The 144179-nt window shown below is 37.5% G+C and overlaps 1 protein-coding gene across 1 annotated transcript; it reads left to right on the plus strand.

Moving 5' to 3' along the window:
- Nucleotides 1-102050: 102050 nt before the first annotated feature.
- LOC119537269 (small ubiquitin-related modifier 1-like) lies at nucleotides 102051-102416 on the plus strand. The gene has a single exon (XM_037839783.1). The coding sequence runs from the start codon at nucleotides 102102-102104 to the stop codon at nucleotides 102414-102416; it is 315 nt and encodes a 104-aa protein (XP_037695711.1). The 5' UTR covers nucleotides 102051-102101.
- Nucleotides 102417-144179: the final 41763 nt, after the last annotated feature.

The raw sequence follows: 144179 nt of genomic DNA on the forward strand, positions 1-144179 counted from the left end.
AGACTATGTTATATATGCTCCATGGTCCTGGCCATGTTGGTGCTGTGCATATCAGAGACCGGTCCCTGAACCGCTGGATAACTAAGCTCAGGTGTGGAAAGCAAGGCATTATTCCTTCCTTGTGCTTCCATCAAAAGTAACTTTAAGCTGTATTCTGTGATAGTCATCAGCTTTTTTTTTCATTCCCTTTCTATCAAGTAGGATAGCTTTATACCAATCCCTATTTTAAGCAGTAATTTTGGCTCTACTACTCTCCCTTGTGTGGTAGCACTTTTAGTTCCCAATACCCTTCATAAGTTAAATTCCATTGCCTACTTTCAGATGTGGAGCCCAGCAGGCTGTGGCTTTAGTCCTACTTACTGTTTTTTGTTTTTGTTACATTTCAGTTCCATAGAGATATTAGTATTTTTGAGGATGGTTACTAGTTATAATATTTTTCTTTTAAAATTTTGTATCTTTTTGGAATATCAGTGGGTGTGGACCAAGTACATATGTATGTGTGCATGTATGTTTGTGTGTATGTTGCCAGCAGAGAGAAATTTACCATACAGTCTTGGCTGGAAGTCTTGTTTCCTTATCTGTAAGATGGGAATAATAATATCTCCTTTATAAACTTATTTCAAATCTTAAATTATCTAATGCCTGTAGAGTGCTTGGTAAGTTGCCTGGCATATATAAGAAGTATCCATAATTACTGTGGAGCATTCTACTATGAAATAGACTCACTCAGTTATTACAAAGTGGTAGATAACAAAGGCATCAATAGATAACAAATGCATCAGGCCCTTCTAAGTGCATTTGGATTATCTGTTTTTGAGGCAACCTTTTTCTGAGGGTATAGCGAGTGTGAGGTAAGGTTGGGTTGATTTAGCCTTTGGACATTTTTCTGAAGAAATATTCATTTCCTGAATAGCTATTCAATGCAAAGAAGTGTTGTGAGACAATTCTTCATGGGTCTCTTGAATTTCTGCATGTCTCATAAAGTGAGTCACAGAATGCCTTTTGTTCTGAACTATCGTTTTGGAAATGTTTGTGTAGTAAACAGCTTTGGAAATAAACAGACATGCCAACTGCTCATTATAAAAAGTTCAGATTCCCTGAGCTCAAGGCTTCTCACCTGTAATGCAATCAGATGTATGTACAGATATCAGTGCAGAACATTGCCTAATGGAAATGGGGCTTACACAACCAGTGCAAAAAATATAGTTGCTCTGATTTCTGTTATTGCTGCGACCTATAAATTGTCCTTTGTCTTTGAATTAGGAGTCTTGTGTAATCATCATGAAACTATGGTGGGCTAAGTTGTTAGCTTGTAAATAGGGAAAAATCTGAGCACCTTCACAGTTCTTAACAGGTGATATTTTCATGATAAGTGGATTGATTTCAGTCAGCTCCTGTAGTTCCTTCTCCTGTGACCAATTTTGTATGCATTGAATGTGCATCTCTGCAGTGTTCTCTGGTGATGAAAGATATAGCTAAGCTATTATTTCTGTCACTGGTAGACTTTTCAATGTCAGCCTCAGACTTTGGGAGATTACAGTCACTGTTATAATAGTGGTCACTGAGATCACGCCTAGATTTCTCCTATCGTTTTCTTTTCCTTGGTCACCAAAACAGTGACAAAATGAATGGCTGTGTGGGGCCAGGGCTGGCAGAGGAAGCCTCCTTCTCTAAAAGTTGAATTTGAAGTCAAGGTTCGTCTGAGATTTCTCTGAGGAAAGCACAGAAGGTGGCCTCAGTTTTGGTCCTCTGGGCAGCAGTGGGTCCAGCCTCCCACCAGCCTCCATCTTAATGTAAAGAGCTAGTGCACCTTTTTTCACTGATTTTTTTTTTCTTTTTTTTTCTTTTCTTCTTCTTCTGTGTGTGGGCATTTGCTGGATCAATGAGGCTCCAGCATAGGCTCAGGCCATTGTTTCAGCCCTCTGTGGCAGCAGCAGCTTCTGGCTTCACACCAGCTTCGACCAGAACTTAAAGACCCGGTGCACTTTTTCATCGGTGGGGTTTTTTCTTTCTCTTTCTTGTGTTGTTTAGTCCAGTGGATCCCTGAGGGCCCAGTGCAGATGCTAGCCTCATTTTCTCTTAGAAGTAACCTCTTCTGGCCTTATACCAGCATTTACAGGAACATAAAGAGATAAAGAGCCAGTGCACTTCTCTCCCTCTCTTGCTTTTCTTTCTTCCTGCCTCCCTCCCTTCCTTCCTTCCTTCCTTATTTCTCTCTCTCTCTCTCTCGTATTTTTGGGTCTAGTGAATCCCTGATGGCCTAGGTTTCAGCCTCAGTAGCAACAGGTCTGATTTCCCAGCAGTGTGTAACAAGACTTTTTTCCATGGGTGTTTCTGTCTGTTTATTAGTGTTTTTCATCTTTGATTTTCCTCTCTCTCTCTCTTTCTTTCCTTCCTTTTACCCCTATTTTCTATTTCTTTTTTTTTTTTTTTTATTCTTATTCTTGTTCTTTGTCTGGTGGCCTGAGGAGTGGCAGAACTAGATTTCCGGAATGATGACAACATAATACTCAGAATTTACAGTTCTCAGCAAGAAATTACAGAACATGCAAGGAGGAAGGAAAGTTTGTCCCAGTCATGGGAAAAAAGAAATTAGATGGAAAATATTCTGGAGGAAGTGTAGTCTCTGGAATTCTAATGAAAGATTTTAGAATGCTCATAAATAAGATCAATGAACTAAAGGGGAACATGGACAAAGAGCTAAAGGACAACAGGAAAATAATATATGAACAAAATAAGAATTTCAGTAATCAGAGACAAATTATAATGATAAACCCAATGGAAACTCTGGAACACAAGGTACAATAACTGAAGTGAAAAATTCAGTAGAAGTGTTCAAGAGCATATTGGAGGAGACAGAAAAAAGGATAAAAAAAATGAACAGAGCCTGAGGAACCTGTGGGACACCACCAAGCTTACCAATATGTGCCTCATAGGAATCCCAGAAAGAGAAGAGAGAGATAAGTTGAGAAAACAATATTTGAAGAAATAATAGTAGAAAATTTCCTGAATTTGATGAAAGATATGATTATATGGAATCCAAGATGCTTAACAAAAGCAAGCAGGATGAACCCAAACAGATCTATACTGAGCACATTATGATCAAAATGTCTAATGCCAAGAAAAAAGACAGAATCTTCAAAAAAAGCAGGAAAGAAGCAATATGTCATATATAGGATTAATAGCCAATATTTGTCTAGAAACCATGGAGGCCAGAAGACAGTGGAATACATATTTGAAGTGCTGAAAGAAAAAGAAATGTTACCTGGGAATATTATACTCAGAAAATCTGTCCTTCAAATCTGAGGGAGAAATTAAAACATTTCTAGACAAATGAAAACTGAAGGAGTTCATTAAAGTAGAGTTGCCTTACCAGATATGCTAAAGGGAGTCTTTCATGTTGAAAGGAAACTATACAGTGTCTCAGTACTGGATGTAGAAATAAAGCTCTCTGGTATAAGTGACAATGTGGGTAAATATAAATGCCTATATTATTCCATTTTTCATTTATGATGCTCCCTGTTACTTCTTAAAAGGCTTAAAATTCAAATGAATAAAAAAGCAAGCATAAATCTTTGTTCCTGGGCACACGATGCATAAAGATGGTAATTTGTGACAAGAACAACATAAAAGGGAGGGACAGAGTGATATAGATACAGCGTATGTGTACACTATTGAAGCCAAGTTGGAATCAACACAAACTAAACTGTAATAGCTTTAGGATGTGAAATGTAATCACCATGGTAACTAAAAAACTACACCAAAGGTAAGGAAGGGTAAGTGATTCAAAATGACTCATTATAAAAGAGCATCTAAACAAAAAGCAAGGCAGCAATGGAGGAATAAAAGGGACAGAAAAGGAATATGACTTACAAAAACAATTAGAAAACTGGCAGAAGTATATCTTGCCTTATCAGTAATTTCCTTAAATGTGAATGTATTAAACTCACCAATTACAAGGCAGGGATTGACAGATTGGATAAAGAAACATGACCTGTGCTGCTTTAAAGATATCCATCTAAAATTCATAGATACAAATAGGTTGAAAGTGAAAGGATGGAAAAATATTTCATGCAAATAGTGATCAAAAGAAGCTGGAGTGACTATATTAATATTAGCCAAAATACACTTTAAGTAAGAAACTCTTATAAGAGATAAACAATGACATTATATATTGATCAGCAGGTTGATTCAACAAGAAGATTTAATAATTACAAACATATGCAACTAACAGCAGAGCACCAAAATATATGAAACAAGCATTGACAGAATTAAAAGGAGAAGTAGACAATTCTGCAGTAATAGTTGGAGATTTCAATACCTCACTTTTAATACTGGATAGATCATCTAAACAGAGGATCAGTAAGGAAGTAGAGGATGTGAACAACACTGCAAACCAGTTAGATCTAGCAAACATGTTTAGGAAACCTCACCCCAGAACAGCAGAATACAATTTTTTTCAAGTACATATGGTCATTCTCTAGAAGAGGCCATATGTTAGGAAACAAAAGAAGTCTCAATATATTTAAAAATAGTGAAATCATAAAAAGAAACCTCTCTGAACACAACAGAATGAAGCCGGAAATCATTAATAGAAATAAAACTGGAAAATTTACAAATATTTGGAAATTAAACCAAACACTCTTAAACAACTAATTGGTTAAGAAAAAATACAAGGGCAATTATAAAATACTTAGAGACAAATGAAAACAAAGACGCAGCATACAAAAACTTAAGGGATGCAGTGAAGGCAGTGCTGACAAGAAAATTTACAGCTATGAATGTCTATATTAAAAAAGAAGAATGATCTCAAATTAATAACCTAACTTAAATGCTGAGAAACTATGAATAGAAGAGCAAAGTAAATCCAAAGTTAGCAGAATGAAGGAAATAATTAAGATTAGAGCAGAGATACATGAAATGGAGAACAGAAAAACAATTGAGAGAATAAACAAAACAAAAAGTTGATTCTTTGAAAAAATCAATAAAATTGACAAAACTATTAGATTGACAAAGAAAAAAGAGAAAAGATACAAATAACTAAACACAAAAGGAAAATGCTGATGTCACTACTGTCCTTACAAAGGATTATAAGAGACTATTAGACTATTATGAACAATTGTATGCTAACAAGCTAGAATTTCCATTTCCAGAAGAAATGGAAAAAATCTTAAAAATTCATCAATTACCAAAATTGAGTGAAGAAATAGAAAACATCAACAAACCTATAACAAATACAGAGATTAAATCAATAATCAAAAACCTTTCACCAAAGGAAAGTCCAGGATCAGATGGTGTGCCAGTTTGAATGTATCATGTCCCCCCAAATGCCGTTATCTTTGATGTAATCTTCTGTGGGCAGACTTATCAGTATTAATTAGATTGTAATTCTTTGATTGAGTGTTTCCATGGAGATGTGCCCCACCCAACTGTGGGTGATGACTCTGATTGGATAATTTCCGTGGAGTTGTTGGCCTGCCATTCAGGGTAGGTCTGAATTAAATTACTGGAGCACTGTATAAGATCAGACAGAAGAAGCAAGCTACTACAGCCAAGAGGGACACTTTGAAGAATGCACAGAAACTGAGAGAGTAACTGCAGATGACAGACATTTTGAAGATGGCCGTTGAAAGCAGCCTCTTGCTCCGGAGAAGCTAAGAGAGGACAAACACCCCAAAAGCAACTAACAGTGACATTTTTGAGAAACTGCAGCCTAGAGAGGAACGTCCTGGGAGAAAGCCATTTTGAAACCAGAACTTTGGAGCAGACACCAGCCACGTGCCTTCCCAGCTAACAGAGGTTTTCCGGACACCGTTGGCCATCCTCCAGTGAAGGTACCTGATTGTTGATGACTTACCTTGGATACTTTATGGCCTTAAGACTGTAACTGTGTAACCAAATAAACCCCCTTTTATAAAAGCCAATCCATCTCTGGTATTTTGCATTCCAGCAGCATTAGCAAACTGGAACAGATGGCTTCACTGATGAATTCTACCAAACATTTAAAGAAGAATTAATACCAGTCCTTCTCAAACTCTTCCAAAAATTCAAGAGAGAACACTTCCTAATTCATTCTGTGAAGCCAGCATTACTCTGATACCAAAACCCAGTAAAGACTTCACAAGAAAAGAAAATTACATATCAATTTCCCTTATGAATACAGATGCAAAAATCCTAAACAAAATACTAGCAAACCAAATCCACCAGCATATTAAAAAGGTTATAAGCCATGTTCAAGTGAGATTCTTCCCAGGGATGAAAGTGTGGTTCAACATACATAGGACAATCAATGTATTACACTACATAGATCCAATGAGGGAAAAAACACACAAATATTTCAATAGATGCAGAAAAGGCATTCCTCAAAATCCAGCACCCTTTCTTGATAAAAGAACTCAGAAATGCAGGAATAGAAGGGAGCTTTCTCAATTTGATATAGGCTATTTATGAAAAACCCTTAATTAACATCACATTCAATGGTGAAAGACTTCAAGCTTTCTTCCTAAGATCAGGAAGGAGTCAAGGATGCCCACTTTGAGCACTACTATTCAATATTGTACTTTAAGTCCTTGCCAGATCAGTTAGGCAAGAAAAAGATATTAAAAGTATCCAAACTAGAAAGGAAGAAGTAAAACTATCTCCTTTTGCAGATGACAAAATCTTATCTATAGAAAAGTATTAGAATTAATAAATGAATTCAGCAAGGTTACAGGGTACAAGATCAGTACACACAAAACAATTCTGTTCCTATACACTAGCAATGAACATTCTGAAGAGGACCTTAAAAAAATATTTCTGATAACAAGAATATCTAAAAGAATAAAATATCTGGGAATAAATTTAAGTAATGGTATAATAACTTGTATACTGAAAACTATAAAACTGCTGAAAGAATCAAGACCTAAATAAATGGTATTTATTTATTTTCATGGATTGGAAGAATTAACATTGTTAATATATCATTATTATCCAAAGCAATTCACAAATTCAATGCAATCTCTATTAAAATTCCAGTGACATTTTTACAGAAATGGAAAAACCAGTCTTCAAATTTATGTGGAACTGCTAGGGACCCCAAATAGTTAAAACAATCTTGAAAAAGAACGGGATTGGAGGAGTCACACTTCCTGTTTTCAAATTGTACTACAAAGTGACAGTAATTAAAACAACATGGTACTGGCATAAAGATAGACAAATAGATCATTGGAACAGAATTGAAAGTGCAGGAGCAGACCCACACATCTATGGTCAATTGATTTTTGATAAGGGTGCTAAGTATGCAAAGTGGGGAAAGAATAATCCCTTCAACAAACAGTATTAAGAAAAATGGATATCCACATGCAGATGAATGAAATTAGACCTCTACCTCCCACCATATACAAGAATGACTCAAAATAGATCAAGGACCTGAGTATCAGAGCTTAAACTGTAAAACTCTTAGAAAAAAACCATAAGGCCAGATCTTCATGACCTTGGATTCAGCAGTCAATCATTAGATAAGACATGAAAAGCATGAGCAACCAAAGAAACAACAGATAAATTTAATTTCATCAAAATTAAAAACTTTTGTGCATCAAAGGAAATTAACAACAATGTGGAAAGACAGCCTACAGATTGGGAGAAAATAGTTTCAAATCATATATTAGAAAAGGGTTTAAAATCCAGAATATAAAAATTCTGTAACTCAACAGCAAAAAGACAAACAATCCAGTTAAGAAATGGGCAAAGGACTTGAATAGACATTTCTTCAAAGATGATATACAAATGGCCAACAAACACATGAAAAGGTGTGCAACATTAATAGCCTTTAGGGAAATTCAAATTAAAACCACAATGATATACCATTTTATTCCCACAAGAATGGCTACTATTAAAAAATTGGAGAGCAAGTGTTGGAGAAGATGCAGAGAAATTGTAATATATACCCAAGAGAGTAAAAACAGGGTCACAAACAGAATGTTGTACAGCTATGTTTACACCAGCATTATTCACAATAGGCAAAAGGTGAATCCAACCCAAGTGTCCATTAACTAATGAATGAATATATAAAATGTGGTACATAAACACAATGGAATATTATCTGTCCATAAGAAAAAATGAAATTATGAGACATGCTTCATCATGGAAGAAACTTGAAAACATTCTTAGTGAAATGAGCAAGATACATAAGGAGGAAAATCCTGTGATATTTCCTGTAAGAGATGACTAGAAGCAGCAAATTCATCGAGGTAGAAAGCAGATTAGAGGTTACTGGGGAAAGAGGAATGGAGGGGAGGGGAGAAAGCGTAAGTTTTGTTTGTAAAAATAAACAAAACAAAACAAACTTGGGCTAGGATAACCCGCTTCTGCTTCAGTTACAGCTTATAAAATCTTTTTGGTTAGAGACTCTAGAGGCTTGAAATTAAAAAGAATGATTCCCTTTTTTTTTTCATACATTTTATTGTGATATAAGTTCCCAGATTGGCCTCTTGTGTGCCCCAGTCTCCTATTTGAAATGCTTTTCTGATATTATTTTTCTTCCCATTGTTCAACAATAATTTCATAGGAACATTTCTTGTCAGTCCTGAGTGCTCTCTCTCTTTGCCACCACTCCTTCCTTCGGTGCCTTGAAGAGCCATTGAGGGATGATGTATTGTTTCTTTTTTGCCCTCACCTTACTCACAAGATCATTGAATTTGTTTACTAGCTGAAAGTGGAACTGCCTCTGCAAGAAATTAATTGTCTTAACCAAACAAATGTAGTCACTGCAATTTCCACACAACACAGTATTTCACAACAACTGCATCTGGGCTTTGAGAAAAATCACACTTTCAGGCAATATGAAATGAGTTTTATAGAACTGGCAGGAATTCAATTTTGTCTAGAAAGTCAAGTTGGGCAAAGTACTGAGAAATCAAAAGTAAATAAGTATAAGAGAAAATTACATGGTAGAATACGGAAGGAGAAATAAAAATAAGGGCAAATAAGGCTTTTAGGAGTAATAAAAAAAGGATGAAATACCAGGATAACTGTATGTTCTAACAATACAGATTCTCCTCAGGACGACAATTTTGGACACTGAGGACCATCTGAATTCTGCATTCCAATTATAAAATGTATTTTATTGTTCTTTTCTCCAGGGTGCTTTTTGCTCCTTTACAATACAAACTTAGAAACATAATTTTCGGATGAATTTGCTTTCAGTTTGCATTTTTACCTGTGTGGTGAAGGCTCTCGAAGATGTCAATGCACTGGTCTGTGTTGTTGAGTCTGAAAGTGTGTTTCTTAAAGTTGATAGACTACACTTCACAGGAAATTGATGATACAAAGAAGCTGGGCCACAAGATAGAAGAGAAATCAACCACTGTTGCACATTTTCTGACCCTCATACTAAATGATAACTGGTTTACTTAGAGACAACTCCCCAGTTGTTTTTGACAATTTTCTGAATGATGGCACATACATTTGGCACCTGTTCTTTTTTTTTTTTATACTAACAGCAGAATAAATAAATGTCAGTTTGTTAAAAAAAAAGTCTAAATAAGTAATCTTTTCTGAAGATCTTGCTCCATAATGATTATAAACATATATTTCAAGTTTGATGACCTTGAAGAAATTCTTGGTAAGATTAGAAAGGGGGCAGAAAGTTTTCAAAGTAGGCATTGTGAGGAGACTGACAGGCATCCAGGGAAGGGATTTGTGGCACTTTCTAATCAAACTGTTACATGGAGCCAAGAAAGAGCAGAACTGTTGATTGTAACACTCCAAAAAAGGAGCAAAGAAACATTGTGAATGTGATATGAAAGGAGAGAGATTGTAGGAAAACAAAATTGTAGTAGGCTGTAAAGAATATATAAAAATCTCCATTGTTATCCAGTGTGGGCATTTTATGGTAATAGAACTGATTTTACTTTTAAAAAAGATGTTTTCTCTTTCCTGAAGGTAAATATATATTTCAGAAACCAGGATATGCAGCATTATCAGAATAGCAATAAAATCTGAGCCTTAACAAAATATGACTGATGATGGAGGGCATCTTGAGCTGAGCCTAGGTGAAGACTTAACCTCTGAGAAACAGCAGTAACTAGAAGGTCCGGTAGATCTGGCAGTCAGTGCAGTACAGGACTGCAGAGTAACATAGTAAGACGAGGAAAGAAGAGAGCTACAGTATCCAGATTGGCATGAATGGTCTACTATTTACTTACTGTATAATTTTAGACAAGTCCATTCACATATTTGAGTTTTAATATTATTCATCAGTAAATGTGACAATTGTATTTCCTTTTCTACTTCTCAGGATTGCTGATAAGGTCAATTTTTCATCACCTTTTATCCTTTCTTCCTTACCCAGCATCATTTCTATGACCTGCCATTGTAATTCCCTTTCTATGCTCTCAACTCCTTTCCTCCTCTTACTTCTTCAGGATTGCTTGGCAAAGCCACCACCCTGGCTAAATATAACTACATACTTTGCATCTGCGCTCATGAAACTGACTTTAGCAAGAACACACAATCATGTGGAATGATTTCACTTTAAATTTCTGACCGCTAAATTTAAGTAGGCTGTTAGTGCTTCTATGATAAAAATATTGGATTTTAAAAAGAAAAAAGTCTTATATTTGGGTTGGATTTTGGTACTAAGATTATATTAACATCCTAAAATGATTTGAACAGTGTTCTTGCCTATCTACTGCCTGTAATTTTGTCTATACTGGGGATTATTTGTTTTATAATGCTTGGTAGAATTCTCCTGTAAAGCTCTCTGGGTCACGTATGAACTGTGTGTGTGTATAGATTTTGAACTACCAATTCAATTTGAAGAATTATTATAGACCTTTTCAAGTTTTTTTATTTCTTCTTGAATTCAATTTTGTAAGTGACTTTTTCTAGGAAGTGATGCATTTTCAATTGTGTGTTCAATTTTGATGGCATAAAGTTGGGCATGGCATTGTTACTTTAAAAATCCCCACTGTAATCATAGGAAGAAATGTGCATTTGGTACAAAATTTAAATTTTCTGTAGCATCTAATTTAAACTGTATGGTCAATTTATTTATTTAAGCAACATAATTACATGGAACCTAGAATAGGGAATGAGATGCTGTTATTCAGTACAGGTTAATGTAATACCCTGATACATCCCAGAGAATAAATAAAACATTTACAAAGCCCCTTGAGGGACTGGGGGAAAATGTGGAAATATTAAACTTTCCCACTGGGGAATTCCTGATATTCTTTCAAGCATTAGGGACTCTCAATTTAGTAAGCAAAGCCCTTGATCTTGGGGCTTGCCCTTATGAAACTTATTCCTCCAAAGGAGAAGCTAAGCCTACTTATAATTATGCCTAAGAGTCACCCCCAGAGAACCTCTTTTGTTGCTTAGATGTGGCCTCTCTCTCTAAAGCCAACTCTGCAGGTAAACTCATTACCCTCCCTCCTGTGTGGGACATGACTCCCAGAGATTAGCCTGACCCTTTGAGAATGCCTTCTTGACCAAAATGGGGAAAAAGAAATGAAACAAAATAAAGTTTCAGTGGCTAAGAGATTTCAAATGGAGTTGAGAGTTCATTTTGGTGGTTATTCTTTTGCATTATGTAGATACTTCTTTTTAGTTTCCAGAGTATTAGAATAACTAGAAGGAAATACCTGAAACTGTTGAACTATAATCCAGTACCCTTGATCCTTGATGATGACTGTATAACTATATAGCTTTTCTCGTGTGACCATGTGATTATGAAAATCTTGTGACTGACAGTCCCTTTATCCAGTGAATGGGCAGATAAGAAAATAAATACAAAAACTTGGGGGGAGGATATGAGGTATGGGATGTTTGATGTGTTATTTTTATTTTTATTTTTTTGTTAATGGAAATGTTCCAAAATTGATTGTGGTGATGAATGCACAACTATATGATGATACTGTGAGCTATTGATTGTATACTTTGGATGGATCATATGACATGAATATATCACAATAAAATTTTGCATTAAAAAATAACTGGTCTAGCTGTAGATGTGTCCCTTAATTCATTTCCAATATTGTTTACTTTTGCCCTCTGTCTTATTTTTCATGGTCAATTTTGCCATATTTGTATATTTTATAAGTGTCTTCAAATATTCAATATTGACATTCCAATCTAACATTAGTTTTTAAAAATTATTTTTTCATTTTACCTATTGTATCCCCTTCTTTGTGTTACTCTGTTCTTTTTATAATATAAGGTTAATGGTTGACTTTAATTTTCTATTTTCTTTTCCTTTGTCTAATTGATACATTTAAGACATACATGCAAATTTTACTCTAAGTACTACTTTGGCTGTATGCCACAATATTTGATATATATCATATTTTGTATCATTTAGTTATAAATATTTAAAAATTTCATCTTTAACCCATGGATTTAAAAAGAATTTCATTAAATAAATTTCTATACATATGTACTTTTTAAAGTGATTTATTTTTTGTTAATATCTAACTTAATTGCATTTTTGTCAGATAATGTGGACTGCTTTATGCTAATTCTTTAATATATGTTGACATGAGTTTGGTGGCTTAACCTGTGGTCATTTGCAGAAATAATCCAGTGTGTTTGAGAGAAAGTTATCTGTTTACTATCTGTATATAGTTCTATATATATATTCATGGATCCTGCTTGTTAATTGTTTTGCTAATTTTTATGTCTCATTGAATCAATAACTGAGTGAAATATTTAAAAATCTTCCATCCTTAAGTTAGATTTGTTAATATTTTCATGTTTTTCTGTCAACTGTGGTTTATATATTCTGGACCTGTGTTATTAAAATCATTGTCTTTCTTGATAATTGTACTTGTTATCATTGTTCTATGTCCTCTTTGTCTTTAAGAATGCTTTCTGCTTCACAGTCTAGTTTTTATGTTATAATATAGATTTTCTGCATTTATATTTGAAAGTATTTTACTACTATATTTTTTCTTTGCTATCACTTTTAACTTCTTTACTCATATATTTTAGGGTTATCTTTTTAAAAAAGGACTTAAAGCTAGTTCATTTACATTTACTCTGCCAATAAATTTTAAAATTTATTTCTGCCCTTTCATTTGTGCTTTCTTTTGTCCAGTTTCCTCTATGCTCTATTATTTCTTTATTTTTGTTTTTTAATTAATTGAGGAGTTGTTCTGAATTACATTTTTAAACATCCACTGATTACAAAATTTATATTCTTTATGCTATTTCATTGATTTCTCTAAAAATTTGTTATATTAATGAAATCTAAAGTTAATTAGGATATCTATCTTCCTCCTAAGCAATGCCAGGGTCTTATAATATGCCAACTGCACCTTTTCTCATGTAATTATAAATTCAGTACATTAGCTCTACTTTATATTACACTCAAATTATATGATTTCTTTGATTTATTTTTGTTTTATAAATTGTTTCATTTTAGATGTATCTAAATGTTTACCAGTTACTTCGTTATTGTATCTCATATGTTCCCTCTGGCATCATTTTTTCTGATTATTCATGTACAATATTTAGAAATTCCTTTTGTTAGGTCAAGCTGGAAACTTTTTTTGGGTTTGCCTTATCTAAAATTTGTCCTGTAATTTGCCTTCATTCTTGAAAGACAGCCTTCCTGAATACACCATTTTAGGTCGACCTTATGTTCTCTCAGCATTTTGAAGCAGTCATTTCATTGTTCTGTGGATTCCATTGTTTCTTTTAAGAAGATTGTTGTCAGATAAGTTGTTATTCCTTTATAGGAAACCTTTCTTTTTACTTTGGCTATTTTAAAGATCTTCTGTTGGTCTTTAGTGTTCTACATTTTACTACAGTGTGTTTAGGTGTGTTTATATCTTTATTTATCCTTCTTGGAATTTCTTTCACATCCTGAATCTGATTATTTTTACCTTTCGTTTATTCTTAAAAAATTCTCAACTATTATATTTTTAATTAGTATCTATTTCCAGTCTCTCTAACGATTTATGACAGAGGTCCTCTTTCCTTCTTGTGTCTTAACATCTTAACATCTCTTGCATATGTACCCTTTTTTTCTCTCTTTACTTCTATATTCAGTAAATTCTTCATATCTGTTTTTAATTCACGAATTCTCTCTTTAGCCATCTATATAGTTTCAATTATTGTATTTTTCCACCTTTTGAAAATCTGCCCAAACATAGTATTCTGTCCCTTCCTCATGGTTTTAGTACCCTCTTCTATTTTTTAAATATTTTATATGTAATTATTTTATTTTATTTTTTATTTTATTTATTTTATTTTTTTGGCTTTTATAAAAGGGAGTTTGTTTGGTTACACAGTTACAGTCTTAAGGCTTCACTGGAGAGAAGCCATTGGCATCCGGAAAACGTCTGTCAGCTGGGAAGGCATGTGGCTGGCATCTCTTGCTCCCAGGTGGTGTTTCATTTTGAATGACAGACATTGCATCAGCTTCCAATGGCCATCTTCAGAATGTCTGTCTCAGCTCCAGCTCCTGTAATTATTTTGTATTCTGTGTCTATTCTGATATGTGAAGCCCACGAAGATTTAATTCTCCTGTTTGCTGTTTCCACTGACCTTAGAATAAGGTGTGTTGTGTCTTCATATGTTTTTTTTTGATGCATTTTTTCATTGTGAACTTTAACATATATACATAACAGTGTTAACTTTCAAAGCTTGATTTAATAATTAGTAGTGGGAGCAAATTTCAAAGTATATCATGGGTCACAGTTCCACAACTTCAGCTATTTCCATCATTGTAAAACATACATACAGAAAGGTGTTAACTTTTGATGTACAGTTCAATAAGCAGTTATTAGATAATTAAAAAATTATTATGGATTACAGTTCCACAGTTTCAGTTCTTTCTTTATTATGCAATACAGGGTATATACAGAAAGATGAAGACTTTCAAAGCACAATTTAACAAGTAGCTATAGAGCAAAACTCAAAGGATGTTATAGGTTACAGTTCCACCATGTCATTTACCTCATTTCGGCTATTCCAATACCCCAGCATCTAGACAAATATATATATGTATATGTGTATATATATATAAATATATATATATATATTTATAAAGTTTCAGTATTCATAGAACTTTGTTAAATCTTATCTTGTTTGTTGCTACTGCTTCCTCTCATTTAATCCCTTTCTCCATCTTCAGGGATGTCTAGGCAGTGAGTACCCAAACTTGTTCCTACTGAAAGGGGGTGTCAACAGTATGGGGAAGGGGGCTGCATCTGATTGTTGTTCTTAAAGAGGCTGTTGCCTCTGGGTACTAGGACTTGTCTGGCAGAGGAACTTTCTTGTGGATTTAAGTTTCTGAGTGATAAAACTTAGTAAATGAATGTTTTATAGAATCTCAGGTGGGGAACTAGGTATTTGGGGACTACTTTTGGTAAGGGCATGGCATACTGTGGCCATTTTGGATGTCTAGTTAGAGCTTGCATAAGAGAAAAACCACCAGGCTAGCCTCCTGACTCTATTTGGGATCTCTCAGCTTGTTGCCTTTCTTTTTCCCCCTTTTGGTCAAGTAGGAATTTTCAGTCCCTTGCTGCCAGTGCCAGGCTCATTCCTGGGAGTCATGTCCCATGTCACCAGGGAGATTCATTCCCCTGGGAGTCATGTCCCTCATGGGGGGGGGTGTTAATGAGTTTATTTGCCAACTTGGGCTTAGAGAGAGAAAGGCTACATCTGAGCAACAAAAGAGGTTACCTGGAGGTGCCTCTTAGGCATGATTATAGGAGGGCTCAGCCCTCCTTTTACAATCCTAAGTTTCACAAGAGCAAGCCTCAAGTTGAGGGCTTGATTTATTAAGTAGTGAGTTCTTAATTTCACTTTGTATATATTCCACCCCAAGATAAATGGTCAGTTTCTTACATTATCTTTGCTTAGTTGTACAATCATCATCACTCTAAACTTTAAATAATTATCACAACATAATACATCCCAGAGCTCTGATCAGCTGCTAATTATTCATCCCTAGTATTAGTGTAGTGTTGGTAAGATATTCCTATTAAATGTAGTCTTTAATATGTAATGGAGATTTTTTTCCATATACCACTCTGTTGTTAACCCTCTGCACCAGTGTCATACCTTTTAAGTATATCATGCTGTTCTAGTTTGCTAATGCTGTGGAATGCAAAACACCAGAGATGGATTGGCTTTTATAAAAAGGGGGTTTATTTGGCTACACAGTTACAGTCTTAAGGCCATAAAGTGTCTAAGGTAACACATCAGTAATCGGGTACCTTCACTGGAGGATGGCCAATGGCGTCTGGAAAACCTCTGTTAGCTGGGAAGGCATGTGGCTGGCATCTGCTCCAAAGTTCTGGTTTCAAAATGGCTTTCTCCCAGGATGTTCCTCTCTAGCAAGCTTGCTCCTCTTCAGAACATCACTCACAGCTGCACTGAGTTCCTTCTCTTTGAGTCAGCTCATTTATATGGCTCCACTGATCAAGGCCCACCCCGAATGGGTGGGGCCATGCCTCTATGGGAGCATCCCATCAGAGTCATCACCCACAGCTGGGTGGGGCACATTCCAAGCAAATCCAATCAGCACCAAAATGTCTGCCCCACAAGACTACATCAAAGATAATGGTGCTTGGGGGACACAATACATTCAAACTGGCACATTCCACCCCCTGGACCCCAAAATGACATTATCTTTCCAAATACAAAATACATTCATTCCATCACAATATCACAAAAATTTAAATCATTTCAGTAACAAAAGTTAAGTACAAGATCCTGTCAAAATCAGTTACAGGCGTGGTGGGTCCTAAGGCATAATTCTCCTTTAGCTTTGGATCTGTGGACTTAGAACAAGTTATATGCTTCCAATGTACAAAGGAGGGACATTCATAGGATAAACATTCCCAATGCCATAAGGAGAAAGCTTAAGGAAAAAAAGGTTAACAGGACCAAAAAAGTTCTTAAAACCTTCAGTACAAACTCCATTAGATTTCAAGGTCTGAGAGTCATTTACAGAATGACCTTGCATCCTTGGGGCTTGAAAGAGTGGGAGTCTAACCCTTCCCAAGGGCCTTTGTGGCAGCTCTGTCCTCTCCAAATGCTTGGGTGAGTGCTCCAACATATCCACACATTGGGGGGACCACCTTCTTGGCCCCACCCTCCTCAAATATCGGGGCAGTTCCTGGATGCCCTTCTATCTCCGGGGCACATGCTCAACCCCTTCAGAACAGTGTGGTGGCAGCCAGGCTCTCCCCAATTCCCTGGAAATATCCTCCACCCTCTTTGGGACTTTCGGTGGCAGAACATTTCCTGAGCATTGAGGCAGAAGACCCACCCTTGACCTCCAGGGCAAACTCACCCTTTCCATGCATGTGGGCTGCTCTGCTCTCCCAGCCCAAGGCCTCTTGACTCTAGACCTCAACCTCCATGGCTCTGTTTTTGAAGAAATTTTTCCTTCAGTTTGTTCCTTGTCTGTCTTCTCCAGTCCAGACTGGCAATGGCTCTGTCTGTAAAGATCTTGCAGAAATTCTGTTGGCTTCGCATAAAGCATGCAGGGGTCAAAGCCATCAGACAATAGGACTTTCCACAAATCCTTTCCGGATAATTCCATCTCCAATCTTGGCTTGTACTGAAATGGCGGCTGGGTTCCATGTTTGGTTACATCCTCACGTTGGGCTGTAGCTTCTGGGAATCCAACCCCTGGAAGCTCGTAATTTCCCAAGCCATCAGCTTCTGGTTTCTTTGAACCCAAGAGTTCAGTTCTAAGTTTATCTCTCTCTGCTCGCATTTTACTATAAGCTGCAAGAAGACACCAGGGTACCTCCTCCACATGTAGTCTGGAGATCTCCTCAGCTAAGTATGCCGGGTTGTCACTTTCAAATTCTTCCTTCCATCTGACACCAGGACTCAATTTTGCCAAATTCTCTGCCACTTTAAAACAAGGATTGCCTTCCTTCTGTTACGGTGCCCGTGAGTTGAAGTACGAGACAGCCGAACAGAATTTAAAGAGCCTTTATTAGCCAGCTGGCGACTTCTCACTGTCACTCCACGCAGGGAGTTCAGTAAGCAGCCCCGACCTGTGTGTGCTGGTGCCTTATATAGGCAGATACTACATCCTGGAAACGCAAGCAAGCTATTTTAACAGAAGCAGAGTTGGCAGTTAGCTATTGGTTACAAAAGACAATTTAGCAAGGTTGGCATTTAGAAATCTTACAAAAAGTTTCACTTGGTTACAAAAGGTTTCACTTGGAAACGGTGCAATTGTTGATTGTTGTAACGGTTATGCTTGGCTAATGCATACAACCGCAAGTTTCACTCCCTAAAACGGTACAGTTTCACTTCCTTCTTCTCAGAGCTTAATGCTTACACAACATTTTTTACGGTGCAGTCATTGCCGGTTGAGGGGGAGGGGACCCTCCTGTTACAGATTAAGGGGAGGGGGCCCACTTCATTCCCCACTGGTTTTTAGGGAGAATCAAATCATTGTTTCTTTTGAGGGTATGTGTACACCGTTGGACGAATTTAACTAAACTGTTTATAACACAGGGGCCTATGATTAAGGCTAACATGAGAAGAGCCAGGGGTCTGGCAATTGCTGATACTTTTAAACCAATTTGCCTCCTTTTTCTTTTGCTCTTCTCTATCCTGTAGTCTCTTTCGGAGTTGGCTTAAACTTTCTTTAATTACACCTGAATGGTTAGTGTAAAAACAGCAGGCTTTGCCTAAGGCTAGACAAAGCCCTCCCTGTTTTAAGAATACAAAGTTGTGTTCCCTCCGATTCTGGAGCATTACTTCTGCTAAACCCTCCGATTCTGGAGCATTACTTCTGCTAAAGAGCTTAAGGACTTTTCAAATTTAGTAACGCTCTCTTTTAAGGTTTTTAGATCCTGGTCAATTTGAGTACTAAGGCTTTTAAAATTTTGGTCCCCTGTGACAAGTGCTGTGGTTCCTACTGTGGCTGCCCCGGCCACCCTAAGCCCGAGGAGCACTGGCACTAATACTGGTCCTTTTCGCTTGACTCATTTGAGGTTAGTTAGCCCGAGGTGCTCCCTACCTCCCTCGCCAGAGTAGTAATATACCTGGGGAAGGACATGGGTGAGAATGCATAGTTCCTTGTCCTTGAAAGTCACCTAAAGTAAGCTTAGGAGCAGTGCTCCAGGGACAATAGTGTGAGTGCCACAGCTCTTGTTCTAGGGGTAACTCACCACAGCTATAGCCTGACACCTCTGGTGGTTCCCTCTCCCTCCCTTTTGGCAACATCCAGGTTTTTCCAAAGAGATTACATCGGTCAAAAACAAATTTAGGGCTGCCAGGGGTGCTGACCTGGCTAACCACTGTTCCATCAATGGTGCGAGTTAACTACCACGTATAATTAGTGGCTTGGTGGGGGTTTTCGGTGGCTAGTATTGATCACCAGGTTCAGCAGTAGGGGTTTCTTCTTTCGCGGTGTCAGGTTTTGGGCAGTGGGTGCGGATGGCATAGTGTAAGGCCTGTAGGGACTTGAGAAGTTTAGAGTTAGACAGGGAGGCGAGCTGCTCCTCCGCTAACTTGGGGAGGAGCGGGGGTGGCCTACCGAACATGGCTTTATATGGAGTAATACCTTTTACATAAGGGGTACACCTAGCTTTAAGTAAGGCAAATGGAAGGAGGCTCACCCAGTTTCCGCCAGTCTCCAATTTAAGTTTGGTGAGGGTTTCCTTAAGCATCCGATTTACCCTTTCTACCTGCCCTGAGCTTTGTGGTCTGTATATGCAGTGTAATTTTCATTTGATTCTTAAAGCCTTTACCAAGTTTTGGGTAACTTGGGCTATAAAAGCCGGACCATTGTCAGACCCCATTGGTACCTGTAGGCCAAACCGGGGGATAATTTTAGCTAATAATTTTTTGCTTCTACCTGGGCTGATTCTGACCGAGTTGGGTAGGCCTCAACCCATCCTGAGAAGGTGTCCACCAGCACAAGTAAGTATTTGTATTTCCCTGGTCCAGGAGACAGTTCCGTGAAATCTATTTCCCATTGTTTTCCTGGGAGCTGACCTCTTACGCGGTGACCTGGGGTAGCAGGGGTACTTACATGACTTGGGTTGACTTGAGCGCAGACGTGACATCTTCTGCTTACCTCTTTTGCTACCTGAAAAAGCTTAGGTATGTAAAAGTCAGTTCTTAGCAATTTAGCTAGTTTTGTCCCTCCCAGGTGTGTACTTTGATGCGTTTGTAAAATTAAGTCTCTTTTTAGTGCCTCTGGTAGGAGGATTCTAGAGTTGGGGAGGACTTTTCACCCCTTTGGATCATTTTTAGCTTGGAGTTCTTGACCTAGATGGATGTCAGTGTTTGAGTACCCAGGGTGGTAGGAGGGGCAAGACTTGAAGGGGCCCCACTGGTTTTAGGGCCGCTTTTTGGCCGTTTGGTCAGCAAACGCATTTCCCTTGGCTTTGGGTATACTGCTCTGGGAAGCCAAAGGGCTGTTAAAAGCTCTGGTATTTCTGAGGCATTTTTCCTTGGCCCCTTGGAGAGCTTGGGTGAGGGCTATTAGCTTAGCTTTTTGTGCAGACGTACCTTAGAGGCTGTTATTACTGCTGCTTCAGTGACTCGAGTCCTGTCTTGAATGAAACTGCTCCCGTCAGTCAAGGAGAAGGACTTGGTGTTGAGTAATTTTTGCGTTAGAGAGCCACTTGTCCAGGGGGCTTTTGAGGATGGTTTTGACCACGTGGGGGGTGATGATTTGCAGTTCTTGCCCAAAGGTGAGTTTAGAGGCTTCTTTAACTAGCAGAGCGGTGGCCGCAATGGCTTGGAGGCAGTTAGGCCAACCTGCTGCAACCGGATCGAGGCGCTTTGAAAGATATGCCACGACCCGTTTCCATGGCCCTAAGCACTGTGTTAGCACTCCCTTTGCTGTCCCTTGCGCCTCGGCTGCACGCAGCTGGAATGGTTTTCTGAGATCTGGGAGTGCTAAGGCTGGGGCTTGAGTAAGTGCCTTTTTAAGAGTCTGGAAGGCTCCTTTCTCCTTGTCAGTTCAAGTTAGCTCTGCGTCCTTCCCCCCGGTACTGGCATAAAGAGGGCGGGCTATTTCGGCAACTCCAAGAATTCATAGCCAGCAATACCCGACCGCTCCTAAAAACTCTTGGACTTGCTGCTTTGTCCGGGGTGCTGGAATTTGGAGGATGGCTTGAATGCATTTATCAGACAATGTTCTCTTTTCTTCAGTTATATTGTACCCAAGATAAGAGGCTTGTGAAACGCAAAGCTCTGCCTTTTTTTTTTTTTTTTAAGTCTTCGGAACTTTCCCCATTATTGAAGACTCGTTGAGCAACCTCCACCAACTTGCTCAGCACTTTTTCCTTAAAGCCTTCTAACTTTTGTAACTTTTTTTTCTTAAATCTGGGGCTGACTGGGCGACGAAGGCAATATTAATTGCTCGTCTGTGTTCTGGTGCCTCCGGATTTATAGAGGTGTATAATCAGTAAGCCTCCTGGAGGCGCTCTAGAAAAGCGGTGGGGGACTCAGTGGCCCCCTGAGTCACCTCAGTTACTTTGGACATATTTGAAGGCCTCCGCGCCACTGCTCGGAAAGCCCCCATTAGAGTCTGGTGGTACCGTTCAAGAGCCTCCTTACCTTGATCTGTGTTAGGGTCCCACCAGGGTCGGGTGAAAGCAAAAACAGCCTCGAGGCGGTCTACTTCCATGGTTGGCAGACCGTCTGGCCCCACGACTAATTTTCGTCCCTGGGCACAGATTCTTTCTCTCCTCTGACGTGAAAAGGGTCTGCAGAAGTTGTTGGCAGTCATCCTATGTGGGCTGATGGGTAAAGAAAACGGACTCCAACAAAGAGATTAATCCTTGGGGTTTTGAGAGAAAGAGGGGTTTTGATTTTTTAATTGTACAGGTCGCTGGTCGGGTGGCCAGAGTTTGGAAAAGTTGGCCATTCAAGCTTGCAGAGGGTCCGGAGAGTTCCTGGGTTGACTATGGCTCCCGATCCTGTAGCTCGTTGCCGAAAGTCCTGGAAATTTTTAAGAAACATTACAGCAGAGAGCAAGCGAAAGAAGATGGAGACTGACTCATAATTTGACTGACAAGTGACAAAACAAAGACACCAACAATAAAACACAAAACAGAGACTAGGTCTCCCACCAAGAGACCGATGCTGAACCAAAACACAAACCGAACCTAAGCCACCAGCCACCGTCATGGTCCGAGGCTGGGTCTTGGAGTTATGGCTGTTTCCAGCCCTCCTAAAGACCCTAAAGGGGTACCCCACCAGACCAGATTAGAGATCTCTTACCATTGTGGGCCCACGTCCAGATGGCTCCAGGGGCGGATTTTTGAATTTCGAGGCTTGACCACCCGGTGCTCCGCCGGGGGTGAGGAACGTCTCTCAGCGTGTGCCCCCTGGGGGAGGGCCGGTAGTCAGACCTTATCTCGACCGATGAGCCTCGGCAAATGCCGAGGATATCTCGCTGGGGCCTCCAAATGTTACGGTGCCCGCAAGTTGAAGTACGAGACAGCCAAACAGAATTTAAAGAGCCTTTATTAGCTGGCTGGCAACTGCTCACTGTCACTCCGCACAGGGAGTTCAGTAAGCAGCCCCAACCTGTGGGTGCTGGTGCCTTATATAGGCAGACACCACATCCTGGAAACGCAAGCAAGCTATTTTAACAGAAGCAGAGTTGGCAGTTAGCTATTGGTTACAAAAGACAATTTAGCAAGGTTGGCATTTAGAAATCTTACAAAAAGTTTCACTTGGTTACAAGAGGTTTCACTTGGAAACGGTGCAATTGTTGATTGTTGTAACGGTTATGCTTGGCTAATGCATACAACCGCAAGTTTCACTCCCTAAAACGGTACAGTTTCACTTCCCTCTTCTCAGGGCTTAATGCTTACACAACATTTTTTACAGTGCAGTCGTTGCTGGTTGAGGGGGAGGGGACCCTCCTGTTATAGGTGTCACCTTCCAGTTCACACCAATACATTCATCATTTCTGTTCAAGGGCTCATCAGAAGTATCTTTAGAGTCCATATTTCCCCAAACAGTCTCTTCAAAGCAGTTTAGGCCTTTTCTATCAAGCTCCTCACAATTCTTCCAGAGTCTTCCCCTTATCCATTTAAAAAGCCATTCCAACATGTTTGGTATTTGCAAACACAGCAGCAAAAGCACCCCACTCCTGGTACCAAAATCTGTTTTAGTTTGCTAATGCTGCAGAATGCAAAACACCGGAGATGGACTGGCTTTTATAAAAAGGGGGTTTATTTGGCTACACAGTTACAGTCTTAAGGCCATAAAGTATCCAAGGTAAGTCATCAATAATCAGGTACCTTCACTGGAGGATGGCCAATGGCGTCTGGAAAACCTCTGTTAACTGGGAAGGCACGTGGCTGGCATCTGGAAAACCTCTGTTAACTGGGAAGGCACGTGGCTGGCGTCTGCTCCAAAGTTCTGGTTTCAAAATGGCTTTCTCCCAGGATGTTCCTCTCTAGGCTTCAGCTTCTCTCCAAAATATCACTCTCAGTTGCTCTTGGGGGCATTTGTCCTCTCTTAGCTTCTCCAGAGCAAAAGTCTGCTGTCAAAGGCCGTCTCCAAAATGTCTCTGTAAGCTGAAGCTCCTCTCTCAGTTCCAGTGCATTCTTCAAAGGGTCCCTCTTGGTTGTAGCTCCTCTTGAAACATCACTCACAGTTGCACTGAGTTCCTTCTCTTTGAGTCAGCTCATTTATATGGCTCCACTGATCAAGGCCCACCCTGAATGGGTGGGGCCATGCCTCCATGGGAATATCTCATCAGAGTCATCACCCACAGCTGGGTGGAGCACATTCCAAGCAAATCTAATCAACACCAAAACATCTGCCCCACAAGACTACATCAAAGATAATGGCATTTGGGGGACACAATACATTCAAACTGGCACACATGCTAACACTTATTTAGGTTTGTGGTACTACCCTGTGGGTTACATGCCTTTAAACAACCATTACAAACATGTTCACCTTCAATGTGTCACTGATACTTATAATCCCATTAGTGAACCATATTCACACCTGACCATTCCCATGCCACTGAATTCACCCTCATTCTCATATCCGTACATGTTAGATTATCATTCCCCCTTCGGTAGCTTCTGCCTATCTCTAGGTCCCTACTGTTCTACATTATAAGACACTTATTTTACGTTTTTCGCAGAGTTCATATTTAGTGGTAACATACAATATCTCTCCTTTAGTGTCTGGCTTATTTCACTCAGCATTATGTCTTCAGGGTTCATTCATGTTGTCATATGATTCATGACCATGTTCCTTGTTACTGCTGCGTAGTATTCCATTGTATGTATATACTACATTTTGTTTATCCACTCATCTGTTGAAGGACATTTGGACTGTTTCCATCTCTTGGCAATTGTGAACAATGCCATTATGAATATCGATATGCAAATATCTGTTCATGTCACTGCTTTCGGATCTTCTGGGTATATACCATGAAGAGAAATTACTGGATCGTAGGGTAAATTGATACCTAGTTTTCTGAGGGACCACCAAACTGTCTTCCGGAGTTGCTGTACCATTATACAGTCCCACCAGCAATGAATGAGACTTCTAATTTCTCCACATCATTTCCAGCAGTTGTAGTTTCCTGTTTGTTTAATGGCAGCCATTTTTTATTGGTGTGAGATGATATCTCATTGTGGTCTTGATTTGCATCTCCCTAATAGCTAGTGAAGATAACAAATCTTTCATATGTTTTTTAGCAATTGGTATTTCCTCTTTGGAAAAATGTCTTTTCACATCTTGCACCCATTTTATAATTGGGCTGTTTGTACTATTGTTGAGTTATAGGAATTTATTTATGTATTCAAGATATCAGTCTTTTATCAGATATGTGGTTTCCAAAATTTTCTCCCATTGCATTGGCTGCCTCTTCACCTTTTTGACAAATTCCTTTGTGTTATGGAAGCTTTTGCTTTTTAGGAGTTCCCATTTGTCTATTTTTTCTCTTGTTGCCTGTGTTTGGGGTGTAAGGTCTAAGAAGTGACCTCCTAATACAAGGTCTTGAAGATGTTTCCCTACATTGTCTTCTAGGAGTTTTATGGTACTGTCTCCTATATTGAGGACTTTGATCCACTTTGAGTTAATTTTTGTGTAGGATATGAGGTAGGGGTCCTCTTTCATTCTTTTGGAGATGGATATCCAGTTCTCCCAGTCCCATTTGGTGAAGAGACTCTTCTGTCCCAGTTCAGTCAGTTTGGGGGGTTTATCAAAAATCAATTGACCCTAGATCTGGGGATCTATTTCTGAATTCTCAATTTGATTCCATTGATCAATATGTCTGTCTTTGTGCCAATACCATGCTGTCTTGACTACCGTGGTTTTATAGTAAGCCTGAAAGTCAGGAAGTGTAAGTCCTGCCACTTCATTTCCCTGTTTTAGAATTTTTTATTTTTTTAGCAATTTAAGGCCCTTTCCCTTCCAAGTAAATTTGATAACTAGCTTTTCCATGTCTGCAAAGTAGGTTGTTGGAATTTTGATTGGAATTGCATTGAATCTGTAGACCAGTTTGGGTAGGCTTGTCATCTTAATGACATTTAGCCTTCCTATCCATAACACAGAATATCTTTCCATCTCTTTAGGTGCCCCTTTATTTCTTTTAGTAAAGTTATGTAATTTACTGTGTAGAGGTCTTTTACCTCCTTGGTTTAGGTACTTGATTTTTTTAGTTTCTATTGTGAATGGAATCTTTTTCTTGAATGTCTCTTCAGTTAGGTCATTTCTATTGTATAGGGACATTACTGACTTATGTGTATTAGTCTTGTATCCTGCCACTTTGCTGAATTTGTTTATTAGCTCAAGTAGTGTCATTGATTTCTCAGTGTTCAAAATATAAGATCATATCATCTGCAAACAATGACAGTTTTACTTCTTCCTTTCCAATTTGAATGCCTTTTATTCTTTGTCCTGCTGGATTGCTCTGGCTAGAACTTCCAGCAGAATGTTGAATAATAGTGGTAACAGCAGGCATCCTTGTCTTATTTCTGATTTTAGTGGGAAGGCTTTCAATCTCTCAACGTTGAGTACTATTCTGGCTGTGGGTTTTTATATATGCCCTTTATCATATAGAGGAAGTTTCCTTCAATACCTATGTTTTCAAGTGATTTTATCAAAAAAGGATGCTGAATTTTGTTGAATGTTTTTTCAGCATATATTGGGAAGATCATTTGATTTTTCCCTTTTGATTTGTTAGTGTGTTGTATTACGATTGATTTTCTTGTGTTGAACCACCCTTGCATGCCTTTAATGACCCCCATTTGGTCATGGTGTGTGATTTTTTAACGTGTCTTTGGATTCTATTTGCAAGTATTTTGCTGACAATTTTTGCATCTATATTCATTAGGGAAATTGACCTGTAATTTTCCTTTCTTGTAGCATCTTTATCTGGTTTTGTTATTAGAGTATGTTGGCTTCATAAAATGAGTTAGGTAGTGTTGCATTTTTTTCCACTTTTTTGAAAGGGTTTGAGTAGAAATTGTGTCAGTTCTTCTTGGAAAGTCTGGTAAAATTCCCTTGTGAAACCATTTGGCACTGGTCTTTTTTTTTTTAGGAAGCTTTTTGATGGCTGATTGGATCTCTTTACTTGTGATTGGTTCACTGAGGTCTTCTGTTTTTTCTCTGGTCAGCCTAGGCTGTTCATGTGTTTCCAGGTAATTATCCATTCCTCTAAATTGTCTAGTTTGTTGATGTACACTTGTTCATAGTATACTCTTATGGTTTTTAAAATTTCTTTGGGGTCCGCAGTAATGATTTTGATTTTATGATTTTGTTTATTTGGATCTTCTCTCTTTTTGACTTTTTTCAGTCTACTAAGGGTTTGTCAATGTTGATCTTCTGAAAGAACCAGCTTTTGGTTTTATTTATTCTATTTTTTTTTTTTTTTGTTCTCCATATCATTTATTTCTGCTTTAATCCTTGTTATTTCTTTTCTTCTACTTGCTTTAGGATTAGTTTGCTGATACTGTATGGCTTCTTAAGTTGTTTCATTAGTTTTGTGATTTTAGTTATTTCTTCCTGTGCCAGTTTGAATGTATTATGTCCCCCCAAATGCCATTATCTTTGATGTAATCTTGTGTGGGCAGACATATCAGTGTTGATTAGATTGTAATTCTTTGAGTGTTTCCGTGGAGATGCGCCCCACCCATCTGTGGGTGGTGATTCTGATTGGATAATTTCCATGGAGGTGTTACCCCACCCATTCAGGGTGGGTCTAAATTAAATCACTGGAGCCATATAAATGAGCTGACAAACAGAGGGAACTCAGTGCAGCTGAGAGTGACATTTGGAAGAGGAGATACAGCCAAGAGGGACACTTTGAAGAATGCACAGGAGCTGAGAGAGTAACTGCAGATGAGAGACAGTTTGAAGACGGCCATTGAAAACAGACTCTCGCTCCAGAGAAGCTAAGAGAGGACAAATGCCCCAAGAGCAACTGAGAATGACATTTTGAAGAGGAGCTGCAGCCTAGAAAGGAATGTCCTGGGAGAAAGCCATTTTGAAACCAGAACTTGGAGCAGATGCCAGTCATGTGCCTTCCCAGCTAATGGAGGTTTTCTGGACACCATGGGCCGTCCTCCAATGAAGGTATCCGATTGTTGATGCATTACCTTGGACACTTTATGGCCTTAAAACTATAACTGTGTAACCAAATAAACCCCCTTTTATAAAAGCCAATCCATTTCTGGTGTTTTGTATTCCAGCAGCATTAGCAAACTAGAACACTTCCTTTTTACTGTATGCATTTAGAGCTATAAATTTCCCCGTCATTACCGCCTTCGCTGCATCCCATCAGTTTTGATATGTTGTGTTCTCATTCTCATTCATGTCTGGATATTTACGAATTTCTCTTGCAACTTCTTCTTTGACCCACTTATTGTTTAGGAGTGTGTTGTTTAACTCTAGGTATTTATGAATGTTCTAGATCTTTGATGGTTATTGACTTTTCCTTGCATTCCATTGTGGTCAGAGAATGTGCTTTGAATAATTTCAACCTTTTTAAATTTATTGAGGCTTGTTTTATGCCCAGCATATGATTTATCCTGGAGGAAGTTCCATGAGCAGTAGAACTCTATATGTGTCTGTGAAGTCTAATTCATTTATCACATTGTTTAGGTTCTCTGTTTCCTTATTGGTCCTCTGTCTGGTTGATCTATCTATAGGAGAGAGTGGTGTATTGAAGTCTCTCATGATTATTGTGGATACATCTATTGCTTCCTTCAGTTTTGCCAATGTTTGTCTCATGTACTTTGGAGCATGCTGATTGGGTGCATAAACATGTATGATTGTTATTTCTTCTTGGTGAATTGTCCTTTTTATTAGTATATAGTGTCCTTCTTTGTCTCTTTCGACATCCTTTCATTTAAGGTCTATTTTATCTGAAATTAGTATTGCTATTCCTGCTTTCTTTTGGCTATAGCTTGTATGGAATATTTTTTTCCATCCTTTCACTTTCAATCTTTTTGTGTTGCTGGGTCTAAGATGAGTCTCTTGTAAATAGCATATTAAGGATTCATATTTTTTAATCCATTCTGCCAATCTATATCTTTTAATTGGGGTGTTTATCCATTCACATTCATTGTTATTACTGTGAAGGCAGTTCTTGAATCAGCCATCTTAGCCTTTGGTTTTTATTTGTTAGATCTATTTTTAACTTCTCTCTCTTTATTTCCTTTAAGTTACCCTTACTAATACTCTTGAATTCTGTGCTCTTCCCAGGCCTTTCTCTCCTGTCTTTTTATCTCAGCCAGTAGAGCTCCCTTTCATATTTCTTGTAGGGCAGGTTTCTTGTTAACAAATTCTCTCCACATTTCTTTGTCTTTGAAAATTTTAAGGTCTCCCTTAATTTTGAAGGAGAGTTTTTCTTGTTAAAGAATTTTTGTTTGGCAGTTTTTCTCTTACAGAATTTTAAATATGTCATACCACTGCCTTTGTGCCTCCGTGGTGCCTGCTGAGTAGTCAGTACTTAGTCTTATGTTGTTTCCCTTGTGTGTGGTGAGTCGCTTCTTCCATGCTGCTTTCTCTTTCTCTTCAGCATTTGACAGTCTAATCAGAATATGTCTCAGAGTAGGTTTATTTGTATTTATTCTATTTTGACTTTGTTGGGCATCTTTGATTTGCATAATTATGTTGTTTAGAAGTGTTGGGAAGTTTTCCTCAGCAATGCCTTCGAATACTCTTCCTAGCCCTTTACTCTTGTCCTAGCCTTCTTCAATACCAATGTTAATTATATTTGTGCACTTCATGTTGTCTCTCATTTACTTGAGATCTGTTTCAAGTATTTTGATTTTTTCACCATTTGTTCTTTTGTGCTTTTGCAATCTATCACCTTGTCTTCGAGTTTGCTAGTTCATTCCTCTACCTCTACAAATCTGCTGTTAAGTGTCTAGAGAATCTCTTCAATTTGGTCAACAGTATCTTTTATTTCTGTAAGATCCACTATTTTTATATTTACTCTTGCAAATTCTTCTTAATGCCCTTCTAGGGTCTTCTTCATGTCCTTTATAACCTGAGCTGTGACACTGATGTTTGGGTATACTTTTTTGATGAATTGCTCCAAGCTCTGTGTCTCCTCTGGCTTTTTAATTTGGATGTTTGGATTATCCATATCTTCTGTTTCTTCATATGCTTTATAATTTTCTCTTGTTTTTTGGCCTCTTGGCGTTTGCTTATCTTGATATGATTATTTAAAGATTTGCAGGATTATTTGAACATTTATCTATAATTTGGTAGAGCTATAGCATGGTGGAGTGTGCTTTCCCTGACCTATCAGCAGATGGCACTCTTGAGCCCCTTTTACCCTCAAGCCAGTTCTCTCCCAACTTCATGTATGCACTGAGTGGGGGTCCAAACCATATGGAAGTCCAATCAGTGCACCAATTTTCTGTGTGCACTGGGGACTGCCAGCCCTGTTGTTGGGGAGCATGCCGTGTATATTTTGGTAGGGATTCAGCTCCAGGTCACAGTAGTCCTGGTTGTTCCTGGAGTTGTGGGTGGAGTACTCTGGGGCTGCAGAGCTGCATGTCTCACTTTCCAGCTTGGTTGCTTCACAGTCCCTGTCTGCGATGTGCCCACATGTCCCAGAGGTTGGGGGAGGGCTCCTGGCACTTCTATGCTGTGTCTTTAACTCTAGGCTGTGCACACCATGGGCTTCCATTAATGAAGAGTGGGTGCTGTCACAAGCCTGCTGAATCCCAAATTCCCTACAGGAAGCTCTCGGCCATGGGGCTATGAAGGGTCATCTCCCTAGCTACTTGCAAAGATGGCTGCACAGGTTGTGGAGAGCTTTCCCCTTGCGCATTCATCAGCCGGCTCCACTGCAATCCCAGCATTGCAGGCCAAACACTCACTGGTCTAACAAGCAGTCTCTTGGCTTCTCCAAGTACACACTCACTGTGAGTATGGAAGTCCCTGCCCAGCTGGCGGAACCCTGGAACTGCTGTTCTGGAATGCTTTCTGTCCTTTATTTAGTGTTTTTTCATGGTGGATAATTTTACTCTGTCTCTCCTAATCCACTGTCTTTCCCCAGCCAATTATCCCTCATATGTTTTATAATTTTGGATTGTCAGCTCTATTTTCCTGAGATCTATTTGGGACAATTTTATAAAGCGGAATTGAAAGTTTATCTTTCAAATGAGATTTTCTTTTGATTTTCTGAACCAACGTTCTTGCTATGTTAACTTTTCATTATGGGGCCTCCTGTAACATGAAATTGCAATACTCTTGAACACCCATCTCATGTCAGGGAAGGCCTGTGTTCACACCCACACCCAGGCTGGTTAGACAAGATTACTTTCTTTTCCTGTTGTTGGAGGATTATGTATTTTTCAAGGTCAATTTTTCATTGAATATGTATCCTTTTGATATTTTTTCCTGATAAGGGAGATCTTGGATCAAATTCCCCACTCCACTCAGACCTTAATGACCTTATTTTTACTTCCTGGGCTGTAAAAAACCCAAACTTTCAATCCCAGAGGTCAACCAATGACTTAAGGACAACAGCAGCTTTATGCTAGTTTTCAACCTCTTGCAGTAGTTCATTTTTATTATTTATTCATTTACCTATCTGTGTGTCTGTCTCTGAATCTATTTATCAACTATCTGTCTAATTTCATGTACACAATCTATATTTATTTTGGTGTTTAAGGGCTTTATTTTTTATTAGTTAAGCTCTGTATTTAAAAGGATTTTTTTTTAAATTCAGTTTTGTTGAGATATATTCATATACCATACAATCATCCATTGTATACAATCAGCTGTTCACAGTACCATCTTATAGTTGTGCTTTCATCACCCCATTCTATTTTTGAACATTTTCCTCTACCAGAAAGAATCAGAATAAGAATAAAAAATAAAAATAAAAAGGAACACCCAAATCACCCCCCCCATCCCACCATTTTTTTCATTTAGGTTTTGTCCCTGTTTTTCTGTTCATCCATCCATACACTGGATAAAGGGAGTGAGATTGACAAGGTTTTCACAATCACACTATTACCCCTTGTAAGCTACATTGTTATACAATCGTCTTCAAGAGTCAAGGCTACTGGATTGGAGTTTGGTGGTTTCAGTTATTTACCTCTAGCTATTCCAATATATTAAAACCTAAAAAGTGTTATCTATATAGTGCGTAAGAATGTCCACCAGAGTGACCTCTTGACTCCATTTGAAATCTCTCAGCAACTGAAGCTTTATTTCGTTTCATTTTGCATCCCCCTTTTGGTCAAGAATATGTTCTCAATCCCACGATGCCAGGTCCAGATTCATCCCCGGGAGTCATATCCTGCATTGCCAGGGAGATTTGCACCCCTGGGAGTCAGGTCTCACGTAGGAGGGGAGGGTAGTGAGATCACCGCAAATGGCTTAGAGAGAGAGGGCCACATCTGAGCAACAAAGAGGCACTCAGGGGAAGACTCTTAGGCACAATTATAAGCAGGCTTAGCCTCTCCTTTGCAGCCACAAGCTTCATAGGGGCCAGCCCCAAGACAGAGGTCTCAGCATATCAAGCCGTCAGTCTCCAGTGTTTGTGAGAACATCAGCAACAATCCAGGTGAGGAAGTCTAACACCTCTCCATCCTCCTCCAGCTCCTCAGGGGGCCCCGAATATATATTTTTATTCACCACCCAAATTACTTTAGGATGATTTGCTATTTCAGTCTAATCTATACAGACCTACCATAGTTCACTTCCTATTCAAAGTTCCATGTAATTGTGGTGTTTGAACAAACTGACTGTAGAAGTTACATTGTTTGGAAAATATAGATCCTACACCAAATAAACATCCCTTCCCTTCATCTCACATGGAAGTTGAAGTTTTAACACACAGTCGGTTTCAAACTAAAAGGATTTTTTATCTGAATTTGTATGTTTTTTGTACTGATTTGAATGTAGTCCTCAATATTACCCCAAATAGGAATATTTCTTACAAATTTCATTTTTGATCGTTACATGATTTTTCTTTTTCCCTTTTCATACTTAGCAATTATTTCTATGCTGCATCCCTTGATAGATCTTTCATATCTATCATTTATATGTGATGGTTTTTCTTCCCTTTTCTATTATCTTTGCCTTCTGTATGAGTTGTTCAACCCTATTATCCATCTCAATTATTTACTTTTCTGCAGTGATTTTTCAGATTCCTTTGTCTCCTTTAGCTTATTTTCTTAGTATTGCCCATTTGCTTTTTCCTCAAAGTATTGCCTGTAAACTCCTCATCCATCTCCTATTTTATAGAATCTGTATTTTGTTTTATGTATTTGCTAAAAAAATAATTGTAGGTTGATTCTTTTTGGGTCCCATCATTCTTTACTTGGGAATCTTTTGAACCTTCCCTTTGGAATACAATCTTCTAAGGTAAGTTTATATTAACCATTTCATCGTCATTGGCAAGTGGGAGGGACAAGGATAGGAATCTGGCAACATGAGTCATTGCTGCTGCAGAACCCAGTTTTTTTCAGGAATATGCTTGTATTTATGAATTCATTTACTTTATCCTGTGACTGGGTAAATGCTCTGCCAAAGTTAGGGGCTTATACTAATCTCGAGAGAAAACATTATAGTTCTTCATTGTTCTTCTGAGTCGTGGTATTCTGGCCATTTTGGAAAAATTCTGATTAGGAAATACATGCTGTATATAGGTTCCCATTTGGTGAATGTGAAAGATACTTCTAGTTGCTTACTCAATAATTATCTAGCAATTCTTTTTTGTTAAAAGAACTCTGATTCTGTTCAGAGAGACAATGGATCCAAATAAAACACCAGATCTCCCATCGTCTCCTGTAGCTGGTGGTTGCCAATTGACACATTAGATTGAAGCATATAGGTTGAAGCTGTATTTATTTTGTACATAAAAATAGTTGTTTATAAGCAGTTTCTTATAGTTGAACTTAGTATGTTTGGTCAAGGTTAAAGTACAAGTAATTAGGTAGGGCTTTTGTGACTACTACTTTAAAGGAGCAATATTTTGCTGGTTTGTTTCTTCAACTTTTGTCTTTTTCCATTTACTCTCATTCCTTCTGTATTCTTAGACCTATGCCTGCCATTGCATCAGGTATCTTATAATTTAAAAATTGAAAGTTACGTCTTAAAGAGAGCAGTGTGGGAGGAATGAAAAAGTTCTGGATAATTCCCTTGAACAATTGCACCATCCTGCACTGCTCACCTCTGGCTAATTTGTTACATGATAAAAATAAGTCCCTATTTGATTAGGCTACCCCCCATACCCCACTACCCTAATCATTACTTTTGCTGATAATGGTCCATAGCTAAATAAATGGCTCCAAAGAAATTGGACCTGGTTTCTTGTGTACTGTTCCTCTCCCTTACCATACTTCTCAGGTCTCCATATTGAGGATTCATTATTGTACTGAAATGAACCTGTGACATTATTAAAAATGGACCTACCTAGAGAGAAATAATAAGGAAAGATTTCATTTTTTTCTCCCTTCTCGAGACACACTAGAACAACTTTTATTTTTTTTTTTTGAAATTCAAAATTCCACTTTATTTCCACATTGATCTTAAGCTACTCATTTACAGTTTTTGAATTTAGCATGACTGTTGATTCCCCAGGAAGGGACATGATGGCTTGTGGGTGCTTCTGGTCACATGAATGATTATGCAGACCTACATCTACTCTGCAGGGCATACTGTGTGGCAGCCCTGGGACATAGGTGTGTAAGGCTGCCCCTCTCTATGTTGGACTTTGGAAGGCATGATGCCAAGATGTTCTTGGCTAAACTCTGAATGGCGTGAGCCCTTCTTGACACAGCATTCTCATGATGCGATAAAGGCCAGTTCATTGAAAGGTCCTGGTTTATTGACAAGAGTTAGAACTAAATCTTCCTGGGGATGGTGTGTTCGCTGGGGTTTTGTTATCCACATATTTGGATGAAGTCATAGCACCTAAGGGTGAGGAGGATGATCCTCAAACATATTTTTCAACTTTTGTTTTCCACTTGGGTGCTGGACCTCAGATGCAGAGCCCCAGGGCAGAAAGTTTTCCAAATCACCTTATTGTCTGAGAGGAGGTGGAAAGGCTTAGCAAAAAAGAGGTCATTAAAGCCATTATAGCCACCTTACCAATTCACAATAAAATAATATACACATATATGTATGCATATATATGCTTGAGGTTGCAGGTTCCATTTCAGCTCCTCCTGCCCCATACTTTGCACACACTTAAGGCTTGGGCTGCAGTTTGTGGAGATACTTCTGAGATTCTCCCATTGAGTTTTATTTTTCTACTCCTGCACCTTCCTCTCTCTTTGTGTAGTTTAGATTATCCAAGCTGCTTATGCAGAATGAAGCCCAGTGTATTTAAAGGATGGAGATATGATTATTGCTGGGTTTTTTTCCCCTTTATACATTTCTAATTGACAACTGGATCATCAAGCTTAGCAAGGAAGTCTATTTCCAGCAGTAAGTGCTTTTTTAATTTATTTTCTGCTTAATTATGATAAAGAATGCTGCCTAGGCAGTTTGAAAGTGGCTTGATCAACATACTCTGCACCACTCACCTGCCCCTGCCCACCTGAACAACCCACATCCCAGAAAGTCCATAATTTATTTTGTCTCTTCCCATTTCATTTTTTCTTTCAAAGGGAAACAAGTGTATTCTACTTTTCTTCTTTTTACTTTCCGTTACTTCCTCTTTTCCGGTGCTGCAATCTAAGTGAGACAGGCCTCTCTACCACACTCCACCATCCTTGCCTCTCCCCCAGCCTTGGCTGCCACAAGTGGATCAAGTGATATTTCTTAGGAACACAATCCATTGGCATTTGGATTTGCTAAGAGGTTGTAGAAGAATATCTCTTTCCCAAAGTCAAGGGTCTGCTAATGCTTCTTTGCTCATATGTGCAATTGCTAATATTCCTTCAAAGATTCCACTGGCATCTGGGTCCCACTTGCATGGACAGGCTTCTTATTGGAGACACCTGGTTACTCTTTGAAATATCTCTATATCATAGCCTGCCAGGGATCCTTCATGCCTTGGTGAGCTGCAAGCCAGGACAGGAATAAGAGATGAATAATCTGTGAGATATTTTTGACTCCAGTTTGATTCTGATTCACTTGGACATTTAAACTACCTCCATTGTTAGATTCCTGTAATGCCAGTACTAGAACAACTTTTAAATATACGGTTGGTGGTGGGGAAAAGACCCCTAGTATAGCTGCCTGTATCTCAAACCATTGCCTGTTTAAATAAGAAGATATTAAAAAAAAGATTTTCAGATTTCCTTCATTTATTTTCAGACCCACTTCTGCCTGCCCTTGGAAGGGAAGTTTTATGTTGGGGTCCTATGTACCAAGACTAATCTGGGGCATGGCAGATCTGTTTGGGGAATCTGTGGGCTGTGGAGTACATGTGGCTGGTTCTAGTCCTGAATTTTCAGGCTAAGGGCATGAGAATGGCTAACCCTTATTAAGTTCCTACCATTTGTCAGAAACTGTTCTAAGCATTTGACATGTATTAACTCAATTATATTCTTATGGTAGTAGGTAGGTTCTGTAGATTAACAATCTCATTATCCAGTTGAGGCAACTGTGACAGTGACAGATTAAGTAATTTGTCAAATGTCCCCTGGCTAGAAAGAGGTACAGCTTGGATGAACTCTTGCAGTCAGGCTCCAGAGTCTGTGCACTCAACTATGACATCTGGACTGGTACTCCTGACCCTGATAAACAGTTGTCTCCTTGGAATTTTGAACTACATACAGAAAGAATCAGTGGTGGGAGACATAGGAGAGACGCAAAGAGAAAAGCAAACAAATACAAGCTGTTGGAGAGGAAAAGCCACTAAGAGACTTCCAGAAAACAAATGAGAGACTCTCCATACCTTAATGGTCTCATTTTATCGTAGTTTGAACTGTACCCAGAAGTAAAATTACCCCTCCGTTCTTACTTTTCCATGATCTTTTCGTCAGTTTCAGGAAGGAAAGTGTGAACGTTTTCTTATCCATTTTAGCCTTCCATAAAAAATCTGAAGCCTTTCTTCAAAGCTTGATTCCACTATGACTTTTCCATGGAGTAGCTTGGTAGAGTAGGATACATGGTTCTGAAGCCAGTCAGGCTTGAATTTGTATCTCTCTTTAGCTCCTTGCTTCTGTGTGATCTATGTAACCTTACAAGTCACTTAATTCTGAGCTCTAGTCTCCTATTCGTCAAATGGGGATATTAATTGTTAGCACATTGTCTTGTTCAGTCACTCGCTTGTACATTCAGTCAACAAATATCTATTGATCACTCGCCTTGTGCTGGTCACTGATAGGTAGTATTTGATGATAGATTGGTAATAAATAATATTTGATTTCACACTCAATGAACTTACTGTCCAAAGGAGAACACAGGCAGTTAAGCAGATAGTCACCACTCATGTTATGAATGCTAAGATAGGTACAAATACTGGCCATTGTGGTGAGGTTTATAGAGCACCTGGCTCAGTAAAGGCACTAAGTAAATGTAGGTGTTCATTCATTTCTTTCATTCTCTCCCTTATTCTAAAGGAGCACTTATGCCCGTCTGTTGCTGCCAACCCTTCCCTTCATACAGACTGTTTTATTTCAGAAAGCTTGCTCTATCCCAGAATGCCCTTTTTACTTTTAATGTGCAGTGTGGCTCTGAAGTGATGTTGTTTAACCACCTTTCAAAACCAAACGGGGTGATTTGTGTCATGTGAAGGTTTCACATTGGACAGCTGTTCTTTGACTCAGTCTTTGTGTGAAATTTAATACATTAATCTTAAATTGCCTCTAAAATTAAAAAAAAAAAAGAGAATTCAAGAGAAAGATTTAACATGAAACCCTAAAACTTTGGGAAAATGAAATAAAATAAGTTTTTGCCTCATTATTTGCATGTTATACTCACAGAATTACTTACTATGGTCTTTTTGTGTTTTTATCAACTTTTTATTATGGTAATATATAATAAAACATATACAACTAAAAATTTCCTATTTTAACTACTTTCAGGTGTACAACTCAGTGGTATTAATTACATTCCCAATATTGTGCTAGTATCAGCTATCTCCCAATAACCTTACTCCAATTTAAAATGTGGAAAACTTGGGAATTTGTAATAAGTCTCTTCCGGAATTGTATTGACAGTTTAACACTTCTGAATTTTTTTTAAAATGCAATTTTATTGATATATATCACATACCTTACAATCATCCAAAGTGTACAGTCAGTTGTTCACAGTATCATCATATAGTTTTGCATTCATCACCACAATAAATTTTTCAAACATTTTCATTACTCCAAAAAATAAGAGTAACAATAAAATAAAAGTAAAAGAGTACACCCAAAACATCTCATACTCCTTTTTCCCGCCTGTTATTCATTTACTGTTTGTCCCCCTTTTTTCTACTCATCTGTCCATAAACTTGGTTAAGGGAGTGTGAGCCACAAGGTTTTCCAATCCCACAGTCACACCATACAAGCTATATAGATGTATGATCAACTTAAAGAATCAAGGATACTGGATTGCAGTTCAACAGTTTCAGGTATTTCCTTCTAGCTATTTTAATAGACTAAAAACTAGAAAGGGATATCTATATAATGCACAGATTAACCTCCAGAATGACCTCTCGATTCCATTTGAAATCTCTCAGCCACTGAAATTTAATTTTGTTTCATATTTCTTCCCTCTTTTGGTCAGTCCCACGATGCTGGGTCCAGGCTCATCCCTGAGAGTCATGTCCCACATTGCCAGGCAGATTTACACCCCTGGGAGTCATGTCTCATGTAGAGGGGAGGGCAGTGAGTTTACGTGCTGAGTGGGCTGAGAGAGAGAGGCCACATGTGAGCAACGAAAGAGGTTCTCTGGAGGTGACTCTTAGGCACAATTATAAGTAGGCTTAGCCTCTCCTTTGCAGTCACAAGCTTCATAAAGGCAAGCCCCAAGATCGAGGGCCTGACCTACTACAATAGTAGTTCTCAGTGCTTGTGAGAATATCAGGAATTCTCTAGGTGGGGAATTTTAATATTTCCACATTTTTCTCCAGGCTCTCAAGTGGGCTTTGCAAATACTTTTTATTCTCTGCCCAGATTACTATGGGATGTATCAGGGTTTCATGCTAACTTGTACAAACCAACCAGAGCTCATCCCTTATTCAGGGTTCCATGTAATTATGTTGTTTGAATAAACTGACCATACAAGTTAAATTATATAGCATGCTACAGAAAATATAGACTTTTCACCAAATAAACAATTTTTCCTTTGGTCTCTCACAGAAGTTGAGGTTTTAAAACATAGTATCATCCTTTTCCCTTTAGTCTGGTTTACCTTAATTCTAATCAATTCCATTTTGTTCGTATCTCTAATTGAAGTCTGATCTATTTTTTAGTGTCTTTAACATTTGCTGTGTGGGGTAATTCATAGCTGCTGAACTCTGGCTCTGACTCAGGTGTCACACAGATACACAAAGTTCCAGGGACTGACCAGGTTATACACAAACAGCTCATCATCTCAGAATTTAGAGATAACCATTAAACTCATGAATAGATCTGGCTGCTGTAAGAGCTTACAATCTAGGAACCTTTACCATAAACCTTCCCCTGACAACCTGTGCTCTCAGATTCAATTCTCAGTGTTTGCACATTATAGTTAGTCCATATTCGTGAGGCATTGTAATGTTTGTCTCCTGGATTCTGGTTATTTCACTCATCATGCTGTCTTCAAGGTCCATGTACCTATTTGCATGCCTCACAACTTCATTTCTTCTTGCCACCACTCAGTATTCTGTTGTATGTATACATCACAGTTCACCATTCCGTTTATCAGTTGATGTTCCCTTAGGCCACCTCCATCCATTAGGAATCGTGAATACTGCTGCCATAAATACCAATGTGCAATGTCCACTCATGTCTCTGCTCTCAGTTCTTCTAAATATGTACCCAAAAATGGGGTTGCATGGTCATCTGGCAACCCCAGAGTTAGCTTCCTGTGAACCACCATACTGCCCTCCAGCAGGGCTGTGCAATTCTACTTCCCTTCAACAAGGAATAGATACATCCTGCTCTCCACATTTTCTCCAGCACTGGTATCCCTCTATTTATTTTGTAAACAGTTTTATTCACACACCATACAATCCTTACTAAGTAAACAATCAATGATTACTGGTATAATCAAGTAATTATGCGTTCACCACCACAATGTACATGAGGACATTTCCATATCTTCCACAAAGAAAGAGGAAAAGGAGAAAAAAAAATGAAGAATAAAAGTATAAAAGATAGAATAAAAATAAAAATAAAATAAAATGCTATGAAAAAGTCAGACAACACCACCACCACCAAGAATCCCATATAACTTCCTTATATTCGCCTGTAATAGACATTTAGCTTTGGTATATTGCCTTTGTTACAATTATTGGAAGCATCTTAACAATGTTACCATTAACTATAGAATCTAGTTTGCATTGATTGTATTTTTCCCCTGTACCATCCAATTTTCAACACCTTGCAATGTTGACATTCATTTGTTCTCCATCATTTAAAAACATTCTTTTATTTGTCATTTAATCACCATCATTTTCTACTCTTGGTTTCGGTAAGTTATACATTTCCAGTCTTTATCTTCTGTCTTTCCTTCTGGTGTCTTACATGCCCCTAGCCTTCCTCTTTCAATTGTACTCACACTCTTCTTTGCTCAAAGTACTTAAAATATTATGCTACCATCACACACTATTACGCTATCTATTCCATTTCTGGATCTGTACAATCAATCCTTTTGAATCTTCTGTACTCCTTCAGCATCAAATGCCTGATCTTTACCCTCTTTCTATTTCCTGATAACCTGTGTTCCCAACTCTCAAGTCTCGCTCATCAATGTTAGTTCTTCTTAGTGAGACCATACAGTGTCCGTCCTTTTGTTTCTAGCTAATTTCACTCAATATGTTGTTTACCGTCTACCGTTTTGTGTTTTGAATTTTATGTCATATCTTATTTTTGTTTTGTTTTCCTCTCTCTTTCTTTTTACCCTTAGTGATAGTCTTCATTTCTTCACTCTGCTCCAAACCTCTCTCTCCTATCTTTTCCTGTCTGCCAGTAGTGCTCCCTTTAGTATTTCTTGTAGAGCAGGTGTCTTGTTCAAAAACTCTCTCAGTGTCTGATTCTCTGAAAATATTTTAAACTCCCCGTCATTCTTGAAGGACAGTTTTGCTGGATAAAGAATTCATGGTTGGCAGATGTTCTCTTTCAGTATCTTAAATGTATCATGTCACTGCCTTCTCACTTCGATGGTTTCTGCTGAGAAATCTGCACATAGTCTTTTTAAGCTCCCTTTGTATTTGATGGATTGCTTTTCTCTTGCTGCATTCAGAATTCTCTCTTTGGATAGAATGGGGGAGGGCAAAGGAAATTTTGAGGGCCACATTAAATTTGTAAATAATTTTTGCAAATGATTTACTGGCTGATTAGCAGGATGACTGGAAAAACTCTTTACCTCCAAATTGATAGGAACTCCTTCAGAGCTGTTCATGTTAGTAATTAGCTATAGAAATAGTCTCTGTAGAAGGAACTCTTAATGAATACCTACATTTACCTGCCACTCTAGCAATGCTGAAGCCACAGAAAAAATATGAATAGACTTTTTCTTGTAAGTCAGTAGCAGCCTCAAATTTATTAACTAATAGAGTGGTGGAACTGGGCTGGGGGTCAGTGGTTTAGATATGTAGGGGATGGGCCTGTAATGCATCTTCAGACTCACTGTTCTAAAAATGCAGCTTTTTGTGACTTGAGACATTTTCCAATAATTAGAATAGCTTAATATTTAACTTTTAGTGTAAATGGCCTATTTTGAAGATGATATAGCAATGGCACAAATTATTGCCATTGTTCAGTTTGCCCAATATCTTTAAGTAAATACTCTATTAATACTCTTTAAGTCAATGGCTTCATATTTAATGAATTTCACTCACTAATAAAACCTTTATCAAGATTTAATTATCAGGAAAATAGAAATGCAGAGGTTGTTTGGATCCTTATATTAAATTGTAATTAAAACCCATATTTTAAAACTCACAAATATTTAGGATTTTATTTTATTGCCCTAAGATAAAAATAAAACTAATGAATGACAAAGTTTATTATGTACATAGACAGCTCAATTAATATAATAGTCTAATGATTGCTCAGAAAATTTGGGACAATATAATCACACAAACGTATCTTGTTTGTATAATATATATGTGTCTGTATTATTTTGTTTTCTTATATAGGATATATAGGTATAGCTATAAGGATGTGTGTGCATGTGTGTGTTAAATTATGTTATTTTTGTAGCCAAATTTCCCTTTACAAAAATAAGAATATTCTTTCAGTGAAGAGTCTATCCTCTCTCTTTGAACTTAGCTATGGAATTTCATATTCTGCTTTCTTGTGAGACCCATTTTATCCCTTAGAGTTCAAAAACAGAATTGTAATACAAAAGTATTAAAATTCCTTTGCTTGACTTAGAGAATTGCACAGTTATGTTCCCAGTAAACAGTCCATAAAGTATGACTTGTTTTACAAACAGAGATGTCCAAAGAACTTAAGGATGACTCTTGAATTTCTGTGGAAAATTTTTATTAAACATGCTTTGCTGCCTTATTCTATTCTAGGTTGCACATGCTTGATAGTGAATTTGGAGAAAAGGAACAAGTATTAGTTTCCAGATACAGCAAAGTGGTTGGGTGTTCTGAGGCTAAACACTAAAAATGTAACTACAGCAGGTCAGAATGGAGGGGATTAGAGACTGGAGCTATACAGAAAGGAACCTGGCACCTTTTCCCTCCCAGAAGGAGACTGCAGGCAAGAGTTTTTGCTGTTCAGAGTACGTTTGGAGGCCTTTGGCTGTGTTGCAAAAGGACTTTTTTTTTTTTCTTTTTCTAAATAGACCATAGACCTCATCATTTCTAATCTGAAATAGAAGCCTGAGTACAAAAGAGAAGATACAGACTCACCAAATTCAGAAGGAATAAACTTAGAATGTAAGTACCTAAAGCCCTAAAGAAAAACTCAAAGTAAAATACAACTACCGTGGACCAATTTGTATGGAGTGCTAATCACACATGATTCAAAGGTTGCACTTGGTTATTAAGATGCTTTGCCTTTGGTAGCTCTGTGTTTTTTGTACTTATGTAATGGATAGACATTCTTTAAATGAAAAATAAATTTTTGTGTACCCTCAGTGTTGACTTAAATATTTATTTTGGTGTTATTAAATATACACAAATATAAACTAGCTATAAACTTCTTATATACACGGCTCATATTTAACTTTGAAAGCCCAAGCAATGTTGCAAATTAAATAAACCACAACTATTGAATTCAATTCAATTTGTCATATGAGATTGACTTTCTGAATGCAAATGGCAACTAAAATGGGTATATGGGGCTGTCTGTTCTGTACTAAGTTTTCTAAAATCTGCATGTGAGTATCCCCTTCTCCCAGCACTTTATTAAAACGATGACCCTATAGAACTCTCGGTGCCATTTTTTCTACACTTGCCATGGATATATCTTTTTTTCATGAATTTTCTTCAGTTATTTATTTCTTTAGGTTGCAACAATCACAGTAGCCCTACACAATGCCAAATAAATGCAAACATAGACATCAAAATTATGTGGCTGTGTTTGGTTACTAAAATATTGTGTAAATGATCTGTAATAGCACTGCTGTCCAATAGAATTTTCCATATCTGCACTGTCTAATATGATAGCCTTTAGCCACTACAGTGACTACTGAGCATTTGAAGTATAGCTAGTGTGACTGAGGAACTGAATGCTTAATATAATTTTAACTTATTGACATTTGAATTTAAATAATCATGTGGGGCTAGTGACTACGATATTGAAATGTGTATATCTAGAATATAAATATTAATGTTTTTTAGTTATTATCAAAATGAAAAATAAAATATGTTAAAATCCCATAAAGAGTGTTCAGATGCTTGAGAATACATGGGCTCTTGTTTGGGAATCAGTGCTGTGTGTGATTATTTGATCAATTCTGGACATAAATGTGTCCAGTTGTGTACATTCTCAGCTTAATGAGCATAGTTAGGCTACTTGGAAGCTTTGTTTCAAGAATAAAGCTGGTATACTTAAAAGGAATCAACACAACAATGGAAATAGGGGTTTTCTAGGAAAGGAACTCTAAGCACAGAGACTGGAAAAGTTACTGCATCTTTAAATACCATATGGAGAACCATACAGTGACAGACAAGTGTAGTCCACACTATGGGAACAAAAGGGTTCAACAGTGAAACAAGTGGTATTTGAAAATGAGAGAATATTTTTTGAGTCGATCTCCTTTCTTCAGTAGACCTATGTTTTCAGGCTTTCCCTGCTCTCAGCCCCTGACCCCTCTGTGAGGTCCACATGGACAGTCTCAATAGGGAGGTATTGCAGTGATTCAGATGAGGACTTAGGAAGGCTAATTCCTGCTGCGTTGTGACACATGTAACAAATCAGTCCCTGCCTTTTCATTGAGTGCTTGGTATGTGTAAGGTATTGTTCAAGGCATTTTAGAGGAGATGGTAGGCTAAGAAAGAGTTTTTTCCTAAAAGATTTATCATTTAGTAGGGAGATGAGATGTAAACAATTTTTTGAAGTTAAAGATTCAAGGAATCATATGCTTAGAGCCAAACATGTTACAGGGTGACTCAGTAGTTGAGCAGAGGGAGAAACTTGTGTGGCAAGGGAATGCTAGGCTCAAATACTGAGAAGACGTGTCTTCAGTGCTTACTATTTGACCCTATAGATCAAGGCCCATGACTTTTTTGCTTAATGCATTTTTAAAATTGTGAACTTTAACGTATGTACATAATAGTGATAACTTTAAAAGTACAATTTAAAAAGTAGTTAGCAAATTTAGAAGAATGTTATGGGTAATAGTTCCACAATTTCAGTTATTTCCATTATTGTAAAATATAACATATCTAAAAAAGGTATTAACTTTCAATGTACAGCTCAACAAGCAGTTATATAGGTAATTTCAAAAATTGATATAGGTTACTGTTCCACAGTTTCAGTTCTTTCTTTTCGAAATATAGGGTATATACAGAGAGTGAAAACTTTCAAAGCAAAATTTAACAAATAGCTATAGAGCAAATTTCAAAGAATGTTATAGGTTACAGTTCCACCATTTCAGTTATTTCCTTCTAGCTATTCTAATAACCTGGCGTCTAAAAAATTACATATATATATATATATTTATATAAAGTTTCAATATTTGCAATCCTTTGTTAAATCCTATCTTGTTTGTTGCTACCCCTTCTTCTCACTTAATCTCTTTCTCCGTCCTCAGGGGTGTCTACGCAGTGAGCACCCTAACTTGTTCATACTGAAAGGGGGTGTCAACAGTATGGGGAAGGGGGCTGCATCTGATTGTTCTTGAAGAGGCTGTTGCCTTTGGGTTTTAGGGCTTGTCTGGCATAGGAACACTCGAGTGGCTTTAAGTTTCGGAGAGATAAAACTTAGTGAGTGAATCTTTTGTAGAATCTCAGATAGGGACCTAGGTATGTTGGGACTACTTTTGGTAAGGCATGGCATACCGTGGCCATTTGGGATATCCAGCTGGAGCTTGCATAAGAGAAACCTCCAGGATAGCCTCTCGACTCTATTTGAGATCTCTTAGCCATGGTAATCTTATTTTGTTACCTTTCTTAAGGTCAAGTAGGCATTTTCAATCCCTTGTTGCCAGGGCCAGGCTCAATCCTCGGAGTTATGTCCCACGTCAGAGGGGTGGGAGGTTAATGAATTTATTTGCCTAGTTGAAGGCCCGTTACTTTTTAAATTGTTCTTTTGAAGTGACTGACACAAGATTAAGCACTTACGAACAGCAAGCAAATAGTCTTTGGTGATAAGATATGATAGGACAGAACCCAGGATATTTTTAGTTCATGTAAAAGAATTAGGGAAAAGCATCAGAAACTAAAGGGATGTTATAGAAGACAAGCACAGAAGGAAGAAAGCTGAGTTTCTACAAATATACGCTTCACAAGCATGCTTTCAGGTGATGGAGAAATATTTTGCTATTAATATCAAGGTGGTGTAATATATACATATGAAGAGAAAATATCTGGAGGAAACAAAGTATAATAATAATAATAGAGAGGAAATAAAAAGGAAAGTAATGTGCCCTCATGGTAGATTAATGGGCTGCAAATCAATTGCTTGAATGCCAGCTCATAGAAAATAATAGTATCTCCTATTGAATATGATTTTTGTTATTATTGTCAGAACCACAGTGTTTAGTACTAAAGATTTATAAAATGTTTTCAAGGTAGTGACACCAAGGAGGTTGCCAAGTTTATGATCCATTGTTTCCATCAGTGTTTCCCCAATGGTGGTTCTAAGTAAAGGCCTGTGGGAACATGCGCTACTTGCCCTCCATAGCGTGGTCCTTTAGCAATGAGTGGACATCCCTGGTTACCTTTGCATTTTTGATGTACCTGAATGTGTTCACACACTTATTGACCAGTTCACATTTCTGGGTTATAAAAATCTCTTGGGAATAATGAGAATGGTATGAGAGAGGGCCATGAAAGTAAAGTGCCCAGTCAATACATTCTTCCTGTTCAGAAGAATGAAGGGGGAAAGAACTGAGCATCATATGTGTTGAATGTTTTGATAATTAGAATCTTCAATAAGACAACAGAAAAGAGATTCAAACATTAGCAAAAATACTAACATACGGAGAAGTTAATGCATGCACTAAAACTGCAAATCCTCCGGGTAGGCACCTGACCTAACTTTATGCTTTGAAAATCACCAGGCACTTTGACAATTCAGGTTTTCCAGGATGCAAATACCAAAATAGCGTTAGACATGCAGCCTGGAGGAAGCATGGCCTGGTGTGAATGCTGCCACAGTGTATCTAAAGGTGTGGTTGTTGGAGTCTGTCAGTCAACTACATGCCCTACTGCAGCTGCTCTTGAAGATCACCTGAGTAGGTACCTCTGTGGTCGAAAAGGGCGCCTGGCAGTTGCTCAATATAAAATTTTCTTCTTAATTCTTTGCTCTGAACTAAGAAATGCAGTTTCCTCCAGTAGGGAGTTGAGAAAATTTATCTCCGCCATGATTTTCTCCATGCCCGGATATCTGAACCTAATCTTTAATCTGCCCCCTACCCATTTTTTTTCTCCTGAATTTTATGCATGCAAAGATACTATAGACAGTCTCTTGGAGCAGATTTCAAAATAAAGAAACATCTTCCTCTAATATAATTGCTCTAAAATGGAATTAGGGCCTCTCTGTAGCTACTATGCTTTAGTAGTCAAAGGACTAAAGAGATGTCCTTCTGAAATGGTCTCACCTGGAAGGATATAATACAGAAAGAATGCCTAGAACCCATGGGATATAAAGCCATAGGCAGCTGCCAAGATTTTGACCATGGGGTGGGGGAAAATTCAGGCTTTCAATATTTGGATGAACATGTCTGGTTGAGAATGAGGTATTTATCCATTGCTGCTTTGTGGTTTGTTTGTTGTCCTGGGGGATAGCACATGCAGCAACGTATCATTGATTTGGGGCAACCAGAGTGGTTGACAGAAGCTATTTGGATTTTTTGGATAAAGCTGTTGGCAGGTGTGTGTCCTGAATAAATGAACAAGTTGATAGTAACACACCTGGAACCCACAGAGCAAAAATATGGATGGTGACCTGCTGCAATGGAGCTGATCACTAGCCTGTTTTGAATGTGTCTATGGATGGTTCCCACTTCCTTGTTCTGAAATCATTGTCAAAAATGTGCCCCACAGACCATGGCACTGGTTTAATTGGAATGCTACTCTTTTCCAACTCTGCATGGAATTGTATCTGAATTATACTTTTGCCAGTCTGGATTGTTTTCTGCATGGTGTCTGCTATTTAGCACAAGAGGAGGCAGCAATGATTATAACTCAAACTCAGAGGAATGGCTTTAGAAACAACTTTAGTATAATGAAAAAGTTTTGGTAAAGGATTCTTCTTCATTCTATAGGTATTCATCCACTTATTAAACATTATTGAGGTACTGCTGGGTGCCAGAATCTATGGAAGATGTGAAATCATAGTAAATGAGATGTGTCCATGCCTTTGGGAAACACGACTTGGAGACAATTATTCAAACAGCTAATTATCAACTCGGGTGGTAAGTGATACAATTTGCTGCTTTCTGTCTCCTGAAGTGAATCCTGAGTGGTACAGAGTCCAAGGTGATCATATAATACTCCTGCTTAAAATTCTTCAAAGTCTCAAAATTTTCAGGAAAAATTTCAAACTTCTTTACCTGAAATAATATTAGCTAACACTTATTGTCTTACTAGGTGAAGGGTACTATTCTAAGTTTATATAGATTAATTCATTTTAACATCTCAAAAACTTGATGTAGGTACTTTACAGATGAAGACACTAAAGCATAAATGTTTCAGATGTTACTTGAAGGGTGTTTGGGTGATGAGGTACAAGTGCAGAGAGCCAGCAAGCTGAGAATGCATGAAAGGGCACCTTTATTAGATCGAAGAGCCTGGAGGAAGATAGAGGAGCATGAAGGCAGCAGAGGAGCCCTGTCTCAGCTAACCTGGGCTCCTGTGATGATCAGGGGAGGATAGGGGAGGGAAGAGGTCCCGTGGGTCTGGGCTCTTGCCTTAACTGTGGCCCAGAATGGAGAGGTGGGATTTTCCTGTGGATACTGGGGATTGGAAGCTTCCAGCTATACAATGTGAAAGGTGTTTGGAGTAGCTGAAGGCAGCTTATCATCCAAACTACATGGAAGTACCTGCCCTGCTAGTAATTTATGTGGCACAAAAGGTAGAAGCGGCAAGGGGCCAATAAGAGCAAGAGCAGCAGAGGCCTTTTGGAGAAGCTAGGGGCAGCCCTTTTCATTCCAAACAATATAGAGGTGCAGGCCTTGCTAAGTGTGGTTATGCCCAGGGCACGGCTAACTGGGGAGGTCGCTTAGAAGGGAAATTTATGACTTGGCCAGGAGGGATGACAAGGCACCAAATATAATTTTTTTATGCCATTACAGTAGAGAGATTAAATAGCTTTCCCAAGGTAAAGCAGTTAGTAAATGATGGAGTTAGGAGATAATCCAAGCAGTTTAGCTTTACACTGTAATTGTACCTATTACTTTATGCTGCTAAATGAGCACAGTTCTTCCAAGGACTAGATTTAGGCTCATTTCTCTCTCATATGCATTGTACATTCCTCTAGACATACCAACTCCTTGTAAAGTTGTTTCATATATTTGTGGGTTTGCATAAAAGTCAGCCACAAGATACAGGGTTTCCATGTCCCTCTCTTTCATTAACACCTTGCATTGTTGTGGAACATTTGTTACAATTGATGAAAGCACATTTAAAGAAATTTTTATTCTGTTACCATTTATACAATCTAACATTTCCTCTTTTAATCACATTCATATATATATTTCAGTGCTGTTAATTATGTTCATAATGTTGTGCTACCATCATCACCATCCATTGCCAAAATATTTTCCCCATTCCAAATAGGACCCCTGTACATTTGCCCTAACTTCCTATTCACTATCCCCACCCTGTCCCCTGGTAATTTATATTCTAGATTCTTACTCTGTGAGTTTGCTTATTCTAATTATTTCATATCAATGTGATCGTGTAATATTTGTCCTTCTGTGTCTGGCTTATTTCATTGACCATGATGTCTTCAAGGTTCATCCATGCTGTATCAGAATTTATATCGGAGCTTCATTCCTTTTTACAGCTGAATAATATTCCATTGTATGTATTTACCATATTTTGTTTTTCCATTTATTGGCTGATGGACATTTGGGTTGCTTCCATCTTTTGGCAATTATGAATAACCCGCTATGAACATCATTGTGCAAATATCTTTCCCAAGGTAAAACAGCTAGTACATGAAATATTTTACTTTAGATTTTAAAGAACAGAGTGTTTTTTCATTGTCAAGTGCTGTCTAATCATTTATGAGGAATTCTTAATTTGTTGGTCACTTAGAAGAGAAATTTATGACTAGGCCGGGAGGGATGACAATGAACCAAATATAATTTCCTTTATGCCATTACAATAGAGAGATTAAATATCTTTCCCAAGGTAAAACAGCTAGTAAATGATGGAGTTAAGGGACAATCCAAGCAGTTGAGCTTTACAACTGTAATTGTACCCATTACTCTATGCTGCCAAATGAGTCCCTGCTTTCAGTTGTTTTGGGTATATACCTAATAGTGGGATTTCCATGTCAGATGATAATCCTATACTTTAGTTTCTGAGAAACTGTCAAACTGTCTTCCACAGTGGCTGCACCATTTTACATGGCCACCAGCAATGAATGGGTGTTCCTGTTTCTCTGCATCCTTTCCAACACTTGTAATTTGCTGTTTTTTTTTTTTAATAGTAGCCATTCTAGTTGGCATGAAATCATATCTCACTCTGGTTTTGATTTACATTTTTCTGATGACTAATGATGCTGAACATCATTTGTATATCTTCTTTAAAGACATGTCTATTCAAGTCTTTTGCCCATTTAAAAAATTCGGTTGTTCATCTTTTTGTTGTTAAGTTGAAGGTTTGTTTATATAGTCTGGATATTAAACCTTTATTGGTTATGTGGTTTCCAAATATTTTCTCCTGTTGTGTAGGTTGTTGTTTTACTTTCATGATAAAGTCTTTTAAGGTGCAAAAGTTTTAAATTTTGATGAGGTCCCATTTATCTATTTTTTTCTTTTGTTGCTTGTGCTTTGGGTGTAAGGTCTAAGAAACCATTGTCTACACAAGGTCCTCTAGGTGCTTCCCTAAATTTTATTCTAGGAGTTTGATAATTTTGGCTCTTATATTGAGGTTTTTGATCCATTTTGAGTTGATTTTTGTATAAGTATGAGAGTCTTTCACTAAATTTTAATTCAACAATGGTTTACTTAGCTCTTGTATTATGTCAGGCACTGTTCAAGACAGTGGGGTTTGTGAAAACTATTGAAATGGCAGTTGCAGTCCTTTCCTTCATATAAGTTACAGACTACTGTAACTTGAAAGCAAATAAAGAGATATTATAGTACAGAACAATAGATGGACATAAATAAAGAGGTTAAAATCATAGTATTATCATGGGAACTGAAAAGTCATGGAAACACACACTGAAGACACAATTTGGGCTTGGAGGACTGGAGAAGGCTAAAGGTCTAAACAGTTGAATTCCTGGCATTTTAAACGTAGAACACTTTATCTTCCACTGCGATTTTTATTCATTGCCTTTTTCCCCACACTAAACTACAAACTCCAGAAATAGTTATGTGCTTATTTTTTTGTCCGTTTTATCTATTATAGTGCTGGTTTAGCATACACAGGCATTTGTTAAGTGAATAAGGGAATGGTTGAGGATGAGGTAAGAAGTAATAATGCATCAATTTAAGATGGGTCTTTTTTTAACATTGTTTATTGTGAAGTCTAACATATATGCCGAAAAGTGATAACTTTCAGAGTACAATTTAACAAGTAGTTATAGAGCAGATTTCAAAGTATGATATGTTACAGTTCCACAGTTTCATTTATTTCCTTCTAGCTATTCTAATACACTAGAGACTAAAAAGAAATATCTATATAATGATTCATTTGTCACAATCTTTGTTAAATACTATTTTCTCTGTTACATCTCCTCCCTCTCATTTGATCGTATTCTCAGTCTTCAAGGGTTTCTGGGCAATGACCATTCTGACTTCTTCATGTTGAGAAGGGGTGTTGACATTATGGGGGAGGGGAATGCAACTGGGTGATATTCTTGGAAAGATGGGTACCTCTGGGTTTCAGGACTTATCTGGTATAGGAACAAACTGGATGTTTTAAGTTTCTGAGAAATAAACTTGGTAAGTGAAACTTATTATAGAGTCTCAAATATAGTCCTGGGTATTCTTTAGGGTTTTCAGAAACACTGTTGGTTGGGGTATGACATACTGTGGCAATTTGCATTATCTAGCTTAAATTGCACAAGAGTAACACCCATAGCAGCCTCTTGACTCTATTTGAAATCTCTTAGCCACTGAAGCCTTATTTTGCTATATTTCTTTTTCCCCTTTTGGTCAGGAAGGCATTATCAGTCCCATGATGCCAGGGTCAGGCTCGTCCTTGGGAGTCATGTTCCACATTGCCAGGGCAAACTTACATACCTGGATGTCATGTCCCACGTAGTGGGGGAGGGTAATGAGTTTATTTGTAGGTTTCGGCTTAGAGAGAGAGAGAGAGAGAGAGAGAGAGAGAGAGGGAGAGAGAGGTGCCACATCTGGGCAACAAAAGAGGTTCTCTGGAAGAGACTCTTAAGCATAACTACGGGTAGACTTAGCTTCCCATTACAGAAATAAGTTTCATAAGAGCAAGCTTTAAGATCGAGGGATTGGCTTATTCAATTGGGAGTCCCTAATGCTTGAGAAAGTATCAGAAATTTCTCAGGTGGGGAAATTTAAAAGTTCCATATTTTTTTCTCCAGTCCCTTAAGGGACTTTACAAATACCTTTTATTAGCTGCCCAACAACTCTGGAATGTATCAAGGTATTACATTAAGTTATATGGAATTACGAGATCTCATTCCTTAGTCCAGGTTCCATGTGTTTAGGTTGTTTAAATAAACTGGCTACACAGGTTAAGTTTGAGTGTGTGCTACAGATAATTTAAATTTTGGACATGGTAAATATCTCTTCCTTTGGTCTCACATAGAAAGTGAATTTTTAAAATACAGACAATATCATCCTTTACCCTGTGTTCTAATTTATCTTAGTCCCAACCAGGTCAGCTTCATTTATATCTCTAATTGAAGTCTGATATCTTTTTTGGCTTCTTCAGCAGTTGCTGTATGGAGTAATTCTGAATTTCTGAGCTGCAGATCTCTAAAACTGAATCTTAGGTGTCACACAGGTACCCAAGTTTCCAGGGAAATACCAGGTTCTACACATAGAGCCCAGCATCTCAGAATGTAGAAATAACACTTAAAACTCAGGAATAAATGTGACTGCTCTAAGAGCTTACAATCTAGGCCCTAATTTTCTTATATGTGTTTTCTAAACAAAACCATACGACATTTGTTGTTTTGTTTCTGTCTTATTTTGCTCAACATATTGTGCTCTTGTTTCATTCACCCCATTGCATGTCTCACGACTTCATTCCTTTCTGTAGCCACACAGTATTCCATTGTCTGTATACAACACGGTTCTCCCTTCTGCTCCTCCGTTGATGTATCCTTCGGTCACCTCCAACTGTTGGCTGATGTGAATAATGCCACCGTAAACATTAGTGTGCAAATGTCTATTCAAGACAAGGTGGGTCTTTTTATATCTTGCTAATTATTTTAACTTTTCTAGATGATTTGTCACCTTTAGAGAATTGGCAATAAAATGATTTTTTAATTCCTTTTCTATTGTGTATGTGTATGCATCTTTGAGTCAAACTGGTTTGCTAGGTGGGTTCAAACATCATGTAGATGAGGCTAAGGAAATAACTTCGATCTTTGTATTGAGCAGTTTGCTTCATTCTCCTCTGAAGCCAGAGGTTGCCACTTGCACCCTGGCCAGCTGCCCTGTGAACATATACACATGTATATCCTTGGTTATAAGGAGAATCAGTGTGAAAGCATGTGTGGATCATCCCAAGTCCACTTCCATTCACGGGACAACAGCTTTCATGTAAACACCCTAGCGATGATAAGACAATAACATCTTCATATATGCAAGGTAGTATATTGTATACATAAAGTCAGGTAGCTTTCCCTATACCATTATAATATGCATGAAAATGATAGACAAGCCTCCAGGGTTAACATAATACGCTAATTTCCATCAATGTCTTCATAGCCTTAGAAAAGTTACTTTAGTTATGTAATTTGTTTCTTGCATTGTTAATTTTGATTTGTATGTGCTTTTAATAAAATACTTTTTCTTCACATTTTCTTTTTATTGCCAATTCTCTAAGGATTTCTAATCATCTAGAAAAATAAAAAATAATAAGCGAGGTATACAAGACCCACTTTGAATCTGATGCCTTTCCTTGACATATTTAGTCATAGCGAGTTATAAAAAGCTTCTTTTTATTTGATTCTTATGTGAGTAACTTAAAAATAGATCATGCCATTTTCCTTCCATTATCTCAGGTTAGGTCCATAAAGCTATTTTTCTGTGAAAACAGTTGATCTTAAAGTATTTATAGATTCAAAATATATGTTACTCTCTACTATATTTGTGGTATATATGGTTTATTTCCTTTTTTTTTTTATTTTAAAGTGAACAAAAGTGGCATTTAGTGCATTTATGATGTTGTGTAGCTACCACCTCTATCTAGTTCCAAAATATTTTTATCATACCAGAAGGAAAGATATAGTTTTAAAATCACAAAGGTGGATATTTTTAATTTGGAAGGAGTAACAAAATTACTTAGGCTGAGTTCTTTGGAAAAAAAAATGATTTAAATGACTTGCATGGCTGCTTTATAGAAAACTGTGAATAACATTAGGACTGAAAGCTGAGAACTTCCCATTTGGATAATGCTAGATATCATGGATTTTATCTTATTAGTAGCTTCTGGGGAACTAGATTCTCCCTAGAAATATTTTACCTAAGATTTTAAAGAACAGAGAGTGTTTTTTTCATTGTCAAGTGCTGCCTAATCATTTATCAGACATTCTTAGTTCATTAGGTTATAGTGCTCCTGAGGCTATTTTTGGTGACATATATAGTGTATAAAGATAAATTTATCCTTGCGCTGTATGTCAGATAAGCAAGTCGAAGAGATTCAATCAGAGATGTGACATGCGTGATAAGCACAGACAGACCATTGATTTTCACTCACTGTGCATAAAACACAGTTGAATTTCAGGCTCCTGTAGAAAGGGTGCTCTAAATGGCCCAGTAAGTAGATATCATTCATGCTTCCGGGTATTTGAGCATACTTATTAAAAAATAATCATCACTCCTAATTTTAAGGGGATATCAGCATTTATGGAGAAGAAAAGAAGGGGGAGAGAAGCCAATGTTTTTACTGAGTATCCCTGCCTCCTTTTTACCATCTTAGCATTACAAGGAATAACAGAACGTGAAATGTTTCCTGTCCTCCTTGAAACAATTTATTTGGGAAAAGACAATAATAACTATTAGGCATTAAATGATTGACACATGCTTATACTCATCCACCTTTTCCCCTTCACTGGCTAGATAAAGATTTAGATGCTAAAAAAAAGAGAAGAAAAACCCTCTCAAAGAAGATATGGTCTGTGGTTTGGCTGTTATGTGGATAGCGAGCCAGCCAGGAATGCATGAAAGGACAGTTTTGTGATCAAAGGCCCTGAAGGGGGACTGGGAGAAAGAGGTCTGCCCAGCGGCTGGGGATTACTAACCTAGGCTCCTGCCAGGTTCCCTAGAGGAGGGTGGGGGGCACGTGTGGGTCCTGGGCTCTTGCCTTTACCATGACCCGGGATGGGTGTAGAACTTTCTTGCGGATACTGGGGATTGGAAGCTTCAAACTAAATAGCAAAAAAAGCAGTAGCAGCAGGAACCATTCGGAGAAGCTAAGGGTAGCCCTTATCTGCCCTCTTATCACCCAAACCACATGGAGGTGCAGGCCTTGCTAGTTGCAGTTGTGCCTAGGGCTGGGCTAAATGGAGTGTTCACTCAAAAGGGAAATTTATGACTTGGCAAAAATGATGAGCACCAAATATAGTTTCTTTTATGCCATTACAGTCAGCCTAAGAATAAAAGGTTTTCAAACTTGTAAAAATAGTGGCATTTGTTATTTTCCTCTCATGTGCTTTGTTATGATGAACTCCAGAGTAAAACTATAATGATTCTAGTTGATGCAGAGGTCAAGTAGAGGACTTGGAATCTCAACATCCCAGCCTCAAGACACAGTTTCTTGTGCATTTCAGTGGCTACTAAGGCTCCTTCCTTCCTTCCTTGAGATCTAGTGCTTAGAGAAACAACCTGGAGACACCTGTCATAGATCACTGCTAAGACAATTTTCTTACCGACATGTGAGAAGATGTAGTACTTGATGCTTAAAAGCACTTAGGGATGGTGTGGTGCTGGCTGGTTAAAAATTCTCAATTTTTAATATTGAGAATGCTTTTGGGAAGAATACAGTGATTAATGGGACTGATTGATAGAAAATTTCTATGTGGTATGTGGGAAAGAACACCTGAATTGTGAGGTCCAACAGTGCAATAAATCTATACTGTATCTTATCTGAACTGTGTCATTGGATCCATACCGACTCTACCTCCTCAGATGTGGGTGCAATAAAAATTCCCATGAGAGAATTTTTAGCTTGAACTACACTAAGTCATCTACCATATAGACTGAAAAAAAATCTGGAATAAGATCACATAAATGAAAGGATCATAAGATCCTTTGCAATTATTATTTGCTGTTTCCTTTAAAAATTATTTTTTTAATGCTTGATGGTAAATTGATGACATAAAAATCTATTCAAATACTGGTATTTCAGTTAAATTATAAAAGAGTAAATAAAACATTGTGACAGCATGCATTTACCCTCAATAGCTTTAAGGTATGCATTTAAAAAATTTTTTTAATATACAAATATATTATTTTTATTAGTTTCTTTCTAATTAAACATTCTTGCAGCATTACATTTGGCATTTTCTCTTGTCTAATGAATTGAGAAAATAGTTCATTTCCATATACCAAACATTATTGGAGAATCTGGTAAAATGAGGGAGAAAGAGGAAACTAAGATTTCCACTTCTAAATGCCTATAACAGAGCATAAAATCAGTTTCACAATTAATCATGTCACTTTAAATATCTTTGTGAATTTTTTATCAGGGAAAAATTTAGCTTGTGGAATTTGTTTCTATTTATAAAATATTAATGTGCCCTGACACTGAAAAATGAAATGAGATTAAGTAACTGTTGTGTCTGGGGTAACACTATTCCAGAAGTTAGAGCTGAGTTGGGAAGATGATGACTGGGAGATAAGTTCCCCTATGGCATGAAGAAAGCTTCCTCGAATTTCAGAGACATTTCTATGCCTGAAAACCTTCCCTTAATAATATAATAGAGCCTGAACTAATGGGATACTTTAGATTTCCTATAATTAAACAAATCAGCTGAGTGCAGGACTAAATTTCCAGCTCTTTGCAAAAATCTCTCCTTTGTAATTCGAGGGACACATAATCCCTTTCATGCACTTGTCAGGGTGTATGCACTAGACGTTTTTTTTATGTTCCTTAAAAATCCCTCCCTCCCTTGTACACCAGGGATCCCTGCATTCTAACAGCTCCAGATGCCCAGGTTGTCAGTCTCCTGGCTTTGGCTCTCACCCTGTGGCTAATTTCTTTTGGCCTTGCTGTGACTGCCAGGGAAACAGGAGAGGATTGTGTTGCTAGGGCAGTGAAATACTTTTCTCTTTCAGTAACAGTATCTGGCCAGAGGGAGCAATGTCTCAGGGCTGACTGGTTCACAGTGCTAAGGGCTGGGAGAGCCGAGTGAGCTAAACAGGCTCCAGTGAATCTATACCATCGAAATTCCACACAAATACATTTCTGTTGGACTCTGTACCCTTCTTCTGTCCTCTTGATATTAATAGTTAATATGACTCGTGAATTAAAGAGAGAATATTTCTTGAAAACTTTTTACTTATTAATGCATTCATTTGATATTTTTCAAATGATCAAATATACTTTTGCTAATTTATTCTACCACTTTGAGATGCTGTCTATGTGAGGCATAGTAGTAGCAGTCTGGTTCATGTCTTCTAAATCAGGGATTTGTTTTCTGTCACTTAATACCCTGCTCACAATGTACTCAGACCCACTTAAGACACACAAGTCATCACTGTCATAGGTGCTTGTTGACTGACTGACCTACAGAATAGATGGAGAATTCTGTGCTCATAAAACTCAGCCCTAAAAACAGTAAATAAAACAGAGGCTCAAACAGCCAAAGAAAGAGAAAAATGTCCTCTGCTGGCTTACTGCTCTCCTGTCATATCTATAGTTCCTTAGCCTCCCTCAGTCCATGAAACCTTCTTGAATTAGTTCAAGGAAAAATAACTGCTTCTTTGCTTATGTCAAAACAGGGACTCCCATAGTTCCTTGTTCACTTTTCTTTGTCTTTTAATCTAAAACATACACCTGTTGGTTTCTCTGTATATTTACATAAAATTATCCACTTACGGGGTCCATAGTTAACTTCGGTAGTCGCTAGTTACTTATCAGCTTTCTGGCCTTCTTGGCTCATTCTAAAAATTGTTAACTTCAATGAAGCTAAAGTTACATAAGTTAATAACAAAAAATCAAGAATATGGAAAACGTTGACTAGCTCAAGACCACATTGATAATACACTGCTAATAAAACAACCACTCAAACCACAGATTTTCCAACTGTTTCTCTGTAGAGATTTTGGAAGGTTGTCAAGCATTGAATACAGACTGAACAGTTTGTGGCTAGACTTCTTAGTAGAATATGGATTTCAAGTCCTAAGTAATCTTAACTGTGCACATGCTTTAGTTTATGAATGGCAAATGTTAATATCTTATTTAGTGGATTACTGATAACTAAGTCATTTTTTCCTGTTTAAAAAATAGAAGTCTATATAGATTTTTTATCAGTTGCCTGAAAGAATGGCATAAAGAATGTTCACTTTTTGGGATAAATCTGTGTTTTATCAAGAGGCCCCCTCATGTGTCACTGGGGGCAGTGGATAATTCTTTGAGTATTACTTATGTCTATGTGTACGTCTATGTCTACATCTGTGTCTACATCTATATATATCTGTATCTTAACATCCAGGAAATACTATTACAAAGTTCTTAAGAATTTCAGCTTTGGCTAACTACAGCCTGGTATTAAAAAGTAGATGATGAATTACCTAATATACATGGGAATGTAGGACACTAGAATTAGGAAAGCACTAAGGCAGACAAACAGAGAAGAGGGGATTATAATCCTTAGCAGGTTGACTTCAAAACTCTGTCACTTAATGGAATAAATATTACAGCACTTTACCCAGATTCAGCTTAAGTATTCCCCTTAAAGGCTGAAAGCCTCCTTAATTTTCTCTCTTTGGGAGGTCTCCCACTCTGTTTCTTTTCTGCTACTTATGGCATTATTTCTAGACTCTTAGACATGCTTTGTCTCTTCAAACAATCTGTAAAGCTTCCCTTTTGTCACTCTGCACAATGCTGCTCATGCACCATTATTGTATCAAATGGTGATAATGCCTCAACAACGTGATTCCTGCTGGGGTAGGCATAGTCCTGGAAGTACACATCAGATAGGGAAACATTATAATGAAAAAAATACTGCATATGTCATTCATTCTCATCCCATGAAAAACACTCTTGTGATTTGGCCACAGTTTTAGTTAGACTCTGGTCAGGAACAAAGAAACTATGTGAGGAATTTAAAGAAGAAAGGATGTAATTCAGGAAACTAGTTATGCAGATTTTGGAAAGCTGGAGGAACTCCAAGAATGGGAGGTTAACTGCAGGAAGCTGCTTTTATCTATAAGGAGTTGCCATCACTTCCAGAGTTGTCACTATCTTAGGAGCTAAGACAGTGGATAAGGGATGGGAGTTTCAGGGATTGAGTTCACAGAGGAGGTATTGGGGTGTCTGAGTGGATGCCAGGCATCTGGCAGAATGGCACTTTGCCAGTGCTAAGGTCACGTTGTTTGGCTCAATCTGGGAGTGCTGAGAGATACTGGAGCTACAGTTAGCAACTGCTGTTGAAAAGAGATGCTGACAAAAGACTGAAAGCAAGACTTGACTTCCTTCTCCTCTTATCCTTCCTTCCGTGATCTTTCCAGAGCCCACTGAAAGGACCTAATGAGAAATGATCCGGCAAATGAATTGGGAATGGACTTTATAGACTCCTGGCCTCAGCACAGTAGAGCAGGTTATAGAAGGGTGGGTATGAGACTGAAGATCATAGACAAATAACTGGCACAATTCACCCCATTTCAGTGCACTGCATCTGTCCACACATTTCTACCCGTATTTCAACTCTCATATATGAGCCATTACAACTTCACGTTTCCACTTAATAAGATGCAGCTGTCCTTTATAAATACAAAGATGGTGTCATTCTTGCATCAAAACAGAAGTCTCAACAGTCACTATCAATATGTGATTAATGTCAATTCCTTTGCTAATTCAGTCATATTTTCACCTAAATATTCTCTAACCTAAAGACTAAATTGTAGTTAACTAACATCAGTAATTCTTATGAACATATTAAGGAAAAAGAGGAAGAAGGGCCAATAATTAATATAATTTTAATATATACTTACTAGGCAAGGAAGAAAATATTCCTGTACTGTCCGATTTCTGAATTCTGTAACTGGTCATTGTTTTTCTACAACTATTTTAGAAATTATTTTGTTTCCTTTACTCTCAGGCCTCTGGGCAAAGGAATCCTGAGGTCAAACTTTTTTCCTGGAAGGAGGAACTCAAAGTTTATTTCTGAAGGATTTGAGTCCTTTGCAATCCTACCCTTAGGAAGAATATCTAGCTTTCCAATAACCTTTACTTTTGTACTTAGAAGTATTAAGGCCCATTAGAATCCCTGTGTTCTAGACCTAGTCTTCCATTTGTCATTTATTTTGAGGGGATACCATGATATTCTCCAAAAGACTAGATTTCTAGGAAGTGTACCAAGCTGGTGGATATCTGAATTTTCATGGAGTTTGTCTCCCACCCTTTGGAACACTTGTGTTTTGCTACTGCATCTCTTGTATTTCCTGTTTCCTACTCAGAAGTCCCAATCAACATCGTTCTAATGGAGTGGAACAGTATGATGATCTGTGGGATATCAAGACTAACAAAACTCTAATGGATTGTAGGAGAGTGTTCTCTGGATTGTATCAAAGAATTTAAGAGTAAAATACAGCCCTAAGGTAATACAGTGAACATGTACTGTCCTAGCTGCCATGTGAAAATGAACTCTCTTGGTTTGTCCTGGGAAATTGAGATAAAGAAAAAAAAGCGTTTGTCAGATTAATAGCTGACTATATCAGGGGCTGGGAGCTATGTTTTTGTTTTTGTCCCCCCCCCCCCCAAGAAATGCCATATTTGAAAGAGCAGCAGAAATCAAGGTTGCCACCTGATTAAAATTAAAATAATCACAGTAATTCTACAAATTACAACTATTTTCTAAATAGACCAAACAGACAAACAAAATGAGTTAGTGATAGGAATCATTCCTCTTGCATCTTTTAAGACATTGGTTTCATTCATTGCAACCATTTATCCAGATATGACATTTTGCTTTTGGCTTGCTTTTCCTGGTTGGGAGAAAGTTCTAGGCTTTTTGTTTGGTTCTTTCTATCATAACAGCCCTCACTCCGCTCATCATGGAGATAGAGTAGGGATTCAGCCAGTTACCAAATAATTCTATTGAAATAATACATTTAGGAACTGAGGATGTGATGCAGAATGGGTTTGTAGAACTACTGTGCTCACTGTGGGACTTGAGCCAAAATTGTTTTTAATACTTGACCCCGGTAATCCTTCAATTTGCTGGTGGACTGTGCTGATGCTTTGGATGGAAACAAATTAGTTTGAATTCAGAGATGCACTCCTTTATTTTGTGGAGAGTCACTTTTAATAATAGCTTCAGGTGACTTCAGGACAAGCTTGGAATGATAGCCATGATATATTCCTGGGCAGAATTGCAGGATCCTTCCTTGGAGGGATCCCACTAAGGTTGTGATGGGTGAGAAGCCATCACTCTCCATTATGGTACCCACCAGAACTAGTTTTTTGTGGTTGTATTGCTCATATAATACTTTAGTAAAATTCCCATTAATTTTATTTTCAGGGATAATATGATCAGTTAGCCACCTCCAAAGGTACCTATAGGTCAAAACCTTCTGATTGCTGTGCCGGTTTGAATGTATTATGTCCCCCAAAATGCCATTATCTTTGATGTAACCTTGTGTGGGCAGACGTATCAGTGTTGAGTAGATTGTAATTCTTTGAGTGTTTCTGTGGAGATGCACCCCACCCAACTGTGGGTGATGACTCTGACTGGATAATTTCCATGGAGGTGTTACCCCACTCATTCAGGGTGGGACTAAATTAAATCACTGGTGCCATATAAATGAGCTGACAAACAGAAGGAACTCAGTGCAGCTGAGAATGACATTTTGAAGAGGAGCTACAGCCAAAAAGGACACTTTGAAGAGTGCACAGAAGCTGAGAGAGTAGCTGCAGATGAGAGACAGTTTGTAGACAACCTTTGAAAGTAGACTCTTGCTCCGGAGAAGCTAAGAGAGGACAAACACCCCAAGAGCAACTGAGAGTGATATTTTTGAGGAACTGCAGCCTAGAGAGGAACATCCTGGGAGAAAGCCATTTTGAAACCAGAACTTTGGAGCAGATGCCAACCACGTGTCTTCCCAGCTAACAGAGGTTTCTGGACACCATTGGCCATCCTCCAGTGAAGGTACCTAATTGCTAATGTGTTACCTTGGATACTTTATGGCCTTAAGACTATAACTGTGTAACCAAATAAACCACCTTTTATAAAAGCTGATCCATCTCTGGTGTTTTACATTCCGGCAGCATTAACAAACTAGAACAATTGCCATTCTGATTCTGTTTCCTGTTGTGTCCATTGTGCCTTCCTTGCCTCCAGAGTTTAATACTGATACTGGGCTCTTACCATTCTGAGATCCAGTTATTCCCATTACCTTCAGGAAGCTGGTTCAAATGGCTGCATCTCCACCATCATCCCAACTCTCAAAGAAAAGGCCATGACAGAGCTTTTCAGTGGATACAAAATTTCCCTCAATAACACATTTCTCAGTGCTTTGCCCTATGGTTCCTGTATAGGGACAGAGTGGTGTGTGAATTTTAAGGTTGGGTATGATAAATCTACTCCAACATTGTGATATTCTAAGCCTTTTATTTTTTCTGTATTAAATCAGAGATTGCTATCTTAACTTCATTGAAGGTAGGTTACTGCTGAATCCATATTTCAATGAAATAATCAAGTAAACTATTAAAGCTCAGCTGCTCCAAGGCTAAGAGTAGAGTCTTAAATACAGTCTCTGGAAAGTGGTACATACACACACAAACACACACACATACACATATATGGGTATACCTCAGAGATGTTGCCAGTTCGGTTCCAAACCACCGCCATAAAGTGAATATCACAAGAAAGCGAGTCAACATGAATTTTTTGGTTTTCCAGTGCGTATATAAGTTATGTTTACACTATACTATTGTCTGTTCAGTGTGCAATAGCATTATGTCTAAGAAACCAGTGTACATCCATACACATGAAGTGAGCACATGCTATTGGAAAAATGGCACTGAGAGACTTGCTTGATGCAGGGTTGCTACAAACTTTCAATTTGTGAAATAAAAAAATGCAAACATCTGCCAAGTACAATAAAGCGAAGCGCAGTAAAATGAGGTATGCCTGTATTCGGCAGGTTGTCTTAATGTTATATTCCATCCTCCTTGGTTCAACACTCTCAGAATCCAGTTATACATAGATTTATAAAACATTTCTTTTTGGTGCAAATTTTTAAAGTCTTTCAAAGTTTAAGAGTATAAGCCAGAATTTTTTTCAGATATGATTCTGCATTTAACTTTCTAAGCATGTTGAAGTCTAGTTATAGACTAGAGCATTGGGTGAAGGGTAATGAGGTGTGGGCCTTGAGGAATTCTCTGCAAGCTAATTACCTCAGCTGAGGATATGACAGTGTCTTCAAGAAAAGGAAAATCAGTCACCTCAGATAGGGGAAGAAGACCTGCTGACACTGGCAAGGAAGGTCAAGGAAATTTCAGGATTCAAATTTCTTAACTTCATTTGTTAGCACTCAGTGTCTCTATTCCAAGGTACCCTAATTTTAATATGAGATTGGTAAAGGTGTGAATTCAAATTATATTGTAATTCTGCAACCTCACAATTAATTTGGGGTCTGATATTCAGCCATTATTTTCCTGTAGCTACAAGAAATAAAATTAGGTTACCTTTCAGTAATTTGATATGACTTTTTAAATTATTGAACTTATTTATTTTCTGTAAACTGTGTAGGGCTGTCAGAAATAGCCAGAAAGGCCTGCAGTTCTCATGGCCATCACTTTTCTATTATAGTGCTCAAGTGCAGTAGTAACCTGGACCCCCAAACCTTTGCTTTCAGGGGGAACTTCATCGCAAGCACCCACATGTAGTCATTTAAGTAATCATGATGTCATTCCATGCCACACAGTACTAGTGTTTTCTTTTACTTTGATAAGAAAGTCATTTTTGCATTCAAGCTCAGAAAAGTAAGCAACCCAATCTGATAGTCCCACCTTATCACTGAGTACATATCAGGCAGAGACCAGTGAGGGCTGGAGAAACCATAGTCTGTTTCAGAAAAGGGGATTCAATACAGAGGTTATTACACAGGTGTTGGAAGGTTCACTGAGCAAACAGAAGAAGACAAAACTAGTAATGGCAGAAACCAGCTACTATCTCTAGGGCCAGAGAAACAACAGGGAGGCGGTGGGGTTACCAGAATGCAGGATCTTGGAGGAGGAGGCCACAACTTGGGAGGAAGCTGAGACCATGAAGAAGGGACCACCGTGTAGTAGACTGGGGATTTGAAGTGATTCCCTTTTTCCTCTTTTCCTGTATCCCTCCAGTACCTTCCATTGGCAGAACCTAACTCAAGTCAGCAGGAAAGGGAGTCTGGAAAATGCCATTGCAGATTCTAAACTCTAGGCCATCAGAGTGGAATATGGTAGAATATATATAGTAGAATATAGTAGAATGAACTTAGGGCTGAGAGACAATAGACGAAAGATAATAGACAAAGGACGGCTATGCTTTTTGGGCCTCAATTTCCTTATATACCCTACCACGATCCATTCTTTAAGACTCAGCTCTCTCAAACATTCATTCCTACTCAATCCCTTTGCCTCATTCCCCCAGCTGGCACTAAGTGCCCTTCCTTTCTACTTCCACTAAAACTGGTACTTACAACTCACATTATTTATCACTTAATGTTAATATGATGCATACTATTTTCTTTGTCCTCTTAAACATTTTAACTTCTAAAGGGAATTATCTCTGCCATATTCATCTTGGTTTCCCCAGTGCTTGGCAAATAGGATCAATGCATACTTACTAGACTCAACTGAATGGAAGTTTGGGCCTCGAGAGTATTTTCTCCTGTTTGTGTGGCAGATGTGTAGCAGGCCTTTGGGGCATCTTCCTCTGTCATGACTACCTGAGGCTGTGGCCTTTACTTGCCTACCATCAGGGAGCTACAGCACTATAAGGGATCTGCATTTTTCATTTACTGCTGCATTGTCTTTCCTTGTATATTTCTCCCTTTGATGTTGGCCATTCCTCTTCCATCATATACCCATTATTATTATTATGTTATCTTTATTTTTCTTACTAAAAGAGCTACTTCAAAAAAATATCTAATAAATGCATTTGTTAATTGATATAAATTCCTAGTAATGCTTTATGTTGATTATTTACATGTTAATAGGGTACATAACTTTAAAATCATAATAATTATTCTAAAGTGGTAGAAATTTGTTCCAATACTTTTTGTGTGCTGATTTTTTTTTTTTTTTAATGACTCAGATATTATGCCAGATAGGTAATATCTCAGTAGGGAAGGTCAGCTTATAGGACCATAAAACAAATGGTGTAATCATATGAACTATTTAGGGTATTCTGTTAGGGGCTTAGAGTTTGATTTTGTAGCTTTAAATTAACTATAATTATTGATACGTAATCTCATAGGGCTAAGTGGAAGTTTCTATTATATTTAGTAGTTGGAACTAAGTGGGAACATGCATGGTACAGATATTTTGAAACAGACCTAGTAACTCCCTTGGACAAAATCTGATTATGCTTGGTACCGTGAAAGTTTAATAAAATTCTGCTATAGTAGGCTTCTAAAAATCATGTAGAGTTTTGCAGTGTATTGATGGGTGAATATATTGGGAGTTACTGTGTGAAGGATTGGATACGTCCTTCACAGATTTAACTTAGTGCACAGGGTATGGGTCTTTATTCGGTAAAGCTGTACTTGCTTTGATCTGTGTCATCTCTGGATCATTAGTCGTAGAGCCTGTCTTCTTATTTTTGATTTTGCATAATTAGACCTGAAATCCCAGGGTACATGAATCTTCTCAGCCTGACACAACACACAACACACACACACACACACACACACACACTATCTAAAGCCTGATTATAGGCTGTTTGGAATTGTTCCTATTCTTTCCCTATCCAAGATTTTTATCTCTTCAATTTATTTGAAAGCTTCTGAAGAACAAAGATTTTGTTTTATACCTTTTTCTTTGTCCTACATCTAATGAATACCGAGGGCACATTTGGTACCCAGTACTTATTAGATAAATCATTGCTAAATATACCTGTCTTCTCCATGCATAACAAAAACTTACTTCTTTTCCCAGTCTCCATTTCAAGCACTATTCAGAAGTACTGGGGTTGGGCTGGGCTGTGAAGTGTTACTCAGTAGCTCCCTTTTCCACCCTAAGGCAGAATCAAAGTGGCTTCTTGCCTATTTTAAAGTAGGGAGAACTTAATTTTCATATTTCTAGATTAAGACAGAGCAGGAAACAAACACTGATCTGAGAAAAGCTCTGTGGGTATTTGCATTCAGTTTGAATTTATGCTCAAACATTTCATTTATGGTATGTTTTGGATATGTTTTTTGACCTATAATTACAGGAACATACATTGATTTGTAAAGAAATGGGTTGGAATGTAACACATGGTAAATTAAGTTCTAAAATAAAGTAGATGGATGTTATTAGGTATTGTTTTTATTAGGACATACAGATTTTCTATACCTAGTAAATCTTTGTCAGTGTTAAAAATCAAGGCAATAAGAGATACTTTGAAAGGTGCTTATACATATATATTTTAATTTAATTTTGTGTAGCCTTTAAAAATAACATTACTTAAAATTAGTATGTGCTCATCACAAAACAATTCAAACAATATAAAGGGCAAGGCCTAAAGTAAAAATTTCTCTAAACTGCATAACTCAGCACCACTGTAAATGTTTTGGTGACTATCCTTCTGGGCACATCTACTTATATAAGTATGTGCACAATATTTTATGTAAAATATTATATTAGATATGTTATCTTATTCTGCCTTTTAAACACAATGCATTATTATTGACCACTTTCTATGTCAGTAAAGTAGGTGGACTTCATTGCATCTAATAGCTGCATAATTTTTCAATGTACTGAAGCATGTTTCTAGTAATGGACGTATAGGTTATTTTAAAAAAAATTTCATGTATGAACTATGCTATAGAGAACATTTCTGCTCAAATGTAGTTTTTTTCAATTTGTCCCATCCTTAGCTGCATTGCTAGAATCATTACATTTTTATTTGGAAACGTCATGGCTTGCTCTTGCCATTTAATTATTTGTGATAACTAGGATGCATTCCTGCAGTCTGCCCACCACGGCAACTCAGTTGTCCCACTAAACTTTATCGAATGAGTCACTTTGTGACTTTGATTGGAATTTTATCTAGATTCCAGAAAAATTGAGGGGAGATTGTTATAATACCGATACTTTCTATTTAAATAAAACTCATTTCTCTCAATTTTTCAATTACTTAATAATTTTCCTTGTGAAGGTTCAATTTCTTGATAAATTATCCCTAAGTTTTTGAAAATTTTAATTGCTATAATGAATAGAATCTTTCCTCTTTCTTTTATGAAGGTTAGGGACAAGCAATGGATTAACCATAATCCTTCATTTATGACCCACTATCCCTATTAGTTAATACCTAGCCATTTCTTATCATGCTGATTTACTTATTTGTTTAATAATATAGTTCATTTAAAAAATTTAATAATTAAACTCACAGCCCAACTCTGTATATAAAATAGAATCGATAATTTGTGTCTACCTGTGTGCCTTTCTGCATTTGATTGTCCTGTCCGCATATCTGCATTTATCATTTCTTTGACATTAACATTTTTGTATATTTGTATATTATTTATATATGGTATTATTTAATTGACTTTTTAGTTTTTATTGTTTACATATCCATATAGTATATGTTTAGTATTTTTTCCACTTCTTGAATTTTTCAAAAAAGAGATATTACATGTTGTTGTCAGGGATTTTCTTTTTTACTCAACATTATGTTCATGTTGTTGCATGTAGTGGTTGTAACACATCTTCACTGTTGTATAGTATTTCATTGTATGATTCTTGGTGGGCATTTGGTATGATTCATTTTTTTGATGCCACAAACATTCTTGTACACATTCCTTCATATATATATTAGAATTTCACTTGGGCATATACCTAGTTCTCTGATTGCTAAGCTGTGGATATATGATGGCTCAAGTTTATAAGATAGTGGCAGTTTGTTTCCAAAATTAGTTGTATCTTTTTACAGTCCTGCTAGCAATTTATAAAAGTTCCCATTGTTTCACAGCCTCTCCAGAACTTAGTATTTTCAGACTTAATTTTTGCCAGTTGCTCATATAGAATGCTATATAGCATTCTATATTTAATTGTGGTCTTTATTTGCATTTCTCTAGTCTCTAATAGGGCTGAGAATCTCAGTGTTTATCATAATATGTTTCTCTTTTCTGAAATGTTTATTAACATACATATTTTTAATTTTTATATTGGATTTTTGAAATTATTTTTATTGACTTGCAGAAGTTTCTTTAATGAGTTATTTGTGCTGCAATATTTTCTTCCAATTTATATCTTGCTTTGGTGGTTTGGAGCTGTATGTACCCCAGAAAAACATGTTCATAAACTTAATCCATTCCTGTGGGTATGAACCCATTGTAACTAGAACCTTTTGATGAGGTTACTTCAGTTAAAGTGTATCCCACTTTAATCAGAATGGGTCTTAATTCTAATACTGGAGTCCTCTATAAATCTAATACAGTTCAGACGGACTGAGAGAAAGTCACGGGAAGCAAGAAGCTGAAAGTCAATGGAACCTGGAAAAGAAGGGAGAGGCAAGGAGAGGGCGCCATGTGCATTGCCATGTAACAGAGGAGCCCAGGATCAAGGATCACCAGCAGCCAGCCCCAAATCACCAGTCTCTGGAAAGAAAGCATCATTTTGAGGCTGCTTTGATTTGGGCTTTATCTTAGGCAGTAAATTCCCATTGTTTAAGCCATCCCTTTGCATGGTATTTGTTTAAGCAGCCTAGGAAATAAAACACTTGCCTTTTGACTTTCTCTGAGAAGTCTTTTAGTGAAGTAGTATTTTCAGTTTTTGTACAGTTTAGTTTACCACTTTTTCTTTCTTGGGTTACAGTTTCATTTATAGTTTATTATTATTCTTCACTAGTTCAAGATTAGAAAAATATTCTTGAGTATTTTTCTAGATAGTTTTAATGTTTTGCTTTGGATATTTATTTATGTTCTTACATTATACAACTGAAATTGATAATTTTGTAACACAAGGTAGAGATCCATTTTATTTTTCTCAATATTGATACATCTTGTTTTGTTTTATTTGTTTACTATTTCTTTCTCTCTTCAGTGATATGCCATAACAAAACTGTCATATATCAAAAATAACTGGATGTTTGGATATGCTGTGACTCTCATTTTTGGATGGAATGATTTTTACCACCTCCTTCTTTTATTTATGAATTTTCCTTATGAATTATTAAATTTATGAATTTTATGTATTATGAATTATCTTGATCTTTTTCTGTTGCACACAATTTAAAAATTAACCTGTCAATTTTTTTTTTTTAAATCCATTGGGTTTGCATGAGTCTATTGGCAAATTTAAGTAAAGGTGACATCTTTAAAATTCTAAGTCTATTCATGCTTATTAGATAATTTTGTCTTTTATTTCATCTATCTTTTTAGTTTTCTTTATTAAAGTTTTATAATTTTCTACATGGAAGGCTTGAGGTTTTTGTTAGATTGTTAAAATTGTTTTGTTGTATTTATTCCTAGGCACTTAATTTCTGGATATGAAAAATGATTTTATTTGAGACTTATGTATAGAAATGTAAACAATATACTAGAAAATAATGACAATTATAATTTTTCTTTTCAAGGTCTTATGTCTTCAGTTTCTTTTTCTAGTCCTATTGGACTGGCAAGGAACTTCAATATAATGTGGATTGGAAGTGGTAATAACAGACATTCTTCTATTGTAACTTATTTTAAAGGAGATAAGTTTTATATATCCCATGTATGTTATAATTTCTAAGTAGATATTCTCTATCAGTGTAAGAATTTCCCTTTTATTCTTGATATATTAAGGGTGTATATTTAAAGAATTGGTGTTTAATTTTTATTAAATGGTTTCTTTTTGTCTGATAATGTTTTTTCTGTTTTAATTTGTCAATATGGTAAATGATGATTGTAGATTGTTTAATGGTAAATCACTCATTCTTCTTAGCCATGTGTGTTTTTCTTCTTATACACTGCTATATTCCATTTTCTTTTTATATTTGATTAGGAATTATTTTCCTTTGAAATAACTTCAAACTTACAAGATAGTTGCAAAAACAATACAAACCCCATATTGAGAACTCCCCCTTGCCTAGATACCCAGATCTATCTTATTATGGATGTTTGTATGGTGAATATCTGTTAAAGATAGAGATATTGTCTCTTGTTGGAGCAAAGAGTAGGTTTGTTCACTGTCTAGTATAATATAGGTGTCTCTCTCTGGGGCAAAGATCAAGCAGGCTTACCATCTCTTATAAAAGATTCAGGTTCTCTAAGCTTGCGATTCCTCTCCTGTAATGCAATATACTGTGTGTATGAGCATCAGCTGTCTCTCTCTGTGTCAATTTGTGGGAATTAGGTTTCAAAAAACTGTAGAAAATGTTAATACTCTGTTTACTTGTAATGCTCTCAGTAATTATGTGAGGCTCTTGTCTTCTGCTAGCATCAGTGAACCTGCCACAGGCCATCTTGTTAGTTTGCAAGTAGTGTAAAATCTAAGACCTTTCCCTTTTATTAACATTGTATACTTTGCTGAATTTGAGTCTGTTAGGTGTTTAGTAAATATTGGTTAACAAACTTTGATGGACCTTACCCATAAGTTTACAAATGTGTGACTATTCTATCTTTTTGTTTTATGTTTAGAAAAAAGGTGCACTTTCTCTATGGTAGAAAAAAGGAAAAAACCATATCATTTCATTTAATCAACTTTTTCTACTAATGCTTGAAACCCTGCATAATTTAATCAGTTTTAAATATTCTCCTGTAGACAACAAGTTCATGAATGCTTTAGAGACAATACACTTTATTTATTCAGTATAATTTCAGAGTAAATATTATGAATGGAATTTCTGCATCATGGTGCCAAGGTTTAATGAGCTATAATTACAAGGCCTAAGATATTTGTATGAGGAGGAAAGCTTATTGTACACCATTAAAGTGTTTTATGTATGATGATGACTGACACAATCCATTATGAGATTTGAATAAGCTTAATTGTCCAAGAGAAATAATTGAAAATAATCCTTGAAATGTCAAAATACAGCAATTTATCATATGACTCTGTCAGTTGTTACTTATTACACTTCCTGATTATAGACTCTTTTTTGTGGCTCCTTTGTTATGTCATCAGAAAAACACTATTTTTAGCATTATTCAAGATTAAACTTTTATTCTCAATATGTTGAAATATAAATTGCACATGGCATTAAAACCTTTGGCATTAAAACAATGTAAAATTATCGGCATGACCTGAGTGCTCCAGTAATTAGAATGGTAAATTTGAAAATAGACATGAGTAATGATAACTTATCAGCTGTATTTCTGAATATTTCCACACAGCTTAATTATGTTTTGGAAAACTTCTTTAATTACTTTTCTATGTGTCATTTAATTGAGGATACACCAATAATAATAGCTCTACTTTTAAAGAGTTTTTGTACCTTACAATTACAGATAATTGAGAGGCATGGGGTCAAAGGGAAAAAATGGTAGGAAATAATGAACCCTGAGTTAGATTAGCACAGAGAAATATGTTTCTGTGCATGTTCTAGAAGTGTGATGCAAATTTGGTTCTTAGATTTCATCAGGCAAAACAAAGATGAAAATAAAATCACCTACAAAATTTAGAATATCCAAAAGTAAAAGCCAAGCAGTTTATTAGAGAAGTATCACTTTTCTTGTCCCTGACTTTTGTAGGATTATCTCCGACTGAGCTACTTAAATAGTCCAAAAACACAAAGAAAAAGCTCAGTTCAGTTGCGGAAGTTCTTTAAGGGTGTATGTTCTCAGGTCTTGAACATTAGCATTGATGTTCAATGTTAATTTAGAATCAGTGAAAGAATAGATGGACTGCCTGTTCTTCAGACCATCATCCATAGATGCGTTTGTCAATCAGGCTTTTGACAAGGGTTAAAGAGCAGATAATTCAGAGTTTTATTTTCTGGCAAAGATCTGGGATCCTGGTATTCTGTCTTTTAAGGGGTTAAATACACGCTTTCTCAATCAGCTGGTCAAGGGTAGATTTAAGGTCACCTTAAGAAAATAAAGGAGGCTAACAGATTTACTTACCTGCATAGATATTACCTCACTTCCTCATGGAGGAGGTGTGAAGGTGTATGTCTGGGCAGTCAAATGTTAACTGTAAAGCTACCGTAGCAAAATAACAGCACCTACAGTATTCTAGGTTACAATATGTTTTTGAGATGTTATATTAGATGTCTACTTTAGGGTTAAAATTCGGCTTTTCCTTAGTATCTAATTCATTTGGACGAAGATGTGTGAGTCTTAATAGTCTACTATAGTTAGTATGGGATCCTGTTTCTCCATTTTGTATTGAATGGGGATGAGAACTTTTTAAAAACATTTTCCCATCTGCACAAAGGTCATTTTGCTGTTTTTCCTTCTGGGCATTTTTGCTTTTGCTTCATGACTTCCGCTTCAAAAGTGATAGATTTATTTCCAAGTCATCCTCTTTCATCTGCAAAGAAAAATTTCTTACTGCCTCTGGAGCTCTGTTGCCTTTTTCTTTTTCTCCTTAAATCCATTTTCTATTCTTTATCATCACATCACCCTTAAAGTCCTGCATTGGATTTTAAGTTTGTTTTATTGCTGTTTGGATTAGAAACAACGCTTAAGAGCCTACTGCTGCCAACTTTCCTGTGAATTCAGACTTCCACATGGCTCCTTTGGGGGAGGAAAGCTTAGAACAACTTCCTTTTTCTTCTCTAAATTCTGTTCCAAGATTAAATGAATATTAACAGTTGCTTTTTCAGGATTTCCAGAACTAAAAAGATCACATACAAGCCTAAAATCAAGCCCCATAAATGTAATTTTTTAATATTAATGACTATTATAATGAAAAAATGCATTGAATCAAAATCAAATAAGATAAATTTCTAAGCAAAATAATATAGCTTGTAATTAGACTTTGAAATCCTCCACCAAATTTTAAGACTTTTTAATTTCTCATATCTGTTGATTTTCCTACTACTTTAACCACTTAGCAAACAGAGGCTATGAGAGTGGAGTTATTACTCACTCACTGCTGGATTTGGCATGAGGAATCTGAGGATCCTATTTGCCATTTCCCCCTTTTCTTCATGCTCCATTATGAGGAGGGTTGACCTGGGTTTAGTTTGTTTCCAGGGCACTTGTCATGCATTTTTTTTAAAGGATTTAAGTCTTAAGAGTTATACATAAGTTCTTATGAAATAATTATTCTTGATTATTCACTTACTCATGCTTGGGTGTCCCATTTGGGTGGGGATTTTTGAGAGAAGGCTTTAGGCTTTGTAGGGGAGGAGGGAAACAGAGCCACCTTAGGGTTTGCTTTGGTCTGATGCTATTTATGCTTAAGGAAAAGCATCTTTCAGTATAATCAGCCAAACTACTGGCATTTTACTGCAGGGCATAGGCTACAATAGGGCATTGGTTAAAATGATAAAACATTTTCAGAAACATGTTATCTGATAATATGTTTCTCTACCTTGCTTTGCTTCCATTGTGGATTTTGGAGAGAAGAGAGATCAGATGGTCAAGGGAGAGTTCAAATATTCCTGGATCCCTGACCTAGTATCATCTTAATAACCCTCTTTAATAATGCCCAATTTTAATAAATTTTATTAGTTAATAACATGGATTTTCCCTTCTGAGCAAAATTCTTAGTTATATCTGGATTGAAGTAAGAAAATGGTTACTAATAAGGTATGATTTTCCACATTGGTTGATTATATTGGTCAAATTTTGAAATAATAATTGTCAAAAACAGAAATTGGACAAAGACTTAGATTGATTTTATTCAGGCTATTACAATAAGGAGAAAATCTGAGATCCTAAGATTAGAGTGTCTCAGCAGAGTGATTTTTCCTTAGACTTTTATAGGGAGGAGTAAACAAGTTGCCAATGGTGTAATTTACATTTGAGCCAGTTTTTCAGCCGGAAAAGTTTCTGTCAGGTATCTGAACAAGAAATGTTTTCCCATGTGGGTAGCTAGTTTCATGGGAACAAGCATTTATAATCTTAGCTAATCCATCAATCATGAGACAGAATGTAGGAACTTGGAGGGTCTATACCCAGCCTTATCAGCAGGTTCAGGCAAAAGGGGAAAGGACTGTGTGTGGCCTTGTCAGTGCCCTCTTGTTCAAGACAAACATCATTTCTCTTAGAGAAATCTTATGGATTAGAGTAATTTCTGTAATAACTTTAGTCAATATTTGGTGACACAGTCCATAGAGTCAGCAGTTTCATGTTGGCGCTTGAAAGCTAGCTCAACTACTTGTTGTGCTCTGATAGTTGGTCTGGAACTGAGACAGGGTTTTGCAGAAAGGCATTTAATCAGGGGGTATCTATGAGGATAAGCACAAAAATGATTATTAGAGACAGTATTAAGGAGTAAAAGTCAGATTTCAGGGCAGACAGCAACCAGTCTGATGGATTCTAAGAAATTGGCATGGAGAGGTTTTTCAATCATGATGTGGCAGAGTGGTGAATTTCTTGCTCAGTATTTTTAATGTTTTCGTTTATAATGTAGAGGTCAGAATTTTCAGGGACAAATGTGCAGCATTTACTTCTCACCACAACACATATCTTCCCTGTGAATGCCAAGATCATATAGAGTGCTGGTTGGTTGTGGAGCACACTACACAGAAAGTCTCTCGAAGTTCTTGGGTGAGGAGGTCAGTGTTTTTTATCACACTGTCCACAGTAGGGTTACCTCCTGCAGTAAAACATGAAAGATGTGAGAGAGTCATCTCACTTCTTTAATATCTCATACTGCAGCTGCTCTTAGCACAGTGGTGGTTCAAATGTTCTTTGATGCAGAGTCAATCCTCCCAAGCACTCAGCTTCCTCTGTAAGAGTATCTTCAGATGCTGGAGAAAAAGGAAGACCACAGTCAATGTTTTGGAGTGAGATGCAGCATTTTAGGGAGACACGGCAAGTAGTCGACAGTTGAGGCTGATGATGGGTTATTGATGATGACAGAGAGGAATTTATATAGCTTATATATAAAGGAGGTTGAGTTAAAGATCTGACAAGGACTGATAAGCTTGGCTAGGTAACATTAACCCATCTCATTTGCTGGGAGGTACTTATACGTTTGGTTTCCATAAATGAAATAGGTGTCTTTTGGGGATTACTAAGGGGAATGGAAGTAATTGTTTTTCATAAGGTTATCCTTTCTACAGTATAGACATATGGACGTAAGAGGAATACCATGACTGGGACTTTTCTATATGTAAAGTTTTATTGCCATCAGAAATGCATGAAAATTGGTAGGTAAATGAGGAAGAAGGAAGAAGGAAATGGTAGGGAGGACAAAAATGAAAAGGGGTGAGGGAAGACATGGCTCATGAGCAATGGAAAAATGAAAGGAGTCTTCGAAGAAGATATACAAATGACCAATGAACACTTGAAATGATGCTCAGCAAAATTAGTCTTTAAGGAAATACAGATTAAGGCAACTATGAAATACCATTTCACATTCTCCAGGATGCTATAATAAGAAAAGATGGACAATAAGTATTGGCAAGGATGTGCAGTACTTGTGACCGTCATGCATTGCTGGTGGAAATGAAAAAATGGTACAGCTGCTTTGCAAAAGTTAGGTGACTGTTTATTAATTTTTTTCCTCAAAAAGCTAAACATATAGTTACTATGTCACCCAGCAAATGGATAAACAAAATATGGTATATTCATACAATGGAATATGACTCAATCATAAAAATGAATGAAGTACTGATAAATCTCACAACATGGATGAATCTTGAAAACATTATGGTTAAATGGAAAACAGCAGACATAAAAGACCACATATAGTATGATTACATTTATATGAAATGTCCAGAATGGGCAAATTCATAGAGACCAAAAGTAGATTAGTGGTTATTAGGGTTTGGGATGGTGGTATGGAGAGTGACAGCTAATGAGAATGGAGTTTCTTTTTGGAGTGATGAGAAAATATTCTGGTATTAGATAGTTGTGATAGTTGCACAAAATACATTTTAAAACACTGAATTATACAGTTTGAAAGGTTGAATTTTATGTTATATGAATTATAGCTCAATTAAAAAAAGGAGGATGATGAAAAAGGTACAAAGGAGGTATATGGAGGAAAATAAATAGGAGAAACCTTTAGGATCTTCTTCCAGCATCTCGGGGAAAGCCGATCAATTTGTAACGTCATCTGCTTGGTCCAAAGCTCTTGAGAAAACATTTTACTCCTATTGTGTTCTGTTTCTGGGATCACTTGAAAGAACCTCAGTTTAAGGTGTCCTGTTGGGATGGATTTTCACTCAGAGTATGATTTATATTTTTTCAATTGTTTAACATGAACCAAAGATTATACTCCTTGTAGTTTTATAGCTGTATTGATGGTTAGGAAGACCCTTTCACCTGGTTTCAAGATTGACTTTCCTGTGGTGTCTATTCCATAAGGCTAAGTCTCTGACCTGAACATCATGTAAGGTCTGTGATGGTATGTCCATGGAAAGGCATACTTGATCTGTTGGCGAAAAGAATGAGTGTATTCAGTAATACTGGATCAGAGTAGGGTCTTCTAAAGTCTGGACAGAGTAAAGGCTTCTCACTGACCTGTGGGTAGTTATTTACAAGGGGATAATTGATGTTATTTGGAGGGGGAGGATTCGAAAATCATTAGGGCAAAAGGCAAGACTTTGGGCCAAGGTAGGTGGGGTTCCTCAGAGCCTTTGCTAGTTTGAGTTTAAGAGTGCTGTTGTACTTTCTGTTTTTACAGTGTTGAGGGTGGCAAGGATCATGCAGCTATGTGAGAGTGGAAGTCCTCTTTGAATGTCTTGAATAACTTTACCAATGATGTGACTTACTCTATTGCTAGAGGGGAGAAAAAGGATTCCCAAAGTTGGAAAAATTCTTTCTAGTAGCTACAGGGGTAGAAGGGAAAGTAGATGGGAAAGCTATGGAAGCTGTGGACTAAATTTTGGGCAAGGGACTAAGGAGAGACCAAGTAGCCATTGGGTTTCTCTGAAGCCCATCTGAGTGGATAAAACATCCAACTTGTTTGCAGTTAGCTTTTTAGCCTCAGGTGCTAGCACCTATGCCTTAAGTTCCTTAAGTAAATTTTCTGTCTGTAAAGGAGGTTGAGCAGGGGGAAGTATGCAGATGGTTGAGGAAGAGTTTTCTTAGGAAGTGGCTGTCTTAGCATATTTGTCAAACAAGGAGTTTCTTTAGCTTTAGAGGTCTGGCTACTAGTGTGATCCTTGAGGTCAAGAACAACAAATTCTTTGGGTATTAGTAAGGTTTCTAATAGGTTAGCTACTTGTGTTTCATTTTTGATGGGTGCCCCTGCAGCTGTCATGAACCCTCTTTGTTTCCATAGCATACCAAAATCATGAACAGCCCCTACCCTCTGTGTAATTGTTAGTGCTCTTATCTTGTGCTGTTGAGGCGAGGGCTTCAAATTCAGGCACTTGGCCAATTTATTTTTTTACTACATTTTGTGTTGTGAAATTCAACATATATACATAACAGTGATAACTTGCAAAGAACAATTTAACAAGTAGTTAGAAAGAAGATTTCAAAGAATGTTATGGGTTACAGTTCCACATTTTCAGTTATTTCCTTATTGTGAAATGTAAGATATATATAGATAGGTGCTAAGTTTCAAAGTACAATTTAACAAGTAGCTATAGAGCAAAGTCCAAAGAATGCCATGGGATACAACCCCACCCTTTCAGTTATTTCCTTCTAGCCATTCTAACACCCCAGCCTCCAAAAAATTTTTTTATATAAAGATTCAGTATTTGTAATCCTTTGCTAAATCCTATCTTGTTTGTTGTTACACCTTTCTCTTGTACTCACATTCTCGATCTTCAGGGGTGTGTAGGCAGTGACCACCCTAACTTGTTCATATTGAAAGGGGTTGTTGACATATGGGGAAGGAGGCTGCATCTGATTGTTGTTCTTAAAGAGGCTGTTGCCTCTGGGTTTTGGGACTTGTCTGATATAGGAACACTGGTGTGTATAAGTTTCTGAAAAATAAAACTTAGTGAATGAATCTTTTATAGAATCTCAGGTAGGGACCTGTGTATTTGGGGACTACTTTTGGTAAGGGCATGGCATACTGTGGCCATTTGGGATGTCTATCTGGAGCTTGCATAATAAAACCTCCAGGATAGCCTCTCAACTCTATTTGAGATCTCTTAGCTGGTGTACCTTTTGGACAAGAAGGTATTTTCAATCCCTTGATGCCAGGGCCAGGTTCATTCCTGGGAGTCATGTCCCACATCACCAGGGAGATTCACTCCCCTGGGAGTCATGTCCCACCTGGGGGGGAGGTGGTTAATAAATTTATTTGCCAAATTGGGCTTAGAGAGAGAAAGGCCACATCTGAGCAACAAGAAGTTTTCTGGAGGTACCTCTTAGGCATAATTATAGGAAGGCTTAGCCTCCCGTTTACAGCCCTAAGTTTCACAAGAGCAAGTCTCAAGGCTGAGGGCTTGACTTATTAAGTAGGGGGTTCCTAATTTCACATAGCATATGTTCTGTCCAAGATAAACCATCAGTGCTCACATTATCTTCACTTAGTTGTATAATCATCACTCTCAATTTTAAACAATTATCATAACGCAAAGCATCCTAATTTAACCTTGGATAGGGATTTGAACTTAATGGGTTGTTGAAAATCTGTGGCAGCATATCTTGCTTGAATTTCCCCATTTGTATGCCCGAAGCAAGAACCATGTACAAAAAAGGTAACTCTGGTCTTTTAATGGAGTTTTTGAGAGGTCTTGGTGAATGATACTGACTGTGATGGTGCTGCAGTTGTGAGGTTGTCCCTTGTTCTGATTTGCTAATTCTGCCAGGATGCGAAATACCAGAAATGGATTGGCTTTTATAAAGGGGGTTTATTTGGTTACACAGTTACAGTCTTAAGGCCATAAAGTGTCCAAGGTAACACATCAACAATCGAGTACCTTCGCTGGAGGATGGCCAATGGCATCCGGGAAACCTCTGTTAGCTTGGAAGGCACATGACTGGCGTCTGCTCCAAGTTCTGGTTTCAAAATGGCTTTCTCCCAGGATGTTCCTCTCTAGGCTTCAGCTCCTCTTCAAAATGACACTCTCAGTTGCTTTTGGGGTGTTTGTGCTCTCTTAGTTTCTCCAGAGCAAAAGTCTGCTTCCAAAGGCTGTCTTCAAACTGTCTCTCATCTGCAGCTACTATCAGCTTCCGTGTGTTCTTCAAAGTGTCCCTCTTGGCTGTAGCAAGCTCGCTCCTTCTATCTGAGCTTTTATAGTGCTCTAGTAAACTAATCAAGGCCCAAACTAAATGGGAGGGGTCACACCTCCATGGAAATTATCCAATCAGAGTTATCACCCACAGTTGGTTGGGTGCATCTCCATGGAAACCACCTAATCCAAACGTTCCAACCTAATCAATACTAATATGTCTGCCCCCACAAGATTGCATCAAAGAACATGGCTTTTTCTGGGGGACATAATGTATGCAAGCCAGCACACCCCTCATATGGAAGAGTGTATTTTAAGGCCCGAAAGTCCATGTGCTTCCTTGACATCTTTTAGCCTAACAAGGCTGCAAAGGCCAGTAGTGAGTTTTGCTGTTTTTACCAGATATGCCCCTCCCCAAGCAGAAAAGGCTTTCTACATGCCTAGTTCCTCCCTCAGCTGGACCAGCTGCACCCCACTTTGTTCTCAACCTAAAAGGTCTCATTTCCCTTCTTATCTGCAAAGTTATTCAGACAAGTTAATCACAATCTCTGGTGGAAATCAAAGGTCACTGCACCCTCTAAATATTACAAACCCCACCTCCCACTCACTGCTGGTTCACTCTTCTCCTGAGTGCAATCCTTGTGTGGCTCTCCATGATGTAGTATCCTCTTCCCCTGTGCTGTGAGTATATGTGATTAATAAATTGCTTCCAAACTAATCTGATCAGTGTTGGGTTTTGTATGTCTGGCCATCTTTTACTACTTAGGGTGGTACCAATGGGGTACAGAAGAGGTAGTCAGGAGAATGGGAAGAAGAGTAGCTAGATTGAGATTTTGACAGTGATGTGAGAAGGTGAAAGTAGGATTTCATAGGAGGTGAGTCTGGAAGTGTTGACTGTTGGATGTTCTCAGTAAGTAGTGGGGCCTGAACTGCATGGGGTATGAATAGGTTGAGTGGATGACTCAGAATTAAGTTAGCGGTAGACTGGACCAATTTAGTGGCAGTGGAATTTGTGCAAAAGCAAGGGGGAATGCCTGAGCCACTGGATCTAAAGTAAAGTACCCAATCGACCTTTCACTTCTGTTATGTTTTGGAGGACACTTAAAGCATGTCCTTCCCTTTTGTGTATAAGAAGGGGAAAGAGTAATGAGTAACTGGATAGTTCAAAAGTAAGAGAAGATGACAGAGAGGATTAGAGGCTTTGAAATGCAGACATGGAAGGAAAGTCCCAGTTAAGGGGTTTGAGGACAGACTCATTTTTGTGGCATAAAAAGGGACAGGCAATAGTGGAAAAATTAGGAATCTACTTTTAGTAATAGTCTACTAGTCTAGTAATAGTCTATTCCAATACCCTTAGAATTGTCTTTTGGTCCCAGGGAGAGGGAAATTGATAGTGGCATTGATTCAATTAGGGGGTTAAGTCTTCCCTCCAGGGGAGACATCTTGTTCTCAGTAATGCATTTGAAGGGACATCGTTGCATTTTGACCTTAAGACCTTATGTCCCTTGTGGGCAAGAGCACAGAGTACATATTGGGTATATACAAGTGAGCTGTCAAAAGAAAGTTTGTTTTTTTAATGGATAAAGACAGTTACAGGAGAAGATTAGATCTCTCAAGTTTGCATTTAGGGTTCTAGAGAAATAAGTATGGGCCTCATAAAACCCTGAGGCATAACAGTCCATGTGAATTATTGATTTTTCCATGTGAAAGCAAAAAGGTATTGAGAGTCAGGGTGAAGGGTTTTTTTGAAAATAAACAATTTTTTTAAAAAGCAAAACATAATTTGATGACTTGAAGTTAATGAAGATTCAGTGGTATGGAAGCCAGAATGGTGTTGGCATTAGGAACTGTAGAAAACCTGGATTTGACTATTTTGTTTATTGCTTGCAAGTTTTGGACTGGCAGTTATCTCTTGCCATTAGTCTCCTTTATTGGGAAGATGGTGGTATTACAGGGACCAGGGCCTGATGGTCTTGAATTATAGATTGAAAACCTTGGAGGGCTCCTGATAGAGAGGATATTGTGCTAATCTTGCACTTGGCATAGAAGAGTCTATTTCTTCATTGAGAGGTTCAGCCTCCTAGATTTGACCTGTCAGTGAAGTGAGCAGTCCAGGGAGTCAGGTATCATGTGTAACATATTTTTTACTTGAGGGTTTAAAGAAGGTTTGACAGGAGCAAGAAAAGTCAGACAGTCAATGAGAGCCATTAAAGGGCAAAGGTGGAAGCACAGTCAGGGACTTCAAGGGTGAAGCCCTTGGGAGAACAAAAATACTGATATTCCAGTTGGAAAGTAAGTCTCTTCCAGAAGGCTTACTGGGGTAGTGGGACTAAATATAAATCTATACTGGGTAGTAAGGCCTCCTGGTGAGAAAGAAAGACGTTTAGATAAAGGCAAGTCATGTTGTAGATTATCAAGTCCCACAAAGGTATGGATTGTGTATTTGGAGGGAAAGAAAATAAGAGGCATTAATGGTGGAATGTGTTGCTCCTATGTTCACTATGAAGGTGGCCTGATGTTCATTAATGGGGATGATTATTTCCCCTTACACATTGAGAGTTACTTGTGTACACAAGAGGGAGGATCCCTGAGAGGAAAGTCAGGGGAGACTGACTTTTAGATGCTTTTTCCCTTTTGTATTTTAAAGCCAGATGATTCTGAGTCCAACGGCCCTTTTATTTGCAATACCTGCAAGTGCGGGTTTTGGAAGGAGCAAATTGCCCTGAGTTATTTCCTTCCTATTGCTTAACTTGTAAAGCCATGATTTTGTGTTATGTTAACTGACTGTTTCTGCAGTGGAATCCTCAAAGTGTTGAGCTAGCATTTGTATTTCAGAAAGAGGAACATATCAATTTACATTGTTTTTGGTCATTGAGAGTGAGACTGAAACAGTCCCTCCAAACATTTTCTAATTTATGTCTATAGTTAGAGTTGGATTCATCTTCTTACTTGCAATCTTGACTCTTTAGCCGATCAGTTTTTTGTTTTTTAATTTTGTTTTGAAATAAATTCAAAGTTATAGGAACAGTTGCAAAAACAGTACAAACCCCATACACAGAACTCCAGCATTCCCTCCCCCCTCCCCCAATACCCCATCCACTAACTTTAACATGTTGTCACACCACTATTTCTTTCCCTCCCTCCCTCCCTCCCTATCTATCATCCATCATCTATTGCTCTGTCTTCTGAACATATGAGAGCTAGCTGCACACATCCTTGAACAAACACTATAATTCACATATACAATTCCCATGAACAAGAACATTCTTTCATGCAATCCCATTAAGCACAGCTAAGAAGTACAAGAGACTCAACGATGATACGAAGCTTACATTCTTTATTTCCTTTTCCTTATATCTCAACTGTGTCCCTTTGAGCCTCCTGTCCTCCATCCTCAGATCCCATCCAGGGTCGTCCTTGGCATTCAATTGTCATCTATTTAGACTGTCTTTTTTTTTTTTTTTCCTGAATTGTGGAAACATATGCAGCCTAAATCTTCCCATTCCACTCCCTCCTAGCCTTCCATTAGTGGGATTAATCACATTTAGAATGTTGTAATGCTATCTCTTTCTCACCATCCATTACTAGAAATTTCCCTTCACCTCAAACAGCAACCCTACACTCATTTCTTAACTCCTCATTGCCCCTTCCCCCACTTCTCTTAACCCATACTCTACTTTTCATCTCTATGGTCATATTCTCTGATAATTTCTTTGTGTTTACTGTGGGGCTTAAAATTAAATTTTTAAATCCAAAACAATCTTGTTTTTCTTTGATACCAACTTAATTTCAACGGGACACATAAACTGTGTACCTTTACTCCTCCATTCCCCCACCTTTATATAGTTCTTGTCAAAAATTACATATTTTATATTGAGTTCAAAACCACTGATTTGTCATTAGAGTTTGTGTATTTTATATCATGTAGGAAGTAAATAGTGGAGTTACAATTAAAAAATTATTGACTTCTATTTGTATTCCATTGTGATCAGAGATTGTGCTTTGAATATGTTCAACTGTGTGTTTTCTTCTTTTTTTTTTTAAATTTATTGAGGCTTGTTTTATGTCCCAGCATATGGTCCATTCTGGAGAAAGATCCGTGATCACTAGAGAAAAATGAGTGTCCTGGTGATTTGGGATGTAAGGTTCTATATATGTCTGTTAAAATTCTCTCTCTCTCTCTCTCCTTTCTTTGTTTTTCTGTCAGTAGGGTTCCCTTTAGTATCTGAAGTAGGGCAAGTCTTTTATTGGCAAACTCTCTCAGCATTTGTTTGTCTGTGAAGAATTTAAGCTCTCCCTCAAATTTGAAGGAGAGTTTTGCTGGATAAAATATTCTTGATTGGAAATTTTTCTCTCTCAGAATTTTAAATATGTCATGCCACTGCCTTCTTGCCTCCATGGTGGCCGCTGAGTGGTCACAACTTAGTCTTACGTTGTTTCCTTTGTATGTGGTGAATTGCTATTCTCTTGCTGCTTTCAGAACTTGCTCCTTCTCTTCAGTATTTGAGAGTCTGATCAGAATATGTCTCGGAGTGGGTTTATTTGGATTTATTCTATTTGGAGTTCGCTGGGCATTTATGCTTTGTGTATTTATATTGTGTAGAAGGTTTGGGAAGTTTTCCCCAACAATTTCTTTGAATACTCTTTCTAGACCTTTACCCTTCTCTTCCCCTTCTGGGATGCCAATGAGTCTTACATTTGGATGTTTTATTTTATCTATCGTATCCCTGAGATCCTTTTTGATTTTTTCAATTTTTTTCTCCATTCTTTCTTTTGCTCTTTCATTTTCTGTTCTGTGGACCTCTAGGACACTAAGTTGTTGTTCAGCTTCCTCTAATCTTGTAATATGAGTATCCAGAGTTTTTTTAATTTCGCCAACAATTTCTTTTATTTCCATAAGATCTTCTGTTTTTTTATTTACTCTTGTAATTTCTTCTTTATGCTCTTCTAGGGTCTTCTTTATGTCCCTTTTATCCTGTTCCATGGTCTTCTTCATGTCTTTTATATTCTGTGCCATGTTTTCGTTCCTCAATTGTAATTGTTTGATTAATTTTGCCAATTACTGTGTCTCTTCTGATATTTTGATTTGGGTGTTTGGGATCGGGTTCTCCATATCGTCTGGTTTTATCATATGCATTGAGATTTTCTGTTGTTTTTGGCCTCTTGGCATTTGCTTTGCTTGATAGGGTTCTTTCAAGTTGTAAAAAAAAAAAAATACCAATCTAATTTTTCAGAAATACAAGTTGGTGGCGTACACTTTCTCCAACTAACCAGCAGATGGCATCTACGAGTCACCTATACCCCTCAAGTCAGTTCTCCCCAACTCTGTCTCTGTGGTGTGTGGGGAAATGATTTTTGTGGGGTTCAGTTGGTGAACTCAGTTTGGGTTTGTTGTTGGAGCTGTCCACCCTGAACGTGAGGCGTGTGTCTGGGTGGTTAGGGAGGCAGGGCAGCTTTAATATTCAGACCTCCCAGGTATTCATGGAGATTTAAGGCTGTTGCAAGAGTCTAAGCCTTCATTTCAATTTTGTCCCAGATTTTCTCTGTCGCTGACCCACAAACCACCGGCATTGACGTAGCGTCCCTGGGTTTTCTGAGCAGGCCCCCCTTTTCAGCTGTGATCTTCCAGGACCTCTGCTGAGGGAAGGCTGTGCTATGTCACTAGTGTGCGTCATCCCTCAAGGGAAGCCCTGGGCCGCCGGGCCGTGCAGGGGCGCTCTCTGCCTGATGCAAAGATTAGCCTATAATTCTTGACTGGTGCAAGTTCTGAATGAAAGGCAGGTAGCAGAGCTGGGCCCCACCCCTTTCCTCTCAGAGAAGATAGACGCCTTCGGGGGAGGCCATTAGCATTTCAGTGGTCTCTCTCCGCCTGTGCTACACCGTTGTCTGGGTCCCAGAACTGGGAACTGAAAATGGCTGAGGCTTTCTCCACTGAGTCAAAAAAGGAACAGAGCTAGTCCGAGGTGACCCTCCAGCTCTCCAAGGTCAGCCGCCACCCAAAGCATCCATCTACCTGCTGGGGACTTGCACCTCATAGTGAGCAGTTCATACTCGCTAATTAAAACCCAAGTTGGAGCTCGGCTGAGCTATATTCGCTTGCTGGGAGAAAGCTTCTCTCTGGCACCACGAGGCTCCGTAGCTCAGGCTGTGGGGGAAGGGATCTCCCAATTTGGATCCGCAGTTTTTACTTACAGATTTTATGCTGTGATCTTGGACATTCCTCCCAATTCAGGTTAGTGTATGATGAGTAGACAGTCACATTTGTCCCCCTGCAGTTATTCTGGATTATTTACTACTTGTTTCTGTTTTTTTTCAGTTGTTCCAGGGGGATTACTTAGCTTCCACTCCTCTCTATGCCGCCATCTTAGATCCTCTCCTAGCCAATCAGTTTTTGAGGGGAAGATGGAGTGGATCTTAAAAGTTAGTCCCCTATGGGAACCTTGGGAGTGCTCTGATTTTTTTGGAGGTCCTTGGTTCTTTTGAATAGTGGTCCGTTTGGCTTTTTAAAACTATAAAGTGACACTTCTTGGACCCACTGGCAGATGTGGAGGGGTGTTTTTAAACAACAAAGACCTTATCACAGCCTATATGAACTTACTCCCTGTTATCTATACTGTATCTCCTATTTTCTGCTCCTTCTGGTTTCCTTGCTTTTCTTTGAATCTTCCAGTCCTTTATGTCCATTTTCCCCTCTACAGGGAATTCCTGTTATCCCAGATAGTCATATGGCTAGTCCACCTCCTTCTTCCAGTCTATTAAAATATCGTCTTTTCAGAAAAGACTTGCCTAATTATTTAAAATTCAACTTTCCCCAGCCGTCACTCCCGACTCCCCTTGCCTGCTTTATTTTTTTCTATAACCTTTAACAAACTTCAAATGTACAACACAGTTTTACTTATTTAGTTTATTCATTGTATGTTTCTTCTTACTAGAATGAAAGCTTCATGAGGGCAGGGATTTTTGTCAGTTTTGTTAATAGCTAAACACCCAGTAATTAGTAAAGTGCTTGCCGTAATGTAAGCACTCAGTTAACGTTAGGTGAATGAATGAATGAGTGAATGGTTGATTTATAATAAGTTTAAATTTATTGCTAGACCCGAAGGATTTGATTCAATTTAAAATTTCCATTTTAAATTTCCTATACTTACTTGCAAGCTAGAGTATAGACCCCTTGATTTCTCTGCCATGACTTAGATAGCAAAATGTATTTATATAGGGGCTGTAGCATCTTGGAAGACTATGACTAAAATAAAACCTTGGTTAGAAAAAGATCACACACGAAATGATGTGGAGGAGGCAAAGACAGCTGCAAATTCTTAATTAAAGTATGTTTTTCCCCTATAAATTCTTTTATGGTACGTTATTTGTCATGGATCACAAAGCACTCTGCCATCTCTAAGTCTGCATCCTAGAGTAGTAATTTGCATGATACCAAAAATTAGTGAAATGTCAGTTTTGCTCAAATGGAATCTACTGAAATATGCCGTCACTCTTAATGGCTTTTTTAATGCTTTCTCTTTTCCATAACACCAGCTTTTAATATGGTAGTTACCAAGCATTTAATTGCTTACCTGTTAATTTCTTTTTCTGAGAAATAAGGAATATTATAATGATGTTTTCAAGATTTGTCATGTCTCAGATATTCACATTATCTCTCCATATCATCAAGAATAAGAGAATCATAACTGTAGAGAGGAAAGGGCACTTGGGGAACTAGAAATACCTGGGTTTGAATTCTGACTCTGATGTTTATTGTGTGACTTCTGTAAGGGTGCTTAAACTTTTTCAACCTGCTAGAATGTCAGCTCCACAAAGGCAAAGTCTTTTGTTACAATTCATGAAAGAACATTTCAATAATTGTACTATTAACTATAATCTATCATTTACAATGGGGTTCACTGTGTTGTACATTCCAATGTTTTATTATTTTTTTTTTATTCTAGTAACATATATGTGACCTGAATTCCCCTTTTAGCCACATTCACACATATGATTCAGTGCTCTTAATTACAATCATAATGTTGTGCTACCACCACCATCCTCCATTTCCAAGTCTTTACAATTAAGCTAAATAGAAATTCTGTTCAAATTAAGCATTAACTACCCTTTCCCTACTCTCAATCCAGCCCCTGGTCACCTATATCTAGATTCTACCTCTGTGAGGTTGCTTATCTCAATTATTTTATATCAGTGAGATCATACAATATTTTTCCTTTGTGTCTTGCTTATTTCACTTAACATGATGTCTTCAAGGTTCATCCATGTTGTCGTGTATACCAGGCTGAATAGTATTCCGTTGCATATGTATAAACCACATTTTATTTATTCATTCATGGGTTGATGGACATTTGGATTGTTTCTGTCTTTTGGCAGTTGTGAGTAATGCTGCAATTAATATCAGTGTGTAAATAGCTGTTCAAGTCCCTGCCTTCAGATCTTTTGGGTAAATACCTAGTAGTGCAATTGCTGGGTCATTTGGTAATTCTGTAATTAACTTCCTGAGGAAGAGCCAAGCTGTCCTCCACAGTGGCTGCCCAGTTTTACAGTGCAATAAATGAATGCACTGAAAGAACCAGCAATGAATGAATGTTCCTATTTCTCCATATCTTCTCCAGCACTTGAGAATTTCCATTTTTTAAAAATAGCAGCCATTCTGTGGGGTGAGAATTGGTATCTCATTGTGGTTTTGATTTGCATTTCCCTGATGGCTGATGATGCTGAGTATCTTTGCGTGTGCTTTCTGGCCATTTGTATATCTTCTTTGGAGAGATGACTGTTAAAGTGTTTTATCCATTTTAAAACTGGGTTGCTTGTGTTTTTGTTGTTAAATTGAAGGATTTCTTCATATTTTCTGGATTTTAATCCGGTATCAGATATGTGGTTTCCAAATATTTTGTAAGTTGTAATTTTACTTTGAGAGCAAAAGTTTTAATTTTGATGAGCTCCATATATCTGTTTTTTCTTTTGTTGCTTGTGCTTTGGGTGCAAAGTCTAAGAAACCACTTGACATCTTGAAGATGCTTCCCTACATTTTTATCTAGGATTTTGATAGTTCTAGTTCTTATATTAAGGTATTTGATATATTTGGAGTTGGTTTGTTGATTGTTGTTGTGTTAGTTAGGGTTCTCTAGGGAAACAGAATCAATGAGAGGTGTCTCTGATTATCAAATTGTAAAAGTGACTCATGCAACTGTGGGTATGCGTGAGTTCAAATTCTGTAGAGCCATGAACAACCTGTCAACTCCAAAGAAGATGTCCGATGAACTCCTCAGGAAACGAACCGGCAACTTCGACGAACTCCTCAGGAAATGCTTCACTGGGCAGCCAAAGAAGTGAAGGTCCTTTATCTGTCTTGCTTATAAGTCTTCAACTGATTAATTGGATTAAATCCAGCCAATTGCATTCTCTCATTGTGGAAGGCATGCCCTTTGGTGAGTCATCAGTCACAGCTGCAGTCAATTGACTGATGATTTAATAAACCAGCCTATTGGTTTATTAACCAGCCTCAAATGTCCTCACAGCAATTGTTAGGCCAGTGTTTGCTTGACCAGACAGCTGGGTCACCTGGCCAAGTTGACACATGAATCTAACCATCACAGGTGTATATGTTGTGAGATAGGGATCCTCCTTTTTTTTTTTTTTTTTTTTTGCAAATTGAGATCCTGTTTTCCCAGCACCATTTGTGGAAGAGACTATTCTTTCCCAATTGAGTGGTCTTTGTTTGTCAAAAAACAATTGGCAATAAATTTGAGGGTTGATGTCTGAGCTCTCAATTCAATTCCATTGGTGTATATGTCTGTCCTTGTGCTAATACCATGCTGTATTGATTACTGTGGCTTTGTAATAAGTTTTAAGATTGGGACGTTTGAGTCCTCCAACCTGATTCTTCTTTTTCAAAATGGTGTTAGCTGTTCAGGGCTCCTTACCCTTCCAAATAAACTTGATGATTGGCTTTTCCATTTCTGCAGGGAAAGTTGCTGGAATTTTTATTGGGAGTTCATTGAATCTATAAATTGCTTTGGGTAGTAGTGAAATCTTCACAATATTTAGTATTCCAATCCATGAACATGGAATATCCTTCCATTTATTTAATTCTTGCTTAATTTCTTTTAGCAATGTTTTGTAGTTTTCCTTGTACAAATTCTTTATATTGCTGGTTAGATGTATTCCCAATTATTTTATTCTTTTAGTTGCTGTTGTGAATGGAATTTTTTTTCTTTATTTCTTCTTCTCATTATTCATTGCTATGTGTAGAAACACTGCTGATTTTGGGGTGTTAATTTTGTGTTCCACTGAATTCATTTATTATCTTCAGGAGTCTTTTTTGTGGCTTTAACAGGATTTTCTATATATAGATTCATGTAATGTGCAAATAGAGAATGTTTTACTTCTTCCTTTCCAATCTCCTTTTTCTTGCCTAACTTCTTTGGCAAGAACTTCCAGTTCAATGTTGAATTACAGCAGTGACAGTTGACATCCTTGTCTTGTTCCTGGTCTTGGAGGGAAAGCTTTTAGTCTTTCATCATGAAGTAGGATGTTAGCTGTGGGTTTTTCATAAATGCCTTTTATCATGTTGAGGGAGTTTCCTTCTATTCCTGGTGTTCTAAATATTTTTATCAAGAAAAGGTGCTATATTTTGTCGAATGCCTTTTCTGCATCAATTGAAATGATCATGTGATTTTTTTCCCTTTTGATTTGATAATGTGGTATATTACATTAATTGATTTTCTTATTTTGAACCAAACTTGCATACCAGTGATAAATTCTACCTGATCAATGTATAATTCTTTTAATATGCTGATGAATTCAGTTTCCCAGTATTTTGTTGAGGATTTTTGCATCTATATTCATAAGAGCTATTGGTCTGTAGTTTTCTTTTATTTATGGTATCTTTATCTGGCTTTGGTATAAGAGTGATGGCCTCATAGAATGAGTTAGGTAGTGTTCCCTCCATTCAGTTTTTTGGAAGAGCTTGAACAGATTTGGAATTAAGTGTTCTTGGAATATTTGGTACAATTCCCCTGTGAAGCCATTTGTTCCTGGGCTATTCTTTGTTGAGAAGTTTTTGATTACTGATTCAGTTTCTTTACTTGTAATTTGTTTGTTGAGATCTTCTCTTTCCTCTTGAGTCAATATAGGCAGTTTAAGTGTTTCTAAGAATTTTTCCATTTCCTCTGAGTCATCTAATTTATTGGCTTATGGTTGGTCACAGTATCCTCTTATAGTCCTTTTTGTTTCAGTGGGGTTGGTGTCCCCCTAATCTTTTCTGATCTTAGTTATTTGTTTTCTTTTTTTTTCCTTTGTCATTCTAGCTAAAGGTTTGTCGATTTTATTGACCTTTTCAAAGAGTCAACTGTTGGTTTTATTGATTCTATTTTTTTGTTGTTTTTCCTATTTCATTTATCTCTGCTCCAATCTTTTTCATTTCCTTCCTTTTGCTCACTTTGGGTTTAGTTTGCGCTTCTCTTTCTCATTCTTTCAGTTTCGAGGTTGACTTTCTGATTTGACATCTTTTTTCTTTTTTAATTTAAGCATTTAGATTTATAAATTTCCTTCTCAGCACTGCCTTCACTGCATCTCATGTTTTTGTATGCTGTATTTTTATTTTCATTCACCTGAAGTTATTCCAATAATTCACATCTGATTTCCTCTTTAACCCTTTGGTTATTTAAGAGTATGTTGTTTAATTTCCATGTATTTGTGACTTTTCCATTTCTCCCTCTGTAATTGGTTTCTGGCTTCATTCTGTGTGGTTGTAGAGTACACATTGTATGATTCAATATTTTTGAATTTATTGAGACTTGTTTTATGACCCAGTGTATGGTCTATCTTTGAGAATGAGTCATGTGTACTCGAGAGGAATGTGCATTCTGTTTTCATTGGGTGCAGTGTTCTAGGTATGTCTTTTAGGTCTAGTTAGTTTAGTGTATCATTTAAGTCCTGCAATTTCTTATTGATCTTTTGATTAGATGTTCTGTCCATTATTGAGAAAGGTGTGTTAAAGCCTTCTACCATTAATGTAGAGCCATCAAATTCTCCCTTCAAATCTGTCAGTATTTGCTTCATTTATTTTGGGGGCTCTGCTGTTAGGGACATATATGTTTATAATTGTTACATCTTCCTTTTGAATTGCCCCTTTTATCAGTGTGTAATGGCCATCTTTGTCCCTAGTTACTGCCTTTTGACTAGAGACTTTTTAGTCCATTTACATTTAAAGTTATTACTGATTCTACAGGTCTTTGTTCTGCCATTTTGCTATTTAGCCTTTATAAGTCTTATATCTTTTTTGTCCCTCTCTTCAGTTAAAGCCTACTTTTACATTTGTTTGTATTCTTGTATTGTACCGTACTGCATGCCTTCTCATTTTTATCTGGATTTATTTTTTCATCTGTTTTCCTTGTGGTTACCATAAGGTTAAAATTTAACATCCTAAATATACAAAAATTGTATTTGGTTTGATATCAACTTCACATCAATAGCATGCGTATATACCCCTCTGTTCCTATTTCCCTCTGTTCCCCCACCATTTTTTTGTTACTTGTTACCATTTATATCTTTGTACACTGTATGTCCCAAAACCTGGATTTATCATTACTTTTCATTCATTTGCAAATGGAGCACCTGTAGGAAGGAAGAAGTAGAGTTACATATCAAACAATACAATATGATAATACTGGCATTTATAATTACCCAAATGGTTATCTTTACTGCAGGTCTTTATTTCACTTTGAACCACTGCCTTGTGTCCTTTCCTCTCATTCTGAAGAACTCCCTTTAGCATTGCTTGAAGGACAGGTCTAGTTGTGATGTACTCCCTCAGGTTTTGTTTATCTGAGAATGTCTTAATCTCTCCTTCATTTCTGAGAGTTTCACTGGATATAAAATTCTTGGCTGACCATTGTTTTCTTCCAGAACTTTAAGTATTTCAACTCACTGTCTTCTTGCCTCCATGGTTTCTGGTGGGAAATTGGCACTCAATCTAATTGGGACTCCCATGTATATGATCCATTGCTTTCCTCTTGCAGCTTTCAGATCTCCTTCCCTGCCCTTTGAATTTGATAAATATAATCAGTACATGACGGGTGTATTTTTCTTCATGTTTATCCTGTTTGGTGTTCTCTGAGCTTCTTGGATGTGCATATTCACATCTTTTGCTAAGTTTGGGAAGTTCTCCATCATTATTTCTTTGATTATTCTTTCTGTCCCTTTACCTCTTTCTTCTCCTTCTGGGACTATCAAATGTGTATGTTGGTGTACTTTATGATGTCCCATAGCTTTCTTGGGTTATTTTCACTTTTAATATTTCTTTTTTCTTTCTGTTCCTCAGCCTGACTTAGTTCGAGTGTCTTGTCTTCAAGTTCTCTTATGTTTTCTTCTTTCAGGTCCAGACTGCTTCTGAAACCCTCTTGGGCATTTTTAATTTCAGTTATTATAGTATTCAACTCCAGTACTTCTGTTTGGTTCCTTTGCAAAATTTCTATTCTCTACTTAGACTCTCATACTGACCCCCATTGTTTTCCTGATATCTTTTAGTTTTTTCTCTATACTTTCCTTCATCTACTTGAGAATTTTTAAGATTATTTTTTTAAAGGCTTTGTTCAGTGTGTCACCATTTTTGTCTTTTTTAGTTGGTGGTTTCTGTATTTTCATCCTCTTCCTTTGGATGGGCCATCGTTTTATTTTTTCCTTTGTCTTGTCCTCTTTTGTTGCACACTGTATTTTAAAGTATTATAATATTTTAAAGAAGTAACTCTGGAATTTACTCCCTTATATGTTTATTTCTTTTTTTTTATAACAAGCTGGTGATAAGACAGATTTTCTTGAGATTCTGTCCCTCTATCAGGAAGATCTGTCCAAGGTGAATGCAGTATGCAGGATTTTCCCTGTCTTTTTGGGTCTCTGTTTTGTCCTGGGCTTTTGCAGGAGTTTGGTTGTCTCTTCTGTTTCCCAGAAGATAGACCTTCTTGTCCCAGGTATTTGAAGCTGGCAGGGCTTTGTGCCAGATTGTCTGCCCCTATAGTTTTCTACACCCCTTTCATTGTCTCAGGCTGTTTTTGCCTGGAGGACAAATTCTGGGAGGAGGGTGATGTCAGAAAGGACTTTCCCAAGTTGGTCCTTCCCAGCCACAACAGGGCCAAAGACCCATGAACGGTGTGTAGAACAGCTCCAGAGTGCCTTAGGGAGGGATCAGGAAGGGCGCCTGAAACATCTCTGACATTCCCCAAAGCGGAACTTTCCTGGTCTGCTCAGAAAATGCAGCCCTTCAGCTAACTGTCCCCTGTAGCCCTGAGTGTGAGCTGCATCCTCAAATCTCCACTGCCTCTGCTTCTGTCTGGGTTTGAAACAATGGCTGTTAACTGCCTTTGTCTGGGTTGGATTGCAGCAGTAACTGCCCTCTTAGCTGAGGCCCAGTGATCTGAATTCACTAATCAATAGCTATGATCAAGGATTGGCTGTGCCCAGCCTTGTTCTTGGGGAAGAGGATTTATCTGGCCCTCTCTTTAACCAGCTGCTAGCCAGGAACTGGACCCCTTGGTGGCCTGCCATGAGAATGGGGGATGGGCACCAGCAGCCATACAATGAGAAAGCAATTTACATTTCTTTGCTATAATTTATCAGCCTCTTTCTCCATTTCTTCCCTGGATGCTGTACAGTGTTTTTCTGGCCTCCAGAGTTTCAAAATAATTGTTTCACCTAGTCCTTGCCTGTTTAATAGTTGTTTTGGTGGAAGGACTAAGTCCTGGGACTCCCTACTCTGTCATCTTCCCTGTAAGTTCTAAGAATTTTTGTAGGACCAGGATCATTGTTTTCCTTCATCCCTCTCTGATTTATCAACACCCAGCAAGTGTGTCTTGGCTTTTACATATTTGTTTAGGGTTTTTTACATGCACACAGAAAGCCAAAGAAGTGCTTTAGCCTTTTTAAACTCCTAGTGGATATTTCTGAACTGTTTTATCTCTGCACCTGGGCAGTACTTTTTAGTTTCAGTTTGTGTTTAGGTCTCTTTTGCTTTGCAGGTGTGCATGTGTGGTGTGTGTGCATGCATGTGTGTGTGTATAGTATGTTTTACATGCATCATATAAGTAGCAGATCAAAGAGCAGTCTTATTTGTCAGGATACCAGGTTTGCTTTGTTTCTAAAGTGGGCACTAGGGGACCTTCAGAAGGATGCTTAGAGTAGCTATGGCTTTTCACTGCTTTGCTATGTACCATCTGCTATAGTTGGCAGAATCTGGACCATTGCTCCAGAACAAAACATCCCTTTTTCCTCAACAGTTCTGAGTGTTTTGTGGCCAGCAATCTCTGTATCAGTTTTTAGTTTCGGTCAAGTGAGGACACATTTTCATTTTCATTTGGATAGGTATTCATGAAGCTGATCTGTGTTGTTCTCCGGTTTTCAGCAGAGCCAAAGCTGGATCTGAAGTGCTTAAATAATTTAGCCATGCACAATGAGTGCTGTAATACTCTTAGGGACTGGGTCCCTAAGCAACTTGCTTTCAAAGGTGTCAGCTGTTGGCCTTGGATAAGAGATGTTGCTCTAGCACCTGAGTGATGCACTCCTTCCAAGATTCAAATATCACTTCTTCTGGATCTGGCTTTTCATTTGTAGAGAACACCTCTGTTTTCCAGGAGTTCATTTCTGTCAGAGGCTGAAGGTATTTTACCAACACATACACTTAAAACATTAGATCTTGTCTGAGGTTACATTCAGGCTTGTGGCATCACAATATTCCCATATCTAAGATTACTGTAGCCATCTACCCTACCCTCTTCAGGAAAATATTCTCTCTTAGAAATTCAGAGCCTTAGAAAAGGACCTCAGAAATCATCTTCCATGATCCCTCCTCCCCCCTTTTTTTTAGCTTCTCTGGAATTGGAAGACTTAACTCTAACAGGGTATACTTTTTCTCTCTTCTTTTCTGAACCTTCTGCCATTAAATTTATATCTACCTAGGGATGTTTCTAAACATTTGAAAATCTGTTTTCAAACTGGATCTCAGCATGGTCAACTGATGTGGTTCTTCCTTCTTATTGTTGTTATCCCCAAAGTTAAAAGTGATTATGAGAGTTACTCATCTGTCTACACTATTTCTACAACAGGGCTTTGGCTATGGTTTAAAGTACAGTAGGCTAAAATTATAGGGTTTTGATTAGTCCATGATGTAATTATGATCTCCAGGAATATTTTCAGTAATCTGAGTTGAGTCTCAATAGGTGACAAGTATAAATGTCTCTATAATATTTGAGGGCTAGAAAGGAAATATTAGTTTATTTCTTCTAAATTAATTTATATTTGTCCCTGAAAGCCCATTAGCTAATATGGTGGAAAACCAGATTTCAATTTTATTTTTGGACATCCTTTCTTAGTATAAGGTTTTGTAACAATTTGGATTTGGAAGGCAGCTAGACTTATTAAGCAAATTAGGGACTTTTTAGACTATGATAGGATTTATTGGCACCTTGCTTCATCTGTTGTTTGATTCTACTGTTGATGTTAGTCATTTGTCATCATGTGAGCATGGATTCATTGAGTGGGTTCAGAGACATAAGTTAATGTGATCCTCTCCATTGCCTGAAGACTGGGCTGTATAGAACTTCATGGTTCTTAAGACTTTGATGCTTAAACACTAGGTACTTCCAACATCTAATGCCGATCATGCAAACCTCATCATGGTAACTAATACAAGAAGGGCATAAGTCCCCACTATTTATGGAAACTTCCTTGTGCCCTCAATTCATCCTTTCTCTCAGAGATTAAATTTCCTTTTCTTTTTAAATTCTTAGAACCAAGGTCTTTCTCCTTCCTCTGAGTAGGACTCTAGTTCTTAAACAATAGGGAATATGTTTCTATAGGGTAACTGGTAACTTCTGTTCTTCGATATGCAAAATAAAAGCCAAAAATAGCCTCTCAAGGAGAAAATATTGACTTTTTAGGATATTAAAGGAGAAAAATCTCTCTCATTTTTTGCATCTTTTTTAATGAGAAGAAGTGAAAATTAATAATTCAATAAGGTTTCACAACAGAGTATGAATCCATTGAATTCATTTTCATGATGGCAGGTAACAGGTCACTCTTCTCACCATTTTATCCCCAAGTTGTAGCATTGTTTGGGGTACATTGTAGACATTAGTAAATACTTAGAGTGAAGGTTGAGTCCTCCTTTGGACTGCCTTTATCTTCCATGGAGATAGATCCACAGTGAAGAAATGGAGAGGGAAGATACCACTATAGATTCCCTACTGCTGATTACATTCACTCACTGTGGATTAATCAGTGAATATAACAGAAAAGAATTCCTTTCTTTGTGGAATTTACATTGCAGTTGAGTAGTGGAGGGAGATAGATTAAATAAATAAGGAGAATACATAGTATGACAGATGGTGACAAGTGCTATGGAGAAAACTAAAGCAAAGAAGAGGGAAAGAAAATGTAAGGAAGGCAATTGCAATTTTTTCATCATTGGCAGGCTGGTATTTGAGTAAAGACCTGGAGTAAGTGAGGGAATGAGTCAGATGTGCAACTCCTAGGTATAGAGGAAAATAAGGGCTGAGCCATGAGGTAGAAGCATGCCTGCTTGTTTGAGAAATACCCAAAAGGCCTGTATGATTAGCGTGGATTCACTGAGGGGGACAGTGCTAAGTGTCACAGTCAGAGTGGGAGGAGGGTTGGATTATATAGGGCTTTGCAGGCCATTGGAAGAACTGACTTTTTATCCAAATGGAATGGTGAGCCCTCATATGGTTTTGAGCAAAGGAGAGACATGATTTGACTTAAGTTTTGACAGCATCCCTCTTTGGTCTGTTGAGGATAGATGGTTGAGGGTGGGAAGCAGGGCAGAAACTGGAGGTCAGTGAAGTAATTCAATTGAGTTATGATGGTGGCTTTCACCTGGGCTGTACGTGGGCAAGCAGTGACAAGTGGTAAAATCCTGAATATATTTTGAAGGTACAGTCAACAGAGACCTAGAGCTTTAATGATCAAGTTAATGCATTCATATTCTCTTTCCACTATGAGTTTTGCATTCTTAATCAGTGCTTCCACCTGTATTTGTCAAAGAAGGCATATGAAAGGAAGTAACTGATTAAGCTGGGCCGGGAGTGAGCTATTAGGAACGCTTGTGTTAAATAGTTATATGACACCCAAGGCAGTAATGGTTTTACTCAGGAAGAATGGAAAGTTAAGTCTCTCACTAAATTTTTGGTTTACTGTACCATTTAGACTTCACTGTGTGTTTTGCAACATCACAACATAAGTATTAGCAGTAGATAAATACTTGTGGAACTGCAACACAGCATGAATGCTTCCTGATGCCTATTGGTTTATATACTGCCATATCCATAAAAGAACTCCAGCTAGTCCAGTCATTACTCTTGAGAATGAGAAAACACCTACTCTTCTTAAAATAATAATAAAGAACAGTGGGATACTAAGTCCCATCAGGAAGATCACACACAGGACTTCGCTTTACTAATTTGCAGAAGAGAAAGCATACTTCAGTGAAATTTGTCAGAGCAGTGCCACATGGGGCTGTATCATGAGAAATTAATAGACAATCAAAGAAAACCAGAAGGCTCCTATTTTTTTGTGGATTCAGACCTAGGCACTCATTTATTTTTGTAGTTTTCTCTTAATAGTCCAGTGGTTTCTGCCATGCAGCAATTTCATTAAAGCTTTGATCATACCAGCAATATAAACTCAAGCTTTCTGCAAAGGCTTCATTGCCCTAAAGAGTAAGTAATAGGCCAAATGGCTTTTAGAGTTTTGCTTGAATTCATCGCAGTATAAGTAAAAATTAATTACCCCCACCGTTTCTGCAATGCCATAATATAAGGGTGTCAGAACTTGTCTTTCTAAATGGCACTTCTTAGATCACACTGGATATGGGGCTGGCTATAAATGTGATTTGTGGAAACCATTAATGAACTACTAGACCTAATTGACTTCTCTTGGCTTTATAACAACATTAAAAAAAGTTCTGCACTAGTGATGATAATTCTTTGAAATTCTCCAGTTGGAAATCCATTGCTGTATATTTTTCCAGTGAGGCAATAATTAGTGTTATTTAGAATTTAAATGCAGGTGTAGCTAAGGAACAATATGGTAGATGTAACTATTTTTTTTTAATCATTTTTGCCATGATTTTCTTTATCTGTGATATCTGCTGAGCTCCTGCTATGTTTGTACCACTTTATTAGGCCTTGTTGTGGAAACTGTCCGTCAGGGATCAGGCATAGCAAATGGCTGGTGCACACTGTTATATGAGGGAGTGTATTTTCTTTGGCCACTGCTAAATCTGATTTATGACAAAACCTTTAACATTGGAAGACCTGTGTTTTCCTTATAAATATGAGTAGCTCTGCGATGGGAGTGGAACATCTCGAATGTAAGTGGAAGGAATTTAAGATTTTAAGAGAGATGGTTTATTGTAACTTTAAGATTTTACTTCAATTATTAATTATATATCTGAAAATAGACAAAATGTTTATAAATTGAATATGGTTTTGAATACTAAACTAGGATCAAAATAGGCTGTAACAGTCCTCTCTTTTGATCATTTTTCTATGTATACACTAAAAACACTGCTAATGAAGTTATTTTTTGGTAGATCAAAATGCAAAGCTGTATTTAAAAAAAAACTAAAAAAACAAAACCAAAAAAACAACTCTGAAGATGGGAAGATGGTAGCAAAATGTGGTAATGAGTTAAACGACAAAATAAACATGGTGAAGTGTGGGGTTATTTGCTGGTTTTGTTTGGGCTTCGTTTCTACCCTACATTCCCCATTCCTTGAGTTTCTCATGGGGCTGTCAATAATAATATTTCACCTCTCTGGCTGCAGGGATATGCAGGTTATCTGGGCTTATCCAATCTCCTTGGCAAACAGTGATTGATCCAAGAAATGGTATCATGACTTAAGCAGGTGAATTAATTTTCTATTGCTGCTGCAATAAAATATACAAATTTAGCAACTTAAAACAACACACATTTATTATCTTCCAAATGGAGGGCCTGTCATTAGAGTAAAAACACTCCTGGATTCTCTCTGTGCCCTCATTCATTCCTGTTCCAGGGACAGGAGGAACAACTTATTAAATTGAGGAGATGAGCTGAAGACAGTGGGCAAGCCTGGTTCTTCATCTTCCCTTCTCCTTTCTGTGGAGTGCATCTTGAAGGACATCTGTTTTAGTTTGTTCCTTGCCATGTGGTAAACTGAAAAATAGAAGCCCTCCACTTGCCAGGAAAGGGCTACTGTTGCTTAGCTCTCCCTGGGGCACTGAAGCAACTCTGCTCAATTCAGGAGGAAAATAACAGGGAGTCTGTTTGACTAAGAGCTAAAACCACATTCTGCAGTTAATTTTATTGGCAATAAAGTTTATTTTTGCTGTCTCTCTGAATCCTGAGTCTGACCAATTGCAAATTTAGAATGGGGTTGGGAAAAAGAAAGTACTTGAATAAGTGATGCTGGAACTTCAAGTGGATGCAGAATTGGATGAAGGTGTATATTTTCTCCCTTTAGTTGCTCTTTTTTAATGGGTGATAGTTTTATTTTAATAGACAAGAATATTCTCTAATTATATTTACAAGAAGAAGTGTACATGGATGCTTGTCAACTAAAAGGTGAAATATGGTGACCAAACGTTGATTTTTGTATGCTCAGTATTTCTTCCTTTGGGGATGTGACCGGCCCCATTCTATAAGTATAATGGATTTGTCAGTTAATGTAACATGTCCTCCTTCTCCACCAGGCTTGGATCCTAGGTTTGGACAATCATAGTATCCTATGCCTTTGGCAATAGTGAGTAGTAAAAAATGTGAGCTCCTGACTCAAGCAGACCAATCAGATACTGTCCTTGCATTTTATCTATAGATACTGGAAAAAAATATATACCTTTGTTTCTTGCTGTTGACATTGGAAGTTGGGTAATGACAATGAAGAACTGCCAGTGACCCTTTTCATTAGCTGCATAAACAAAATCAGTCTGTATTCAGATGCAATAACTCCCACATACAAAGGGAAGTAGAGCTTAGAAATGTAGAGAGAGAGGAAAATCCCTTGTGACATCTTTTGAGCTCAAGTTCCAAGATTTCTGTAGTCCAGTTCCATCTTTGAATGTCTGCATTAAACAGCAAAGTAATTTTTGTATTAAGATAGTTTGAGTTGGGTACCTGTCACTTGCCAGTGAAACAGTTTGGATGAATACAGAAGATTATAAATGATGATCCTAATATCCTGTAGTTGTAAGAATGGCTGGGCCCATTTTGTTGTTCTTGTTTATGATGACAGGGTTGTGGGAAAAAGTATAATGCTGATGAAGAAAGAAATTTGCCTTAAACTGGTTTTAAGTTATTTAGGTCAGTAAAATTCATAGACAGTAGGGAAAATGGTATAGAAAAGGTTTCTTTGATACCTGATATAGATGGTAGTGGAAATGATCCAAACTTCCAAGAAAAAGAAGAAAAAAGGCACTGAGAAAAATCTGTGGATGAAAAAGTATGCAAAGAGACATGGTAAAATTAAAGTTGTTGATGGGTATCCCTGAAAGGAAAAAATCCGATTTTGGAGAAGCACCAGGAAAAATCTACATAAAGGTTAAACTCAGAAAACATGTTAATTGGAGTGCAAAAGGGGAAAAGTGAATCATAAGTTCAAATAGCAGTTATGTCTGTGGTGGGAAGAGGTGGGCCAGTGAAGGAATGTTCAAGAAAAAGAAAGCAAGTGGTTAAGAGCAGAATTATGAATACATTTTATTCCTGAAATCCATCTATATATTTTTTTTAAATTTGATTTAAAAAGTATGGCTTTCATTTTTTTTTTTTTTTTGTTTGTTTCTTTTTTGTGATCTTCTCAATGCTATATACTTTTGGAGAAAAGCTGTTAAGTTTTTGCTGCTGGAGTAAAATTGTTAACATTTTACTACTGAAACCAGCTGCTTCTCATGTTGTGCATGAATTATTCAATTTATCTTATACTTGAAATTCTTGAAAGATCTACCAAAAAGAGAAAGGTAGATTTCTTTCTTTCCTTCTTTGGAGCAAAGATCAAAATAAGTTTTCTGAGATTTTATCCTCCATTGCTTTACTGTTCAGGTAGCAAAATCCCTACCTTGCAGAATCTTTATCACATAGTGTTTGGGCATAATTTCTTTAATTCCTTCATTTTATATTAAAGTTTTTCTCCTTCAGGGAAAGGAAGGGGCTGAAGACTTCATATTATTGCGTTAGCCATCAGGGAGAGCTGTTCGATATAATACCAACTTGACTTTTATTATACTAAAGCATACGAGTGACACCTGTGTAAATCATCATGTCATGTTATTTGATCAATGAAAGACAACTGTCATTCTAGGAGATCCATTTTCCATGTAATAATATGAAAAATCTCTGTTATTTCTAGATGTTAAATTAGGAGACTACATTAACTCATCACCCCTATCTCGAGTGTGGTACATATTTAGCCAAAGCTTGATCTGATGCATTGGTCATGGTATTTCCTGACCACATCTGAAATCTAAGCAATAATTATGTTGCTAATAATTGCTAATCTGCTGCTAATTTGCTTTGAAATCTTGGGTAAGTTCCTCTCTGAATTTATTTTCCTGTCTCTAAAAAGCTGAAAGTAATACTAAGCAACATTACATTGGAAGTGGGAGTATTCCTAAATGATTATAAAGTATTTTGCAGGTTGATAATCATGTGTGTATCAGTGGTGATAATAGTGAACCATTAATCCTCTTCCTGTCAAGAAAAATGTTGCTATTTAGGGAGTTACTGTGTGAGGAAAAAGTGGGGAAGGCAAAACAGAATGGAAACAAGGAAAAAGAAGGCTTAGAATAGTGAATTAATCTCTTTATCTAAAGGAAGACAGATTTCTCTAAAGGTCAAATTTGTTGACTTGACTTTATTTAAAATAAAGTCTGGGGAGCTGCGGTTTTGTTCTGTAGGGAAGAGAGACAGATTTATAAACTCTGAGCAAGGTTCTGCTTGCCCAAGGTTGCTGCTGTGCGGAGACCCTGAGGTGAAACCACTGTCACCATGTCTGACCAGGAAGTGAAACCTTCAACTGAGGACTTGGGGGATAAGAAAGAAGGCGAATACATTAAACTGAAAGTCATTGGACAGGATAGCAATGAGATTCACTTCAAGGTGAAAATGACAACACATCTCAAGAAACTCAAGGAATCATACTGTCAAAGACAGGGCGTTCCAATGAATTCACTCAGGTTTCTCTTTGAAGGTCAGAGAATTGCTGATAATCACACTCCAAAAGAACTGGGTATGGAGGAAGAAGATGTGATTGAAGTATATCAGGAACAAATGGGGTCATTCAACAGTTTAGATATTCTTTAATTTTTTTTTTCTTTTCCCTTAATCCTTTTTTATTTTTAAAAATAGTTCTTTTGTAATGTGGTGTTCAAAATGGAATTGAAAACTGGCACCCTATCTCTTTAAGACATCTGGTATTTTGAATTATAGTGCTCAATTATCGTTTGTTTTCATTGTGCTGATTTTGGTGATCAAGACTCAGCCCCCTTCATATAGCCCTCTCCTTTTAAAAAATTACATGTGTGCACAGAGAGGTCACCTTTTCCAGGACTGTGCATTTTCAGGCTTGTGGTGATAAATAAGATCTACCAATGTGAGAGTGTTTATAATGACTTTTCCAATTGGCTCTGAGGTTCTAGCATGTGATTGCTTCACTCCTGGACTGTGACTTTCAGTGGGAGATGGAAGTTTTTTAGAGAACTGAACTGTGGAAAAACGACCTTTCCTTAACTTGAAGCTACTTTTAAAATCTGAGGGTCTGGACCAAAAGAAGAGGAATATCCGGTTGGAATCAAGATGACAGATACGGTGTGAGTAATGACTAACTCCAAAGATGGCTTCACTGAAGAGACAAAGCATTTTAAGAATAAAAACAATCTTGTCAGAAGATCCCAGAAAAGTTCTGATTTTCATTAACAATTAATAATGTTATTCATGCAGAAGTGTATAAGACAGAGCACTGCTCTTTTTGATTTTATTTGTACTTTTTAGCCTGGGATATGAGTTTTAAATGGACATTGTCTGTACCAGCTTCACTAAAATAAACAAATATTTGTAAAAATCAAAATAAAAAATAAATAAAGTCTGGGGAAAAAATGTCTTATATGGACAAATTTAGTTTTAATTTGTCAATTTTAACTGTATTTTTCAATGGGGTACTTAATATTTTATTTAAGCAATATTTAAGCATTTAGTCAAAATTGCTATTTCATGCCAATTTATATGTATTCATATAATTTTTTTGTTGTTGTTTTGGTAACTTTGGTTCTCTTATGTTTCATTATTTGGAAAGGGAACGTCTGTCTAATGCCTCATTTAAGATTCAGTAGAGTCTTTCTTGCTTCAGTAATTTTCCTATTAAATTACATCTATTAGTGCTAGTTCCTCATGCTAAAGGAAACCAATAAAATCACCCAAACTAATGAAGTTGTTTCCAACAGCAAGTTCTTCGTTATGGGGGTACTTCTAATTACTATTAAAATGAACTGGAACGGAATGTCTCCAGAACAGGGTGTCCCAGAGCTATAAACCAAAACCATAAACAGCTGTGCAACTCCTAATCTATTCATTTCACCTTTACAATTACAACACAACATCAACTAATTTTTAATTGTTGATAGAGAAGAACAAGAATGGATTTGGAAACCAAATAGGAAACATTAACAAGGATTTCCTCATATTATTATAACAAGGACATGTTGGTTATATTTTGTTTTGAAGCTAGGATTTATTTTCTTTTCCTCACGTTATCATATTTGCTCACACATTTATGTTCTTCTACACTAACTGCTAAGCTTAGGCAACACCTCAGTCAAGACTGCATTAACAAGAATAGTGAGGCTGCATATACTGCCGAAAACACTGTCAGTGCTGGAATAGTTTGTACAGGAGGATGGCTTTAGATCAGATTTAATTAAGGTGTACTTCCCTTTCCAATATAATTTTTATGCCTAAAGCCATACAAAGCTAAACTTCTATCCAAATCTGAAAGAAGCGACACTATATATAAACAAGAAAGAAGGCTGTTTTTGTTGACCCTAATTCACTCTCAACATGCGTTTTGAAACAGAAACGTGTCCCTTTAGTTGAGAAATTAAAATAGGTGTACAGATCAAACACATCTAAGACAAATAGTTATGAAGCCTTAATAATGCTTCTTTGTAACCTGAATAAAATTGATAATGCTTTTTGGTAACTTAATACATACTTTTTCTGTCATTCTTGCCGACAAAAGTCTGTTCTTAATTTTATAGTTCATAGAAAAGACAACTACATGTTTGTTTGGTTGGTTTTTTTTGGGTGGGGGAGTTGCTAGGTTGAAAAAGGTTGTATGTTGACTTTGAAAATACAACCATAGAAAGTAAAAAGGGACAATGGTGAGGCTTGTAATTGTCCAGTAATTTACTTAAAGGATCTAATTTATCTACTGTATCTTGAACTTACCTCTATGTTTAAGTCACAAGGTACTCTCCTGGATCATGCTGTTTTTATTCATTGCTAGGATTACTTAATTTTATGTTCAATGTTGCCTGCTTAAATCTTTGTTATTTTGAAAATCATGTGTAGGCTCTTTGAGCAATTATGGCATGATTAAAATTCTTTATCCATAACACAGTTACCTGTAAGTTCAAAATTCTCTCTTTATCTTTGATGTTTAGTTGCTGTTCTTTGAGGAAAAGCATGTGTAGTTTAAAAATCTCTGGGGTCCAAATGCATCAGCATAAGATGCTGTATATACAAGTACTCTTGGGAAAAACTACCACAAGGATGTTAGGGCTCCTAGTTGGGATCTTCTCCATTAACATAGATGTCTTGTGAGTAAATGAGAAGCCATGTACAAGTGGAAGCACTACGCTGGCTCATACCTTTCGTATTTCCCTATCCCCTAAATGTGAATCGCTCTGCCCAATTTATGTGTGAGAAGAGCCATTGAATCATTTGGAATGTCTCAGTTTCTTATTATAGACTATTGGTTGAAATGGCATTAATGTGTTTGTATGTGTAGATGTTGAATTGAGTTATGTGTAAAAAATATTGCATACTCAAGAGTGGCTTGGGTTAATAAAGCACTTCTAAATGCTTACTTCTTTAAACTAAGATTGTGATATCACTTTGCCCATGTTTTAGAAACTTACATGTCACAAAATCAGTAAAACCTAAAAACCCCCAAAGATTTTATAAGCCAGGCTGTCTTTATCTCATATTTTCTTCTTAGTCTGAAGCCACCATTATACTGAATTTAATTTCAACTTTCAGAAACAAATAGAAACTGTAAAACTTCTATCATTCATATTATATTTTCATATAACTTCATTTGTATTAAATTTTTTGTTGAGCAATTATTAATGAAATTTTCATATATATACATAATAATTTATTTTCCTGTGAAAAAGGGAGGAACTATATGGTCAATTATTTATGTCTATCTACTATGTATCTATCTATCCATCCATCTATGCATCCATCCATCCATCTATCTATTTATCTATGTAGATGACATATGGGGCTGTACATGCACACATACATATTGACTCTTTATAAACAAGAGGGAGAGGGATGAAGTGAGAAGGAAATAGAGAGAGTGAGAGAATGAATTACAATAAATTAATAAATAAAGGGAAAACAAACTTTGGTCTTTTAGAGGGGCTGCTCTATGCAACCTGCAGGCCTGAGAAGTTTCTACAAGGTTTATTTTGAAAATGATTTGTCATGTTTGAATGTATATCTGAAAGCATTTACTTGCTTTCTAAATCACTGTGACTCACAACGTTAAAGGATTCAAAATAGAAGCTTTGCAAAAGTTTGCATTGTGTGTGTGTGTGTATGCCTGTGTTAGGGTGAAAATCATGCCACATCTTTGTTCTCTGTTGGATTTTTTGTTATTTAGTCCTAACAAGGGTGAACTATTTTTGAATTTTAGCTTGCTAGTCTATGTATCAGATTCTTTGATGGCATGGCAAAAATGTAATATATTGTTCCAGTTTGGATATATTATGTCCCCCAAGAAAAGCTATGATTTTTTAATCCAGTTTCATGGGATATTGGGATTAGGTTGTTTCCATGGAGATGTGATCCACCCAACTGTGACTGACACCTTTGGTTAGGGTGTGATCTGTGATTGAACGTTTCTATGGAGGTGTGGCCCTGTCCATTCAGCATGGGCTTTTATTAGTTCACTGGAGTCTTATAAAAGCTCACAAATAGAAGGACCTCAGAGCTGCAGCTGAGAGACACATTTTGAAGACAGCCATTGGAAGCTGACACTGACATTTTGGAGAACACCTTTTGGAAATGCAAGCTGGAAACAAGTGGATGCCAGCCATGTGCCTTCTGAGCTAACAGGTTTTCAGACGCTATTGGCCATCCTCCAGTGAAGGTACCTATTAATGCCTTACCTTAGACACTTTATGGTCTTAAGACGTAACTTTGTAACCAGATAAACCCCCTTTATAAAACCCAATCCATTTCTGTTGTTTTGCAAAATGGCAGCATTAGCAAGCCGGAAGAGATTTTGGTACCAGAGAAGTGGGGTGCTGCTGCTATATTTGCAAATACCAAACATGTTGGAATGGCTTTTTAAATGGATAAGGGGAAGATTCTGGAAGAATTGTGAGGAGCTTGATAGAAAAGGCCTAGGTTGATTTGAAGAGACTGTGGAAATATAGAGTCTAAAGATTGTTCTGATGAGTCCTTGAACAGAAATGATTAATGTGTCATTGCCAACTGGAAGAAAGGTGATCCTTGTTTTAAAGTGGCAGAGAATTTGGCAAAACTGAGTCCTGGTGTCGGATGGAAGGCAGAATTTGAAAGCAATGAGCTGGGATACTTAGCTGAGGAGATTTCAAAACTAAATATCAAAGTGCAGCCTGGCTTCTCCTTGCAGCTTATAGTAAAATGCGACAGGACAGAGATAACTGAGAAATTAACTCTTGGGTCAAAGAAACCAAAAATTGGTGGCTTGAAAGATTCTGGGCTTCCAGAAAGTGAAACCCCAGAGGCTATAGACCCACACAAGGATTTAACCAAACATGGAATCCGACCGCCATTTTGTTACAAGCCAAGATTGGAAAGGGAGTTATCCAGAAAGGATTTGTAGAAAGTCCTATTGTCTGACTGTTTTGACCCCTGTGTGCTTCACGCCAAGCCAACAAGTTTTTTGAGAGAACTGTATAGCTGGAGCCATGGCCGGTCTGGAGGGGACGAAGGAACAAATTGAAGGCAAAATTTCTTCAAGGACAGAACCATGGAAATTGAGGTCTGGAGTCAAGAGGTCTTGGGCAGGGAGAGTGAGCGGCCCATGCATGTGGAAAAGGGTGAGTTTGCCCAGGAGGCAGAGTGCAGGCTTTCCGCCTCGATGTTCAGGAAGAGTGCTGCTACTCCAGGTCCCAGAGAGCTTGGAGCACATTCCCTGGGGATTGGGAAAAGCCAGGCCACCACCCCACTGTTTGGAGAGGGGAGAGCCTTTGCCCCAGAGAGGCAGAGTCTGGGTGACACCCCAATGTTTGAGGAGGGTGGGGCCAAGGAAAAGGTGGTCTCCCCAATGTGTGGATATGTTGGAGCACTCACCCCAACGTTTGGAGAGAAAAGGGCTGTTGCATAGAGCCTTGGGAAGGGTTGGAATCCCGCTTTCTCAAGCTCCAAGGATAAAATGCCATTCTCTAAATGACTCTCAGACTTTGAAATCTAATGAAGTTTGCCCTGTATGTCTTAGGAATTGTTTTGGTCCCTTAAACCCTGTTTTCCTTTCAATTTCTCCCTATGGCAATGGGAAGGTGTTCTAGTTTGCTAATGCTGCCAGAATGCAAAACACCAGAGATGGATTGGCTTTTACAAAAGGGGGTTTATTTGGTTACACAGCTACAGTCTTAAGGCCATAAATTGTCCAAGGTGACACATCAGCAATCGGGTACCTTCACTGGAGGATGGCCAATGGTGTCTGGAAAACCTCTGTTGCTGGGAAGGCACGTGGCTGGTGTCTGCTCCAAAGTTCTGGTTTCAAAATGGCTTTCTCCCAAGACATTCCTCTCTAGGCTGCAGTTCCTCAAAAATGCAACTCTTAGTTGCACTTGGGGTATTTGTCCTCTCTTAGCTTCTCTGGAGCAAGAGTCTGCTTTCAACAGCTGTCTTCAAACTGTCTCTCATCTGCTGCTCCTGTGTTTTCTTCAAAGTGTCCCTCTTGGCTGTAGCTCCTCTTCAAAATGTCACTCACAGCTGCACTGAGTTCCCTCTGCCCATCAGCTCATTTATATGGCTCCATTGATCAAGGCCCACCCTGAATGGGTGGTGCCACGCCTCCATGGAAATATCTCATTAGAGTTATCACCTAAAGTTGGGTAGGGCGCATTTCCATGCAAACAACCTAATCCAAACGTTCCAACTTAATCCCCACTAATATGTCTGCCCCACAAGATTCCATCAAAGAATAGGGCTTTTTCTGGGGGACATAATACATTCAAACTGGCACAGAAGGCTTATTCTATGACTGTCCTTCCTTTGTATGTTGGCAGCAGATAACTTGTTCTGAGTTTCACAGGTCCACAGCCAGAGGGGAATTTTGTTTTAGGACAAGACCACACATGTGACTGATTTTAATGGGATCTTGTGCTTAACTATTGTTACTGAAATGATTTAAGTTTTTGTGATATTAGGATGGGATGAATGTATTTTGTATATGGAAAGATCATGTCATTTTGGGGTCCAGGGTGGAATGTGCCGGTTTGGATGTAGTATGTCCCCCAAAACACCATGTTCTTTGATGCAATCTTGTGGGGGAAGACTTATTAGTGTTGATTAGTTTGGAACCTATTGATTCAGTGTTTCCATGGAGATGTCACTCAGTCAACTGTCAGCAAGACCTTTGTTGGATAATTTCCATGGAGGTGTTACCCACCCATTCAGGGTGGGTCTTAACTGAATCACTGGAATCCTATAAAAGTGTTCACAGACAGAAGGAGGTGCTACAGCCAAGAGAGACACTTTGATGAATGCACAGGAGCTGAAAGTGGAGCCGGAACACAACCTGGGATCAGCAGATGCCAGCCATGTGCCTTTCCAGCTAACAGAGGTTTTCCAGATGCCATTGGCCTTCCTTCAGTAATGGTATACTTGTGTTGATGCCTTCGTTTGGACATTTTCATAGCCTTCAGACTGTAACTTTGTAACCAAATAAAACCCCTTTGTAAAAGCCAATCCGTTTCTGGTGTTTTGCAAAACAGCAGCATTAGCAAACTGGAACATATATCAGAATAACATAATTTCTCCCCCAAATCAGAATATGTTAAAAATGACCGTTTTCGCTAAGAAATGTAAGAGTAATGCTGTTTTGTATAGAAGCTTCAAGGTAATCCTAAAACCTTTCCTTTATATGATATGGAGAAAGAACAATTTAGACTGAACTTTTAAAAGCCTCTAGAGGATGAAAAGCCACCTGCAGTACCTATAAATTTGGGCAAATTCCTCTTTTCTTCAGGTCCTCCAAATATCATATAGTGCTTTGTCCTGCCACATATTGACTTTCCTTACTGACCTGTAAGGCTGGGAATGCTGTCAGGCCTATTTTTCCATGAGGGCTTTGTGAGCATTGGCTCCATAAAGTTGACCTTAATTCCTTAAAAGGGTCTGGTCATATATGATTGAAAGAGCAGTGGGGTAAGGGTTAAGGGAGTATGACAGGTATCATTGTTTCTGTCTGCAGCAAAGTTATACAGATAATTATTGTGTTCTAGGGTCTGATGGTGAGATTAAAGTGCCAAGAATGTGGTAGGCAGTCATGAGTAGAATTTATTTTTATTGTCATGGTAAATATGAAAGTCCCCCAAACTGGCTTTGCTCCCCCCTTCACCAAAATTGGGGGTGGAGTGGGGTGGGTAGATACAATACAGTGCATATAAACAAATAAAAGTAATTTACTGTCTTAATTTAAGTGAACCAGTTTCAATGTCTTTCCTAGAAGTCAACCTTTTGGGAAAGGTTGAGTGATTTAATGCATTCAATTTTGAACTTGGAATACAAAAACGTGTTTTTATTTCCATGCTAATGCTTATCAGCTGACTTGGGTCCTGCTGGCAGGCATTTGCTAAATAAGCAGTTTTCCCTCAGAAAATACATATATTGCTTGGATTCAACCTATTAGTGAAAATGTTTGTTTCCATTGCAATTTTTTTGGTTTATTCTGACTACAAACATTTTCAATCAAAGCAGTTTATTTTGACAGAGACATTTTCAAAGGAACTGCATTCATGAATAAAATAAGCAATAAAATAAAATTTTCCTCTTAGACAAGATCTCACATGGCTATTCAAAGCATGCATCTGATAAAATATTGCACAAAATCTGTTATCTGTATCTATCTATCATCGATATATCTATCATCTATCGATATATCATTATCTAATATACTGTCTTTACACACATATGCACACATGTACACATCACATGTATGTATGCATCTTTAATATTTTTCTATTTCATGTGACATCATCATTATCATTAATCAGCATTCATTAGGAACTTATTCTGCTCAGAACATGATTTTAGAAGCTGGAGAATAAGTGCAGAGTTTTAGAAATGGCTTTTTCCTCATAGTACCACTTACTTCGAGTAAGATAGTTACTCTTATTTTCTCACCTTTTAAAATTGCGATAAAATATTGATTTCTTCATGCTTATGTGAAATTATTATGAACATTAATAAAAGTCCATGTTTGGATGGAAACTGAAACTCTCCTGGAGACAGTTATTATTTTCATGAACTATTATAGCCCAAATTTCCATGATATAGCTTTAAATAAAAACTGTAAGGAAAGAATATATTGAGTCATTATGAATGTCTTTTGGGGCCACTATGAATTACTCTGGTTACTGAAGTGAACAAAGACACATTGATCACCTGATTCCTTCTATTTGCATCTAGTAAAGAGAAAAATAAATCTGATATGGTATTATGTGTCTCAGGACACAAAGGTTGGAGAAATTGTTAGGAAAGTCACCGACACCAGTAAGCAGTCATTACCCAGACCTCACCGCCTTCTCTGGGGAAGTCACGAACACTCACTGAGCGGCCATCCTCCAGCCTTTATTTGCCCTGCTGGACCCTTTATGCTGTGCAAGTAATAAAGAGGTTATTTGTTTGAAGTTTCTCTTTTGCCCTGAACCTGTGATCCCATGACACATAGTTGTAGCAACGCGCTCCACATAAATGATATTGTTTTGTACAATTTTCTCAAAAGGATATGGCTGTAGGAGGGCACATTACATATTAATCATGTTATTTCCATAGTGAAGTATGGAATATTTCATTTACCAGTGATTTTATTGTCAATATAACTGTGTTAGAATGTGTTATTGGACTTATTTGATGATATAAAACTCTGGAGAAGAGCTAAGTCACATTTTAACAGAAAAAGAAGTGATTATCCATACTGTGATAGGCTTACAAATCAAGGCAAGTCTCTCCTGATACTTTTAGCCAAGAACCTTGAATGATATTGATTTAAAAATTAAAGTGGTGTCTCAGAGATATTGGGCTATAATATAGAGATATATGTAGAGAAAATTTGTAATTATGAGAACTTTACACAATGTTTGAAAGAATTAGGCAGATATTCTATAGCTTCTTTGTTTTTTTAACATGTTTGTAATAACTGCTTTAATGTACCTGTTAATTACAAATCTGGGTAATGTCAGAATTGTTTACTAATTAAAAAAATTTTTATGAACAAATGCTCATTATCTCCTCCCATCCCTCCCTCACCTGATGACCTCTGTTCTGTTTTCTATCTCTATGAATTTGCTATTTCTAGTTATCTATTATAAGTAACATGATACAAATTTTGTTCTTATGTCTTGCTTATTTCACTGAACATAATGTTTTCTTTTTTCTTTTTATTAGGGAAGTTGTGAGTTTATAGACCAATCATGCTTAAAATACAGGATTCTCATTTACCACCTACGCCAGTTTGGATATATTATGTCCCCCACAAAGCCATGTTCTTTTAATCCAATCTTATGGGATATTTGGATTAGGTTGTTTCCATGGAGATGTGACTCACCCAACTGTAGGTAATACTTTGATTAGATTTTTTTCCATGGAGATGTGGCCCTACCCATTCAACCTGGGTCTCGATTAGTTTACTGGAGTCCTTTAAAAGAGCCATCACAGGCGCAGGCTACTGCAGCTGAGAGAGACATTTTGGAGAGGGCCATTGAAGCAGACTTTTACTAGCCCAGAATTTGCCTGGGAGAAATTTAGAGAATACCCCCAGATGCTTAGAGAGAAACATCCTGGGAGAAAGCCATTTGGAAACCAGAACCCCAGGGCAGATGCCCACCACGTGACTTCTCAGCTGACAGAGTTGTTCCAGACACCATCAGCCATTCTTCAGTGAAGCTATTCTCCTGTTGGTGCCTTAATTTGGACATTTTCATGGCCTTCAGACTGTAACTTTGTATCCATATAAACCCCCTTTATAAAAGCTAATCTGTTTCTGGTATTTTGCGTAACGGCAGCATTAGCAAACTGGAACAGATTTTGGTACTAGAGAAGTGGGGTGCCGCTGCTGAGTTTGCAAATACCAAACATGTTGGAATGGCTTTTTAAATGGATAAGGGGAAGATTCTGGAAGAATTGTGAGGAGCTTGATAGAAAAGGCCTAGATTGCTTTGAAGAGACTGTTTGTGGAAATACGGACTCTAAAGATTGTTCTGATGAGTCCTTGAACAGAAATGTTGAATGTGTTGTTGCAAACTGGAATAAAGGCAATCCTTGTTTTAAAGTGGCAGAGAATTTGGCAAAACTGAATCCTGATGTTGGATGGAGAGCAGAATTTGAAAGCAATGAGCTGAAATACTTAGTTGTAGAGATCTCCAAGCTAAGTGTTGAAAATGCAACCTGGTTTCTCTTTGCAGCTTACAGTAAAATGTGAGAGGAAAGAGATAAGCTAAGAACTTAACTCCTGGGTTCAAAAAAAAAACAGAAACTGATGGTCTGGAAAACTCTGGGTTTCCAGAAAGTGAAACCCCAGTGGCTACAGCCCCAAGTGAGGATTTAACCAAATGTAGAACCTAAGCACCATGTCGGTACAAGCCAGGATTGGAAAAGGAGTTATCCAGAAAGGATTTGCACAAAGTCCTATTGTCTGATGGTTTTGATCCCTGTGTTCTTCATGCCAACCCAGCAAATTTTTTGCGAGATCTGTATAAATGGAACCACTGTCAGTCTGGACTATAAGGGATGGAGAAGGAACAAATTGAAGGAAAAATTTCTTCAAATACAGAACCATGGAAATTGAGGACTGGAGTCAAGAAATCTCAGGCAAAGAGAGCAGAGCAACCCATGCAAGTGGAAAGGGTGAGTTTGCCCCGGAGGCAGAGGGCAGGCCTTCCTGCTTCCCTGCTAAGGAAGAGTGCTGCCACCCCAGGACTCAGAGAGGGTGGAGCAGATTCCCTGGGGATTGGGGAGAGCCTGGCCACCACCCTACTGTTCAGAGAAGAGAGATCATTTGCCCCAGAAAGGCAGAGTTTGAGTGTCACCCTGATGTTTGAGGAGGGTGGGGCCAAGAAGAAGGTGGTCTCCCCAGTGTGTGGATATGTTGGAGCACTCACCTCAGTGTTTAGAGAGAAAAGGGCTGCCTCAAAAGCCTTTGGAAAGGGTTGGATTCCTGCTTTCTCAAGCCCCAGGAATAAAACATCATTCTATAAATGGTTCTCAGACTTTGAAATCTATTGAAATCTAATGAAATATTCCCTGCATGTTTTCGGAGCTGTTTTGGTCCAGTGGTGCCTGTTTTCCTTTCAATTTCTCCCTGTGGTAATGGAAACATTTATCCCATGATTGTCCCACCTTTGTACATTGGAATCAGATAACTTGTTCTGAGTTTCACAGGTCCACAGCCAGAGGAGAATGTTAGGACTTTGTACTTATCCATATTGTGATGAAATGAATGTATTTTTGCATTTGGAAAGAACATGACTTTTTGGGTTCCACAGGGTGGAATGTGCTGGTTTGGATATAATTAAGTCCCCCCAAAAGCCATATTCTTTAATGCAGTCTTGTAGGGGCAGATATATTAGTGTTGATTAGGTTGGAATCTTTTGATTGTTTCCATGGAGATGTGACTCAATCACCTATGTGCTAGACCTTTGATTAAATTATCTACATGGAGATACGGACCCTGCCCATTCAGGGTTGATCTTATTAAATCACTGGAGTCCTATAAGAGAGGGACATTTTGGAGAGCAGCTAAGAGAGACATCTTGGAGAAGACCATTGAAAGCTGATGCTTGGAGATGCAGATAGAAGGATGTTTGGAGATGTTAATCTAAGAGATGCTAGCCCATAGTTTGCTCTGGGGAAACTAAGAGAGGACCCCCAGATGGTTAGATGCACAGGAGCTGAAAAGGCTAAGAGAGACAAACACAGGAACATTTTGGAGAAAGCTATTTTGAAATGCAACCCAGGAACAGCAGATGCCAGCCATGTGCATTCCCAGCTGGCAGAGGTGTCTTGAATGCCATTGGCCATTCTTTAGTGAAGGTATCTTCTTCTTGATGCCCTAGTATGGACACTTTTATGGCCTTAGGACTATAACTTTGTAAGCAAATAAACCCCCTTTATAAAAGCCAATCCATTTCTGGTATTTTGCATAATGGCAGCATTAGCAAACTGGAACACAATGCTACCACCAACACCTTGCATTGATGTTGAACATTTGTTAAAATTGATGATAGCACATTTTTGTAATTGTACTAAATTTTTAACAGTAGTTACCTTTGATACAAATGATGAAAAATTACTAAAAAGTACTATTCTCTATAGTCCACAGTTTACATTAGTTATATTTTTCCCTACCACACTATTACTAACATCTTAGTGTTGTACATTTGTTACATTTCATGAGAGAACATTCTTACACTGTTAACTGTAGTTCATTGTTTACAATAGTGTTCATTGTGTCATAGAGTCCTATGCTTTATATTTTAAATTTTATTCTAGTAACAAACATGACCTAAAATTTCCCCTTTTAACCACAGTAACCTATATAATTCAATGCTGTTAATTACACAAACCATCACCACCATGCATTTCCAAACCTTTACAATCAACCTAAATAGGAATTCTGTACAAATTAATCATTCTCAATCCTCTTGCTCCAATCTATCCCCTGATAAACTGTACTCTAGATTCTAACTTTTTGAGTTTGCTTATAATAATTAGTTCATTAGTGAGATCATACAGTATTTTTCCTTTTGTGTCTGGCTTATTTCACTCAGCATAATGTACACAAGGTTCATCCAATGTTGTCACATACATTAGGAATTCATTCCTTCTTAGTGCTGAATAATATTCCATTGTACGTGTATTCCACATTTCATTTATCCATTCATCTGTTGAGGGACACTTGGGTTACTTCCATCTTTTGGCAATTGTGAATAATGCTGCTGTAACCATCAGTGTGAAAATATCTGTTTGAGTTTCTGCTTTCAATTCTTCTGGGTATATATCTAGTAGTGGGATGGCTGGGTCATATGATAATTGTATACTTAGCTTCCTGCCAAACTGCCAAACTGTCTTCCATAGTTGATGCACTATTTTACATTCCCAGTAGCAGTGAATTAGTGTTCCTCTTTCTCCACATCGTCTCTAAAACTTGTAGTTTTCTTTTTTTATTTTAATAGTAGCTATTCTAGTGGGTGTGAAATAAAAACTCATTGTGGTTTTGATTTGCATTTGCCTACTAGCTGGTGATGTTAAGCGTCTTTTCATGTGCTTTTCAGCCATTTGTTTATCCTCTTTGGAGAAATGTTTATTCAAGTTTTCGATCATTTTTAAATTGGGCTGTTTCTCTTTTTATTGTTGAGTTGTAGGATTTCTTTTTATATTCTGGATATTAAACCTTATAGACTTTGTGGTTTCCAAATATTTTCTGCCATTGAGCAGGTTACCTTTTCATTTAGTGACAAAGTCTTCTGATGTGCAAAAGTTTTTAATTTTGATGATGTCCCGTTTATCTATATTTTCTTTTGTTTCTTGTTCTTTGGTATAAAGTCTCAGAAACCATTGCCTAACATGAGGTCCTGAAGATGTTTCCCTACATTTTCTTTTAGGAGTTCTACAGCCCTGGTTCTTATATTTAGGTCTTTGTTCCATTTTGAGTTAATTATCATATATGGTTTTTGGTATGAGTTCCCCTTCATTCTTTTGCAGAGGGATATACAATTCTTCTAGCACCATTTGGTGAAGAAGCTATTTTTTTCCCAATTGAATGACTTTGGCACCCTTGTCAAAAATCAGTTGGCCATAGATGTGAGGGTCTATTTCTGACCTCTCAGTTTGATTCCATTGGTCAATATGTCTATCCTTGTGCCAGTACCATGCTGCTTTGATCACTGTAGCTTTATAACATGCTTTAAAGTCAGGAAGTGAGTCCTTCAACTTTGTTCTTTTTCAAGATGGTTTTTGCTATTTGGGGCCCCTTAGCCTTCCAAATAAATTTGATGATTGGCTTTTCCATTTCTGCAGAGAAGGCTGTTGGAATTTTGATTGGGATTGTGTTGCATCTGTAAATCAATTTGGGTAAAAATGACGTCTTTGTGATATTTAGTCTTTCAAGCCATGAACATGGAATGTTCTTCCATTTATTTAGGTCTTCTTTGATTTCTTTAAGCAATGTTTTGTAGTTTTCTGTGTACAAGTTGTTTACATCCATGGTTAAATTCATTCTTAATAAGTGATTTATCAAGAAAGAATGCTGGATTTTGTCAAATTCTTTTCTGTGTCAATGGAGATGATCATGCAGTTTTTTCCCCTTCGTTTTGTTAATATGATGTGTTGCATTAATTGATATTTTTATGTTGAACCACCCTTGCATACCAGGAGTGAAGAGGATAACCACTTGATCATGGTGTATATTCTTTTAATGTGCTGTTCAATTCACTTTGCAAGAATTTTGTTGAGGATTTTTACATCTATATTCAAAAGAGAAACTCGTCTTTAATTTTCTTGTAGTATCTTTATCTGGCCTTGGTATTAGGGTGATGTTGGCCTCATAGAATGAAATAGGAAGTGTTCCCTCTTCTTTAGTTTTTTGGAAGAATTTAGGTAGGATTGGTATTAATTCTTTTTGGAATGATTGCTAAAATTCACCTATGAAGCCATCTGGTCCTTAGCTTTTCTTTCTTGTGAGATTTTTGGTGACTGATTCAGTCTCTTTATTTGTAATTCTTCTGTTGAGGACTTCTGTTTCTTCTTTTTTAAATGCATTTTTTTTTATTGTGAACTTTAACATATATACATAGCAATGATTTAATAAGGAGTTAGTGAGCAAATTTCAAAGAATGTCATGGGTCACAATTCCACAACTTTAGCTATTTCCATTATTGTAAAATATACATACAGAAAGGTGTTAACTTTTGATGTACAGCTCAACAAGCAGTTATATAGGTAATTTCAAATATTGTTGTGGGTTACAGTTCCATAGTTTCAGTTCTTTCCTTATTATACAAAATAGGGTATATACAGAAAGGTGAAGACTTTTAAAGCACAATTCAATGAGTAGCTATAGAGCAAATTTCAAAGGATATTATAGGTTACAGTTCCACCAAGTCATTTACCTCCTTCCAGCTATTTCAACACCCAGCGCCTAAACAAATATATATATTTATACAAAGTTTCAGTATTCACTGACCTTTGTTAAATATTATCTTGTTTGTTGCTACCCCTTTTCTCTCATTTAATCTCTTTCTCCATCTTCAGGGGTGTCTAGACAGTGAGCATCCTAACTTGTTCATATTGAAAGGGGGTGTTGAAGGTATGGGGAAGGGGGCTGCATCTGATTGTTGTTCTTAAAGAGGCTGTTGCCTGTGGGTTTTAGGACTTGTCTGGCATAGGAACACTGGTGGATTTAAGTTTCTGAAAGATAGAACTTGGTAAGTGAATCTTTTATAGAATCTCAGGTAGGGACCTAGGTATTTGGGGACTACTTTTGGTAAGGGCATGGGATATTGTGGCCATTTGGGATATCTAGCTGGAGCTTGCTTAAGAGAAACCTCCAGGACAGTCTCTTGACTTTATTTAGGATCTCTCAGCCACTGTGACCTCAATTTGCTACCTTTCTTTTTTCCCCCCTTTTGATCTAGTAGGCATTTCCAATCTCTCACTACCAGGGCCAGGCTCATTCCTGGGAGTCATGTCCCATTTTGCCAGGGAGATTAATTACCTTGGGAGTCATGTTCCTCGTTGGGGGAAGGTTAATTTATTTATTTGCAGAGTTGGGCTTAGAGAGAGAGAGCCCACATCTGAGCAAAAAATGAGGTTCCCTGGAGGTGCCTGTTAGGCATAATTATGGGAGGGCTCAGCCTCCTATTAACAACCCTAAATTTCACAACTGCAAGCCTCAAGTCAAAGGCTTGATTTATTAATTAGTGCATTCCTAATTTCACTTAATACATATTCTATCCCAAGATAGATGGTCAATTTCTTACATTATTTTCACTTAATTGTACAATCATCAATTTCAACTTAAACAATTATCATAACAAAATACATCCCTGAGCTCTTATCAGCTGCTGATTGTTCACCCGTAGTATTAGTGTAGTGTTGGTAAGATATTCCTACTAAATATAGTTTTTAATATGTAATGGGAGTTTTTCCATATACCACTCTGTTGTTAACCTTCTGCACCAGTGTCATACCTTATAAGTAGATCATGGTAACACTTATTTAGGTTTGTGGTGTTACTCTGTGGGTTATATGCCTTTAAACAACCATTTACGAACATGTTCCACTAAGTGCATCACTGATACTTATAAACCCATTAACGAACCATAGTCATACCTGACCATTCCCATACCATTAAGTTCATCCTCATTATCATATCTGTACATATTAGATTGTTGTTCCCCCTTGACTAGATTCTATCTCTAGGTTCCCTATATTCTACATTATAAGACAGTTATTTTACATTTTTCATGGAGTTCACATTAGTGGTAATATATAATATCTCTCCTTTTGTGTTTGGCTTATTTCACTCAGCATTATGTCTTAAAGGTTCTTCCATGTTGTCATGTGATTCACAACCTTGCTCCTTCTTACTGCTGGGTAGTATTCCATAGTTTATATAAATATTTTTTTATCCACCCATCTGTTGAAGGACATTTGGACTCTCCTTCTTTTGGCAATTGAGAAAAATGCCACTATGAACATGGTGTGCAACTATCTATTTGTGTCACTGCTTTCAGATCTTCTGGGTATATACAGAGAAGTGAAATTGCTAGATCATAGGGTAACTCGATATCTAGTTTTGTGAGAAACTGCCAAACTGTCTTCTAGAGTGGCTGTATCATTATACAGTCCCACCAGCAATGAATAGAGTTCCAGTTTCTCCACATCTCTCCAACATTTGTGGTTTCCTGTTTGTTTAATGGCAGCCAATCTTATCGGTGTGAAATAACTCACTGTGATCTTGATTTGTATCTCCCCAACAGCTAGTGAAGATGAACATTTTCTCATGTGTTTTTTTAGCTATTTTTATTTTCTCTTTGGAGAAATGTCTTTTCATATCTTTTGCCCATTTTATAGTTGGGCTGTTTGTAGAATTGAGTTGTAGTATTTCTTTGTATATGCAAAATATCAGTCTCTTATCAGCTATGTGGTTTCCAAATTTTCTCCCATTGCATTGACTGCCTCTTCACGTTTTTGACAAATTACCTTTAGGTACAGAAGGTTTTGATTTTGAAGAGTTCCCATTTATATATTTTTTCTTTCATTTCTTGTGCTTTGGATGTAAGGTCTAAGAAGCGACCTCCCAATACTAGGTCTTGAAGATGTTTTCTCACATTATCTTCTGGGAGTTTTAAGGTACTGTGTCTTATATTGAGGTCTTTGATCCACTTTGAGTTAATTTTTGTGTAGGGTGTGAGGTAGCAGTCCTCTTTCATTCTTTTGGATATGGATATCCAGTTCTTCCAGCCCCATTTTTTGAAAAGATTGTTCTGTCCCAGCTCAGTGGATTTGGGCGCCTTATCAAGTATCAGTCGACTGTAGATCTGATAGTCTCAATGCAATTCCATTGATTAATATGTCTATCTTGTGCCAGTACTATGCTGTTTTGACTTCTGTGGCTCTATTTTAAGCTTCAGTGTCAGGACGTGTAAGTCATCCCACTTGGTTTTTCTTTTTTAGAATGTTTTTAGCAATTTGAGGCCTCTTTCCATTCCAAAATAAATTTGATAGCTATCTTTTCCAAGTCTGCAAAGTATGTTGTTGGAATTTAGATGGGAATTGCATTGAATCTGTAGATAGTTTGGGTAGGATTGACATCTTAACGATGTTTAGCCTTCCTATCTGTGAACATGGAATACCTTTCCATCTCTTTAGGTCCCCTTTTATTTCTTTTAGTAAAGTTATGTAATTTTCTTGTAGAGGTCTTTCACATCCTTGCTTATGTTTGTTCCTGGATATTTGACTTTTTAGTTGCTATTGTGAATGGAATCTTTTTCTTGAGTGTTTCTTCAGTTAGGTCATTTCTAGTGTATGTGAACATTACTGACTTACGTGCATTAATCTTGTATCCTGCCACTATGCTGAATTTCTGTATTAGCTTAAGTAGCTGTGTTGTCTATTTCTCAGGGTTTTCCATGTATAAGATCATATCATCTGCAAATAATGAGAGTTTTACTTCTTCCTTTCCTATTTGGATGCCTTTTATTTCTTTTTCTTGCCAGATTGCCCTGGCTACCACCTCCAGCACAATGTTGAATAACAGTGGTGATAGTGGACATCCTTGTCTTGTTCCTGATCTTAGAGGGAAGGCTTTCAGTCTCTCACCATTGAGTACTATGCTATCTGTGGGTTTTTCATATATGCCCTTTATCATATTGACATTTCCTTCAATTCCTTCCTTTTGAAGTGTTTTTATCAAAAAAGGATGATGAATTTTGTCAAATGCTTTTTCAGCATCTATTGAGATGATCATTTGATTTTTCCTTTTTGATTTGCTAATGTGTTGTATTACATTGATTGATTTTCTTAGGTGAACCACCCTTGCCTGCCTGGGATGAGCCCCACTTGGTCATGGTGTATGATTTTCTTAATATTGTCTTTGGATTCTATTTTCAAGTATTTTGTTGAGAATTTCTGCATCTATTTTCATTAGGGAGATTGGCCTGTAGTTTTCCTTTCTTGTGGCATCTTTATCTGATTTTGGTATTAGAGTGATGTTGGCTCCATAAAATGAGTTAGGTAGTGTCCCATTTACTTCAATTTTTTGAAAGATTTTGAATAGGAATGCTGTCAGATCTTTTGGAAAGTTTGGTGAAGTTCCCCTGTGAAGCCATCTGGCCCTGGATTTTTTTTTTGTAGGAAGCTTTTTATGACCGTTTGGATCTTTTTATTTGTGATTGGTTTGTTGAGGTCTTCTGTTTCTTCTCTGGTCAGTCTGGGCTGTTCATGTGTTTCTAGGAAGTTATCTATTTGATCTAAATTGTCGTTTGTTGGCATACAGTTTTTCATAGTATCCTTGTATGACTTTTTTTTTTTTTAATTGATGGATACATTTATTTGAGGCATAGATAGCTTAGAAAACAAATAATATTTTTATACATTTACAAAGTTTTATTTAATATAAAATGAGTAAACATAGTTTTATTTATTGGCTAAACAAGGCTGTTAAAGGGACTTTGTATTAGTGTTACAAGTTTGTTTATTACACTTTTTTTTTCATTTTTATTGAGATTGTTCAGATACCATACAATTATCTAAAGATCCAAAGTGTACAATCACTTGCCCCTGGGTACCCTCATACAGCTGTGCATCCATCACACTTAATTTTTGTTCAATTTTTAGAAACTTTTCATTACTCCAGACAAGAAATAAAGTGAAAGATGAAAAGAGAAAAAAAGAAAAGGAAACTCTAAACCTCCCCTATCCCTAACCAACCCCCTTCAATTGTTGACTCCTAGTATTGATATAGTACGTTTGTTACTGTTTATGAAAAAATGTTGAAATACTACTAACTGTAGTATATAGTTTGTAAGAGGTATATAGTTTTTCCCTATATGCCCCTCTATTATTAACTTCTAATTGTATTGTCATACATTTGTTCTGGTTCATGAAGTGATTTCTAGTATTTGTACAGTTGATCATGGACATTGCCCACCACAGGATTCAGTTTTATACATTTCCATCTTTTGACCTCCAACTTTCCTTCTGGTGACATATATGACTCTGAGCTTCCCCTTTCCACCTCATTCACACACCATTCGGCGCTGTTAGTTATTCTAACATCTTGCTACCAACACCCCTGTTCATTTCCAAACATTTAAGTTCATCCTAATTGAACATTCTGCTCATACTAAGCAAGAGCATCTACATTTCTTCCACAAGGCAGGAGGGAGAGTCATAGAAGGTAGAGAGGCAAAAGACAGAGGAAACAAAAAAATGACAGCTAGGAAGCAGCAAAAGGAAAAATAACCTTAAATCAAAGTAGAATAAAGAATCAGACAATACCACCAATGTCAAGTGCCTAACATGCCTCCCCTCCTATCCCCCCCTCTTATCTGCATTCACCTTGGTATATCACCTTTGTTACATTAAAGGAAGCATAATACAATGATTCTATTAGTTACAGTCTCTAGTTTATGCTGATTGCATCCCTCCCCCAATGCCTCCCCATTTTTAACACCTTGCAAGGTTGACATTTGCTTGCTCTCCCTCGTAAAAGAACATATTTGTACATTTTATCACAATTGTTGAATACTCTAGATTTCACCAAGTTACACAGTCCCAGTCTTCATCTTTCCTCCTTTCTTGTGGTGTCTCACATGCTCCCCATCTTCCTCTCTCAACCGTATTCATAGTTACCTTTGTTCAGTGTACTTACATTGTTGTGCTACCATCTCCCAAAATTGTGTTCCAAACCACACACTCCTGTCTTCTATCACCCTGTAGTGCTCCCTTTAGTATTTCCTGTAGGGCAGGTGTCTTGTTCGCAAAGTCTCTCATTGTCTGTTTGTCAGAAAATATTTTGAGCTCTCCCTCATATTTGAAGGACAGCTTTGCTGGATACAGGATTCTTGGTTGGTGGTTTTTCTCTTTCAGTATCTTAAATATATCACACCACTTCCTTCTTGCCTCCATGGTTTCTGCTGAGAGATCCGCACATAGTCTTATTAAGCTTCTTTTGTATGTAATGGATTGCTTTTCTCTTGCTGCTTTCAGGATTCTCTCTTTGTCTTTGACATTTGATAATCTGATTATTAAGTGTCTTGGCGTAGGCCTATTCATATCTCTTCTGTTTGGAGTATGCTGCGCTTCTTGGATCTGTAATTTTATGTCTTTCATAAAAGATGGGAAATTTTCATTAATTATTTCCTCTATTATTGCTTCTGCCCCCTTTCCCTTCTCTTCTCCTTCTGGGACACCAATGATACGTACATTATTGTACTTTGTTTCATCCTTGAGTTCCCGGAGACGTTGCTCATATTTTTTCATTCTTTTCTCCATCTGCTCCTTTGCGTGTAGGCTTTCAGGTGTTTTGTTTTCCAGTTCCTGGGTATTTTCTTCTGTCTCTTGAGATCTGCTGTTGTATGTTTCCATTGTGTCTTTCATCTCTTGTGTTGTGCCTTTCATTTCCATAGATTCTGCTAGTAGGTTTTTTGAACTTTTGATTTCTGCCGTATGCATGTCCAGTGCTTCCTTTACAGCCTCTATCTGTTTTGCAATATCTTGTCTAAACTTTTTGAATTGATTTAGCATTAGTTGTTTAAATTCCTGTATCTCAGTTGAAGTGTACGTTTGTTCCTTTGACTGGGCCATAACTTTGTTTTTCTTAGTGTAGGTTGTAATTTTCTGTTGTCTAGGCATGGTTTCCTTGGTTATCCAAATCAGGTTTTCCCAGACCAGCACAGGCTCAGGTCCCAGAGGGAAGAAATATTCAGTATCTGGTTTCCCTGCAGGTGTGTCTTAGAAAATTGCTCCACCCTTTGATGCCTCAGGTCACTGTGCTTTTCTGCCCAGCAGGTGAGGCCTGTTAGCCTATAATTCTTGACTGGTGTGAGGAGGTATGGCCGTGTTCCCCCAGGCTCTGGGGTCTGGTTCTGAATGGAAAGGGCCCCACCCCTTTCCTCCTAGAGAAGAGAGACCCCCCAGGTGGAGGTCATTAGCATTTCAATGGTGTCGCTCTCTGCTTGTGGTGTCTCCACCCTTCCCAGAGTCACAACCCTGGAAACTGAAAATGACTGGGGCTTTCTCCACTGAGCCAAAAAAGAAACAGATAGTCCCCTTCAGACCCAGTCCAAGGCAACCCTCCGGCTCTCCCAGGTCAGTCGTCACCCAAAGCCTCTGTCTGTTTTTTGGGGCTGCGTACCTGTAGTGAGCAGTTCACACTCGCTACTTAAAACCCCAGTTGGAGCTCAGCTGAGCTGTATTCGCTTGCTGGGAGAGAGCTTCTCTGTGGCACCATGTGGCTCTGCAGCTTGGGCTATGGGGGAGGGGGTCTCCCGACCTGGTTCCACAGGTTTTACTTACAGATTTTATGCTGTGTTCTCGGGCATTCCTCCCAATTCAGGTTGGTGTATGATGAGTGGATGGTCCCGTTTGTCCCCCCGCAGTTATTCTGGATTATTTACTAGTTGTTTCTGGTTTTTTGTAGTTGTTCCAGGGGGACTACTTAGCTTCCACGCCTCTCTATGCCGCCATCTTGCCCGAGTCCTCCCCTTGTATGACTTTTTAAATTTCTTTGGGATCCACAGTAATGTCCCCCTCTCATTTTTTATTTTGTTTCTTTGGTTCTTCTTTTTCACTTTGTCAGTCTAGCTAAGCATCTGTCAATCTTGTTGATATTCTCAAAGAACCAACTTTTGGTTTTATTTCTCTTTGCTTTTTTTTTGTTCTCCATATCATTTATTTCTGCTTTAATCCTTGTTATTTATTTTCTTCTACTTTCTTAGGATTAGTTCAGTGATCATTTTCTAGCTTTTTCAGTTGTTCCATTTTTTGTTCTTTGATTTTAGCATTTTCTTTCTTTTTAATGTATGCATTTAGAGCTATAAATTTTCTCCTCAGCACCACCTTCACTGCATCCCTTAGGTTTTGATATGTTGTGTTCTTGTTTTCATTTGTCTATATATTTACCAATTTCTCTTGCAATTTCTTATTTGACCCACTGACTGTTTATAAGTGTGTTATTTAACTTCCCTATATTTTTGTATGTTCTTGTTCCTTGATGGTTATTGGCTTCTAGTTGCATTCCATTATGGTCAGGAAATAATTTGAATAATTTTAATCTTTTCCAATTTGTTGAGGCTTGTTTATGCCCCAACATATGATCTATCCTGGACAATATTCCATGAGCACTAGAGAAGAATATATATCCTCATTATTTGGGATATAATATATGTCCATTAAGTCTAATTCATTTATCACATTGTTTAGGTTTTCAGTTTCCTTATTGGTTCTCTGTCTGATTGTTCTATCTATAGAATAGTGTGGTGTATTGAAGTCTCCCATGATTATTGTAGAAATATCTATTGCTTCCTACAGTTTTGCCAATGTTTGTCTCATGTACTTTGGAGCACCTTGATTGAGTGCATAAACATTTATGATTGTCATTTCTTCCTGGTGAATTGTCACTTTCCTTAGTATAGTTTGTCCTTCTTTGTCTCTTATGATATCCTTTCATTTAAAGTCTATTTTATATGATATTAGTATTGCTACCCCTGCTTTCTTTTGGCTGTAGCTTGCATGGAATGTTTTTTTCCATCGTTTCACTTGCACTGTCTTTGTGTCACTGGGTCTGAGATGAGTCTCTTGTAAACAGCATATTGTTCATACTTTTTAATCTATTCTGCCAGTCTATATCTTTTAATTGGGGAGCTTAATCCATTTACATTCAGTCTTATTTCTGTGAAGGCAGTTCTTGAATCAGCCTCTTATCCTTTGGTTATTTATTTATTTTTTTTGGCAGATTTTTTTTTCTCTCATTTTTTTCCCCTTGAAATTTCCCTTACTAATACACTTCAGTTCTGTGTCCTTCTTCAGACCTCTCTCTCTTAATTTTTTTTCTCAGCTAGTAGAACTCTGTTTAATATTTCTTGCAAGAATTTTTAAAAAATTTCTTACAAGAATTGTTTAAAAATTCTTGCAAGAATTTTTATCAAATTCTCTCAGCATTGTTTGTCTGTGAAAGTTTTAAAATCTCCCTCAATTTTGAAGGAGAGCTTTGCTGGATAAAGAATCCTTGGCTGGCAATTTTTCTCTTTCAGAATCCTAAATATGTCATGCCACTGCCTTCTTGCCTCTATGGTGCCTTCTGATTAGTCAGTTCTTAGTCTTATGTGGTTTCCCTTGTAAGTGGTGAATTGCTTCTCTTGCTGCATTCAGGAGTTTCTTCTCTTCAGCATTTGACAATTTGATTATTATATGTCTCAGAGTGGGTTTATTTGGATTTATTCTATTTGGAGTTCATTGGGCATCTTTGATTTGCATATTTATGTCATTTAGAAGGGTTGGGAAGTTTTCACCAACTATGTCTTCAAATATTCTTCCTAGCCCTTTACTCTTCTTTTCCCCTTCTGGGGCACCTGTGATTCTTATACTTGTGCACTTCATGTTGTCCATCATTTCCCTGAGCTCCATTTCAAATTTTTTTTATTTTTTTCACCATTTTTTCTTTTGTGCTTTTGCGTTCCATTGCTTGTATCCTCAAGTTCACTTGTTCTTTCTTCTACCTCTTCAAGTCTGTTGTTATGTGTCCCAAGTATATTTTTAATTTGATCAACAATATCTTCTATTTCTTTAAGATCTTCTGTTTTTTTTTTTTCATTTACCCCTTTCAAATTCTTCTGTATGGTCTTCTAGAATCTTCTTCATGTCCTTTATGTCCTTAGTGAACTCACTGAAGTTGTTTTGGAGATTTGTGTGTATTTCTTTGATTAATTGCTTCAAGTTCTGTGTCTCCCCTGGTTTTGTAATTTGGTTGTTTGGGTCGTCCATATCTTCTAGTTTCTTCATGTGGTTTATGATTTTCTGTTGTTGGCCCTGTGGCATTTGCTTATCTTGATAAGATTATTTTGACATATGCCTGACTATTTGAATATAATTTGGCAGAACTACAGCTTGGTAGTTTGCATTTTCCCTGTCCTATCAGCAGATGGTGTTCTTGAGCCACCTATTACCTGCAAACTAGCTCCCCCCACCTTCATCTGTGTGTTGAGCGGGTTCCAAACTGGGTGGAAATCCAATCAGTACACCAGTTCTCCATGTGCAATTGGGCCAGGCAGTCCCTGGGTAGTTCGGCGGGGAGTCTGCTCCAGGGCACAGTGATCCCAGCAATTCCCAGGGCTGTGAGTAGTCCATTCTGCTTGCAAGTCCCTGGAGTTGGGGAGGGGCTCCTGGCACTTTTGTGTGGTGCCCTTGCCTCTCACATGTGCTTACCTTGGGCTTCTGTGGAGGAGGAGTGAATTTAGTCAGAACAAGGCTGCCGAATCCTGAGTTCCCTCTCACGAGCCCTCAGCAGCAAGGATATGAAGGGTTATCTCTCAGCCAACTGCTGAGATGGGTGCACAGGGTATGGAAAGCTGCTCCCTTCTGCATTTGTCCTCTGGTTCCTGCCACCAGTCTCTGGTATGGGAGCTCTAGGCTGCGGGTTCCCCAACCAACTGCTGAGATGGGTACACTGTGGTTTGAAAGCTGCTTGCTCCACACCCAGAAGCAGCCTCTGGCCTCCTGTCCTCAGTGGCGGCCCAGGCTGACCATAGTCACCAGTTTTTATGAACACAGTTTTCTGCACTTCCAGCTAGGTCCCCAATATGTGATGTAGAAGTCCCTGCCTGGCCAGTTGCATCCTGGAACTGCTGGTCTGGAGCACTTTCTCCCCTTTATCTAGCCTTTTTCACAGAGGAGAATTTTTTTCTATCTCTTCTAATCTACCATCTTGCCAGAAGCCTCAAATTAATATATTCTTTAGATAATCACATCTGAGTATTAACAGGTCAGTTTCCTTATCTGTACAATGGAGATATTAATATCCCCATTGAAAATTTGATGTGAGTTAAAATAGGGTGCATGTAAGGTGGTATATGTAAAATGTGTGTGTGGTATATTGTGGGTACTTGGCAAATATTTCTGTGTACTTTCTGGGACTATCTCCTTTAAAACTGTACTTTCTGTTTTTTACATGAGTTCCTTCCTGTTCTAGTTTGCTAATGCTGCCAGGATGCAAAACACCAGAAATGGATTGGCTTTTATAAAAGGGGGTTTATTTGGTTACAGAGTTACAGTCTTAAGGCCATAAAGTGTCCAAGGTAAGTCATCAACAATCGAGTACCTTCACTGGAGGGTAGCCAGTGGTGTCCGAAAACCTCTGTTAGCTGGGAAGGCGTGTGGCTGGCATCTGCTCCAGAGTTCTGGTTTCAAAATGGCTTTTTCCCAGGACATTCCTCTGTAGGCTGTAGCGTCTCTCCATAATGTCACTCTCAGTTGCTCTTAGGGTATTTGTCCTCTCTTAGCTTCTCTAGAGCAAGAGTCTGCTTTCATCAGCCATCTCCAAAATGTGTCTGTAAACTGCAGCTCCTCTCTCAGCTCCTGTGCATTCTTCAAAGTGTCCCTCTTGGCTGTAGCAAACTCAGTCGTTCTCTCTGAGCTTATATAGTGCTCCAGTAAACTAATCAAGGCCCATGCTGAGTGGATGGGGTCACACCTCCATGGAAACTATCCAATGAAAGACCTCACCCACAGTTAAGTGATCACATCTCCATGGAAACATCCAATCAAAAGTCTCCAACCCAATCAACACCAATATGTTTCCTGCCCACACAAGTCTGCATCAAAGATAATGGCATTTTGGGGGACATAATGCATCCAAACCAGCACACTTTCTGTGAGCTACTTCTAAAGGAATCCCTGATAGAAGAGTTTGTATGTATTATGGGATGTCTTCATTCCCTGGTGCCTTCTTAGGGAAGAGCCAGGGAGCAAGAAAAAATATGCTAGTGTAGGTTTAGAGAGATTATCAATCCTAATGTCTTTACAAAGCCACCAACTAAAAATTTTTGTATCATTAACTCACTCTCCATTGATGCATAAAGTCATGAATAAATAGACAATATGCATATATAGTTGCTATGTTTTCTTCACATTGAATTTAATGTGTACCAATGTCAATCGTAACCATACGTCTCAGTTGGAAAGTAAAAAAAACTGTCATAAGGACTCATGGCTCAGATTAGGTGACATATCCTATCTTTGACAATGAAGAGATTAACAGAGAAGTTTATTCTACTACATCAATGTAAATGTTAATTTGGAAAAGCATCCTGTTTTATGAATAATTTTGTGTCAATTTCTTCTAAATTAGATCTATATTCCTCCCTGTGTATTCCTAATTAGTATCTTTGCTCCCACCTCATTTAAATTTAACCTTTTTGTTTTCTTTTGCACAAATTCTATTTTTGTAGGACTCTGAAATGCACTCTTTAAAATGATGTTTTTCAAAGAGTCCAGATGGTACCAATAATTATTTATTATCTTTAGCTTTCACTATTCTCTGTCACCCAATCTGTGATATTATAAATCTTATTCAGTGCTCAGAGTTGCTATAGCAATTCAGTGAATAAATGCTTGTGCAATAAGAAGTTCAGAGGAATCCAGCACATTGATGTAGAACTACTTTCACATCTTTAATTGAAAGTCTGATGACTATGCTGGTCTTGTAATAGGCTTTATGACTAATTAATTACATATGGGTCTAATCTTTTGTGCCCATCTCCAATTCACTGAAAAATAATCATTTATTTCCATAGAATTTGTTACAGTATGAACTGAAGTTTTACTTTTCAGCAAGGTGAAACTGAAAAGTTATCTGCAGAACTGCTTTTGCCAACTTAATTACTGACTAAGATCCTTCATCTAATTTTCACCTGAAGGAGACTAGAGAGTTCTTTTTGCTGGTGGAGAATGTGTCACTAGACTGATTTTTCAAAGCTAAGAACTGCCAGCCTCATTATTATTTTTTTTTTAAATCAAGCACCAAAAACATAGTAAATACTCAATAAATTGCAAGTTATTTACTGTCCTGGAATGCTATTCAAACTCTTGTGAACCAGTTTAAGTCTCTTTACCCACCAAACTTTTCCTTTCAAACAGAATTAATCATTCTGTCCTTCTACTTTATGCTTATCGGTAATATAATATTTATCATTTTGTATACAATTTGTTTTTATGTCTTTCTTTACATGGTGTTCTCATTAAGGGAAGTCTGTAACTTCTCCAGAAATCTTTGTGTGTAGAGTACCTAATAGACTTGGTTTCACATATTATGTGATCAACAAATACTCTGAATTAATTAACAATGCTTATAATAGTAGTTGTGTATGTTAGAGTTTGTGCACACTAACCATAAGCTTGCTCTATTGTTGGTCAACTAAAACCACTAATTTTATTTTCTTGCTTTATCTGCATGTTGTCCACAAGAATGTAATGAAAAAAATTATTTAAAAGGTATTTAAATTAAAACATTATACTACAGAGTGCCAGACATCTTATATATCAATAAAAAACAAATAAAAGGAATGACATCAGCAGCAGAAATGGTGGCATAAGACCACTGAAAATCCTCTCCTCTATAAAGGCAATCAGAAAACTGGAAAAAAAATGTCTGAAACCATACTTTTAGATCTCTGGAAATGAACCAAAGGCTTGCAACAATTTGGTGAACATTTATTCAAGAAAAATGGCTAAGAACAGTGATCTCTGTAGTGTTTTAACTTATCCTATTTGCATGTCCCTGCCCCTTTCTGTGATAGTCTTGGAAACCAATAAAAGCACAATCATTTTGAAAACAAGCAAACCAGCAGGCACTGGAGGGGGTGTAACAGGGTTGGAGCTCTTTCAAACCTCTTTTGCCGGTTGTATTTGACCTGCCTAGCAGGTCCCTGTACAATTTGACTCAAAAGTCTGTTTCATTTGACCTAACTTAGATCATGTTCCTCTGTGAACAGCCTTTTACCCAGGAAAAATATCAATGGCAGTAACTTTTGGGGTACACAGTAAGTTGACCATAAACTTAAAAGGAAAAGCTTGGGTTTGAGGTGTTCATAGGGTACTTTGATAAGCTCTGACATATTCCTGAGAATCTGAAAGGCACTGCATATTAGTAGAGCTGTGCACATTCCCAGGGGCTTGCACATATACAGGAAAAACCTGAAAAAGCCCTGAACTATCATCTTTGACAGAATTTAAGGATCTTCACCAGTAGGAAGAAGGCTAAGTCAGTTGTAAACTGCTAGGCTGAGTATTGAATTTGTGCCTCAACAGGCACAGAGCCCTTGGGCAAAGTCTGGAAACTTACTGACTCCAGGCATTAAAGAAATCTGTGCCCAACCATTAGTTGATGACTAAGATAACTGAGCAGAGACATCATTCATCCCAGACTACAAAAAACATACTTTACCTAATTAGTTTAAAAAGAAGTCACGGAACAAACACACACAAAAAAACAACAGCAAATAGCAACAATAAGAAACACTGGGAAGGGCGGCAAGCTGATTTGAAGAGCTGCCACATTGTATTATTTAAAATGTCTAGTTTTCAGGAAAAAAAAAAGAAATTAGATATGCAAAGAAGCAAGAAAGTGACCCATAAACAGGAAATCAACAATAATCAATCAATATTAATTGTCCTGATATAAGCCTAGATGGTGAATTTACTAGGCAAAGACTTTAATTTAGCTATTTTGAATATGTTCAAAGAACTAAAGGAAACTGCATTAAAGAATGAAAGTATGAGAACAACATCTCCCAAAACAGATAAAAGAGATAGACATTATAATAAAGAACCAAATATAAATTTACTCAAAGAGATCCAAATCTGGACATATGATAATCAAAGTATTGAATCCAAAATAAAGAGAGATTCTTGAAACTATCATGAAAGAAGTGACTCATGATGTGCATGGGATCCTCAGTATGATCAACAGGTGATTTTTCATTAAAAACCATGGAGGCCAGAATAGAGTGGGACTGCATATTCAAAGTTTTGAAAGAAAATCCTTGTAAAAAGGGAACTCTATATTCAGCAAAACTGTTCTTCAAAAATGAAGGGGAAAATAAGGCATCCTCTCATAAACTAAATCTGAGAGAATTTATTGCTAGCAAACCTGCCTAGAAGAAATACTAAAGGGAGTCCTTTGGGATGAAATGAAAGGACACTAGACGATAACTTGTATTTACATGAAGAAATAAAGAGCATGCATATTACAAACATAATTTTCAACTTGTAGCTATTTTTTCTCCTATCTTATTAAAAATACAACTGCATAAAGGAATAATTATAAATTAGTGTTGATGGGCATACATAAAATATATAATTTGTATGACAATAATGACACAAAGGGAGGCAATAGACATATATGGTTATTTTTTTGCAAACTATTGAAATAAAGTTGGTATTTGTTGAACTACATTGTTATATGTTAAAATGTTAAAATTAATCCTTAGGACAACCACTAAGAAAACAACTAAAAAATTATACTAAAAGAAATAACAAAGGAATTGAGGTAATACATCAGAAAAAATATATATCCAACACAAAAGAAGCCAGTAACAGAGAAAAAAAAGAACAAAAAGGAATGAGGCATACAGAAAATCAATAGTAAAAATGGCAAATGTAAATTGAAATTATTAGAAATTAAATTAAATGTAAATGGATTATATACTCCAATCAAAAGGCAAAGATTGGAGTTTGGCTAAATAATCATGACCCATTTTGTGAGAACAGTATTACCGTAATACCAAAACCAGAGAGCTATATCAGCAAAAAAAAAAAATAGACCACTATCTCTTAAGAACTTAGATGCAGAAACCTCAACAAAATAAATTTTTATTTTGTTGAAATCCTCAACAAAATAAAAGCAGCCTGAATCCAGCAAGATATTGGATTTTTCATTCTAGTAAGTAGAATAATGGCTCTCCAAAGATGTCCACATCCCAATCCCTGGATTCTTTGAATATGTTAGGTTACTTAGAAAAGGGGAATTAAGTTTGCATATGGCATTAATGTTTCTAGCCACCTGAAATTAAAACAGAAAGAGTATCCTGGATTAATCAGGTGGAACTAATATAATCATGAGTCATTGTATTTGGAAAAGGGAGATCAAAGAGAAGAGTCAGAGAAAAAGATATAGTGAAGGAAGCAAGGTCAGAGTGATTTAAAAAGGACTCGACCCACAGTTGCTGGATGAATGAAGGAAACAAGGAATGCAGATGGCCTGTAGATGTTGGAAAGGGAAGGAATCAAATTCCCCACTACTCTAGAGCCTTCAGAAAAGAATGTGGCCTTGCTGATATCTTGATTTCAGCTCACTGAGACCCATTTTGAACTTATAGTCTACAGAACTGTAAGATGATATATTTATGATGTTTGAAGTCACTAAGATTTTGGTAATTTGTTTCAGCAGCGAAGCAAACCTCATGCATATGCTATGACCAGTTGGGATTTATCCCAGAAATACAAGGTTCTTATCTATATATGTAACAATCAATACAATATACTATATTAATAGAATAAAGGATTAAAAATACATGATTATATTAATAGATACAGAAAAAACACTTGACAAAATCCAACATCATTACATGATAAAAACACTTAACAAACCAAGAACAAAAGAAAATTTCTCCAATGTCAGAAAGGGCATCTACAACAAACAACCTTGCCAAAACAACCCATGGCTTATATCATACTTAACGCTGAGAGATTGAAAAGATCATAAGCAAAACAAGGGTTCTGACTCTCAGCAATTCTATTCAACAGTTTTCTGGAAGTTCTAGCCCAGTTAGGCAAGAGAATGAAATAAAGGGCATCTAGATTGAAAAGGAAAAATTAAAATTATCTCTATTTGCAGAAGACGTCTTGTATACTGAAAATCCTAAGGAATACACACATGTGCACACACACACATATTATTAGAGCTAATAAACAAGTTCAGAAAGATTTCAAGATAGAAGATAAATGTAAAAAAATAAATTACTCTCGTCGGAGGGTTCTGAGACTGGTTGTCTGCTTGGTGCTGCCGCTTTCCAGGGTGGCAGAACTGGGACTTCGCTGCGCTTCAACCCATAAGACGGCTTCATCGTAGGTTAGAGTGACCCAATACAGTGAGAATGATCTTGTAAAAGTTTCTCCTTAAACATGGAATGTTACTCCTCCAGGAAAGTAGGTAGAAAGCCAGGAACTGTGTGGATTGGACACCACAGAGCAATCTGACTTTGGGCATACTTCATACAACACTCATGAAAACGTGGAACTGCTGAGATCAACGAAATCTGTAAGTTTTTGTGGCCAGGGGACCCACACCCCTCCCTGCCAGGCTCAGTCCCGTGGGAGGAGGGGCTGTCAGCTCCTGGAAGGAGAAGGGAGAACTGCAGTGGCAGCCCTTATCAGAAACTCATTCTACTGATCCAAACTCCAACCATAGATAGACTGAGACCAGACACCAGAGAATCTGAGAGCAGCCAGCCCAGCAGAGAGGAGGCAGGCATAGAAAAAAACAACACGAAAAACTCCAAAATAAAACCGGAGGATTTTTGGAGTTCTGGTGAACATAGAAAGGGGAAGGGCAGAGCTCAGGCCCTGAGGCTCATATGCAAATCCCGAAGAAAAGCTGATCTCTCTGCCCTGTGGACCTTTCCTTAATGGCCCTAATTGCTTTGTCTCTTAGCATTTCAATAACCCATTAGATCTCTGAGGAGGGCCCTTTTATTTTATTTTTTTTTTAATCCTTTTTTCTTTTTCTAAAACAATTACTCTAAGAAGCCCAATACAGAAAGCTTCAAAGACTTGCAATTTGGGCAGATCAAGACAAGAACAGAACTAAGAGAGCTCTGAGACAAAAGGCAATAATCCAGTGGCTGAGAAAATTCACTAAACACCACAACTTCCCAAGAAAAGGGGGGTGTCTGCTCACAGCCATCATCCTGGTGGACAGGAAACACTCCTGCCCGTTGCCAGCCCCATAGCCCAGAGCTGCCCCAGACAACCCAGTGTGACGGAAGCACTTCAAATAACAGGCACACACCACAAACTGGGTGGGGACATTAGCCTTCCCTGCAACCTCAGCTGATTGTCCCAGAGTTGGGAAGGTGGAGCAGTGTGAATTAACAAAGCCCCATTCAGCCATCATTTCAGCAGACTGGGAGCATCCCTATACAGCCCAGCAGCCCAGAACTGCCCTGGGGGGATGGCACTCACCTGTGACATAGCACAGTCATCCCTCAACAGAGGACCTGGGGTACATGGCCTGGAAGAGGGGCCCACTTGCAAGTCTCAGGAGCCATACGCCAATACCAAGGACTTGTGGGTCAGTGGCAGAGATAAACTGTGGCAGGACTGAACTGAAGGATTAGACTATTGCAGCAGCTTTAAAACTCTAGGATCACCAGGGAGATTTGATTGTTAGAGCCACCCCCCCTCCCTGACTGCCCAGAAACACGCCCCATATACAGGGCAGGCAACAACAACTACACACGCAAGCTTGGTACACCAATTGGACCCCACAAGACTCACTCCTCCACTCACCAAAAAGGCTAAGCAGGGGAGAACTGGCTTGTGGAGAACAGGTGGCTCATGGATGCCACCTGCTGGTTAGTTAGAGAAAGTGTACTCCACGAAGCTATAGATCTGACAAATTAGAGATAAGGACTTCAATTGGTCTACAAATCCTAAAAGAACCCTATCAAGTTCAGCAAATGCCAAGAGGCCAAAAACAACAGAAAATTATAAAGCATATGAAAAAACCAGACGATATGGATAACCCAAGCCCAAGCACCCAAATCAAAAGATCAGAAGAGACACAGCACCTAGAGCAGCTACTCAAAGAACTAAAGATGAACAATGAGACCATAGTACGGGATACAAAGGATATCAAGAAGACCCTAGAAGAGCATAAAGAAGACATTGCAAGACTAAATAAAAAAATGGATGATCTTATGGAAATTAAAGAAACTGTTGACCAAATTAAAAAGATTCTGGACACTCATAGTACAAGACTAGAGGAAGTTGAGCAACGAATCAGTGACCTGGAAGATGACAGAATGGAAAATGAAAGCATAAAAGAAAGAATGGGGAAAAAAATTGAAAAAATCAAAATGGACCTCAGGGATATGATAGATGATATGAAACATCCGAATATAAGACTCATTGGTGTTCCAGAAGGGGAAGAAAAGGGTAAAGGTCTAGGAAGAGTATTCAAAGAAATTGTTGGGGAAAACTTCCCAAATCTTCAAAACAACATAAATACACAAATCATAAATGCTCAGCGAACTCCAAATAGAATAAATCCAAATAAACCCTCTCCGAGACATATTCTGATCACACTGTCAAACACAGAAGAGAAGGAGCAAGTTCTGAAAGCAGCAAGAGAAAAGCAATTCACCACATACAAAGGAAACAGCATAAGACTAAGTAGTGACTACTCAGCAGCCACCATGGAGGCATAAAGGCAGTGGCACGATATATTTAAAATTCTGAGTGAGAAAAATTTCCAACCAAGAATACTTTATCCAGCAAAGCTCTCCTTCAAATTTGAGGGAGAGCTTAAATTTTTCACAGACAAACAAATGCTGAAAGAATTTGCTAACAAGAGACCTGCCCTACTGGAGATACTAAAGAGAGCCCTAAAGACAGAGAAACAAAGAAAGGACAGAGAGACTTGGAGAAAGGTTCAGTACTAAAGAGATTCGGTATGGGTACAATAAAGGATATTAATAGAGAGAGGGGAAAAATATGACAAACATAAACCAAAGGATAAGATGGCTGATTCAAGAAATGCCTTCACGGTTATAACGTTGAATGTAAATGGATTAAACTCCCCAATTAAAAGATATAGATTTGCAGAATGGATCAAAAAAAGTGAACCATCAATATGTTGCATACAAGAGACTCATCTTAGACACAGGAACACAAAGAAACTGAAAGTGAAAGGATAGAAAAAAATATTTCATGCAAGCTACAGCCAAAAGAAAGCAGGTGTAGCAATATTAATCTCAGATAAAATAGACTTTAAATGCAGGGATGTTTTGAGAGACAAAGAAGGCCACTACATACTAATAAAAGGGGCAATTCAACAAGAAGAAATAACAATCGTAAATGTCTATGCACCCAATCAAGGTGCCACAAAATACATGAGAGAAACACTGGCAAAACTAAAGGAAGCAATGGATGTTTCCACAATAATTGTGGGAGACTTCAACACATCACTCTCTCCTATAGATAGATCAACCAGACAGAAGACCAATAAGGAAATTGAAAACCTAAACAATCTGATAAATGAATTAGATTTAACAGACATCTACAGGACATTACATCCCAAATCACCAGGATACACATACTTTTCTAGTGCTCACGGAACTTTCTCCAGAATAGATCATATGCTGGGACATAAAACAAGCCTCAATAAATTTAAAAAGATTGAAATTATTCAAAGCACATTCTCTGACCACAATGGAATACAATTAGAAGTCAATAACCATAAGAGACTTAGAAAATTCACAAATACCTGGAGGTTAAACAACACACTCCTAAACAATCAGTGGGTTAACGAAGAAATAGCAAGAGAAATTGCTAAATATATAGAGACGAATGAAAATGAGAACACAGCATACCAAAACCTATGGGATGCAGCAAAAGCAGTGCTAAGGGGGAAATTTATAGCACTAAACGCATATATTAAAAAGGAAGAAAGAGCCAAAATCAAAGAACTAATGGATCAACTGAAGAAGCTAGAAAATGAACAGCAAACCAATCCTAAACCAAGTAGAAGAAAAGAAATAACAAGGTTTAAAGCCGAAATAAATGACATAGAGAACAAAAAAACAATAGAGAGGATAAATATCACCAAAAGTTGGTTCTTTGAGAAGATCAACAAGATTGACAAGCCCCTAGCTAGACTGACAAAATCAAAAAGAGAGAAGACCCATATAAACAAAATAATGAATGAAAAAGGTGACATAACTGCAGATCCTGAAGAAATTAAAAAAATTATAAGAGGATACTATGAACAACTGTATGGCAACAAACTGGATAATGTAGAGGAAATGGACAATTTCCTGGAAACAGATGAACAACCTAGACTGACCAGAGAAGAAATGGAAGACCTCAACCAACCCATCACAAGCAAAGATTTCCAATCAGTCATCAAAAATCTTCCCACAAATAAATGCCCAGGGCCAGATGGCTTCACAGGGGAATTCTACCAAACTTTCCAGAAAGAACTGACACAAATCTTACTCAAACTCTTTCAAAACATTGAAGAAAATGGAACACTACCTAACTCATTTTATGAAGCTAACATCAATCTAATACCAAAACCAGGCAAAGATGCTACAAAAAAGGAAAACTACCGGCCAATCTCCCTAATGAATATAGATGCAAAAATCCTCAACAAAATACTTGCAAATCGAATCCAAAGACACATTAAAAAAATCATACACCATGACCAAGTGGGGTTCATTCCAGGCATGCAAGGATGGTTCAACATAAGAAAATCAATCAATGTATTACAACACATTAACAAGTCAAAAGGGAAAAATCAATTGATCACCTCAATAGATGCTGAAAAAGCATTTGACAAAATCCAACATCTGTTTTTGATAAAAACACTTCAAAAGGTAGGAATTGAAGGAAAGTTCCTCAACATGATAAAGAGCATATATGAAAAACCCACAGCCAGCATAGTACTCAATGGTGAGAGACTGAAAGCCTTCCCCCTAAGATCAGGAACAAGACAAGGATGCCCGCTGTCACCACTGTTATTCAACATTGTGCTGGAAGTGCTAGCCAGGGCAATCCGGCAAGACAAAGAAATAAAAGGCATCCAAATTGGAAAAGAAGAAGTAAAACTGTCATTGTTTGCAGATGATATGATCTTATATCTAGAAAACCCTGAGAAATCGACGATACAGCTACTAGAGCTAATAAACAAATTTAGCAAAGTAGCGGGATACAAGATTAATGCACATAAGTCAGTAATGTTTCTATATGCTAGAAATGAACAAACTGAAGAGACACTCAAGAAAAAGATACCATTTTCAATAGCAACTAAAAAAATCAAGTACCCAGGAATAAACTCAACCAAAGATGTAAAAGACCTATACAAAGAAAACTACATAACTCTACTAAAAGAAATAGAAGGGGACCTTAAAAGATGGAATAATATTCCATGTTCATGGATAGGAAGACTAAATGTCATTAAGATGTCAATTTTACCCAAACTCATCTACAGATTCAATGCAATCCCAATCAAAATTCCAACAACCTACTTTGCAGACTTGGAAAAGCTAGTTATCAAATTTATTTGGAAAGGGAAGATGCCTCGAATTGCTGAAGACTCTCTAAAAAAGAAAAACGAAGTGGGAGGGCTTACACTCCCTGTCTTTGAAGCTTATTATAAAGGCAGAGTTGCCAAAACAGCATGGTACTGGCACAAAGATAGGCATATAGATCAATGGAATCGAATTGAGAATTCAGAGGTAGACCCTCAGATCTATGGCCGAGTGATCTTTGATAAGGCCCCCAAAGTCACTGAACTGAGTCATAATGGTCTTTTCAACAAATGGGGCTGGGAGAGTTGGATATCCATATCCAAAAGAATGAAAGAGGACCCCTACCTCACCCCCTACACAACAATTAACTCAAAATGGACGAAAGATCTCAATATAAAAGAAAGTACCATAAAACTCCTAGAAGATAATGTAGGAAAACATCTTCAAGACCTTGTATTAGGCGGCCACTTCCTAGACTTTACACCCAAAGCACAAGCAATAAAAGAGAATATAGATAAATGGGAACTCCTGAAGCTTAGAAGTTTCTGCACCTCAAAGGAATTTCTCAAAAAGGTAAAGAGGCAGGCAACTCAATGGGAAAAAATTTTTGGAAACCATTTATCTGAGAAAAGACTGATATCTTGCATATATAAAGAAATCCTACAACTCAATGACAATAGTACAGACAACCCAATTATAAAATGGACAAAAGATATGAAAAGACAGTTCTCTGAAGAGGAGATACAAATGGCCAAGAAACACATGAAAAAATGTTCAGCTTCAGTAGCTATTAGAGAGATGCAAATTAAGACCACAATGATATACCATCTAACACTGATTAGAATGGCTGCCATTAAACAAACATGAAACTACAAATGCTGGAGGGGATGTGGAGAAATTGGAACTCTTATTCATTGTTGGTGGGACTGTATAATGGTTCAGCCACTCTGGAAGTCAGTCTGGCAGTTCCTTAGAAAACTAGATATAGAGATACCATTCGATCCAGCAATTGCACTTCTCAGTATATACCCGGAAGGTCGGAAAGCAGTGACACGAACAGATATCTGCACGCCAATGTTCATTTTAGCATTATTCACAATTGCCAAGAGATGGAAACAACCCAGATGTCCTTCAACAGATGAGTGGATAAATAAAATGTGGCATATACACACGATGGAATACTACGCAGCAGTAAGAAGGAACGATCTTGTGAAACATATAACAACATGGATGAACCTTGAAGACATAATGCTGAGCGAAATAAGCGAGGCACAAAAAGAGAAATATTATATGCTACCACTAATGTGAACTTTGAAAAACGTAAAACAAATGGTTTATAATGTAGAATGTAGGGGAACTAGCAATAGAGAGCAATTAAGGAAGGGGGAACAATAATCCAAGAAGAACAGATAAGCTATTTAATGTTCTGGGTATGCCCAGGAATGACTATGGTCTGTTAATTTCTGATGGATATAGTGGGAACAAATTCACAGAAATGTTGCTATATTAGGTAACTTTCTTGGGGTAAAGTAGGAACATGTTGGAAGTTAAGCAGTTATCTTAGGTTAGTTGTCTTTTTCTTACTCCCTTGTTATGGTCTCTTTGAAATGTTTTTTTATTGTATGTTTGTTTTCTTTTTAACTTTTTTTCATACAGTTTATTTAAAAAAGAAGGGAAAGTAAAAAAAAAAAAAAAGAAAAACAAGGAAAAAAAGGTGTAGTGCCCCCTTGAGGAGCCTGTGGAGAATGCAGGGGTATTTGCCTACCCCACCTCGATGGTTGCTAACATGACCACAAATATAGGGGACTGGTGGTTTGATGGGTTGAGCCCTCTACCATAGGTTTTACCCTTGGGAAGACGGTTGCTGCAAAGGAGAGGCTAGGCCTCCCTATAATTCTGCCTAAGAGCCTTCTCCCGAATGCCTCTTTGTTGCTCAAATGTGGCCCTCTCTCTCTAGCTAAGCCAACTTGAAAGGTGAAATCACTGCCCTCCCCCCTACGTGGGATCAGACACCCAGGGGAGTGAATCTCCCTGGCAACGTGGAATATGACTCCCGGGGAGGAATGTAGACCTGGCATCGTGGGAAGGAGAACATCTTTTTGACCAAAAGGGGGATGTGAAAGGATATGAAATAAGCTTCAGTGGCAGAGAGATTCCAAAAGGAGCTGAGAGGTCACTCTGGTGGGCACTCTTACGCACACTTTAGACAACGCTTTTTAGGTTCTAAAGAATTGGGGTAGCTGGTGGTGGATACCTGAAACTATCAAACTACAACCCAGAACCCATGAATCTTCAAGACAGTTGTATAAAAATGTAGCCTATGAGGGGTGACAATGGCATTGGGAAAGCCATAAGGACCACACTCCCCTTTGTCTAGTTTATGGATGGATGAGTAGAAAAACAGGGGAAGGAAACAAACAGACAAAGGTACCCAGTGTTCTTTTTTACTTCAATTGCTATTTTTCACTCTAATTATTATTCTTGTTATTTTTGTGTGTGTGCTAATGAAGGTGTCAGGGATTGAGTTAGGTGATGAATGTACAACTATGTAATGGTACTGTGAACAATTGAAAGTGCGATTTGTTTTGTATGACTGCGTGGTATGTGAATATATCTCAATAAAACGAAGATTAAAAAAAATAAATTATAAGAGAACACATTATCTATAATAAATAAATAATCCAAAAATGATATTAGAGAAACAGTTGCATTTATAATAGCATCAAGATGAAAAAATTCCTTGGGAATAAATTTAACAAAAAAATGCAAAACATGTGCACCAAAAACTACAAAGCATCTTTGAAAAAAATTAATAAAGGGCTAATTAAATGGAAAGTCATCTTGTTCATGGTTTGGGAGGCTTAAAACTGTGAATATAGAAATACCCCCCAAAATTCATTTACAGATTCAATGCAATCCCCATCAAAATTCTAACTTCTATTTTTGTAAAAACGGACAAGCTCATATGGAAATACAAGGGACCCAATAGCCAATGATCTTGAAATGAAGAAAAAGAAAAAGTTGGAGCATTCACATTTCCTGATTTCAAAACTTACTATAAATCGACAGTAATCAACACAGTGTGGTACTGGCATAAGGACAGATATATAGATCAATGGAGTAGAATTGACAGTCCAAAAATAAACCCATACATCTCTGAGCAATTGATTTTCAGCAAGGATGCCAGGAGAATCCAATAGAGAAACAATAGTGTTTTCAACAAAAGGTGACAGGGAAAACTGGATATCCAAATGCAAAGGAATAAATTTATACCCCTATCTCACACCATATAAAAAGATTAACTCAAATCTGATCAAAGACCTAAATATAAGATCCAAAACTATAAAACCCTTGGAAGAAAACATAGCTGTAAATCTTTGAGACCTTATATTAATTAGGTGATGTTTTCTTAGATATGACACCGAAAGCACAAGCTAAAAAAGAAATATTAGATAAGATGGATTTCATCAAAACTAAAAAATGTTGTTCTTTCATAGATACCATCAATAATTTGAAGAGACTACCTGCTGAATATGAGAAAATATTTGCAAATCAAATATCTGATAATAGACTAGTATCTAAAATATATAAAGATTTCTTACGTTACAATAAAATGTATATATCTTAATGTAAAAAAAAATGGGCAATGCATTTGAATAGATACTTCTTCAAAGAGAATATACAAATGGCCAAATACCACATAAAAAATGCTGAATATCCGTAGTCAATACGGAAATGCAAATCAAAACCTCTGTGTTACCACTTCATATCCATTGGGACGATTGTTAAAAAAAGATGAACATTACAAATGTTGGGATAATGTGGAGAAATTGGATTCTTCATACATTGCTGGTGAAAATGTAAAATGGTGCAGTTGCTGTGACAAACAGGCTCACATTTCCTCATAAGCGTAAATATAGACTTACCATTTGACACATTATTTGCAGTCCTAGGAATATGCCCAAGAGAAATGAAGGCATATATGTAAACACAAAAACTTGTACACAAATGTTAAAACAGCATTATTCCTAACAGTTAAAAAGTGGAACCTATCTGCCCTAATTACCACATGACTGCTGGAAAAAGTGTGGCTTGGCTCCACACACCATTCTTAAAAAGAATGTTATCTCTGACTCAGTTAAAATGTCAAAATAGTAACGAAGTCATATGAGCAAAGCCAAGGAGACGTGAAAGTACAAAGATGTTCACTGAATATTGGGTAAAATGGAGACTGGGAGTGAGAAGTCTTATGAAGCTTGTGGCAGAAGATGAGCCTGGAGATGTGTCTGTGGGCAGGACTATGGGGAATCTGAAAACCAAGCTAAGGAATTTATAGTTTACCTTTTAGGTAACTGAAAGCTGTTGTAAGTTATGACTCTATGGTCACCAAGAATTAGGTCTATTTCTTCTATATATGTCTTTTCTGCTACTTACTATTATTGAATTTTATTGCATTTTGATGTCATTATTCTCTTTTATATATCTAGTTTATTCTCTAATGTAGACCTCTGTAGTCAGATCATATCATCTCTGCAACAAGTGCAGATATGTATCACAGCATACTTGACTAATTTCAATATTTTTGAATTGTTTTTAAATATATGTAATATAAATATATATATGCGTGTGTGAATGCACTTTTATTTTTGTTAAATTTTAATTACAGTTTGCATCTACTTGAAAAAAATGATCTTCTCAAAAATAAGTTAAACTTTTAGTTTTCAAAGTTTAAATGACATCTTTGAGGCATGCAAAG

The sequence above is a fragment of the Choloepus didactylus genome, chromosome 6 (genome assembly GCF_015220235.1).
Source record: "Choloepus didactylus isolate mChoDid1 chromosome 6, mChoDid1.pri, whole genome shotgun sequence".
Classification (NCBI taxonomy): Eukaryota; Metazoa; Chordata; class Mammalia; order Pilosa; family Megalonychidae; genus Choloepus; species Choloepus didactylus.

Excerpts from the sequence above, each read along its gene's own strand:
- LOC119537269 (XM_037839783.1), top strand. The coding sequence starts at position 102,102 with ATGTCTGACCAGGAAGTGAAACCTTCAACTGAGGACTTGGGGGATAAG.